The sequence below is a fragment of the Aulonocara sp. 'chitande type north' Nkhata Bay genome, linkage group LG22, assembly GCF_057382095.1.
Source record: "Aulonocara sp. 'chitande type north' Nkhata Bay isolate Kocher_YH1m ecotype deep benthic linkage group LG22, A_spYH_male_GT1.1, whole genome shotgun sequence".
In the NCBI taxonomy this organism is placed as follows: domain Eukaryota; kingdom Metazoa; phylum Chordata; class Actinopteri; order Cichliformes; family Cichlidae; genus Aulonocara; species Aulonocara sp. 'chitande type north' Nkhata Bay.
Window position 1 is genome coordinate 27,081,876 of NC_141364.1, and position 102,178 is coordinate 27,184,053.

The 102,178-nt window shown below is 42.7% G+C and overlaps 6 protein-coding genes and 1 long non-coding RNA gene across 12 annotated transcripts in view; 5 read left to right on the forward strand and 2 right to left on the reverse strand.

Annotated features, from left to right (window-relative positions):
- Positions 1–1,188: 1,188 nt before the first annotated feature.
- LOC147304342 (uncharacterized) lies at positions 1,189–9,638 on the forward strand. The gene is made up of 4 exons (XR_015126780.1): positions 1,189–2,190; positions 2,673–2,822; positions 8,023–8,090; positions 8,219–9,638. It is a non-coding gene; the product is annotated as an uncharacterized LOC147304342 (long non-coding RNA).
- Positions 9,639–14,885: 5,247 nt separating this feature from the next.
- On the reverse strand, positions 14,886–20,033 carry LOC147304343 (ubiquitin carboxyl-terminal hydrolase 37-like). 2 transcript variants are annotated; one of them, XM_086280671.1, is made up of 15 exons: positions 19,803–20,014; positions 19,549–19,604; positions 19,178–19,250; positions 18,985–19,068; positions 18,427–18,482; positions 18,126–18,182; positions 17,900–18,031; positions 17,685–17,808; positions 17,448–17,599; positions 17,243–17,342; positions 17,026–17,102; positions 16,740–16,848; positions 16,072–16,129; positions 15,746–15,903; positions 14,886–15,659 (listed from the first exon to the last, which is right to left on the reverse strand). In XM_086280671.1, exons 1-15 carry the CDS (start codon positions 19,827–19,829, stop codon positions 15,654–15,656), a joined length of 1,269 nt encoding a protein of 422 aa, XP_086136797.1. In that variant the 5' UTR covers positions 19,830–20,014; the 3' UTR covers positions 14,886–15,653. The 2 variants fall into 2 exon arrangements, with proteins under 2 accessions (XP_086136797.1, XP_086136796.1); XM_086280670.1 differs by lacking the exon at positions 14,886–15,659 and having other exon boundaries at positions 15,719–15,903; positions 19,803–20,033.
- Positions 20,034–32,436: 12,403 nt separating this feature from the next.
- Positions 32,437–39,825, forward strand: LOC147304344 (ubiquitin carboxyl-terminal hydrolase 37-like). The gene is made up of 18 exons (XM_086279112.1): positions 32,437–32,886; positions 32,986–33,158; positions 33,253–33,338; positions 34,842–34,922; positions 35,121–35,176; positions 35,475–35,547; positions 35,657–35,740; positions 36,241–36,296; positions 36,541–36,597; positions 36,692–36,823; positions 36,915–37,038; positions 37,124–37,275; positions 37,381–37,480; positions 37,621–37,697; positions 37,875–37,983; positions 38,594–38,651; positions 38,820–38,977; positions 39,064–39,825. Exons 3-18 carry the CDS (start codon positions 33,303–33,305, stop codon positions 39,067–39,069), a joined length of 1,359 nt encoding a protein of 452 aa, XP_086135238.1. The 5' UTR covers positions 32,437–32,886; positions 32,986–33,158; positions 33,253–33,302; the 3' UTR covers positions 39,070–39,825.
- Positions 39,826–40,829: 1,004 nt separating this feature from the next.
- Positions 40,830–62,311, forward strand: LOC147304345 (uncharacterized). 3 transcript variants are annotated; one of them, XM_086280294.1, is made up of 11 exons: positions 40,830–43,061; positions 43,544–43,693; positions 54,860–54,928; positions 55,028–55,200; positions 55,295–55,380; positions 56,883–56,963; positions 57,162–57,217; positions 57,516–57,588; positions 57,698–57,781; positions 60,695–60,762; positions 60,853–62,311. In XM_086280294.1, the coding sequence occupies exons 5-11, from the start codon at positions 55,345–55,347 to the stop codon at positions 60,905–60,907; spliced, it is 453 nt and encodes a 150-aa protein (XP_086136420.1). In that variant the 5' UTR covers positions 40,830–43,061; positions 43,544–43,693; positions 54,860–54,928; positions 55,028–55,200; positions 55,295–55,344; the 3' UTR covers positions 60,908–62,311. The 3 variants fall into 3 exon arrangements, with proteins under 3 accessions (XP_086136420.1, XP_086136421.1, XP_086136422.1); XM_086280295.1 differs by having other exon boundaries at positions 54,863–54,928; XM_086280296.1 differs by having other exon boundaries at positions 40,841–43,061; positions 60,892–62,311.
- Positions 62,312–66,664: 4,353 nt separating this feature from the next.
- Positions 66,665–71,535, reverse strand: LOC147304346 (ubiquitin carboxyl-terminal hydrolase 37-like). 2 transcript variants are annotated; one of them, XM_086280554.1, is made up of 15 exons: positions 71,381–71,531; positions 71,127–71,182; positions 70,834–70,906; positions 70,641–70,724; positions 70,084–70,139; positions 69,783–69,839; positions 69,557–69,688; positions 69,342–69,465; positions 69,105–69,256; positions 68,900–68,999; positions 68,683–68,759; positions 68,397–68,505; positions 67,729–67,786; positions 67,403–67,560; positions 66,665–67,316 (listed from the first exon to the last, which is right to left on the reverse strand). In XM_086280554.1, exons 1-15 carry the CDS (start codon positions 71,405–71,407, stop codon positions 67,311–67,313), a joined length of 1,269 nt encoding a protein of 422 aa, XP_086136680.1. In that variant the 5' UTR covers positions 71,408–71,531; the 3' UTR covers positions 66,665–67,310. The 2 variants fall into 2 exon arrangements, with proteins under 2 accessions (XP_086136680.1, XP_086136679.1); XM_086280553.1 differs by lacking the exon at positions 66,665–67,316 and having other exon boundaries at positions 67,376–67,560; positions 71,381–71,535.
- Positions 71,536–83,557: 12,022 nt separating this feature from the next.
- Positions 83,558–88,794, forward strand: LOC147304347 (uncharacterized). The gene is made up of 2 exons (XM_086279505.1): positions 83,558–84,912; positions 84,954–88,794. Exons 1-2 carry the CDS (start codon positions 83,558–83,560, stop codon positions 87,397–87,399), a joined length of 3,801 nt encoding a protein of 1,266 aa, XP_086135631.1. The 3' UTR covers positions 87,400–88,794.
- A 7,140-nt stretch (positions 88,795–95,934) lies between these two features.
- The window catches only part of jtb (jumping translocation breakpoint), a 13,233-nt gene continuing 6,989 nt past the window's right edge, over positions 95,935–102,178 (forward strand). Inside the window, exons 1-4 of one of the 2 annotated variants that reach the window (XM_086279396.1) lie at positions 95,935–96,307; positions 96,660–96,914; positions 96,994–97,046; positions 99,006–99,088. In XM_086279396.1, coding sequence (XP_086135522.1) covers positions 96,826–96,914; positions 96,994–97,046; positions 99,006–99,088 — 225 coding nt within the window. In that variant the 5' untranslated portion in view covers positions 95,935–96,307; positions 96,660–96,825. Of the gene's footprint in view, positions 96,308–96,659; positions 96,915–96,993; positions 97,047–99,002; positions 99,089–102,178 lie in introns of both variants that reach the window. The other variant, XM_086279395.1, reaches the window with a different exon arrangement.

The following is a 102,178-nucleotide window of genomic DNA, read 5'->3' on the forward strand; positions in this document are numbered from 1 at the left end:
TCATTGTTGTCTCCAGCGTGTTAAAAGAGAGATCGAGCTCAGTGATGAGTTTTGAAGCGGCTGCAGGGACTTCTCCAAGGTTTTGGCTCGAACAGTCGAAGGATGTTGTTCACAGTGGTGACACTGTTGACTGGTGATTGACAAGCACTGAGATACTAACATGACAAACACAAGAAACATCATGACTTATTCTCCTGAGTGCCTGCAAAACACAAACACAAAATCAAACTCAAAGCTTTTCTCTCAGATGCTGGTGTGGCACAATCTAATGATAAAAAAGGTCATGCTAACAGCTTTTGGAGCACAGCTGCACAAAATAACAGCTTTTGGAGCACAAAATGCATTACAGGTAAACCCAGTACCCAAACATGTTAACAAGGATAAAGAAAAAATCTGAAACAAAAGCAGGTAGTGTGGTGATTTATGTTGTGAGGATGCTTTCACTCCCATCAAAGTCACCCAGTGTTGAGAACCCAAATGAGCCCAAAAACCTCAAGTGGCTGCAACCAACAGCGAACGTCAAGAAGTGGATACTTGCATGTTGAGCCAGAAACATGCAGAAAACCCAAAAGAGGCAAGACAGCACATCTTGGTCCCACTCAGGCAGTACGAACACCTGGAAAGAGGAGCCCACAGTTCAGACCCAAGGTCACTGGTAAGGACACCAGCCAGTTATAAGTCTAGTTTTAATTTTCATTTTAGTGTTATGGCCTTTCTAAGGGTGGCCAGACCATAATATGAGGGTGATCCACCCCTGTCTGACCCCAAGCAGCACATCACACAACCAGTACAATTTTGATGGTGATTTTTTTTCACAGTGATTGAATTCTAACAAAGGAAAGGAGCGAACTATAGCTTCGGAGTGGACCCCAAAACAACAAACAAAAGGGACCGTATCTAAAGGATGTACAAAACTTATTTATGAAAAGAATAAAACCAAATGACAATGTCTTATCTCCCTAACTAAGAAAAACATGAGAAAAGGGTAATCAAATAAAAAGGCAGTCCACCCCTACATGCTCCTGTATAAAGAGACGGATAACACAAAGCCTGCAGGTTGAGGTCCACGGCGGTGTCATCTTATATGTTGTCTCCAGGTCATTAGCCAATCTGTATGGGTCGTCCCATGGATGCACCAATCACGGAAAGGCACCTGCACACTCAGATTTACTTATGAGACAACATTACGACAACAGTCGTAACATTAACTAAAAATGTTTTTCACCATCTCGTTTTAACTTCTGGTTTAGCTTCAGCTAACTAAAACTAAATGGACCTTGGAAATAATCACATCTTAATAGAGTGAACCATAGACTGTATAAAAGATAGGACCATTGCAACTTGACTGCAGCACTTCACCCTTTCACATAGTCCCAGCTCTTCTCTGTCATGTTTTATGGTGCTGCAAATGTCTTCAGTTGGTGAAAGGTCTGGGCTGCTGGTGTCTTGTTGTGCTTGCTATGCATCCCTGACTCGTTTCTTCTTTCTGCATCAAGTAAGGAATGTAGTGAAAGTTCCCAAGAGGTTAAAAACACCACTGAAAAAATGCCATCAGACCTGAGTTGGGACACTTGGATTATGGAGCTTCTGGACCAAGAGAGTGGATGGGAGCATGTGTTTAACAAGTAAGAGTATAACGTCCCCCAAAATGTCCCTAACTAAGAAAAACATGAGAAAAGGGTAATCAAATAAAAAGGCAGTCCACCCCTACATGCTCCTGTATAAAGAAACAGGTAACACAAAGCCTGCAGGTTGAGGTCCATGGCGGTGTCATCTTATATGTTGTCTCCAGGTCAAGGAGACAACATATAACATGGATAGACAGACAGATTTCAAAATAGCCAGCTGGAATGTTAAGGGGTTGAATAACGGGATTAAGAGGAAGAAAATATTAACATATCTAAAGTTATTGTAACCCACCTAAAATTTGCCTCATGAAAATGAACTGCTGTTCCCAAAGAATGTCAGTAGGTGGCACTATGAGATTGTTTAGTGCTTGTGAACTTGAGTTGAGAACTGTAGAGAAGGAGAATAGCGCTAAGGCTACGTATGCTGGTCGGAGCTACTCACCGAGTTTTTCTTTAATCCTTGTTCAAGAAAAAGGTTGTGTGTGAAGACACAAATTGGATTTTACTTTTCCGCTTGTTGATGCTGATGTACCTCTGTTTTTGTGTTTTTTGTTCATTTCCGGTGAGTTGACTAACTGCGCTAGCATAGCAAGCTAATCGTCAGCTAATCATTAGCTTAGTATAATGTAAATTTCATGTGTTCCTTTTAAGTGCTGTATTATCTTTTTATTTCTTCACTTGTGAATGTTTTAAACCAATCGGAAATATTTCTTTGGAAGCTAGTAGGTAAGTTTTATTTATTGTAATGAGATGATAAATATGAGCAGTCTTTGGCTAAATAGTACTGCGACCACGTTTTGCACTTTCCTCGTGCATCAGTAATGTACATTCTCTCAATTCATTGGATTGATGTGACTGCTGTTCACAAAATATGAGATTTGAGTTAAATTTGTATGATGTGGAAATTGTTTTAAGGTTCTTTGATTAATTTTATTATTGATTGCATTAAGTCGTTATATACAAAGAGTGAGAGACATTTGGTCACTAGTGTTGATTAAGTTGTTATATGATATTCATGTAAAATATGTTCACTGCCCTGTGCAGGTTGGTTTTTTTGTTGGAGTCTAAAGTTGCGAGCCAGGATTCCGGATCCCCAGCTGCGATGCAGGAAAGATTTCCAGCCTACTTAAAGTGACAACTGCGTGACTTCTTGACAGATAAGCTTATGAGATCTCAGAACAATACGCTACCCGGGTAGTACTACTAACATTAACACTATACTCACACACCTGAACTGAAAAGAACACTGAACTCTGAACTCTAAAACTGAATACACAGACTGACAAATAAGATAAGATAAGATAACCTTTATTAGTCCCACACGTGGGAAATTTGTTTTGTCACAGCAGGAAGTGGACAGTGCAAAAGTTATGAGGCAAAAATTAGAATACAATAAGAATAAATACAGTACACAACTGTACAGAATAGAATAGAATAAAATAAAATAAAATACTATATACAGTAGAATAAAATAAAATAAATATACAATAAGATAAAAATAGAATACAAATACAAATACTATATACAACTGAGTAAAAATACAACGATGACAGAAAAGATTATTGCACTTAGTGTTATTGCACATGTATGGATGTGTGTGCTTGATCAGTTAAAGTCTTTATTATGGAGTCTGACAGCAGTGGGGAGGAAAGACCTGCGAAATCTCTCCGTCCCACACCGTGGGTGCCGCAGTCTCCCACTGAAGGAGCTGCTCAGTGCTGTCACAGTCTGCTGCATGGGGTGGGAGATGTTGTCCATCAGGGATGACAGCTTAGCCGCCGTTCTCCTGTCACTCACCACCTCCACTGGGTCCAGAGGGCATCCTAGAACAGAGCTGGCCCTTCGGATCACCCTGTTCAGTCTCTTCCTGTCCCCAGCAGAGATGCTGCCGCCCCAGCAGACCACGCCATAAAAGATAGCAGAAGCCACAACAGAGTCATAGAATTTCTTCAGGAGTGGGCCCTCCACTCCAAACGACCTGAGTCTCCGCAGCAGGTACAGCCCTTTCCTGTAGAGGGCGTCTGAGTTATGAGTCCAGTCCAGTCTATTGTTCAGATGAACACCAAGGTACCTGTAGCTGTCCACAGCCTCAATGTCCATACCCTGGATGTTCAGTGGTTGCAGTGGAGAATGCTTGTGCCTGCGGAAGTCTACCACCAGTTCCTTGGTTTTACTGGCGTTGATCTGGAGGTAGTTCAGCTGGCACCAGTCCACAAAGTCTTGGGTCAGACCTCTGTACTCCTTGTCGTCCCCATCAGTGATGAGGCCGACTATTGCAGAGTCATCAGAGAACTTCTGCAGGAAGCACTGGGTGGAATTGTGGGAGAAGTCTGCAGTGTAGATGGTGAAGAGGAACGGAGCCAGAACCGTTCCCTGTGGGGCCCCCGTACTGCAGCCCTGAGTCCTCACATACTGTGGTCGGTCGATGAGGTAGTCCAGGATCCAGGTAGTGAGGTGATGGTCCACTCCAGAGTTCACCAGCTTGTCCTTTAGAACCGAGGGAAGAATGGTGTTGAAGGCACTGGAGAAATCAAAGAACATGATTCTCACAGTGCTTCCAGTGGTCTCCAGGTGAGCGAGGGAACGATGTAGGAGGTGAATGACGGCATCATCCGCTCCAATGCCAGGCTGGTAGGCAAACTGAAGTGGGTCCAGTGATGAGCTTATTAGGCGCCGAAGCTGAGCCAGGACCAACCGCTCCAGGGTCTTCATCAGGTGGGATGTCAGAGCCACCGGCCTGTAGCTGTTGAGGTCCTTGGGGCGTGAAGTCTTTGGCACTGGTACAACACAGGAGGTTTTCCAGAGCTGTGGGACTCTTCCCAACCTCAGGCTCAGGTTGAAGAGGTGCTCCATCACCCCACACAGTTGGTCCGCGCAGGACCTGACGACCCTCGAGCTGATGCCATCTGGACCCGCTGCCTTCTTGCCATTAATCCTCCTCAGTTCCCTCCTAACCTGGGTGGTTGAGAGAGACAGGCTGGAGCCTTGTGTTGAGTGTGTATTGGATGCTGTTGTTGGGGGTGGGGGGGAGTGAGCAGGGTGAATAGAGGAGGTGTGAAGTGTCTGAGGTGGAACAGCAGCAGTGGGGGTGGGTGAGTCTGCAGCCGATGTTGCAGACTGCCTCATGGCTGAGTCAAATCTGTTGAAGAAATGATTCAGTTCATTTGCCCATCTCACATCCCTCCCAGGCAGAGAGTTCTGCTGTTTGTGGCCCGAGATGGTTCTGAGGCCTCTCCAGACTTCACCAACGTTGTTTTGTTGAAGCTGGTTCTCCATCTTCTGCCTGTAGCTCTCCTTCCCATTCCTTATCAGTCCCCTCAGCTCTCTCTGCACCCTTTTCAACTCCTCTTTGTCTCTGGATTTGAAGGCCCTCCTCTTCTGCTTGAGGACGGTTTTAATTTCTGGGGTAATCCAAGGTTTGTTGTTGGAGAAACACCGTACAGTCCTGGTAGGTACAGTGTTATCCACACAGAAGTTTATATAGTCAGTAATGCATGTAGTAAGGCTGTCGATGTCCTCACCAAATATGGACAATTGGAACTGTTGTGAACTGTTGAATGACTGTTTTTGGTTTTGTTTTGAATAAATGTTGACTGTTCTTTGAGCTGTGTGTCATTCGCGCCTTAGTCGATTCCTAGACACCATAAGCCTAAGATCCTAACTTTCTCTACATTCAGTAGTGGTAAAGTATTGTGTGTTACATTATCAAGAGTTGATATAGCCTTTATTCAAGAAATGCACACGTGTAAGTCAGAAGCCTTAAAACTTAAATGTTCCTGGGTAGGTAAAGTCTTTTCCAGTCCTGGAACTGGTAAAAGTAGGGGAGTGTCGGTTCTGATTCATAAAGCAGTTAGCTTTACTGAAACAAAAGTAATAACAGATAAGGAAGGTAGATTTATATTGGTTTATGGACAACTACTGGACACACCAATAATTTTATGTAATATCTATGCACCTAATGCGGACATACTCACCTTTTTTCACAACCTGTCACAGTATCTTTTGGAATTAGAAGGTGCACAAATAGTGGTAGGAGGAGATTTTAATCAAATACTGGATCAAGACCTAGATAGATCACTTCCTAGGAGAGGCACAGAGAGTAAATCTGTAGTTGCCATAAGGCAGATGACCTCAGATTTAGGTCTGAATGATATTTGGCGGACAATGCATCCAGAAGGCAGGGAATATTCCTTTTACTCTCCGCCTCATAATGTTTATACTAGAATCGACTACTTTCTTATTTCTGAAGCCTTAGTGAATAACTCTATAGATTCAAGTATTGGTAATATAGTATTCTCGGACCATGTGCCAATTTTTCTATGTCTTGGAAATATTTTACAGATTCCTCAAAGCCGCAGATGGCATTTAAATGTGTCCTTAATTAAAGACTCTGGGTTTATTAAATTGATAAGAGATGAAATACAATTTTACAAACAGACAAATAATCGAGAGGACACTACATTGGCTACTTGGTGGGATGCTATGAAGGCATACTTAACCCTCGTGCGCCCTGGACCAAAAAAAAAAAGGGGGGGGGGGTCCCGCAGACCCCGGCAGCACGGACCCAGGTCTCGTCGCGAAACAGGGCGCCGGTTCACGGTGGGGACAGATGGGGGTCAGGCGGACCCCCAGCTATAGCGGGTCTCGTCACACCGTCGGACAAAGGCACCTAATTGGTTGTAACCCTCCATCGATCGCGTAAGTTACGATGGCAAACCTTGGGGTCTGGAGGGAACCCAAAGCGCCACGGCAACAACTCTCAACTTCACATCATCATCATCATCGTCTCCTTCTTGAGAGTGTTCGCGTACACCGGCCTCAGTGAGGACCTCGGACTCTCCGTTGCTCCTCGTCTTCCTTGCTCCTTCTCTACCGTTGTCATGCGCCTCACTAGTGAAAGAGAAGCTGTTTGGCCTGCCTATTACGCGAACACCATCCTCCATTTATGCTCTTCGCTAGTGTATGCTTAGGTCTGTGGAGGGCCGGTTTCGCGAACATCCCTTTCGGTGAGGACCTTGGGCTCTCCATTGCTCCTCGTCCTCTTTGCTCCTTCTCTACCGTTGTCATGCGCCTCGCTAGTGAAAGAGAAGCTGTTTGGCCTTCCTATTACGCGAACACTGACCTCCAGTTGGACCTCGGACCCTGCATTGCTCCTCATACTCCTTGCTCCCTCTACATCGTTCTCAAGGGCCTCGCTAGTGAAAGCGCAGCTGTTTAGCCTGCCCATTAGGCGAACACCGCCCTCCGTTTATGCTCCTCGCTAGTGTACGCTTAGGTCTGCAGATGGCCGATTTCGTGTACACCCCCTTCGGTGAGGACCTCGGGATCTCCGTTGCTCCTCGTCCTCCTTGCTCCTTCTCGTTCATTTTCATGCGCCTCGCTAGTGAAAAAGCAGCTGTGTGGCCTGCCTGCCTATTACACGAACACCACCCTCCAGTTGGACCTCGGGGTCTCCGTTGCTCCTCATCCTCCTTGCTCCCTCTTATCGTTCTCAAGTGCCTCGCTAGTGAAAGAACAGCCGTTTGGCCTGCCCATTATGTGAACACGGCCCTCCGTTTATGCTCTTCGCGAGCGTACGCTTAGGTCTGCGGATGGCCGGTTTCGCGAACACCGCCCTCTAGTTGGACCTCGGGCTCTCCGTTGCGCCTCGTACTCCTTACTCCCTCTACGTCGTTCTCAAGCACCTCGCTAGTGAAAGAGCAGCTGCTTGGCCTGCCTGCCTATTATGTGAACACCGCCCTCCAGTTGGACCTGGGGCTCTCAATGCCCCTCGTCCTTCTTGCTCCCTCTCCTTCGTTCTCATCTGCCTCGCTAGTGAAAGACCAGCTATGTGGCCTGCCTATTACGCGAACACCGCCCTCCGTTTGGACACTCCTTGCCTCCTCCTCATCCTTGCTCCCTCTACATCGTTCTCAAGAGCCTCGCTAGCGTACCTCGGACCCTCAGTGTCTCCTCATCCTCCTTTCCCTTTTTTTAAAACATTTTCCTCGCTCTCACGCGCCTCGCTGGCGAGCCCTTAGCTTTGGGGAGGGTGGGTTTCGCGAACACCACCGTCTGTGAGGAACCCAGTACCTCCTTCACTCACTCACACACACACACTCACTCACTCACTCACACACACACACACACACACACACACACACACACACACACACACACAGGAGGCAGTGAGGAGTAGAAGGAGGTTGTTGCTACGCCTGCGTCGCGAAACCAGGGCTCATTGTGTGTGCGCCCGGAGGAGCTACGGGGGAAACACATGGGACAACCAACTAGTTTGGGGCCATGGTTTATTCAACGTGTATTTTCAGTGTGGTTTAACTTGCTAATCTGATCTGATATACTTTCCTTGAATGTGCCTTAATTTCACCTCTTTTTTTCTTTCTTCTTTTCTTAGCTTACTGAAAATGTTGGCGACCAAAGGCCGGATCCAGGGATGTGTGCTGCTTGTGCTACTGGCGTTATGTGGGCAAACTGCTTGCTGTCAACATCAATACAAAGATAACAAAAAAATAGCCTAGTGTAACGTAGTGTTTTATGTTTTTTTTTTCTAGAATGATTCAAATGTTACTATCATTTCCCCAACCCTGCAGGCTCTGCGACCCGTGAAGAACTGAGACTCCTTCTGGTCGGTAAAACAGGATCGGGAAAGAGTGCATCCGGAAACACCATCCTGGGGGATGCGAACGCTTTCAAAGAAGACGTTTCGCCTGAGTCTGTCACCGACGGCTGTCTCAGAAAAGAGGCAGAGGGCAAAGACGGAAGAAATATCGCTGTGATCGACACTCTGGGGCTGTCTTTTGGATGAAATTGATGAAATGGTGGATTTCAATGGAGGAAACCACTACACCAACGAGATGTATATGGCGGCCCAGAAGAAACTCGAAGGAGAAAGGCTGAAGAGGAGAAAGGAGGAAGAACAAAGAAAAAGGGAAGAAGAGGAGAGGATCGAATTGAAGGAGCGGTGTAAATTCTTCCGCCTCGCTTCCCTGGGATTATTTGGCACAGGAGCGTACTTTACATCTTATGTTCTCATGGGGCTCGGTGGAGCCCTTGGATATTCTCAGTTAAAGACGCCGAGCTTGATGGTTGGGCGTCTTCTTTACTCGTCGATACCGTGAAAACTGCGTAGGTGTATCACCTACTCGACCTAGTGATCAACGAGTACCGCACCGAAGCATGCAACGGGTGCAAGACCAATCACCCCAGCCAGAGACAACACGAGTGTCTGCGAGTCTTGGTGTCAGGGTCCCTGTGCCTACCCAGTCGGCTTAGTATGGCTACATATGTTTTTCATTTTGTTCCTGCTCTCTCCCTTCCTCTCTTTCCCTCCTCCCTCTGCCAGGGCGGAGCTCACCTGTGGGCTTCTGCCCTTGGTCCATGCACCTGGTCGCCATCACGCACCTGTGGCTCGTTACGAGAGTGTTCCAGCTCCTTTATAAGACGGCAGCTCTGTGTTTCTCGTCGCTGGACCGTTGCCGATCCGCATTCCCTGGACCAACCCCTGTGTTTCCTGAGTGATTGAGTGTGCGAGGAGTGGAGTACGTCATCGTGTTTTCTGTGGAGTGTGGAGAGGAGCGTGAGGAGTGGACGGAGTGCGTGTGGACTTTCAGTGTCTTTTCCCTTTGTGTGTGGACCCCCGGAGCCCGCCTTCCCCCTCACCTCTGTAAATAGATCACCTGGTGTGCTGTAATAAAGATTCTTGTGTTTCCCAACTCAGAGCCTGCGCGTGTGTCCGTTCCATCCCGCTGTGACACTTGGAGGATGACTTTTACGCTGAACATTATTACAGCATCAGGAAAAGACTCCTCATGCCGCGTTTCATTCCTTCCATTCAACGTCTCCTGATCATGTATTCACAGCCACCGAAGGCGCTGTACAGCACCGAGCACCTGAAACACGGACAGTTTGTTGATATTGTAATCAAAAATACAGCCCCGGGGGGGAGGGGGGGCATTTTAAAAACGCACCCTCCCTATTGCGCATGTCCCTAAAAGGTATGGCCTTCCAGATTGCCTCAGTTGTATCGTGAGTGTAATTTCAAATAAAATAAAACTCAGAAGCGTCTGTGTGTTGTATTCTTCTTCTTCTTCTTCTTCTTATTATTATTATTATTATTATTATTATTATTATTATTATTATCATTATTGTGATTATGCTTCATTTTTATGTACTGGGGTATCAATGACCCCCACGCTGCCGCAGCAGCTTCTGTGCGTGGCCCCCAAGTGCTACATTTTCTTTCCCGATCCCCTGACGAACCCATTAGAATCGCTCTGGGGCACTCTTCGACCCCAAATGATCGTTCTGGTTTTTTTTTCATTTTCATTCACCTGTCTCTACTGAGGGTGGGGTACTTTGGGACCCCCGGGGTCTGGGGCTGCCCCGAAGAGGAGCACAAGGGTTAAAGCCGGTCAGAGCGGACATGCTCCATTTTGCGTAACTATTTTTAAATCCCGGTAGCACTGCAACCACGTAAGCTAACGCAATAATTTTTTTTACATATGAAACCGGAGGAGTTGTACTTACATCTTATGCCATCAGCTTGTCCTAGGTCACAGTTTCCTTCCACATATAGCTTTGCAAAAACTGCATAAAAAGCACTTGCAGCAACAAAAACATAATATTCCAGAAACACGCTTTGCCGATCCGATCAGCTGTTTGTAACACTTCCTACGTCCATCAGCGTGAACTGTCGCATGTCCGCCATGACCTGCCCGAAACCGGAAGAGACGTCATTTTGCGGAAATGTAGTTTTTTACCATCAGGACCTTATGAGCCTATATTTGTGTTTTTAAAAGTTATGTTTGAGTTTATGACTTTCTGTGTCGTTTCTGGGATGCTTAGGACTCATATTGCACTGCTGGAAATAGTTTATTTTGATGCCCATGCTGTTATTTTGCAAATTTGCATTATAATATTTATTTTCGTTTTTCCTGCAGTGTATAAAAATTGGTGTATTTCAAAAATAAAACTATGAAGACACTTAAAATAAATTTCCTGTGGTGGGAAACTAGTTTGTGCAACTTTTTTGTATTTACAGTTTTGAGGGATAAGCCTCTTAAATTTCTCTGACTAGAAATATATGTTAAAAAAACAAAAACAATTTTCAATTTTTTTGTAGTTTATTGCACTTTTTTGCTATTTGTGTAATTACTGTGCACCTAATGCAGACATATTATTAAAGCTTGGGCTATAATGGTTGTATTGATGTATAGCAACTTGAAATGCTCCCAAAAATGGCACTACAGCATGAAAAAATATAATATAAGCTCTGGCGGACTTGGTTCTATGGTAGGTCTTAAAGGGTTAATTAAGGACACATTTAAATGCCATCTGCGGCTTTGAGGAATCTGTAAAATATTTCCAAGACATAGAAAAATTGGCACATGGTCCGAGAATACTATATTACCAATACTTGAATCTATAGAGTTATTCACTAAGGCTTCAGAAATAAGAAAGTAGTCGATTCTAGTATAAACATTATGAGGCGGAGAGTAAAAGGAATATTCCCTGCCTTCTGGATGCATTGTCCGCCAAATATCATTCAGACCTAAATCTGAGGTCATCTGCCTTATGGCAACTACAGATTTACTCTCTGTGCCTCTCCTAGGAAGTGATCTATCTAGGTCTTGATCCAGTATATGATTAAAATCTCTTCCTACCACTATTTGTGCACCTTCTAATTCCAAAAGATACTGTGACAGGTTGTGAAAAAAGGCGAGTATGTCCGCATTAGGTGCATAGATATTACATAAAATTATTGGTGTGTCCAGTAGTTGTCCATAAACCAATATAAATCTACCTTCCTTATCTGTTATTACTTTTGTTTCAGTAAAGCTAACTGCTTTATGAATCAGAACCGACACTCCCCTACTTTTACCAGTTCCAGGACTGGAAAAGACTTTACCTACCCAGGAACATTTAAGTTTTAAGGCTTCTGACTTACACGTGTGCATTTCTTGAATAAAGGCTATATCAACTCTTGATAACTTTAGATATGTTAATATTTTCTTCCTCTTAATCCCGTTATTCAACCCCTTAACATTCCAGCTGGCTATTTTGAAATCTGTGTCTATCCATGTTATATGTTGTCTCCTTGACCTGGAGACAACATATAAGATGACACCGCCATGGACCTCAACCTGCAGGCTTTGTGTTACCCGTCTCTTTATACAGGAGCATGTAGGGGTGGACTGCCTTTTTATTTGATTACCCTTTTCTCATGTTTTTCTTAGTTAGGGAGATAAGACATTGTCATTTGGTTTTATTCTTTTCATAAATAAGTTTTGTACATCCTTTAGATACGGTCCCTTTTGTTTGTTGTTTTGGGGTCCACCCCGAAGCTATAGTTCGCTCCTTTCCTTTGTTAGAATTCAATCACTGTGAAAAAAAATCACCATCAAAATTGTACTGGTTGTGTGATGTGCTGCTTGGGGTCAGACAGGGGTGGATCACCCTTATATTATGGTCTGGCCACCCTTAGAAAGGCCATAACACTAAAATGAAAATTAAAACTAGACTTATAACTGGCTGGTGTCCTTACCAGTGACCTTGGGTCTGAACTGTGGGCTCCTCTTTCCAGGTGTTCGTACTGCCTGAGTGGGACCAAGATGTGCTGTCTTGCCTCTTTTGGGTTTTCTGCATGTTTCTGGCTCAACATGCAAGTATCCACTTCTTGACGTTCGCTGTTGGTTGCAGCCACTTGAGGTTTTTGGGCTCATTTGGGTTCTCAACACTGGGTGACTTTGATGGGAGTGAAAGCATCCTCACAACATAAATCACCACACTACCTGCTTTTGTTTCAGATTTTTTCTTTATCCTTGTTAACATGTTTGGGTACTGGGTTTACCTGTAATGCATTTTGTGCTCCAAAAGCTGTTATTTTGTGCAGCTGTGCTCCAAAAGCTGTTAGCATGACCTTTTTTATCATTAGATTGTGCCACACCAGCATCTGAGAGAAAAGCTTTGAGTTTGATTTTGTGTTTGTGTTTTGCAGGCACTCAGGAGAATAAGTCATGATGTTTCTTGTGTTTGTCATGTTAGTATCTCAGTGCTTGTCAATCACCAGTCAACAGTGTCACCACTGTGAACAACATCCTTCGACTGTTCGAGCCAAAACCTTGGAGAAGTCCCTGCAGCCGCTTCAAAACTCATCACTGAGCTCGATCTCTCTTTTAACACGCTGGAGACAACAATGAAAGATGACTTTCTTTCATATGCTGCTTTGACGGCTTTGTTCGTGAATAACAACAGAATCAAAACCATCCATGAAGAGACATTTCACCCGCTGATTAATTTGGAGAAACTGGACTTCCACAAACCAGTTGGAGACTTTGTCCTCTGGATGGTTTCAGAACCTGATTTCTCTCCACTAGTTCAATCTTTTGGGAAACAAATATACAACACTGGGTCCGGGAAACCTTTTCCTGCCACTGAGGAGCTTGAAGACCCTCCATTTTTGAGGAGCTTTCCTTCAGTCTGTCAGTGAAAGGGATTTTGTTGAACCTTGAAACTGCCGTGACCCTGTCCAAAGACCAGCTGGCCACCTGGCCGGGTCAGTCATGGATATTCACAAATACCCCATAGTACTGGTGGAAAAGACATATCGAGGGAAAATCCATGTTCAGACCATGTTCAGTGTGTCGTGCAGAGATGGGCAGTAACGCGTTACTTGTAACGCGTTACTGTAATCTGATTACTTTTTTCAAGTAACGAGTAAAGTAAGGGATTACTATTGCAAAATCAGTAATTAGATTACCGTTACTTTCCCGTAGGAACGCTGCGTTACTGCGTTACTAAAACCGTGATTTTTTTTGCGAGAATGTCTCATGACAGTGACGTAAGCAAGTGCGACGTTGGTGACAGCAGCTGTGTGCAGATCAACAATGGATAATATATCGAGTGCGGGAGAGAGTATGAGCGTGCAGCGTTTAAAGCGTGGAAGTACTGACCTTACTTTGAGTTTGATTCCATAAAAAGTGACAAAAACATTAGGGTCCATCGTGCGTGGGAAGAAAACTTCTTTTTACAGCGAAAAAAACCCCTAAACTTCCGAGCAAGCACCGAGTAGCTACGACGTGATGGGAAACTCACAGAGACACTCGCGCGGATTCTTCAACTGACCCCAGCACACCTGCACCAGGGTAACCCTCCGCCTACCCTGCTCCTGCTTTACAGGTGAAAATAGAGCAAAAGGACCGCTGAGTCTTTGACTTTATTTATTTTCTGCTGTGTTTTACTTGCATCTGTTTGAAAGAGTGAGTGTAAACACAAAAAATATTTTATTTTATGTGCTGGAATGTGTAGAAAATAGGTTTAAATGTTAAACTAATTTATTCAAGTCAGAGAATGTTGCATATAATTAAATGTTTTGCTTGATGCATAAAGTTAAAAGATTAAAACTGATAAAACAAGTTTTAAAAAGAGACTTTTCCATTTGATTACATTTTGTATGATGGATTATGTAGAAAAAGTAGAATTGGGCTGAAAGATCTATCACTTTATCACCTCTTCAGGTTGTAAATCGTGTTTTTAAAAAGTAACTAAGTAACTAAGTAATTAATTACTTTGGAAAATAAGTAATCAGTAAAGTAACGGGATTACTTTTTTGGGGGAGTAATCAGTAATTAGTTACTGATTACTTTTTTCAAGTAACTTGACCAACACTGGTGTCGTGACACTTGCACGATGGAAGAACACACCCACTTGTTGGTGCCAGAAGAGCCACTGAGAAATTATTGTTTTAGCTGGCTCATTACAAGTCGATGGCTGCTCACCTGGAGTAGGATAAAACTCTGGAGCGAATAATTGCCCGATTTTACTGGACAGGAAACTGTTTTAGACTTAGAGCTTTTTATTGTCATTGTGCAGTTTCTTGCACAGTGAAATTGGGTAAGTGGAGAGCATAGAGCCGCTGTATCTGTGCGCACCACCATCTTGCATTTTTTGCATGTTTGGCTGGTGTCACTTTTGGACTTTGCTACCTGTAGCTAAACATTTGCAGCTAAATCATTTATTTAAAAGCAGAAGCTGCAACTGATCGAGGGAATATTTGTCTGAAAACTTAAACTGAACTCCAAGGGTACCATTGCTCCAGCTCACCATCTTTACCTGAGTGAATCAGTTTGTTGAACAATCTAAATGATTCAGAAACTTCTGTGACATCAACTTAACTAAGGCTCATTACAAATTTCACAAAACACTGCTGAATACTTTTAATATTTTTTTATTAGTTATTTTTGTTTTTGTTGTTATTTTGATTTTAATAAAACAAAATAAAATAAAGAATTAAATCATTTCTTTGGTTTTTAAATTTAATTTATTTTACAAATAAATTAATAATAATATTAATAATAATAACAACAAATTAGTGCTGTCAGTGTTAACGTCATTTTACCTAATGACGTTAACGCTGACAGCACTAATTTGTTGTTCCCAGAGAGCAAGCCAAACACTGGTCCAGAAAAGGACGATCTCTAGTAGATTTTGTTTTAACCTCCTAGGACCTGGTGTCCACATATGTAGACATAACATTTTGGGTTGTCTAGACCAAAATACAAAATTTTGCTCTTCAAAAACCTGATATCCACTTATGAGGGAGGACATGACACTGCCACTGTTCAATCGAAATTTAAAATGAATGTCCTCATATGTGGATCTCATTCTTTTGAGAAACAAAAAAAAGATAGCCTGATTCTGATGTCTTGGTTTTTACCTTCATCGGGTCCCAATCAACCTAAATGGCACAGAGGAATTAAAAATGCATGCCATGAAAGTTCAGGTCTTAGGAGGTTAAAAATGTCCCTGCTGATGAGACCAGTGAATGTGGGGCGACGGTGGCAAGAAAAAACTCCCTCCTGGAGGAAGAAATCTTGGGAGGACCAGGCTCTCTGGCAGGACCCTCCCTCCTGAGGGCAATACTTACCTATACTTGTCCTCCAGTGTGCGATGGTGGGCTGGGACGACTGCTTTTCCTTCTCAGCATGATGATGACCTTAACTTCCTTCCTTCCTTCCATTTCCTGTTTCAGAACTGAGAATGAAGACAAAACTGGTTAACAAGGTAACAGGACATTTAAAAATTCTCTCACTTCAGGATGAGATGCTGTGTCTTCTTACGTTTCTCTTGTAAAACAGGATGTAGGCCGACTGCTGCTGTTCCTCACAAACTGCAGATCCAGTTGTGTGGAGCACCTGTGCGTCATTATAGGTGAGCCAGCGATCTGATGTAGAGTGCTGACTCTCCTCAGGATGGACAGAACTACAGATGTAGTGTCCTGAAATCACATTAAGACAAATGAATCCAACTTCTGGAAGTCAACTGATTCAAGCAAACAGTGATTTTGACTTAGTGCTTCTTAGAACATCAAAAGCTTTTGTGTGTGAGTCCTTCACTGAAAAGTAGCAAGTTTCATTTTCTGTTTGTCACAAGTCTGTTGTTTTACCTGACTCTGTGCCTCCATAATGACTGATGATGCTGCAAAGACTATAACAGCCACCACCCTGAGAAGGAACAAATCCAAAGAGTGTTAGTTTCATAAAGTCTCACATCAGTGCCATAATTAAGCTGATTTGCTGAGGCTACGTCCACACTAATGCGTTTTCGTTTGAAAACGCATCGTTTTCTCTCCGCTTTGACCTCCCGTCCACACCGAGACGGCGTTTTCCTCAAGGAAAAACACAGCATCTTGAAAACGCTCTCGAAAACGCATACATTTCAAAACGGAGTTGTCCCATCGCAGTGTGGACACTCGAAAACGCAGACTTTCTAAAACGATGACGCATTTTGGTCATGTGATGCAGTCATGTGAGCAATTAAACAAAGATAAGCCGAGTGCATTAGACAGCAGTTGTTTTGATTGCTCTCAACTTTGACAGCCCTAAAAAAGATTAATATCAGTTTGTACATGCTCCGAATAGCTTTTCTTCAAATTCTGTAATTCTCACTCACTTTTGCGCATGCGCAGGACTGGAACGTAAGCGTTTTCGGCCGTTTCAATGCAGACGCACAACTATTTGAAAATGACTGAAAACGCCAGTGTGGACACGGAGTTTTCAAATCTATCCGGGCTAGTGTGGACGTAGCCTGAGACGTTCTGCAGTCTGTTTTTACCTGATTGGATGGCACCACCAAGTCCCTCTGCAGCCTGACGGGGTCATCCACCTTCTTAATCTTGTAGGTTTGTGTAAAGCCAAACCTCTTCAGATGCAAGATCAGAACTCTGGCAGAAAAGAAAAAAAACACAAACAAGGTAGAAAATAAGAAGAATGAGTGTCAAACACAAACAGAAGATGGGAGAAAACAACTGCTCAAGTATTGTCTCGAAGAACTCTGATATTTGATGCGCCACAGTTTGGAAACCTGGTCAGTCGATCAATTCTGATGTGACCTTACTCACCTTGGCAGTGTATCAAAAGACGACTTCAGTTCTGAGGCCGTCCCTCCACAATCACAGCGAAATTCTATTTCTTGTTCCTGAACAACAGCACAGAGAAGACAGGCTTTATGGTAGAAAGAAATCTCAACATATGCACACACACATGCACACAAACACTAACAAAAAAGGTGTGTTAAGATCGCTGATACGACAACTCTATTGGAATTTGTGATCTTACCTTCAAGTATGTCTCTAACATGTTTATAATAGACCCCTCTGGAACAAGGTCTAGAGACAAGCTGGTGAATTCCTCTTGCTGTGATGATTGGTGACCGCAGCTACACATTTCAGGAGTAACGTAGTTAAAGTAAAGATCAGGTACGTGGAAAAGAGGTATATGAAAATATTGCAACCAGCTCTGCGTTTCTGAAAGACAGGCTTACCTCTTGCATGTCCTCATGTTTTCCATTTTAAAAATGTGATGGTCTTCTACTGGGCAGCTATAACTTTGGCCCAGGAGAGCTGCGTTCCTCTCCAGGTGAGGTGTGAGCCTTTTGACCTCATCGAGGAATAATGTTAGGAATTCATGAGCGTCCTGAAAGAAAAGCAGAGAGATTTAAAACAGTACATCAAAATCAGAAGGTAAAGCAAAAAACGAAATGTCCAAATAGCTGACGCACTTTCTGTGCACTGCCGGTGTATTCAGGAGCTTGACTGCTGAATGCCTTCTTAAAAGCTCTTAGGTGGTGATCTTTAAGGCCATAATCTGTTGACTCGTGACAGTCCCTGACATCAATAAGCCTTCTGTAGAAAGGAAGGGTAAACAGACATTTCTGCTGTTAGATCTCTTTGTTCTTCAGGTTTTTGAAGAAAGTAGAAGGTTGACGTAGCGCACCTTAAGAGCTGAGCTTCTGGATCTGTGCTCCACAAAACCCCCTGACGCCTGATGTCTCTTATGAACTCCTCAATGTTGAGGAGGCTCTGCAGGCAGGAGTTCATGTAGCAGGTGTTTCCGATGTTTGGAAACCTGACACACACGCGCAACGTTTACAGTATCAGTGTAAAATAATTCATTTTCTCCACTTTGACAAAGTGAGTCTTTGTGCACCACGTGTACTCACCCGAAGCAGTCTATAGTCCCAGTTTGACTTTCTATTTTTTTCCCACCGCATGCTACACTGCTCCAAAAAGGTAAAAACACAAACACAAAATTAGGAAAGATGTCAAGATTCTGAGCAGTGTATGCGCATGTATGCATGAGCTTTGAAGTTGAAACATTTTGGAGGACGTCCAAAAGTAGTAAAAAAGATGTAAATACACAAGGTGGAAGAAAAATGCCAATAAAAGGGAAATAAAACAGCTCCAACTAAACCACTGCTATAAATATCTCCAGCAGCATTAAAGAGCGGCGCATTTCTTTACCTCTGATGAGACGTAGAAGGAATTTCCTTCTCTGCCACGTTTTGTTTGTGTAATTTCTGTTTAGAAACAAGAAAACCAACATCAGTAATGGCATAAAACAAACATACCAAGGGAGTCTCTCCATGAAAAGTGTCCAGTTAGAAAATTTGGTATTATTTCATATTATTTATCACTTCAGTGAGCTGTCAGCTCATGAAGCAGATATATAGGAATATCTTTAAATAAATTAAAAACAATTTATTCATGCTTTAAATTGAGTTTTAAAGTTTGTCCTATGAAATACAAAATCCTTCATTTGGTTCTGATCAAAATTCAGTTTTTACAGAAATCATCCATCAAGCTTCATTAAAAGATTCAAAAATGCTTATTTACCATAAAAAATATTTAGAGAAACATCCTGCAAGTCTCTTCAAACTTACCTTTCTGTGAAAAAAAAAAACATTTAAACATCTTTGAACTTAATTTGAGGACATGGATGTGCTAAATTGCTCTTAATTCTTCGCATTTAACTGTGATGAGTAAATGCTTGATGACAGTGACTCTTTCCATAAAACATACCTTCCAGAATTTAAAAAGAAACCAGCGACACTTTTTTTGTGTCTTCACAGTGTTGCTCTCTGCCTCTGCATCGCTGTCAGTTTGCTGCAGAGGACGAACAAACATAAGTTTATTAAAAAAGTAAAGTCACTTTAAATTAACAAGTGCAATTTAAAGAGAATGTGCATTTCATATGTTTCGTGTAAAAGCAAACCGAGGAACAGCAGAGGTGTCTCCATTTTCTCTTCTTCTTTTGACCATTTTCAGCAACACAAGCATCCGGGATGCTGACGAGGACAAAAGTGTAAATGTTATTTTTCAAAGTGGAAATTTTTAACAAGGAGTACATGCTGGAGATTGCAGATAAAAATTAATAACTGTAATGGAACAAAATCATGTATTTTGTACATTTACACTCTACATTTTCAAACGCTAATCTCTGAATCAATAGAAATTATAGACAAGACTAGAAGTAGTAAAAAAGATGTAAATACAAAACACCAATAAAAGGGAAATAAAAGAGCTCCAACTAAACCACTGCTATAAATATCTCCAGCAGCATTAAAGAGCGGCGCATTTCTTTACCTCTGATGAGACGTAGAAGGAATTTCCTTCTCTGCCACGTTTTGTTTGTGTGATTTCTGTTTAGAAACAAGAAAAGCAACATCAGTAATGGCATAAAACAAAGTATATGGTAAGAAAATACAATATCCTTCATTTGGATTCAAAATTCAGTTTTTACAGAAATCATCCAAGAAGCTTCCTTAAAAGTTTCAAAAATGCTTATTTACCATAAGAAAACATTCAGAGAAATGTGCTGCGAGTCTCTTCAAACTTACCTTTCTGTGAAAAAGAAGTTTAAACATCTTTGGACTTGATGTGATCGCAGCCAAAATCTCCTCAGCTTTGCAAAAGTTCAACTGAAAACAAGCAGTCAAAGGTTGTATATTTATAAACTTTCAGCATAGAACGTTCATACCCTGAACAGCAAACATCAGCATTATGATGTATGGGGCTCATTTGCATATTTTGGAATGTATGCTCATTTGAACTGTATGGTGCTCGTCTCCAAGCAACTGCTACAAAATACAGGTCAAGTCAAGTGGCTTTTATTGTCATTTTAACCACGTGCAGAGGTACTGTACAGAGTGAAATGAGACCGCGTTCCTCCGAGACCCTGGTGCTATATATGACATATACGGACAAACCCAGGACTACATAAAGTGCAGTGTGCATAAATTGCAAAAATAAACAAGACAAAACAGTGCAAAACTAGACAGAACAGGACGATACAGACACAAGACAATGGAAATGTGCAAAATGCTGAGTATTGTGCAAAAGTAACTTGGTGTCTGTATGTATGTGTATGAGTGTGACATACTGCAGATAAGTGCTTGGTAGTGACATGTGTGAAGGTGTGCGTGTGCCAGTGCAGTCACTGAGTGTTCAGGGGTCTGACGGCTTGTGGGAAGAAACTTTTCCGTAGTTTGGTAGCGAGGGCCCGGATGTTCTGGGACCTCTTTCCAGAAGGCAGCAGGGTGAAGAGTGTGTTTGAAGGCTGTGTGGGGTCCTCCAGCAAGCGGGTGTTATAAGGAGGGGAGAGGGACTCCAATGATCTTCTCAGCTGCTCTCACAATCCGTTGTAGGGTACTGCGATCTAATACGCTGCAGTTACCATAGGATAACTACATAAATAAATAGTTTAAAAAAACAAACAAACAAACAAACAAAAACAAAACACAACAACAACAACAAAAAAACAAAGGGAAGTTATCCTATTCTTTCTTCGCACACCAATTCCCACACCACCACTCTGTCATTACTCCTCTGTTCTTCAAGTTACAGAAAGCCAGCTTGTAAAGGGGGACCAAATACAATCATATTGATGCAATTTGTCTAATAAACCATAAGTCACTTTTTCGTAAGACGCCAACTTAGCCATTGTCTTTAGCCACTCTTCATAGGGAGGGGGGGTTCTTTTTCCGCCAATGTCTTAGCAGGACCCGTTTGGCCGTAGTAAGAGCCAAAATAATCCATCTTTTTGTATAACTGGAAAAATCTACAGGGAGTGCAGAATTATTAGGCAAGTTGTATTTCTGAGGAATAATTTTATTATTGAACAACAACCATGTTCTCAATGAACCCAAAAAACTCATTAATATCAAAGCTGAATGTTTTTGGAAGTAGTTTTTAGTTTGAGCTATTTTAGGGGGATATCTGTGTGTGCAGGTGACTATTACTGTGCATAATTATTAGGCAACTTAACAAAAAACAAATATATACCCATTTCAATTATTTATTTTTACCAGTGAAACCAATATAACATCTCCACATTCACAAATATACATTTCTGACATTCAAAAACAAAACAACAACAAATCAGTGACCAATATAGCCACCTTTCTTTGCAAGGACACTCAAAAGCCTGCCATCCATGGATTCTGTCAGTGTTTTGATCTGTTCACCATCAACATTGCGTGCAGCAGCAACCACAGCCTCCCAGACACTGTTCAGAGAGGTGTACTGTTTTCCCTCCTTGTAAATGGCTGTAGCTCAGGTGGCAGAGCAGGTCAGCCACTAATCAGAAGGTCGGTGGTTCGATCCCAGGCTGCATCCTGGCTGCATGCCAAATATCCTTGGCAAGATACTAACCCCATGTTTGCCTACTGGTGGTGGTCAGAGGGCCCGGTGGCGCCAGTGTCCGGCAGCCTCGCCTCTGTCAGTGTGCCCCAGGGCAGCTGTGGCTACAATGTAGCTTGCCATTGCCAGTGTGTGAATGTGTGTGTGAATGGGTGAATGACTGAATGTAGTGTGAAGCGCTTTGGGATCCTTAGGGACTAGAAAAGCGCTATACAAATGCAGGCCATTTACCATAAATCTCACATTTGATGATGGACCACAGGTTCTCAATGGGGTTCAGATCAGGTGAACAAGGTGGCCATGTCATTAGTTTTTCTTCTTTTATACCCTTTCTTGCCAGCCACGCTGTGGAGTACTTGGACGCGTGTGATGGAGCATTGTCCTGCATGGAAATCATGTTTTTCTTGAAGGATGCAGACTTCTTCCTGTACCACTGCTTGAAGAAGGTGTCTTCCAGAAACTGGCAGTAGGACTGGGAGTTGAGCTTGACTCCATCCTCAACCCGAAAAGGCCCCACAAGCTCATCTTTGATGATACCAGCCCAAACCAGTACTCCACCTCCACCTTGCTGGCATCTGAGTCAGACTGGAGCTCTCTGCCCTTTACCAATCCAGCCACGGGCCCATCCATCTGGCCCATGTTAAGGTTCAAATATTGAGGAAGGAGAGTAAACACAACCATGGTCCAGAAGAGCTTGGTCAGACAATTGATTTTAATGAATACACGCGTGGGAAGACCAGTTCCGTTCGCAGACAGGGCTGATCTCCGACTTAATCAAAGCATAAACAGATTTTTTATACCATCAGGGCTTGAACTTACTGACGCCCCCCTCATCAAGACTCACTCTCATTTCATCAGTCCATAAAACCTTAGAAAAACCAGTCTTGAGATATTTCTTGGCCCAGTCTTGATGTTTCAGCTTGTGTGTCTTGTTCAGTGGTGGTCGTCTTTCAGCCTTTCTTACCTTGGCCATGTCTCTGAGTATTGCACACCTTGTGCTTTTGGGCACTCCAGTGATGTTGCAGCTCTGAAATATGGCCAAACTGGTGGCAAGTGGCATCTTGGCAGCTGCACGCTTGACTTTTCTCAGTTCATGGGCAGTTATTTTGCGCCTTGGTTTTTCCACACGCTTCTTGCGACCCTGTTGACTATTTTGAATGAAACGCTTGATTGTTCGATGATCACGCTTCAGAAGCTTTGCAATTTTGAGACTGCTGCATCCCTCTGCAAGATATCTCACTATTTTTGACTTTTCTGAGCCTGTCAAGTTCTTCTTTTGACCCATTTTGCCAAAGGAAAGGACGTTGCCTAATAATTATGCACACCTGATATAGGGTGTTGATGTCATTAGACCACACCCCTTCTCATTACAGAGATGCACATCACCTAATATGCTTAATTGGTAGTAGGCTTTCGAGCCTATACAGCTTGGAGTAAGACAACATGCATGAAGAGGATGATGTGGACAAAATACTCATTTGCCTAATAATTCTGCACTCCCTGTACATCAGAAATTTCTGTGGTTATACCAAGTATGGACTGTTTTGGTGAGATAACAAATCTCCTTTTTAAAACACTGAAAATTACCTCCATTATATTTTCCCACCAATCCCGAAGTGCCGAACAGCTCCATAAGATATGTAAAATCAAAGCATTTTGACCATCACATCTCCAACATTCGTCCGTAGAGGCCAGGTTCCATTTATACAATTGTTGCGGTGTTCGATGCCACCTATGGATTATCTTAAATTGAATCAATCTACTGCCTGTTTCTTTATACATAGTATTAATATTTTGAAAACATGAATCCCATTCAACTGAAGATATGTCCAATGCCATGCCCTGGGCCCAGTAGCCCTTAACTTTAAGGAGAGGGTCAGCTGACCGTTCTTGCAATAAGTGATAAATCTTAGAGGTAATGCCTTTACCCAAGGATGATCTTGAGAGCATGACTTCCACAGGGCTGCCCACAGGACAACTCAAAGGGGTTCCCAGCCACTTCGATAATGAACTATGTATTTGGACATATCTCCAGAATTGATTACGCTGCAACTTATATAACTCCACAATTTTATCAAAGCTTAAAAAACATTTAGTCCCACAGTCAAATAAATCTGATACATTAAGGATGCCTGCTTTACGGCACTGTAACCAGTCAACCGATGTCCCTCCAATTAAAATTATTTTATTACTCCATAAGGTTGCCGAAGGTGATTTAATAAAGTCCCAGCAACCTGCCCTATGTAATTTAAACCACAATATCTTTGCAATTATAGGATGGGTAGTTTTATGACTGGTATCAAACAGCTCCCTCCAAGGAGAAATACCGCCATTAACTTCCGTCTCTATATGGGACCAGATGGGTTTAACTGGTGCAGTAGGTAACCAAGCTCTAAGTTGTTTCACGTTCATCACCCAATAATACCATTGGAAATTAGGCAATGAAAAACCTCCTTGTTTTGCACTCGCTTGAAGTTTCTTAATACTTAAACGATGTGGTGAGCTATCCCAAAGAAACTGCCGCATTAAAAAGTCTAGATCTTTGAAATACTTATCTGGAATGTGTAATGGAATATTAGATAAAATATAAAAGATCATGGGTGCAGTCATCATCTTAATACAACTAATTTTACCCCATATTGTGAGACACACTCTGGACCATCTACCAAATTCCATTTTTATCCTTTCAAACATTGGCTCCATATTTGCTCGAACCATCTTAGTGTAATCCGAGGTAATTTGTATCCCCAAATACCTCAAACCATTCACGGACCACAGAAACTCCCTGTCACGGCGAGTGAGATAAGCCGTATAAAAATAATAAATGAGGATCCAATCGCAGGCAGTAGTGGAGGAGTGAAGGTGGTTTATTGGACACGAAATAAATATAGACAAACAGCAAATGGAGCACAAACTAAACTAGACTGGAGACAACTAAACTACTGAATACGAACCGGAACTCAAACATGAAGCAAGGTGGACGACGGTACAAGATGGTGACGGCAGGGAACACACGGATGAAACATGGTGGAAAACACAGACAGACCAGCAACTACAATGACAGAGGACACGACTTAAATACACACAGAGAAACACAGGGGGATTACACACAGGTGGTGGACACAGCTGGGAATAATCAACAAGACGAGACAGAGGTAAAACTGAACACACTCACATGGGACGCAGACCTTCACAATAAAACAGGAAACGAGAACACTACACCAAGACGCAGACCTGACACAGAGACAGACAGAATGACACATGGAACTAGGGCTGAACGATTATGGAAAATAATCTAATTGCGATTTTTTGCCCCAATATTGCGATTGCGATGCGATATGCGATTATTTTTTAAGGTCTTTGTCTTCTGTATTATTAAACAAAGACAAGCAATACATCATATAGTATGGCCAATACTATATTACATTAATTTTAAACTGTTCTTTCCTGGAAGACAGACCTCTGTTATGATGACATGAGGTGATGCATGAATTGATGACTGACATTTTTATTTAACTTCTTCAATCACAACAGTATATTTGAACATACACAATAGTTTATTTTTAGCTTACAAACATCTGAGCATAAAGTGCTGACAAGGAACCCTGGTGTAAACATTAAAATGAAAGTCAGTACAATGTGCAGATTGCAGAAATATACATAAAAAAAATCAGTGGCTTTACCACACTCAGTTTTTCGACAAACTACTAGACAGTCATTCAATTAAAAAATAATATTAAATAAATAAAACTAATAAATAAAAAATACACACATCTTACTGATCTCTGCAGTCAGTAACATTACACATAAAGTGCAAACATAATAGCAATTGTATAAACACACACACAAACACGCCTTTAAAATTTAAAGGCGTGAAATTGGACGGTCTAGTTCTGATCAGCGTCACCGCTGTCTCGGTGGAGTTTAATAAACTCGGCCGTCTGCTTCTTGCTATCTAAAATATAACCAGACACTGGTGTAAATTCTCGACTGTCTCATACTTCTGTTTAATAAGTTTTCTGTTTGACGTTTAGTCAGCTGTGTGAAAACCAAGGAGGAACCCACCCGGGGGATTAATAAAGTTTTATTTTATCTAATCTAATAACTTTAATCTCAGCCAAACCGATTTACTCACGAACAAACAAAACACTGAAAAAAGCCCAACAATAACATTTTTAGGTTGTCTAAGTGACTTATATATTACGTTTAACCCGAGCAGCGAAACTCCGCGGTGATCTGAAAATTATGTGCCGGGAGTTGTGCCGTTCTCGGCCACATCAGTAACCCTCGAGCTCCCGGCTAGCTGTCGAGCTGGTGGGTAGCAGCAAGGTGGACGACGGTACAAGATGGTGACGGCAGGGAACACACGGATGAAACATGGTGGAAAACACAGACAGACCAGCAACTACAATGACAGAGGACACGACTTAAATACACACAGAGAAACACAGGGGAATTACACACAGGTGGTCGAAGCACTTTTGCAAATATGGGATATCTTGATAAACCGAGCAGATATTTGATGTTTACACAACTACTTTCTCGCCTGAAAATATGTTAAAAGTTTATTTTGTGACCCTGAAAGATTAGTATGAGTAATTTTAAAACTTAGTAGCGGCCGCCATTGCTGGAAACTGGAGTTTGGCTGGGCCGCGCTATGAATTCTGGGATATGGTAGTAATTTGGACAGCCTTCGGCGCGTCGCTGTGACGTAATCGGTCTACAAATGCGGCCTCAGGAGGATGCAGCCCATGAATTTGGACATGTCCAGAGTATAATCGCAGCCTTTGCAGTTAGAAAATTGCACTTGATCATGTCGCGATATTATCGCAAATGCGATATATCGTTCAGCCCTACATGGAACCTGAACTAAACTAAACGTGAGATACAACCGAGAACAAATCCTTAAACATGAATAAACAGAAACATAGAATTCTAATAATAATAATAATAATAATAATAATAATGGGGCAGCACGGTGGCACGGTGGTTAGCACTGTTGCCGCACAGCAAGAAGGTCCTGAGTTCAATTCCAACATCAGGCCGGGGTCTTTCTGTGTGGAGTTTGCATGTTCTCCCCGTGTTTGCGTGGGTTCTCTCCGGGTACTCCGGCTTCCTCCCACCGTCCAAAGACATGCAGCTTGTGGGGATAGGTTAATTGGATAATCCAAATTGTCACTAGGTATGAATGTGAGTGCGAATGGTTGTCTGTCCCTGTGTGTTGGCCCTGCGACAGACTGGCGACCTGTCCAGGGTGTACCCCGCCTCTCGCCCTATGACAGCTGGGATAGGCTCCAGCGCCCCCCGCGACCCTGAAAAGGACAAGCGGAAGCGAATGGATGGATGGATGGATGGAATAATAATAATAATAATAATAATAATAATACTCATAACGCCCAAAACCACAACAAACATTCAAAAATAAACTAATCAATCAAAACTCAAAATACTGGGTCGAAACTGACCCAGAACCATGACAGTACCCCCCCCCCCCCCCCCCCCCCCCCACCTCCAAGGGCTGGCCCCCGACAGCCCCAAACAAAAAGACAGCAACAACACAGAGCACCAGACCAGGGTGGGTGGAGGGGGTCAAGGAAGGAGGGTACGAAACCAAAAACAAGGGGCTGAAGCCCAACCAGATGAAGGCGGAGCTGAAACCGGACCAAACGAAGACGAGGCAGGGCCAGACGAAGGCGGAGCCGGACCAGATGAAGGCCAAAACCAGTCCAAAAACACAAGAAAACAGTCCACGAAAACAGATCAAAAACAAAACCAAACTAGAGCTCAACAAAAGTCTAAGAAAAGTTCAGGGGGTCGACAACACAAGGACCAAGACAGTTCTGGAGGCCGGCCGTTCACACGGCAACGGCGGCAACGGCGCCGTTGCCGTGTGAACGGCCGGCGACGGGCAAACAGTTCTGGAGGCCGACCGTGCACACGGCAACGGCGGTGATGGGCAAACAGTTCTGGAGGCTGACCACTTGGAAGGCAGTGGCGGCCACTGAGCAGGTCCGGAGGTCGGCCGCGATGCCAGCGGCGGCGACGAACTCTTTCCGGAGGCCGTCCCCGAAGGCCATGATGCCAACTTAGAGGCCCGGAAAACGGCCGGCAGAGGCGAGGCAGAACGGGTCGAGCTGGCTCTGATGGCGGTGTGGCAACCGCAGGACCAGATGAGGCAGGACCAGACGAAGACGAGGCAGGACCAGACGAAGGCGGAGCTGAAGCCGAACCAGATGAAGGCGGAGCTGAAGCCGGACCAAACAAAGACGAGGCAGGGCCAGACGAAGGCGGAGCCGGACCAGATGAAGGCACGGAGGCTGGACCAGGCGTGGATGAAGGCACGGCAGCGGGACGGCTGCGGAACCAGACAGTGGTGATGCTGCAGGCAGTGATGCTGCAGGAGGTGATGTGGATGCAGGCAACGGTGTAGAAGCCACAGGGGATGATTCAGCAGGTGGTGGCTAAACAAACTTCCCCGGACCGTCAGCAGACGTGAGGATGTGCTTGCTGGGTCCTCCAGGACCCCCAGCAGACGACACTTGAGGCTGGCTGGGCTCCTCAGGCCCTCCAGCCGACGAGGCAGGATGCTGGCTGGGTTCACCTGAACCCCCAGCTAACATGGCTTGAGACTGGCCCCTCTGGCCCTCCAGTGGAAACAGACACTAAATCAGCAGGCACGGAGACCTCTGCCAGTGTGGACACTGGCTGGGACTGAGCAGCACAGTGGCTAGACTCAGGCAGCAACAGTGGGATGCAGTCCTCAGAGGGCTGAAAATGTTCCCCAATACACTCAGCAGAGGACGGAGGCGGACGGGTGAACTCACTTGAACTCTCAGGGGGTGCTGAGAGCTGAGACTGTTCTGGTGAGTTCTCCGGTGAGGCTGCTGGCGCTGGCGTCTTGACCTCTAGGGGTCCAGAGTTGGCTGGTGACTGACACCCAGCCTCTGGGGAGGCCCTAGAGGGAGCAACTGTCTCTGACATGGCCAGCTTAAGAGAACCAGCAGATATCGTGGTGAAGTGTGTTCCCTGCTTTGAATGAGATAGTGAGGATGGTGGCTGAGTAAACGAGCGGACAGACAGCTGAACTGGTGGCGACAGAGCAATAGGCAGCGAAGTGGCTACAGAGTGACCTACAGGTAGCGGAGACGACTGTAGTGGAGTTGTAATAAGTGGTGGAGTGGGTGACTGAACTGAGGGCAGCGCGGCTGCTGACTGAACTGAGGGCAGCGCGGCTGCTGACTGAACTGAGGGCAGCATTACAGGCCTGGCATTTGACTGGGATGGAAGTGAGGATGGGACAATGGAGCGGACACGGTCATAAACATGGAACGAGGGTTCAGAACAGGCAGTCTTAGAAGCTATGGCCATGGGTGAGAAATCATTGTTATCCTCAGTAGAAACACAAAAAATTGCGGTAGCGGCGGGGGGGTGTAGGTGAAGCTCGTGGAGAACAAAACTCTGCACGAGCGGATGCAGAGAGTCCAATAGCCAGGGATAACCGGAAATAAGGTGTTGTAGGTTGGCTTCCACAGTGTAAAGAGAGGCGTCTCCCTCATGCTCTAACCACTGGTTAATTAATCTAGAAGCAGAGTCGATAACGGCCTGTATATAATAGAAGCTTATGTTGACTATTACCCATCGAAATTTCAAATATATTTACATTATTTCTCAGTTTTTGTGCCAAAGGCTCTATAGCAATTACAAAAAGACCGGGGCTAAGGGGACAACCCATTTTTGTGGATCTCAGTAAAAGGAATAGGTCTGATATGAGCCCATTCGTCAATACTCGCGCTGAAGGCGAATCATATAATATCTTTATCCACCTAATAAAATTGTCACCAAAACAGAACTTTTCTAATGTCTTAAACAGATAATCCCACTCAACACAATCAAAAGCTTGTGCAGCATCCAGCGATAGGGCCACTGTTGGATATACTGAATCATATACATAATTTTGCAAATTAACCAACCGCCTAATATTATCTGAACCATAGCGGTTTGGAACAAAACCAGATTGGTCTGCATGAATTATTTTCGCCATTACTACTTTTAATCGACCCGCTAAGACCTTTGCCAAGATTTTTTGGTCAGAATTCAGCAAAGATATGGGGCGGTAACCACTTGGGTCTAAAGGGTCTTTCCCAGTTTTAAGAATAAATGTTATAAGTCCAGAGTGCATTGACTGAGGTAATGAGCCTACTTTGAACGCCTCATTATAAACATCGAGCAACAGGGGACTTAACATATCCTCAAATGCTCTATAGAAATCCAATGGTAACCCATCTAATCCTGGAGCTTTATTAAGTGGCATACTGTTAATTGCACGGGTAATCTCCTCCACTGTAATTGGAGCATCTATAATCTGCTGGTCAGTAGTAGAAAGCTGTGGCAGGTTTAAATCAGTAAAGAATGCTTCGAATTTCTGTTCATCTAAACTCCCTTGTGTAGAATAAAGATTATTGTAAAAGGCCCTGAATCCATCATTTATATGTCTAAAAGAAGTTAAAATAACCCCATCTGATTGTCGTATGCCTGGGATATGGTTCATACTGTCTTTCTGTTTAAGACGGTATGCTAATAAACGACTCGGCTTTTCTCCCATTTCCCAATATGCTTGATTAATGCGAAATAAAGCGTATTCTGCCTTTCTGTTGTACAGTACATTCAACTTATATTTAACTTTAACAATTTTATTCAACGTAACTCTGTCTTTTGTATGGGAATGTACTGCCTCAAGTGCCTTTAATTTGGCTTCTAACGTAATGATATTCTTGTTAGCTGCCTTCTTTTTAAAGGAAGCGTAAGAAATTGTCCTCCGCCTTAAGTATGCCTTCATAGCATCTGTCAATGGAAAATTGTATTTAGTAGTCAGTATAATCTTTTAGTGATATAAGTTTGCATATGGTAGAATACTGCTTGTAGTTATTTGTATTAGGAAATATTTAACCATGTATGCTTAGAGGCATATAATTAATTGTGTAGTGACAGGATGTGTGATCTCTAACAGGCTGCAGGCTTGGTGTGCACCCCAGGAATGCACCCCCACGTCCTGGGAGCATGAGAGGTTGCACCTTGTTTTATTGTTTTAACATAGCTATGTCTGTTTTAGTCTAAGTGCCTTTTGTTTAGATGAACTGCTGGACTTCCCCACCGTGTTATCTAGGGTGAACCATCTAGGGTGGGGGAGACTACCCTCTTTGTGACCAAGGATGTACCTTTTGTGCTTTTATGTATATGACCCTTTGACAAGCAGTAACACACACACACACACACACACACACACACACACACACACACACTGAAGTATAAAATAAAGACAAGGGCAAAGCTCAGCGCGAGTCTCAGTCTGGAGGCTGCCCTTGCTAGCAAGAAGTTCTGTGTGTTTCTCTTCTCTGAGTCTTTACTGAAGAAGTGTTTTAGAATATTTTCCCTAACAGCATCCCACCAAGTAGCCAATGTAGTGTCCTCTCGATTATTTGTCTGTTTGTAAAATTGTATTTCATCGCTTATCAATTTAATAAACCCAGAGTCTTTAATTAAGGACACATTTAAATGCTATCTGCGGCTTTGAGGAATCTGTAAAATATTTCCAAGACATAGAAAAATTGGCACATGGTCCGAGAATACTATATTAGATTAGATTAGATTAGATAGAACTTTATTAATCCCTCGGGTGGGTTCCTCTGGGAAATTCGATTTCCAAAAAAGCACAGCACCGACAGAAGTTACAGAGTTACAGAATATTATATATATATAATACACACACACACACACACACACATATATATATATATAAATACAGAGACAATATAAATAAAATATACGAAGGGGATAAATAGAATAAATAGGAATAAAAATAAAAATACAAGTGAATTGCACATTTCAAGAATTGCACATTTCAAGTATTGAGTCTATTGCACCGTTGACTATTTACAAAAGTATTGCACAAAAGGTATTGCACAGTGAGGTGAAGAGGCACTACAGCTTAGTTACCAATACTTGAATCTATAGAGTTATTCACTAAGGCTTCAGAAATAAGAAAGTAGTCGATTCTAGTATAAACATTATGAGGCGGAGAGTAAAAGGAATATTCCCTGCCTTCTGGATGCATTGTCCGCCAAATATCATTCAGACCTAAATCTGAGGTCATCTGCCTTATGGCAACTACAGATTTACTCTCTGTGCCTCTCCTAGGAAGTGATCTATCTAGGTCTTGATCCAGTATTTGATTAAAATCTCTTCCTACCACTATTTGTGCACCTTCTAATTCCAAAAGATACTGTGACAGGTTGTGAAAAAAGGCGAGTATGTCCGCATTAGGTGCATAGATATTACATAAAATTATTGGTGTGTCCAGTAGTTGTCCATAAACCAATATAAATCTACCTTCCTTATCTGTTATTACTTTTGTTTCAGTAAAGCTAACTGCTTTATGAATCAGAACCGACACTCCCCTACTTTTACCAGTTCCAGGACTGGAAAAGACTTTACCTACCCAGGAACATTTAAGTTTTAAACTCTACAGCCTTAGCCAAGCTGGCAACCATAGCTGCACTTTGTCTGTTTTGTTCCTTGATATCCTCCAGTTGTGCTTCAAATTTTTTGTCAAGTCCCATAATGGCTTCAAAAATAGTTTTATTGGAGATATCATCTTCCTTCTCTGAAGATTTTGTTCTTTTCTCCTCTGGCGGTTGTTTTGATGGAGTTGGCGGCGCCGAGTCTGCTCCCCGTTCTCGCTTGTTTAAGCCCACGTTGGCAGCTTCAGTGCTAGCATAGCCATGGTCACTGACTTTAGCATGCGACGACGTCTTAAGAATGGGGTTTGACGGCACAAATTGCAGCTTTGCATTCTTAATAACCTTTTAGACAAATTGCATCAATATGATTGTATTTGGTCCCCCTTTACAAGCTGGCTTTCTGTAACTTGAAGAACAGAGGAGTAATGACAGAGTGGTGGTGTGGGAATTGGTGTGCGAAGAAAGAATAGGATAACTTCCCTTTGTTTTGTTTTTTGTTGTTGTGTTTTGTTTTTGTTTGTTTGTTTTTTAAACTATTTATTTATGTAGTTATCCTTAAGCTCTGTTATTGAAGTTTAAAATGAAATAAATAAAAATTGTTGATGATAAAAAAAAGTTTAAACTTCAAAGCTCATGCATGCATGCACATCCAGTGCTCAGTGTCTAATTGTGTGTTTGTGTTTTTACCTTTTTGCAGTAGCGCAGTGAAACATTTGGGCGGTGGATAAATAATGGAAAATAAAATTCAGACTACAGACGGCTTCAGGTGAGTACACGTGGTGCACAAGGACCAAAGCTCACCTTCTCAACCTGGACAAAATGAATTATTTTACACTGATACTGTAAACTTTTGTTTGTGTGTCAGGTTTCCATACATCGGAAACAGCTGCTGCATCTGTAATTCTGTCCGTCCCGAGGAGAGTCCACACTCTACATCCTTGGCTCACCTATAATGACGCACAGGTGCTGCACACAACTAGATCTGCAGCTTGTGAGGAACAGCAGCACTCAGCCTACATCCTGTTTTACAAGATTAACGTAAGAAGACACAGCATCTCATCCTGAAGTGAGAGAATGGCACGCCAGCTGCAGCCTAATCCAATCTCTCTTCTTTTCTTTTTTCGGTGCCCAGACACCCTTCAGTTTCATCATGTCATCCCTAACAATACAATGTAGAGTTGGATGGAGGATGAAGACAGCAGAGAGCAAAAGAAACAGGTAAGAGCAGACAGGTAGTCAGAGTTAACAAAAACTTTTAAAGCCAGTGTAGCTTCTGTTTTGAACACATTTATTGATGACAATTTTACATAAATAAGCAGTGTGTTATACTGTTATCAGATGTGGAGTCTCACGAACCACTTTAATAGTGACTTGTGTCTCAAATACTGTTTATTTGTCTTAGTTACAGATAGTGAAATAAAAATGGAACGAGAAGCGTAGGATTTTGAATTGATACCATTGGTGCATCTACTAAAGTTCTGGGGTCAGTTTGAATATCAGTGACCTTGACCTTGAGTTCAAGTTTTCTGAAAATCTTGTGAATGCTACAACTCTGTGACGAGAAGTAAGTCTCCTAGGTCTTTAAATTTGTATATAGGTGAATCTAGTAGGAAGCTGAAGGGTTGCACTGCGGGCCATCTGTAGAGGTGTAGAGTCAACAACCTGTCTGTGAACGTGGACAAAACAAAAGAGATTGTTGACTTCAGGAGAGCACAGTGGGATCACTGCCCACTTAACATGAATGGATCCTCTGTGGAGGTCGTCAAGAGCACCAGATTTCTTGGTGTCCACCTGGCGGAGAACCTCTCCTGCTCCCTCAACACCAGCTCCATAACCAAGAAGGCCCAGCAGCGTCTCTACTTCAAGCAGAAGCTGAGGAAAGCCCATCTCCCACCATCCATTCTCACCACCTTTTACAGTGGGACTAACAAGAGCATCCTAAGTAGCTGCATCACTGTCTGGTATGGTAACTGCAGCGTATTAGATCGCAGTACCCTACAACGGATTGTGAGAGCAGCTGAGAAGATCATTGGAGTCCCTCTCCCCTCCTTATAACACCCGCTTGCTGGAGGACCCCACACAGCCTTCAAACACACTCTTCACCCTGCTGCCTTCTGGAAAGAGGTCCCAGAACATCCGGGCCCTCGCTACCAAACTACGGAAAAGTTTCTTCCCACAAGCCGTCAGACCCCTGAACACTCAGTGACTGCACTGGCACACGCACACCTTCACACATGTCACTACCAAGCACTTATCTGCAGTATCTCACACTCATACACATACATACAGACACCAAGTTACTTTTGCACAATACTCAGCATTTTGCACATTTCCATTGTCTTGTGTCTGTATCGTCCTGTTCTGTCTAGTTTTGCACTGTTTTGTCTTGTTTATTTTTGCAATTTATGCACACTGCACTTTATGTAGTCCTGGGTTTGTCCGTATATGTCATATATAGCACCAGGGTCTCGGAGGAACGCGGTCTCATTTCACTCTGTACAGTACCTCTGCACGTGGTTAAAATGACAATAAAAGCCACTTGACTTGACCTGTATTTTGTAGCAGTTGCTTGGAGACGAGCACCATACAGTTCAAATGAGCATACATTCCAAAATATGCAAATGAGCCCCATACATCATAATGCTGATGTTTGCTGTTCAGGGTATGAACGTTCTATGCTGAAAGTTTATAAATATACAACCTTTGACTGCTTGTTTTCAGTTGAACTTTTGCAAAGCTGAGGAGATTTTGGCTGCGATCACATCAAGTCCAAAGATGTTTAAACTTCTTTTTCACAGAAAGGTAAGTTTGAAGAGACTCGCAGCACATTTCTCTGAATGTTTTCTTATGGTAAATAAGCATTTTTGAAACTTTTAAGGAAGCTTCTTGGATGATTTCTGTAAAAACTGAATTTTGAATCCAAATGAAGGATATTGTATTTTCTTACCATATACTTTGTTTTATGCCATTACTGATGTTGCTTTTCTTGTTTCTAAACAGAAATCACACAAACAAAACGTGGCAGAGAAGGAAATTCCTTCTACGTCTCATCAGAGGTAAAGAAATGCGCCGCTCTTTAATGCTGCTGGAGATATTTATAGCAGTGGTTTAGTTGGAGCTCTTTTATTTCCCTTTCATTGGTGTTTTGTATTTACATCTTTTTTACTACTTCTAGTCTTGTCTATAATTTCTATTGATTCAGAGATTAGCGTTTGAAAATGTAGAGTGTAAATGTACAAAATACATGATTTTGTTCCATTACAGTTATTAATTTTTATCTGCAATCTCCAGCATGTACTCCTTGTTAAAAATTTCCACTTTGAAAAATAACATTTACACTTTTGTCCTCATCAGCATCCCGGATGCTTGTGTTGCTGAAAATGGTCAAAAGAAGAAGAGAAAATGGAGACACCTCTGCTGTTCCTCGGTTTGCTTTTACACGAAACATATGAAATGCACATTCTCTTTAAATTGCACTTGTTAATTTAAAGTGACTTTACTTTTTTAATAAACTTATGTTTGTTCGTCCTCTGCAGCAAACTGACAGCGATGCAGAGGCAGAGAGCAACACTGTGAAGACACAAAAAAAGTGTCGCTGGTTTCTTTTTAAATTCTGGAAGGTATGTTTTATGGAAAGAGTCACTGTCATCAAGCATTTACTCATCACAGTTAAATGCGAAGAATTAAGAGCAATTTAGCACATCCATGTCCTCAAATTAAGTTCAAAGATGTTTAAAGTTTTTTTTTTCACAGAAAGGTAAGTTTGAAGAGACTTGCAGGATGTTTCTCTAAATATTTTTTATGGTAAATAAGCATTTTTGAATCTTTTAATGAAGCTTGATGGATGATTTCTGTAAAAACTGAATTTTGATCAGAACCAAATGAAGGATTTTGTATTTCATAGGACAAACTTTAAAACTCAATTTAAAGCATGAATAAATTGTTTTTAATTTATTTAAAGATATTCCTATATATCTGCTTCATGAGCTGACAGCTCACTAAAGTGATAAATAATATGAAATAATACCAAATTTTCTAACTGGACACTTTTCATGGAGAGACTCCCTTGGTATGTTTGTTTTATGCCATTACTGATGTTGGTTTTCTTGTTTCTAAACAGAAATTACACAAACAAAACGTGGCAGAGAAGGAAATTCCTTCTACGTCTCATCAGAGGTAAAGAAATGCGCCGCTCTTTAATGCTGCTGGAGATATTTATAGCAGTGGTTTAGTTGGAGCTGTTTTATTTCCCTTTTATTGGCATTTTTCTTCCACCTTGTGTATTTACATCTTTTTTACTACTTTTGGACGTCCTCCAAAATGTTTCAACTTCAAAGCTCATGCATACATGCGCATACACTGCTCAGAATCTTGACATCTTTCCTAATTTTGTGTTTGTGTTTTTACCTTTTTGGAGCAGTGTAGCATGCGGTGGGAAAAAAATAGAAAGTCAAACTGGGACTATAGACTGCTTCGGGTGAGTACACGTGGTGCACAAAGACTCACTTTGTCAAAGTGGAGAAAATGAATTATTTTACACTGATACTGTAAACGTTGCGCGTGTGTGTCAGGTTTCCAAACATCGGAAACACCTGCTACATGAACTCCTGCCTGCAGAGCCTCCTCAACATTGAGGAGTTCATAAGAGACATCAGGCGTCAGGGGGTTTTGTGGAGCACAGATCCAGAAGCTCAGCTCTTAAGGTGCGCTACGTCAACCTTCTACTTTCTTCAAAAACCTGAAGAACAAAGAGATCTAACAGCAGAAATGTCTGTTTACCCTTCCTTTCTACAGAAGGCTTATTGATGTCAGGGACTGTCACGAGTCAACAGATTATGGCCTTAAAGATCACCACCTAAGAGCTTTTAAGAAGGCATTCAGCAGTCAAGCTCCTGAATACACCGGCAGTGCACAGAAAGTGCGTCAGCTATTTGGACATTTCGTTTTTTGCTTTACCTTCTGATTTTGATGTACTGTTTTAAATCTCTCTGCTTTTCTTTCAGGACGCTCATGAATTCCTAACATTATTCCTCGATGAGGTCAAAAGGCTCACACCTCACCTGGAGAGGAACGCAGCTCTCCTGGGCCAAAGTTATAGCTGCCCAGTAGAAGACCATCACATTTTTAAAATGGAAAACATGAGGACATGCAAGAGGTAAGCCTGTCTTTCAGAAACGCAGAGCTGGTTGCAATATTTTCATATACCTCTTTTCCACGTACCTGATCTTTACTTTAACTACGTTACTCCTGAAATGTGTAGCTGCGGTCACCAATCATCACAGCAAGAGGAATTCACCAGCTTGTCTCTAGACCTTGTTCCAGAGGGGTCTATTATAAACATGTTAGAGACATACTTGAAGGTAAGATCACAAATTCCAATAGAGTTGTCGTATCAGCGATCTTAACACACCTTTTTTGTTAGTGTTTGTGTGCATGTGTGTGTGCATATGTTGAGATTTCTTTCTACCATAAAGCCTGTCTTCTCTGTGCTGTTGCTCAGGAACAAGAAATAGAATTTCGCTGTGATTGTGGAGGGACGGCCTCAGAACTGAAGTCGTCTTTTGATACACTGCCAAGGTGAGTAAGGTCACATCAGAATTGATCGACTGACCAGGTTTCCAAACTGTGGCGCATCAAATATCAGAGTTCTTCGAGACAATACTTGAGCAGTCGTTTTCTCCCATCTTCTGTTTGTGTTTGACACTCATTCTTCTTATTTTCTACCTTGTTTGTGTTTTTTTTCTTTTCTGCCAGAGTTCTGATCTTGCATCTGAAGAGGTTTGGCTTTACACAAACCTACAAGATTAAGAAGGTGGATGACCCCGTCAGGCTGCAGAGGGACTTGGTGGTGCCATCCAATCAGGTAAAAACAGACTGCAGAACGTCTCAGGCTACGTCCACACTAGCCCGGATAGATTTGAAAACTCTGTGTCCACACTGGCGTTTTCAGTCATTTTCAAATAGTTGTGCGTCTGCATTGAAACGGCCGAAAACGCTTACGTTCCAGTCCTGCGCATGCGCAAAAGTGAGTGAGAATTACAGAATTTGAAGAAAAGCTATCCGGAGCATGTACAAACTGATATTAATCTTTTTTAGGGCTGTCAAAGTTGAGAGCAATCAAAACAACTGCTGTCTAATGCACTCGGCTTATCTTTGTTTAATTGCTCACATGACTGCATCACATGACCAAAATGCGTCATCGTTTTAGAAAGTCTGCGTTTTCGAGTGTCCACACTGCGATGGGACAACTCCGTTTTGAAATGTATGCGTTTTCGAGAGCGTTTTCAAGATGCTGTGTTTTTCCTTGAGGAAAACGCCGTCTCGGTGTGGACGGGAGGTCAAAGCGGAGAGAAAACGATGCGTTTTCAAACGAAAACGCATTAGTGTGGACGTAGCCTCAGCAAATCAGCTTAATTATGGCACTGATGTGAGACTTTATGAAACTAACACTCTTTGGATTTGTTCCTTCTCAGGGTGGTGGCTGTTATAGTCTTTGCAGCATCATCAGTCATTATGGAGGCACAGAGTCAGGTAAAACAACAGACTTGTGACAAACAGAAAATGAAACTTGCTACTTTTCAGTGAAGGACTCACACACAAAAGCTTTTGATGTTCTAAGAAGCACTAAGTCAAAATCACTGTTTGCTTGAATCAGTTGACTTCCAGAAGTTGGATTCATTTGTCTTAATGTGATTTCAGGACACTACATCTGTAGTTCTGTCCATCCTGAGGAGAGTCAGCACTCTACATCAGATCGCTGGCTCACCTATAATGACGCACAGGTGCTCCACACAACTGGATCTGCAGTTTGTGAGGAACAGCAGCAGTCGGCCTACATCCTGTTTTATAAGAGAAACGTAAGAAGACACAGCATCTCATCCTGAAGTGAGAGAATTTTTAAATGTCCTGTTACCTTGTTAACCAGTTTTGTCTTCATTCTCAGTTCTGAAACAGGAAATGGAAGGAAGGAAGGAAGTTAAGGTCATCATCATGCTGAGAACGAAAAGCAGTCGTCCCAGCCCACCATCGCACACTGGAGGACAAGTATAGGTAAGTATTGCCCTCAGGAGGGAGGGTCCTGCCAGAGAGCCTGGTCCTCCCAAGATTTCTTCCTCCAGGAGGGAGTTTTTTCTTGCCACCGTCGCCCCACATTCACTGGTCTCATCAGCAGGGACATTTTTAACCTCCTAAGACCTGAACTTTCATGGCATGCATTTTTAATTCCTCTGTGCCATTTAGGTTGATTGGGACCCGATGAAGGTAAAAACCAAGACATCAGATTCAGACTATCTTTTTTTTGTTTCTCAAAAGAATGAGATCCACATATGAGGACATTCATTTTAAATTTCGATTGAACAGTGGCAGTGTCATGTCCTCCCTCATAAGTGGATATCAGGTTTTTGAAGAGCAAAATTTTGTATTTTGGTCTAGACAACCCAAAATGTTATGTCTACATATGTGGACACCAGGTCCTAGGAGGTTAAAACAAAATCTACTAGAGATCGTCCTTTTCTGGACCAGTGTTTGGCTTGCTCTCTGGGAACAACAAATTAGTGCTGTCAGCGTTAACGTCATTTTACCTAATGACGTTAACACTGACAGCACTAATTTGTTGTTATTATTATTAATATTATTATTAATTTATTTGTAAAATAAATTAAATTTAAAAACCAAAGAAATGATTTAATTCTTTATTTTATTTTGTTTTATTAAAATCAAAATAACAACAAAAACAAAAAAAACTAATAAAAAAATATTAAAAGTATTCAGCAGTGTTTTGTGAAATTTGTAATGAGCCTTAGTTAAGTTGATGTCACAGAAGTTTCTGAATCATTTAGATTGTTCAACAAACTGATTCACTCAGGTAAAGATGGTGAGCTGGAGCAATGGTACCCTTGGAGTTCAGTTTAAGTTTTCAGACAAATATTCCCTCGATCAGTTGCAGCTTCTGCTTTTAAATAAATGATTTAGCTGCAAATGTTTAGCTACAGGTAGCAAAGTCCAAAAGTGACACCAGCCAAACATGCAAAAAATGCAAGATGGTGGTGCGCACAGATACAGCGGCTCTATGCTCTCCACTTACCCAATTTCACTGTGCAAGAAACTGCACAATGACAATAAAAAGCTCTAAGTCTAAAACAGTTTCCTGTCCAGTAAAATCGGGCAATTATTCGCTCCAGAGTTTTATCCTACTCCAGGTGAGCAGCCATCGACTTGTAATGAGCCAGCTAAAACAATAATTTCTCAGTGGCTCTTCTGGCACCAACAAGTGGGTGTGTTCTTCCATCGTGCAAGTGTCACGACACACTGAACATGGCCTGAACATGGATTTTCCCTCGATATGTCTTTTCCACCAGTACTATGGGGTATTTGTAAATATCCATGACTGACCCGGCCAGGTGGCCAGCTGGTCTTTGGACAGGGTCACGGCAGTTTCAAGGTTCAACAAAATCCCTTTCACTGACAGACTGAAGGAAAGCTCCTCAAAAATGGAGGGTCTTCAAGCTCCTCAGTGGCAGGAAAAGGTTTCCCGGACCCAGTGTTCTATATTTGTTTCCCAAAAGATTGAACTAGTGGAGAGAAATCAGGTTCTGAAACCATCCAGAAGACAAAGTCTCCAACTGGTTTGTGGAAGTCCAGTTTCTCCAAATTAATCAGCGGGTGAAATGTCTCTTCATGGATGGTTTTGATTCTGTTGTTATTCACGAACAAAGCCGTCAAAGCAGCATCTGAAAGAAAGTCATCTTTCATTGTTGTCTCCAGCGTGTTAAAAGAGAGATCGAGCTCAGTGATGAGTTTTGAAGCGGCTGCAGGGACTTCTCCAAGGTTTTGGCTCGAACAGTCGAAGGATGTTGTTCACAGTGGTGACACTGTTGACTGGTGATTGACAAGCACTGAGATACTAACATGACAAACACAAGAAACATCATGACTTATTCTCCTGAGTGCCTGCAAAACACAAACACAAAATCAAACTCAAAGCTTTTCTCTCAGGTGCTGGTGTGGCACAATCTAATGATAAAAAAGGTCATGCTAACAGCTTTTGGAGCACAGCTGCACAAAATAACAGCTTTTGGAGCACAAAATGCATTACAGGTAAACCCAGTACCCAAACATGTTAACAAGGATAAAGAAAAAATCTGAAACAAAAGCAGGTAGTGTGGTGATTTATGTTGTGAGGATGCTTTCACTCCCATCAAAGTCACCCAGTGTTGAGAACCCAAATGAGCCCAAAAACCTCAAGTGGCTGCAACCAACAGCGAACGTCAAGAAGTGGATACTTGCATGTTGAGCCAGAAACATGCAGAAAACCCAAAAGAGGCAAGACAGCACATCTTGGTCCCACTCAGGCAGTACGAACACCTGGAAAGAGGAGCCCACAGTTCAGACCCAAGGTCACTGGTAAGGACACCAGCCAGTTATAAGTCTAGTTTTAATTTTCATTTTAGTTAGTGTTATGGCCTTTCTAAGGGTGGCCAGACCATAATATAAGGGTGATCCACCCCTGTCTGACCCCAAGCAGCACATCACACAACCAGTACAATTTTGATGGTGATTTTTTTTCACAGTGATTGAATTCTAACAAAGGAAAGGAGCGAACTATAGCTTCGGGGTGGACCCCAAAACAACAAACAAAAGGGACCGTATCTAAAGGATGTACAAAACTTATTTATGAAAAGAATAAAACCAAATGACAATGTCTTATCTCCCTAACTAAGAAAAACATGAGAAAAGGGTAATCAAATAAAAAGGCAGTCCACCCCTACATGCTCCTGTATAAAGAGACGGGTAACACAAAGCCTGCAGGTTGAGGTCCATGGCGGTGTCATCTTATATGTTGTCTCCAGGTCATTAGCCAATCTGTATGGGCTGTCCCATGGATGCACCAATCACGGAAAGGCACCTGCACACTCAGATTTACATATGAGACAACATTACGACAACAGTCGTAACATTAACTAAAAATGTTTTTCACCATCTCGTTTTAACTTCTGGTTTAGCTTCAGCTAACTAAAACTAAATGGACCTTGGAAATAATCACATCTTAATAGAGTGAACCATAGACTGTATAAAAGATAGGACCATTGCAACTTGACTGCAGCACTTCACCCTTTCACATAGTCCCAGCTCTTCTCTGTCATGTTTTATGGTGCTGCAAATGTCTTCAGTTGGTGAAAGGTCTGGGCTGCTGGTGTCTTGTTGTGCTTGCTATGCATCCCTGACTCGTTTCTTCTTTCTGCATCAAGTAAGGAATGTAGTGAAAGTTCCCAAGAGGTTAAAAACACAACTGAAAAAAGGCCATCAGACCTGAGTTGGGACACTTGGATTATGGAGCTTCTGGACCAAGAGAGTGGATGGGAGCATGTGTTTAACAAGTAAGAGTATAACGTCCCCCAAAATGTCCCTAACTAAGAAAAACATGAGAAAAGGGTAATCAAATAAAAAGGCAGTCCACCCCTACATGCTCCTGTATAAAGAAACAGGTAACACAAAGCCTGCAGGTTGAGGTCCATGGCGGTGTCATCTTATATGTTGTCTCCAGGTCAAGGAGACAACATATAACATGGATAGACAGACAGATTTCAAAATAGCCAGCTGGAATGTTAAGGGGTTGAATAACGGGATTAAGAGGAAGAAAATATTAACATATCTAAAGTTATTGTAACCCACCTAAAATTTGCCTCATGAAAATGAACTGCTGTTCCCAAAGAATGTCAGTAGGTGGCACTATGAGATTGTTTAGTGCTTGTGAACTTGAGTTGAGAACTGTAGAGAAGGAGAATAGCGCTAAGGCTACGTATGCTGGTCGGAGCTACTCACCGAGTTTTTCTTTAATCCTTGTTCAAGAAAAAGGTTGTGTGTGAAGACACAAATTGGATTTTACTTTTCCGCTTGTTGATGCTGATGTACCTCTGTTTTTGTGTTTTTTGTTCATTTCCGGTGAGTTGACTAACTGCGCTAGCATAGCAAGCTAATCGTCAGCTAATCATTAGCTTAGTATAATGTAAATTTCATGTGTTCCTTTTAAGTGCTGTATTATCTTTTTATTTCTTCACTTGTGAATGTTTTAAACCAATCGGAAATATTTCTTTGGAAGCTAGTAGGTAAGTTTTATTTATTGTAATGAGATGATAAATATGAGCAGTCTTTGGCTAAATAGTACTGCGACCATGTTTTGCACTTTCCTCGTGCATCAGTAATGTACATTCTCTCAATTCATTGGATTGATGTGACTGCTGTTCACAAAATATGAGATTTGAGTTAAATTTGTATGATGTGGAAATTGTTTTAAGGTTCTTTGATTAATTTTATTATTGATTGCATTAAGTCGTTATATACAAAGAGTGAGAGACATTTGGTCACTAGTGTTGATTAAGTTGTTATATGATATTCATGTAAAATATGTTCACTGCCCTGTGCAGGTTGGTTTTTTTGTTGGAGTCTAAAGTTGCGAGCCAGGATTCCGGATCCCCAGCTGCGATGCAGGAAAGATTTCCAGCCTACTTAAAGTGACAACTGCGTGACTTCTTGACAGATAAGCTTATGAGATCTCAGAACAATACACTACCCGGGTAGTACTACTAACATTAACACTATACTCACACACCTGAACTGAAAAGACTGAAAAGAACTCTGAACACTGAACTCTGAACTCTAAAACTGAATACACAGACTGACAAATATGGACAATTGGAACTGTTGTGAACTGTTGAATGACTGTTTTTGGTTTGTTTTGAATAAATGTTGACTGTTCTTTGAGCTGTGTGTCATTCGCGCCTTAGTCGATTCCTAGACACCATAAGCCTAAGATCCTAACTTTCTCTACATTCAGTAGTGGTAAAGTATCGTGTGTTACATTATCAAGAGTTGATATAGCCTTTATTCAAGAAATGCACACGTGTAAGTCAGAAGCCTTAAAACTTAAATGTTCCTGGGTAGGTAAAGTCTTTTCCAGTCCTGGAACTGGTAAAAGTAGGGGAGTGTCGGTTCTGATTCATAAAGCAGTTAGCTTTACTGAAACAAAAGTAATAACAGATAAGGAAGGTAGATTTATATTGGTTTATGGACAACTACTGGACACACCAATAATTTTATGTAATATCTATGCACCTAATGCGGACATACTCACCTTTTTTCATAACCTGTCACAGTATCTTTTGGAATTAGAAGGTGCACAAATAGTGGTAGGAGGAGATTTTAATCAAATACTGGATCAAGACCTAGATAGATCGCTTCCTAGGACAGGCACAGAGAGTAAATCTGTAGTTGCCATAAGGCAGATGACCTCAGGTTTAGGTCTGAATGATATTTGGCGGACAATGCATCCAGAAGGCAGGGAATATTCCTTTTACTCTCCGCCTCATAATGTTTATACTAGAATCGACTACTTTCTTATTTCTGAAGCCTTAGTGAATAACTCTATAGATTCAAGTATTGGTAACTAAGCTGTAGTGCCTCTTCACCTCACTGTGCAATACCTTTTGTGCAATACTTTTGTAAATAGTCAACGGTGCAATAGACTCAATACTTGAAATGTGCAATTCTTGAAATGTGCAATTCACTTGTATTTTTATTTTTATTCCTATTTATTCTATTTATCCCCTTCGTATATTTTATTTATATTGTCTCTGTATTTATATATATATATATGTGTGTGTGTGTGTGTGTGTGTGTGTGTGTGTGTATTATATATATATATATATATATATATATAAAATATTCTGTAACTCTGTAACTTCTGTCGGTGCTGTGCTTTTTTGGAAATCGAATTTCCCAGAGGAACCCACCCGAGGGATTAATAAAGTTCTATCTAATCTAATCTAATATAGTATTCTCGGACCATGTGCCAATTTTTCTATGTCTTGAAAATATTTTACAGATTCCTCAAAGCCGCAGATAGGAATGAACTGGTCTGCATTGGTGCATCATATCTTTATTCTCTTCCCCCTCCTGCCCCCCCCCCCCTCTTTCTTAAATAGATAACTATCATATCTGATATCATATCTCACAGTACAATAATATTGAATGGGTTGCATTGTTGTATTTTGTCATGTTTCTCAGGTCTTTGTCTGAATTTCTACGAACATTATTGCTAAGGATTGTCTTATTGCATTGGAGTCACACTGGGTTAAATATGTACACTTGGGTTTTAAGGGGTATTTATTATTTTCTTCTTTTTTTTGGGTTGTATGGAAGCCCCAAACGCAATTTCATTGTTCTTGACAATGACAATAAATAAATAAATACTAATACTAAATACTAAATGTGTCCTTAATTAAAGACTCTGGGTTTATTAAATTGATAAGCGATGAAATACAATTTTACAAACAGACAAATAATCGAGAGGACACTACATTGGCTACTTGGTGGGATGCTGTTAGGGAAAATATTCTAAAACACTTCTTCAGTAAAGACTCAGAGAAGAGAAACACACAGAACTTCTTGCTAGCAAGGGCAGCCTCCAGACTGAGACTCGCGCTGAGCTTTGCCCTTGTCTTTATTTTATACTTCAGTGTGTGTGTGTGTGTTACTGCTTGTCAAAGGGTCATATACATAAAAGCACAAAAGGTACATCCTTGGTCACAAAGAGGGTAGTCTCCCCCACCCTAGATGGTTCACCCTAGATAACACGGTGGGGAAGTCCAGCAGTTCATCTAAACAAAAGGCACTTAGACTAAAACAGACATAGCTATGTTAAAACAATAAAACAAGGTGCAACCTCTCATGCTCCCAGGACGTGGGGGTGCATTCCTGGGGTGCACACCAAGCCTGCAGCCTGTTAGAGATCACACATCCTGTCACTACACAATTAATTATATGCCTCTAAGCATACATGGTTAAATATTTCCTAATACAAATAACTACAAGCAGTATTCTACCATATGCAAACTTATATCACTAAAAGATTATACTGACTACTAAATACAATTTTCCATTGACAGATGCTATGAAGGCATACTTAAGGCGGAGGACAATTTCTTACGCTTCCTTTAAAAAGAAGGCAGCTAACAAGAATATCATTACGTTAGAAGCCAAATTAAAGGCACTTGAGGCAGTACATTCCCATACAAAAGACAGAGTTACGTTGAATAAAATTGTTAAAGTTAAATATAAGTTGAATGTACTGTACAACAGAAAGGCAGAATACGCTTTATTTCGCATTAATCAAGCATATTGGGAAATGGGAGAAAAGCCGAGTCGTTTATTAGCATACCGTCTTAAACAGAAAGACAGTATGAACCATATCCCAGGCATACGACAATCAGATGGGGTTATTTTAACTTCTTTTAGACATATAAATGATGGATTCAGGGCCTTTTACAATAATCTTTATTCTACACAAGGGAGTTTAGATGAACAGAAATTCGAAGCATTCTTTACTGATTTAAACCTGCCACAGCTTTCTACTACTGACCAGCAGATTATAGATGCTCCAATTACAGTGGAGGAGATTACCCGTGCAATTAACAGTATGCCACTTAATAAAGCTCCAGGATTAGATGGGTTACCATTGGATTTCTATAGAGCATTTGAGGATATGTTAAGTCCCCTGTTGCTCGATGTTTATAATGAGGCGTTCAAAGTAGGCTCATTACCTCAGTCAATGCACTCTGGACTTATAACATTTATTCTTAAAACTGGGAAAGACCCTTTAGACCCAAGTGGTTACCGCCCCATATCTTTGCTGAATTCTGACCAAAAAATCTTGGCAAAGGTCTTAGCGGGTCGATTAAAAGTAGTAATGGCGAAAATAATTCATGCAGACCAATCTGGTTTTGTTCCAAACCGCTATGGTTCAGATAATATTAGGCGGTTGGTTAATTTGCAAAATTATGTATATGATTCAGTATATCCAACAGTGGCCCTATCGCTGGATGCTGCACAAGCTTTTGATTGTGTTGAGTGGGATTATCTGTTTAAGACATTAGAAAAGTTTGGTTTTGGTGACAATTTTATTAGGTGGATAAAGATATTATATGATTCGCCTTCAGCGCGAGTATTGACGAATGGGCTCATATCAGACCTATTCCTTTTACTGAGATCCACAAAAATGGGTTGTCCCCTTAGCCCCGGTCTTTTTGTAATTGCTATAGAGCCTTTGGCACAAAAACTGAGAAATAATGTAAATATATTTGAAATTTCGATGGGTAATAGTCAACATAAGCTTCTATTATATACAGATGATGTGTTGTTACTTATGACCCAGCCTGGGAAGTCAATTCCAGCCCTATTAGAATGTATAGAAAGCTTTACGCTGCTTTCAGGGTATCGCGTCAACTGGGATAAATCAGAGGCAATGCCTATGTCAGGACACTGCCCCCATACTTTATTTAAACAGTTGGGAGTGTCATGGTTCTGGGTCAGTTTCGACCCAGTATTTTGAGTTTTGATTGATTAGTTTATTTTTGAATGTTTGTTGTGGTTTTGGGCGCTATGAGTATTATTATTATTATTATTATTATTAGAATTCTATGTTTCTGTTTATTCATGTTTAAGGATTTGTTCTCGGTTGTATCTCACGTTTAGTTTAGTTCAGGTTCCATGTGTCATTCTGTCTGTCTCTCAGTGTCAGGTCTGCGTCTTGGTGTAGTGTTCTCGTTTCCTGTTTTATTGTGAAGGTCTGCGTCCCATGTGAGTGTGTTCAGTTTTACCTCTGTTTCGTCTTGTTGATTATTCCCAGATGTGTCCACCACCTGTGTGTAATTCCCCTGTGTTTCTCTGTGTGTATTTAAGTCGTGTCCTCTGTCATTGTAGTTGCTGGTCCGTCTGTGTTTTCCACCATGTTTCATCCGTGTGTTCCCTGCCGTCACCATCTTGTACCGTCGTCCACCTTGCTTCATGTTTGAGTTCCGGTTCGTATTCAGTAGTTTAGTTGTCTCCAGTCTAGTTTAGTTTGTGCTCCATTTGCTGTTTGTCTATATTTATTTCGTGTCCAATAAACCACCTTCACTCCTCCACTACTGCCTGCGATTGATCCTCATTTATTATTTTTATACGGCTTATCTCACTCGCCGTGACAGTACGCACCAGCCAGCTATGGATCCAGCGGCATTCAGTCCACCCAGGGAGCTTCGGGAGGCCGTTATCGACTCTGCTTCTAGATTAATTAACCAGTGGTTAGAGCATGAGGGAGACGCCTCTCTTTACACTGTGGAAGCCAACCTACAACACCTTATTTCCGGTTATCCCTGGCTATTGGACTCTCTGCATCCGCTCGTGCAGAGTTTCGTTCTCCACGAGCTTCACCTACACCCCCCCGCCGCTACCGCAATTTTTTGTGTTTCTACTGAGGATAACAATGATTTCTCACCCATGGCCATAGCTTCTAAGACTGCCTGTTCTGAACCCTCGTTCCATGTTTATGACCGTGTCCGCTCCATTGTCCCATCCTCACTTCCATCCCAGTCAAATGCCAGGCCTGTAATGCTGCCCTCAGTTCAGTCAGCAGCCGCGCTGCCCTCAGTTCAGTCAGCAGCCGCGCTGCCCTCAGTTCAGTCACCCACTCCACCACTTATTACAACTCCACTACAGTCGTCTCCGCTACCTGTAGGTCACTCTGTAGCCGCTTCGCTGCCTATTGCTCTGTCGCCACCAGTTCAGCTGTCTGTCCGCTCGTTTACTCAGCCACCATCCTCACTATCTCATTCAAAGCAGGGAACACACTTCACCACAATATCTGCTGGTTCTCTTAAGCTGGCCATGTCAGAGACAGTTGCTCCCTCTAGGGCCTCCCCAGAGGCTGGGTGTCAGTCACCAGCCAACTCTGGACCCCTAGAGGTCAAGACGCCAGCGCCAGCAGCCTCACCGGAGAACTCACCAGAACAGTCTCAGCTCTCAGCACCCCCTGAGAGTTCAAGTGAGTTCACCCGTCCGCCTCCGTCCTCTGCTGAGTGTATTGGGGAACACTTTCAGCCCTCTGAGGACTGCATCCCACTGTTGCTGCCTGAGTCTAGCCACTGTGCTGCTCAGTCCCAGCCAGTGTCCACACTGGCAGAGGTCTCCGTGCCTGCTGCTTCAGTGTCTGTTTCCACTGGAGGGCCAGAGGGGCCCGTCCAGTCTCAAGCCATGTTAGCTGGGGGTTCAGGTGAACCCAGCCAGCATCCTGCCTCGTCGGCTGGAGGGCCTGAGGAGCCCAGCCAGCCTCAAGTGTCGTCAGCTGGGGGTTCGGGAGAACCCAGCCAGCCTCAACTGTCGTCAGCTGGGGGGCCCGAGTTGCCCGTCCAGCCTCAAGCCAAGTCAGATGGTGGGTCTGAGGAGCCCACCCAGCACCATGCCTCGTCTGCTGGGGGTCCTGGAGGACCCAGCAAGCACATCCTCACGTCTGCTGACGGTCCGGGGAAGTTTGTTTAGCCACCACCTGCTGAATCATCCCCTGTGGCTTCTACACCGTTGCCTGCATCCACATCACCTCCTGCAGCATCACTGCCTGCAGCATCACCACTGTCTGGTTCCGCAGCCGTCCCGCTGCCGTGCCTTCATCCACGCCTGGTCCAGCCTCCGTGCCTTCATCTGGTCCGGCTCCGCCTTCGTCTGGCCCTGCCTCGTCTTCGTTTGGTCCGGCTTCAGCTCCGCCTTCATCTGGTCCGGCTTCAGCTCCGCCTTCGTCTGGTCCTGCCTCGTCTTCGTCTGGTCCTGCCTCGTCTGGTCCTGCGGTTGCCACACCGCCATCAGAGCCAGCTCGACCCGTTCTGCCTCGCCTCTGCCGGCCGTTTTCCGGGCCTCTAAGTTGGCATCATGGCCTTCGGGGACGGCCTCCGGAAAGAGTTCGTCGCCGCCGCTGGCATCGCGGCCGACCTCCGGACCTGCTCAGTGGCCGCCACTGCCTTCCAAGTGGTCGGCCTCCAGAACTGTTTGCCCATCACCGCCGTTGCCGTGTGCACGGTCGGCCTCCAGAACTGTTTGCCCGTCGCCGCCGTTGCCGTGTGCACGGCCGGCCTCCAGAACTGTCTTGGTCCTTGTGTTGTCGACCCCCTGAACTTTTCTTAGACTCTTGTTGAGCTCTAGTTTGGTTTTGTTTTTGATCTGTTTTCGTGGACTGTTTTCGGCCTTCATCTGGTCCGGCTCCGCCTTCGTCTGGCCCTGCCTCGTCTTCGTTTGGTCCGGCTTCACCTCCGCCTTCATCTGGTTGGGCTTCAGCCCCTTGTTTTTGGTTTCATACCCTCCTTCCTTGACCCCCTCCACCCACCCTGGTCTGGTGCTCTGTTTTGTTGCTGTCTTTTTGTTTGGGGCTGTCGGGGGCCAGCCCTTGGAGGTGGGGGGGGGGGGGGGGGGGGGGGTACTGTCATGGTTCTGGGTCAGTTTCGACCCAGTATTTTGAGTTTTGATTGATTAGTTTATTTTTGAATGTTTGTTGTGGTTTTGGGCGTTATGATTATTATTATTATTATTATTATTATTATTATTATTCCATCCATCCATCCATCCATTCGCTTCCGCTTGTCCTTTTCAGGGTCGCGGGGGGCGCTGGAGCCTATCCCAGCTGTCATAGGGCGAGAGGCGGGGTACACCCTGGACAGGTCGCCAGTCTGTCGCAGGGCCAACACACAGGGACAGACAACCATTCGCACTCACATTCATACCTAGTGACAATTTGGATTATCCAATTAACCTATCCCCACAAGCTGCATGTCTTTGGACGGTGGGAGGAAGCCGGAGTACCCGGAGAGAACCCACGCAAACACGGGGAGAACATGCAAACTCCACACAGAAAGACCCCGGCCTGATGTTGGAATTGAACTCAGGACCTTCTTGCTGTGCGGCAACAGTGCTAACCACCGTGCCACCGTGCTGCCCTATTATTATTATTATTATTATTATTATTATTAGAATTCTATGTTTCTGTTTATTCATGTTTAAGGATTTGTTCTCGGTTGTATCTCACGTTTAGTTTAGTTCAGGTTCCATGTGTCATTCTGTCTGTCTCTCAGTGTCAGGTCTGCGTCTTGGTGTAGTGTTCTCGTTTCTTGTTTTATTGTGAAGGTCTGCGTCCCATGTGAGTGTGTTCAGTTTTACCTCTGTCTAGTCTTGTTGATTATTCCCAGCTTTGTCCACCACCTGTGTGTAATTCCCCTGTGTTTCTCTGTGTGTATTTAAGTCGTGTCCTCTGTCATTGTAGTTGCTGGTCTGTCTGTGTTTTCCACCATGTTTCATCCGTGTGTTCCCTGCCGTCACCATCTTGTACCGTCGTCCACCTTGCTTCATGTTTGAGTTCCGGTTCGTATTCAGTAGTTTAGTTGTCTCCAGTCTAGTTTAGTTTGTGCTCCATTTGCTGTTTGTCTATATTTATTTCGTGTCCAATAAACCACCTTCACTCCTCCACTACTGCCTGCGATTGGATCCTCATTTATTATTTTTATACGGCTTATCTCACTCGCCGTGACAGGGAGTTTCTGTGGTCCGTGAATGGTTTGAGGTATTTGGGGATACAAATTACCTCGGATTACACTAAGATGGTTCGAGCAAATATGGAGCCAATGTTTGAAAGGATAAAAATGGAATTTGGTAGATGGTCCAGAGTGTGTCTCACAATATGGGGTAAAATTAGTTGTATTAAGATGATGACTGCACCCATGATCTTTTATATTTTATCTAATATTCCATTACACATTCCAGATAAGTATTTCAAAGATCTAGACTTTTTAATGCGGCAGTTTCTTTGGGATAGCTCACCACATCGTTTAAGTATTAAGAAACTTCAAGCGAGTGCAAAACAAGGAGGTTTTTCATTGCCTAATTTCCAATGGTATTATTGGGTGATGAACGTGAAACAACTTAGAGCTTGGTTACCTACTGCACCAGTTAAACCCATCTGGTCCCATATAGAGACGGAAGTTAATGGCGGTATTTCTCCTTGGAGGGAGCTGTTTGATACCAGTCATAAAACTACCCATCCTATAATTGCAAAGATACTGTGGTTTAAATTACATAGGGCAGGTCGCTGGGACTTTATTAAATCACCTTCGGCAACCTTATGGAGTAATAAAATAATTTTAATTGGAGGGACATCGGTTGACTGGTTACAGTGCCGTAAAGCAGGCATCCTTAATGTATCAGATTTATTTGACTGTGGGACTAAATGTTTTTTAAGCTTTGATAAAATTGTGGAGTTATATAAGTTGCAGCGTAATCAATTCTGGAGATATGTCCAAATACATAGTTCATTATCGAAGTGGCTGGGAACCCCTTTGAGTTGTCCTGTGGGCAGCCCTGTGGAAGTCCTGCTCTCAAGATCATCCTTGGGTAAAGGCATTACCTCTAAGATTTATCACTTATTGCAAGAACGGTCAGCTGACCCTCTCCTTAAAGTTAAGGGCTACTGGGCCCAGGGCATGGCATTGGACATATCTTCAGTTGAATGGGATTCATGTTTTCAAAATATTAATACTATGTATAAAGAAACAGGCAGTAGATTGATTCAATTTAAGATAATCCATAGGTGGCATCGAACACCGCAACAATTGTATAAATGGAACCTGGCCTCTACGGACGAATGTTGGAGATGTGATGGTCAAAATGCTTTGATTTTACATATCTTATGGAGCTGTTCGGCACTTCGGGATTGGTGGGAAAATATAATGGAGGTAATTTTCAGTGTTTTAAAAAGGAGATTTGTTATCTCACCAAAACAGTCCATACTTGGTATAACCACAGAAATTTCTGATGTACAGGGAGTGCAGAATTATTAGGCAAATGAGTATTTTGTCCACATCATCCTCTTCATGCATGTTGTCTTACTCCAAGCTGTATAGGCTCGAAAGCCTACTACCAATTAAGCATATTAGGTGATGTGCATCTCTGTAATGAGAAGGGGTGTGGTCTAATGACATCAACACCCTATATCAGGTGTGCATAATTATTAGGCAACGTCCTTTCCTTTGGCAAAATGGGTCAAAAGAAGAACTTGACAGGCTCAGAAAAGTCAAAAATAGTGAGATATCTTGCAGAGGGATGCAGCAGTCTCAAAACTGCAAAGCTTCTGAAGCGTGATCATCGAACAATCAAGCGTTTCATTCAAAATAGTCAACAGGGTCGCAAGAAGCGTGTGGAAAAACCAAGGCGCAAAATAACTGCCCATGAACTGAGAAAAGTCAAGCGTGCAGCTGCCAAGATGCCACTTGCCACCAGTTTGGCCATATTTCAGAGCTGCAACATCACTGGAGTGCCCAAAAGCACAAGGTGTGCAATACTCAGAGACATGGCCAAGGTAAGAAAGGCTGAAAGACGACCACCACTGAACAAGACACACAAGCTGAAACGTCAAGACTGGGCCAAGAAACATCTCAAGATTGATTTTTCTAAGGTTTTATGGACTGATGACATGAGAGTGAGTCTTGATGGGCCAGATGGATGGGCCCGTGGCTGGATTGGTAAAGGGCAGAGAGCTCAATCCGACTCAGATGCCAGCAAGGTGGAGGTGGAGTACTGGTTTGGGCTGGTATCATCAAAGATGAGCTTGTGGGGCCTTTTCGGGTTGAGGATGGAGTCAAGCTCAACTCCCAGTCCTACTGCCAGTTTCTGGAAGACACCTTCTTCAAGCAGTGGTACAGGAAGAAGTCTGCATCCTTCAAGAAAAACATGATTTCCATGCAGGACAATGCTCCATCACACGCGTCCAAGTACTCCACAGCGTGGCTGGCAAGAAAGGGTATAAAAGAAGAAAAACTAATGACATGGCCACCTTGTTCACCTGATCTGAACCCCATTGAGAACCTGTGGTCCATCATCAAATGTGAGATTTACAAGGAGGGAAAACAGTACACCTCTCTGAACAGTGTCTGGGAGGCTGTGGTTGCTGCTGCATGCAATGTTGATGGTGAACAGATCAAAACACTGACAGAATCCATGGATGGCAGGCTTTTGAGTGTCCTTGCAAAGAAAGGTGGCTATATTGGTCACTGATTTGTTGTTGTTTTGTTTTTGAATGTCAGAAATGTATATTTGTGAATGTGGAGATGTTATATTGGTTTCACTGGTAAAAATAAATAATTGAAATGGGTATATATTTGTTTTTTGTTAAGTTGCCTAATAATTATGCACAGTAATAGTCACCTGCACACACAGATATCCCCCTAAAATAGCTCAAACTAAAAACAAAAACTACTTCCAAAAACATTCAGCTTTGATATTAATGAGTTTTTTGGGTTCATTGAGAACATGGTTGTTGTTCAATAATAAAATTATTCCTCAGAAATACAACTTGCCTAATAATTCTGCACTCCCTGTAGATTTTTCCAGTTATACAAAAAGATGGATTATTTTGGCTCTTACTACGGCCAAACGGGTCCTGCTAAGACATTGGCGGAAAAAGAACCCCCCCTCCCTATGAAGAGTGGCTAAAGACAATGGCTAAGTTGGCGTCTTACGAAAAAGTGACTTATGGTTTATTAGACAAATTGCATCAATATGATTGTATTTGGTCCCCCTTTACAAGCTGGCTTTCTGTAACTTGAAGAACAGAGGAGTAATGACAGAGTGGTGGTGTGGGAATTGGTGTGCGAAGAAAGAATAGGATAACTTCCCTTTGTTTTGTTTTTTTTGTTGTTGTGTTTTGTTTTTGTTTGTTTGTTTTTTAAACTATTTATTTATGTAGTTATCCTTAAGCTCTGTTATTGAAGTTTAAAATGAAATAAATAAAAATTGTTGATGATAAAAAAAAGTTTAAACTTCAAAGCTCATGCATGCATGCACATCCAGTGCTCAGTGTCTAATTGTGTGTTTGTGTTTTTACCTTTTTGCAGTAGCGCAGTGAAACATTTGGGCGGTGGATAAATAATGGAAAATAAAATTCAGACTACAGACGGCTTCAGGTGAGTACACGTGGTGCACAAGGACCAAAGCTCACCTTCTCAACCTGGACAAAATGAATTATTTTACACTGATACTGTAAACTTTTGTTTGTGTGTCAGGTTTCCATACATCGGAAACAGCTGCTGCATCTGTAATTCTGTCCGTCCCGAGGAGAGTCCACACTCTACATCCTTGGCTCACCTATAATGACGCACAGGTGCTGCACACAACTGGATCTGCAGCTTGTGAGGAACAGCAGCACTCAGCCTACATCCTGTTTTACAAGAGAAACGTAAGAAGACACAGCATCTCATCCTGAAGTGAGAGAATGGCATGCCAGCTGCAGCCTAATCCAATCTCTCTTCTTTTCTTTTTTCGGTGCCCAGACACCCTTCAGTTTCATCATGTCATCCCTAACAATACAATGTAGAGTTGGATGGAGGATGAAGACAGCAGAGAGCAAAAGAAACAGGTAAGAGCAGACAGGTAGTCAGAGTTAACAAAAACTTTTAAAGCCAGTGTAGCTTCTGTTTTGAACACATTTATTGATGACAATTTTACATAAATAAGCAGTGTGTTATACTGTTATCAGATGTGGAGTCTCACGAACCACTTTAATAGTGACTTGTGTGCCAAATACTGTTTATTTGTCTTAGTTACAGATAGTGAAATAAAAATGGAACGAGAAGCGTAGGATTTTGAATTGATACCACTGGTGCATCTACTAAAGTTCTGGGGTCAGTTTGAATATCAGTGACCTTGACCTTGAGTTCAAGTTTTCTGAAAATCTTGTGAATGCTACAACTCTGTGACGAGAAGTAAGTCTCCTAGGTCTTTAAATTTGTATATAGGTGAATCTAGTAGGAAGCTGAAGGGTTGCACTGCGGGCCATCTGTAGAGGTGTACAGTCAACAACCTGTCTGTGAACGTGGACAAAACAAAAGAGATTGTTGACTTCAGGAGAGCACAGTGGGATCACTGCCCACTTAACATGAATGGATCCTCTGTGGAGGTCGTCAAGAGCACCAGATTTCTTGGTGTCCACCTGGCGGAGAACCTCTCCTGCTCCCTCAACACCAGCTCCATAACCAAGAAGGCCCAGCAGCGTCTCTACTTCAAGCAGAAGCTGAGGAAAGCCCATCTCCCACCATCCATTCTCACCACCTTTTACAGTGGGACTAACAAGAGCATCCTAAGTAGCTGCATCACTGTCTGGTATGGTAACTGCAGCGTATTAGATCGCAGTACCCTACAACGGATTGTGAGAGCAGCTGAGAAGATCATTGGAGTCCCTCTCCCCTCCTTATAACACCCGCTTGCTGGAGGACCCCACACAGCCTTCAAACACACTCTTCACCCTGCTGCCTTCTGGAAAGAGGTCCCAGAACATCCGGGCCCTCGCTACCAAACTACGGAAAAGTTTCTTCCCACAAGCCGTCAGACCCCTGAACACTCAGTGACTGCACTGGCACACGCACACCTTCACACATGTCACTACCAAGCACTTATCTGCAGTATCTCACACTCATACACATACATACAGACACCAAGTTACTTTTGCACAATACTCAGCATTTTGCACATTTCCATTGTCTTGTGTCTGTATCGTCCTGTTCTGTCTAGTTTTGCACTGTTTTGTCTTGTTTATTTTTGCAATTTATGCACACTGCACTTTATGTAGTCCTGGGTTTGTCCGTATATGTCATATATAGCACCAGGGTCTCGGAGGAACGCGGTCTCATTTCACTCTGTACAGTACCTCTGCACGTGGTTAAAATGACAATAAAAGCCACTTGACTTGACCTGTTTTTGTAGCAGTTGCTTGGAGACGAGCACCATACAGTTCAAATGAGCATACATTCCAAAATATGCAAATGAGCCCCATACATCATAATGCTGATGTTTGCTGTTCAGGGTATGAACGTTCTATGCTGAAAGTTTATAAATATACAACCTTTGACTGCTTGTTTTCAGTTGAACTTTTGCAAAGCTGAGGAGATTTTGGCTGCGATCACATCAAGTCCAAAGATGTTTAAACTTCTTTTTCACAGAAAGGTAAGTTTGAAGAGACTCGCAGCACATTTCTCTGAATGTTTTCTTATGGTAAATAAGCATTTTTGAAACTTTTAAGGAAGCTTCTTGGATGATTTCTGTAAAAACTGAATTTTGAATCCAAATGAAGGATATTGTATTTTCTTACCATATACTTTGTTTTATGCCATTACTGATGTTGGTTTTCTTGTTTCTAAACAGAAATCACACAAACAAAACGTGGCAGAGAAGGAAATTCCTTCTACGTCTCATCAGAGGTAAAGAAATGCGCCGCTCTTTAATGCTGCTGGAGATATTTATAGCAGTGGTTTAGTTGGAGCTCTTTTATTTCCCTTTTATTGGTGTTTTGTATTTACATCTTTTTTACTACTTCTAGTCTTGTCTATAATTTCTATTGATTCAGAGATTAGCGTTTGAAAATGTAGAGTGTAAATGTACAAAATACATGATTTTGTTCCATTACAGTTATTAATTTTTATCTGCAATCTCCAGCATGTACTCCTTGTTAAAAATTTCCACTTTGAAAAATAACATTTACACTTTTGTTCTCATCAGCATCCCGGATGCTTGTGTTGCTGAAAATGGTCAAAAGAAGAAGAGAAAATGGAGACACCTCTGCTGTTCCTCGGTTTGCTTTTACACGAAACATATGAAATGCACATTCTCTTTAAATTGCACTTGTTAATTTAAAGTGACTTTACTTTTTTAATAAACTTATGTTTGTTCGTCCTCTGCAGCAAACTGACAGCGATGCAGAGGCAGAGAGCAACACTGTGAAGACACAAAAAAAGTGTCGCTGGTTTCTTTTTAAATTCTGGAAGGTATGTTTTATGGAAAGAGTCACTGTCATCAAGCATTTACTCATCACAGTTAAATGCGAAGAATTAAGAGCAATTTAGCACATCCATGTCCTCAAATTAAGTTCAAAGATGTTTAAAGTTTTTTTTTTCACAGAAAGGTAAGTTTGAAGAAACTTGCAGGATGTTTCTCTAAATATTTTTTATGGTAAATAAGCATTTTTGAATCTTTTAATGAAGCTTGATGGATGATTTCTGTAAAAACTGAATTTTGATCAGAACCAAATGAAGGATTTTGTATTTCATAGGACAAACTTTAAAACTCAATTTAAAGCATGAATAAATTGTTTTTAATTTATTTAAAGATATTCCTATATATCTGCTTCATGAGCTGACAGCTCACTAAAGTGATAAATAATATGAAATAATACCAAATTTTCTAACTGGACACTTTTCATGGAGAGACTCCCTTGGTATGTTTGTTTTATGCCATTACAGAGAGTAAATCTGTAGTTGCCATAAGGCAGATGACCTCAGATTTAGGTCTGAATGATATTTGGCGGACAATGCATCCAGAAGGCAGGGAATATTCCTTTTACTCTCCGCCTCATAATGTTTATACTAGAATCGACTACTTTCTTATTTCTGAAGCCTTAGTGAATAACTCTATAGATTCAAGTATTGGTAATATAGTATTCTCGGACCATGTGCCAATTTTTCTATGTCTTGGAAATATTTTACAGATTCCTCAAAGCCGCAGATGGCATTTAAATGTGTCCTTAATTAAAGACTCTGGGTTTATTAAATTGATAAGAGATGAAATACAATTTTACAAACAGACAAATAATCGAGAGGACACTACATTGGCTACTTGGTGGGATGCTATTAAGGCATACTTAACCCTCGTGCGCCCTGGACCAAAAAAAAAAAGGGGGGGGTCCCGCAGACCCCGGCAGCACGGACCCAGGTCTCGTCGCGAAACAGGGCGCCGGTTCACGGTGGGGACAGATGGGGGTCAGGCGGACCCCCAGCTATAGCGGGTCTCGTCACACCGTCGGACAAAGGCACCTAATTGGTTGTAACCCTCCATCGATCGCGTAAGTTACGATGGCAAACCTTGGGGTCTGGAGGGAACCCAAAGCGCCACGGCAACAACTCTCAACTTCACATCATCATCATCATCGTCTCCTTCTTGAGAGTGTTCGCGTACACCGGCCTCAGTGAGGACCTCGGACTCTCCGTTCCTCCTCGACCTCCTTCCTCCTCCCCCGTTCTCCTGCTCCCCGCAGGCGAGCGCTTAGCCGGATGGGCCTTGGGTTGCGCGTAAATGGGCCTAAGTGAGGACCACGGGCTCTCCGTTGCTCCTCGTCTTCCTTGCTCCTTCTCTACCGTTGTCATGCGCCTCACTAGTGAAAGAGAAGCTGTTTGGCCTGCCTATTACGCGAACACCATCCTCCATTTATGCTCCTCGCTAGTGTATGCTTAGGTCTGTGGAGGGCCGGTTTCGCGAACATCCCTTTCGGTGAGGACCTTGGGCTCTCCATTGCTCCTCGTCCTCTTTGCTCCTTCTCTACCGTTGTCATGCGCCTCACTAGTGAAAGAGAAGCTGTTTGGCCTGCCTATTACGCGAACACCATCCTCCATTTATGCTCCTCGCTAGTGTATGCTTAGGTCTGTGGAGGGCCGGTTTCGCGAACATCCCTTTCGGTGAGGACCTTGGGCTCTCCATTGCTCCTCGTCCTCTTTGCTCCTTCTCTACCGTTGTCATGCGCCTCGCTAGTGAAAGAGAAGCTGTTTGGCCTTCCTATTACGCGAACACTGACCTCCAGTTGGACCTCGGACCCTGCATTGCTCCTCATACTCCTTGCTCCCTCTACATCGTTCTCAAGGGCCTCGCTAGTGAAAGCGCAGCTGTTTAGCCTGCCCATTAGGCGAACACCGCCCTCCGTTTATGCTCCTCGCTAGTGTACGCTTAGGTCTGCAGATGGCCGATTTCGTGTACACCCCCTTCGGTGAGGACCTCGGGATCTCCGTTGCTCCTCGTCCTCCTTGCTCCTTCTCGTTCATTTTCATGCGCCTCGCTAGTGAAAAAGCAGCTGTGTGGCCTGCCTGCCTATTACACGAACACCACCCTCCAGTTGGACCTCGGGGTCTCCGTTGCTCCTCATCCTCCTTGCTCCCTCTTATCGTTCTCAAGTGCCTCGCTAGTGAAAGAGCAGCTGCTTGGCCTGCCTATTATGTGAACACCGCCCTCCAGTTGGACCTGGGGCTCTCAATGCCCCTCGTCCTTCTTGCTCCCTCTCCTTCGTTCTCATCTGCCTCGCTAGTGAAAGACCAGCTATGTGGCCTGCCTATTACGCGAACACCGCCCTCCGTTTGGACACTCCTTGCCTCCTCCTCATCCTTGCTCCCTCTACATCGTTCTCAAGAGCCTCGCTAGCGTACGCTTAGGTCTGCGGAGGGCGGGTTACCTGAACACAGCCTTCCGTTTAGACCTCGGACCCTCAGTGTCTCCTCATCCTCCTTTCCCTTTTTTTAAAACATTTTCCTCGCTCTCACGCGCCTCGCTGGCGAGCCCTTAGCTTTGGGGAGGGTGGGTTTCGCGAACACCACCGTCTGTGAGGAACCCAGTACCTCCTTCACTCACACACACACACACACACACACACACACACACACACACACACACACACACACACACACAGGAGGCAGTGAGGAGTAGAAGGAGGTTGTTGCTACGCCTGCGTCGCGAAACCAGGGCTCATTGTGTGTGCGCCCAGAGGAGCTACGGGGGAAACACATGGGACAACCAACTAGTTTGGGGCCATGGTTTATTCAACATGTATTTTCAGTGTGGTTTAACTTGCTAATCTGATCTGATATACTTTCCTTGAATGTGCCTTAATTCACCTCTTTTTTTCTTTCTTCTTTTCTTAGCTTACTGAAAATGTTGGCGACCAAAGGCCGGATCCAGGGATGTGTGCTGCTTGTGCTACTGGCGTTATGTGGGCAAACTGCTTGCTGTCAACATCAATACAAAGATAACAAAAAAATAGCCTAGTGTAACGTAGTGTTTTATGTTTTTTTTTTTCTAGAATGATTCAGATGTTACTATCATTTCCCCAACCCTGCAGGCTCTGCGACCCGTGAAGAACTGAGACTCCTTCTGGTCGGTAAAACAGGATCGGGAAAGAGTGCATCCGGAAACACCATCCTGGGGGATGCGAACGCTTTCAAAGAAGACGTTTCGCCTGAGTCTGTCACCGACGGCTGTCTCAGAAAAGAGGCAGAGAGCAAAGACGGAAGAAATATCGCTGTGATCGACACTCTGGGGCTGTCTTTTGGATGAAATTGATGAAATGGTGGATTTCAATGGAGGAAACCACTACACCAACGAGATGTATATGGCGGCCCAGGAGAAACTCGAAGGAGAAAGGCTGAAGAGGAGAAAGGAGGAAGAACAAAGAAAAAGGGAAGAAGAGGAGAGGATCGAATTGAAGGAGCGGTGTAAATTCTTCCGCCTCGCTTCCCTGAGATTATTTGGCACAGGAGCGTACTTTACATCTTATGTTCTCATGGGGCTCGGTGGAGCCCTTGGATATTCTCAGTTAAAGACGCCGAGCTTGATGGTTGGGCGTCTTCTTTACTCGTCGATACCGTGAAAACTGCGTAGGTGTATCACCTACTCGACCTAGTGATCAACGAGTACCGCACCGAAGCATGCAACGGGTGCAAGACCAATCACCCCAGCCAGAGACAACACGAGTGTCTGCGAGTCTTGGTGTCAGGGTCCCTGTGCCTACCCAGTCGGCTCAGTATGGCTACATATGTTTTTCATTTTGTTCCTGCTCTCTCCCTTCCTCTCTTTCCCTCCTCCCTCTGCCAGGGCGGAGCTCACCTGTGGGCTTCTGCCCTTGGTCCATGCACCTGGTCGCCATCACGCACCTGTGGCTCGTTACGAGAGTGTTCCAGCTCCTTTATAAGACGGCAGCTCTGTGTTTCTCGTCGCTGGACCGTTGCCGATCCGCATTCCCTGGACCAACCCCTGTGTTTCCTGAGTGATTGAGTGTGCGAGGAGTGGAGTACGTCATCGTGTTTTCTGTGGAGTGTGGAGAGGAGCGTGAGGAGTGGACGGAGTGCGTGTGGACTTTCAGCGTCTTTTCCCTTTGTGTGTGGACCCCCGGAGCCCGCCTTCCCCCTCACCTCTGTAAATAGATCACCTGGTGTGCTGTAATAAAGATTCTTGTGTTTCCCAACTCAGAGCCTGCGCGTGTGTCCGTTCCATCCCGCTGTGACACTTGGAGGATGACTTTTACGCTGAACATTATTACAGCATCAGGAAAAGACTCCTCATGCCGCGTTTCATTCCTTCCATTCAACGTCTCCTGATCATGTATTCACAGCCACCGAAGGCGCTGTACAGCACCGAGCACCTGAAACACGGACAGTTTGTTGATATTGTAATCAAAAATACAGCCCCGGGGGGGAGGGGGGGCATTTTAAAAACGCACCCTCCCTATTGCGCATGTCCCTAAAAGGTATGGCCTTCCAGATTGCCTCAGTTGTATCGTGAGTGTAATTTCAAATAAAATAAAACTCAGAAGCGTCTGTGTGTTGTATTCTTCTTCTTCTTCTTCTTCTTCTTCTTCTTATTATTATTATTATTATTATTATTATTATTATTATCATCATCATTATTATGATTATGCTTCATTTTTATGTACTGGGGTATCAATGACCCCACGCTGCCGCAGCAGCTTCTGTGTGTGGCCCCCAAGTGCTACATTTTCTTTCCCGATCCCCTGACGAACCCATTAGAATCGCTCTGGGGCACTCTTCGACCCCAAATGATCGTTCTGGTTTTTTTTTCATTTTCATTCACCTGTCTCTACTGAGGGTGGGGTACTTTGGGACCCCCGGGGTCTGGGGCTGCCCCAAAGAGGAGCACAAGGGTTAAAGCCGGTCAGAGCGGACATGCTCCATTTTGCGTAACTATTTTTAAATCCCGGTAGCACTGCAACCACGTAAGCTAACGCAATAATTTTTTTTACATATGAAACCGGAGGAGTTGTACTTACATCTTATGCCATCAGCTTGTCCTAGGTCACAGTTTCCTTCCACATATAGCTTTGCAGAAACTGCATAAAAAGCACTTGCAGCAACAAAAACATAATATTCCAGAAACACGCTTTGCCGGTCCGATCAGCTGTTTGTAACACTTCCTACGTCCATCAGCGTGAACTGTCGCATGTCCGCCATGACCTGCCCGAAACCGGAAGAGACGTCATTTTGCGGAAATGTAGTTTTTTACGATCGGGGCCTTATGAGCCTATATTTGTGTTTTTAAAAGTTATGTTTGAGTTTATGACTTTCTGTGTCGTTTCTGGGATGCTTAGGACTCATATTGCACTGCTGGAAATAGTTTATTTTGATGCACATGCTGTTATTTTGCAAATTTGCATTATAATATTTATTTTCGTTTTTCCTGCAGTGTATAAAAATTGGTGTATTTCAAAAATAAAACTATGAAGACACTTAAAATAAATTTCCTGTGGTGGGAAACTAGTTTGTGCAACTTTTTTGTATTTACAGTTTTGAGGGAAAAGCCTCTTAAATTTCTCTGACTAGAAATATATGTTAAAAAAACAAAAACAATTTTCAATTTTTTTGTAGTTTATTGCACTTTTTTGCTATTTGTGTAATTACTGTGCACCTAATGCAGACATATTATTAAAGCTTGGGCTATAATGGTTGTATTGATGTATAGCAACTTGAAATGCTCCCAAAAATGGCACTACAGCATGAAAAAATATAATATAAGCTCTGGCGGACTTGGTTCTATGGTAGGTCTTAAAGGGTTAATTAAGGACACATTTAAATGCCATCTGCGGCTTTGAGGAATCTGTAAAATATTTCCAAGACATAGAAAAATTGGCACATGGTCCGAGAATACTATATTACCAATACTTGAATCTATAGAGTTATTCACTAAGGCTTCAGAAATAAGAAAGTAGTCGATTCTAGTATAAACATTATGAGGCGGAGAGTAAAAGAAATATTCCCTGCCTTCTGGATGCATTGTCCGCCAAACATCATTCAGACCTAAATCTGAGGTCATCTGCCTTATGGCAACTACAGATTTACCCTCTGTGCCTCTCCTAGGAAGTGATCTATCTAGGTCTTGATCCAGTATTTGATTAAAATCTCCTCCTACCACTATTTGTGCACCTTCTAATTCCAAAAGATACTGTGACAGGTTGTGAAAAAAGGCGAGTATGTCCGCATTAGGTGCATAGATATTACATAAAATTATTGGTGTGTCCAGTAGTTGTCCATAAACCAATATAAATCTACCTTCCTTATCTGTTATTACTTTTGTTTCAGTAAAGCTAACTGCTTTATGAATCAGAACCGACACTCCCCTACTTTTACCAGTTCCAGGACTGGAAAAGACTTTACCTACCCAGGAACATTTAAGTTTTAAGGCTTCTGACTTACACGTGTGCATTTCTTGAATAAAGGCTATATCAACTCTTGATAACTTTAGATATGTTAATATTTTCTTCCTCTTAATCCCGTTATTCAACCCCTTAACATTCCAGCTGGCTATTTTGAAATCTGTGTCTATCCATGTTATATGTTGTCTCCTTGACCTGGAGACAACATATAAGATGACACCGCCATGGACCTCAACCTGCAGGCTTTATGTTACCCGTCTCTTTATACAGGAGCATGTAGGGGTGGACTGCCTTTTTATTTGATTACCCTTTTCTCATGTTTTTCTTAGTTAGGGAGATAAGACATTGTCATTTGGTTTTATTCTTTTCATAAATAAGTTTTGTACATCCTTTAGATACGGTCCCTTTTGTTTGTTGTTTTGGGGTCCACCCCGAAGCTATAGTTCGCTCCTTTCCTTTGTTAGAATTCAATCACTGTGAAAAAAAATCACCATCAAAATTGTACTGGTTGTGTGATGTGCTGCTTGGGGTCAGACAGGGGTGGATCACCCTTATATTATGGTCTGGCCACCCTTAGAAAGGCCATAACACTAACTAAAATGAAAATTAAAACTAGACTTATAACTGGCTGGTGTCCTTACCAGTGACCTTGGGTCTGAACTGTGGGCTCCTCTTTCCAGGTGTTCGTACTGCCTGAGTGGGACCAAGATGTGCTGTCTTGCCTCTTTTGGGTTTTCTGCATGTTTCTGGCTCAACATGCAAGTATCCACTTCTTGACGTTCGCTGTTGGTTGCAGCCACTTGAGGTTTTTGGGCTCATTTGGGTTCTCAACACTGGGTGACTTTGATGGGAGTGAAAGCATCCTCACAACATAAATCACCACACTACCTGCTTTTGTTTCAGAAATTTTCTGTATCCTTGTTAACATGTTTGGGTACTGGGTTTACCTGTAATGCATTTTGTGCTCCAAAAGCTGTTATTTTGTGCAGCTGTGCTCCAAAAGCTGTTAGCATGACCTTTTTTATCATTAGATTGTGCCACACCAGCATCTGAGAGAAAAGCTTTGAGTTTGATTTTGTGTTTGTGTTTTGCAGGCACTCAGGAGAATAAGTCATGATGTTTCTTGTGTTTGTCATGTTAGTATCTCAGTGCTTGTCAATCACCAGTCAACAGTGTCACCACTGTGAACAACATCCTTCGACTGTTCGAGCCAAAACCTTGGAGAAGTCCCTGCAGCCGCTTCAAAACTCATCACTGAGCTCGATCTCTCTTTTAACACGCTGGAGACAACAATGAAAGATGACTTTCTTTCAGATGCTGCTTTGACGGCTTTGTTCGTGAATAACAACAGAATCAAAACCATCCATGAAGAGACATTTCACCCGCTGATTAATTTGGAGAAACGGGACTTCCACAAACCAGTTGGAGACTTTGTCCTCTGGATGGTTTCAGAACCTGATTTCTCTCCACTAGTTCAATCTTTTGGGAAACAAATATACAACACTGGGTCCGGGAAACCTTTTCCTGCCACTGAGGAGCTTGAAGACCCTCCATTTTTGAGGAGCTTTCCTTCAGTCTGTCAGTGAAAGGGATTTTGTTGAACCTTGAAACTGCCGTGACCCTGTCCAAAGACCAGCTGGCCACCTGGCCGGGTCAGTCATGGATATTCACAAATACCCCATAGTACTGGTGGAAAAGAAATATTGAGGGAAAATCCATGTTCAGACCATGTTCAGTGTGTCGTGACACTTGCACGATGGAAGAACACACCCACTTGTTGGTGCCAGAAGAGCCACTGAGAAATTATTGTTTTAGCTGGCTCATTACAAGTCGATGGCTGCTCACCTGGAGTAGGATAAAACTCTGGAGCGAATAATTGCCCGATTTTACTGGACAGGAAACTGTTTTAGACTTAGAGCTTTTTATTGTCATTGTGCAGTTTCTTGCACAGTGAAATTGGGTAAGTGGAGAGCATAGAGCCGCTGTATCTGTGCGCACCACCATCTTGCATTTTTTGCATGTTTGGCTGGTGTCACTTTTGGACTTTGCTACCTGTAGCTAAACATTTGCAGCTAAATCATTTATTTAAAAGCAGAAGCTGCAACTGATCGAGGGAATATTTGTCTGAAAACTTAAACTGAACTCCAAGGGTACCATTGCTCCAGCTCACCATCTTTACCTGAGTGAATCAGTTTGTTGAACAATCTAAATGATTCAGAAACTTCTGTGACATCAACTTAACTAAGGCTCATTACAAATTTCACAAAACACTGCTGAATACTTTTAATATTTTTTTATTAGTTATTTTTGTTTTTGTTGTTATTTTGATTTTAATAAAACAAAATAAAATAAAGAATTAAATCATTTCTTTGGTTTTTTTTATTTAATTTATTTTACAAATAAATTAATAATAATATTAATAATAATAACAACAAATTAGTGCTGTCAGCGTTAACGTCATTTTACTTAATGACGTTAACGCTGACAGCACTAATTTGTTGTTCCCAGAGAGCAAGCCAAACACTGGTCCAGAAAAGGACGATCTCTAGTAGATTTTGTTTTAACCTCCTAGGACCTGGTGTCCACATATGTAGACATAACATTTTGGGTTGTCTAGACCAAAATACAAAATTTTGCTCTTCAAAAACCTGATATCCACTTATGAGGGAGGACATGACACTGCCACTGTTCAATCGAAATTTAAAATGAATGTCCTCATATGTGGATCTCATTCTTTTGAGAAACAAAAAAAAGATAGTCCGAATCTGATGTCTTGGTTTTTACCTTCATCGGGTCCCAATCAACCTAAATGGCACAGAGGAATTAAAAATGCATGCCATGAAAGTTCAGGTCTTAGGAGGTTAAAAATGTCCCTGCTGATGAGACCAGTGAATGTGGGGCGACGGTGGCAAGAAAAAACTCCCTCCTGGAGGAAGAAATCTTGGGAGGACCAGGCTCTCTGGCAGGACCCTCCCTCCTGAGGGCAATACTTACCTATACTTGTCCTCCAGTGTGCGATGGTGGGCTGGGACGACTGCTTTTCCTTCTCAGCATGATGATGACCTTAACTTCCTTCCTTCCTTCCATTTCCTGTTTCAGAACTGAGAATGAAGACAAAACTGGTTAACAAGGTAACAGGACATTTAAAAATTCTCTCACTTCAGGATGAGATGCTGTGTCTTCTTACGTTTCTCTTGTAAAACAGGATGTAGGCCGACTGCTGCTGTTCCTCACAAACTGCAGATCCAGTTGTGTGGAGCACCTGTGCGTCATTATAGGTGAGCCAGCGATCTGATGTAGAGTGCTGACTCTCCTCAGGATGGACAGAACTACAGATGTAGTGTCCTGAAATCACATTAAGACAAATGAATCCAACTTCTGGAAGTCAACTGATTCAAGCAAACAGTGATTTTGACTTAGTGCTTCTTAGAACATCAAAAGCTTTTGTGTGTGAGTCCTTCACTGAAAAGTAGCAAGTTTCATTTTCTGTTTGTCACAAGTCTGTTGTTTTACCTGACTCTGTGCCTCCATAATGACTGATGATGCTGCAAAGACTATAACAGCCACCACCCTGAGAAGGAACAAATCCAAAGAGTGTTAGTTTCATAAAGTCTCACATCAGTGCCATAATTAAGCTGATTTGCTGAGGCTACGTCCACACTAATGCGTTTTCGTTTGAAAACGCATCGTTTTCTCTCCGCTTTGACCTCCCGTCCACACCGAGACGGCGTTTTCCTCAAGGAAAAACACAGCATCTTGAAAACGCTCTCGAAAACGCATACATTTCAAAACGGAGTTGTCCCGTCGCAGTGTGGACACTCGAAAACGCAGACTTTCTAAAACGATGACGCATTTTGGTCATGTGATGCAGTCATGTGAGCAATTAAACAAAGATAAGCCGAGTGCATTAGACAGCAGTTGTTTTGATTGCTCTCAACTTTGACAGCCCTAAAAAAGATTAATATCAGTTTGTACATGCTCCGGATAGCTTTTCTTCAAATTCTGTAATTCTCACTCACTTTTGCGCATGCGCAGGACTGGAACGTAAGCGTTTTCGGCCGTTTCAATGCAGACGCACAACTATTTGAAAATGACTGAAAACGCCAGTGTGGACACGGAGTTTTCAAATCTATCCGGGCTAGTGTGGACGTAGCCTGAGACGTTCTGCAGTCTGTTTTTACCTGATTGGATGGCACCACCAAGTCCCTCTGCAGCCTGACGGGGTCATCCACCTTCTTAATCTTGTAGGTTTGTGTAAAGCCAAACCTCTTCAGATGCAAGATTAGAACTCTGGCAGAAAAGAAAAAAAACACAAACAAGGTAGAAAATAAGAAGAATGAGTGTCAAACACAAACAGAAGATGGGAGAAAACGACTGCTCAAGTATTGTCTCGAAAAACTCTGATATTTGATGCGCCACAGTTTGGAAACCTGGTCAGTCGATCAATTCTGATGTGACCTTACTCACCTTGGCAGTGTATCAAAAGACGACTTCAGTTCTGAGGCCGTCCCTCCACAATCACAGCGAAATTCTATTTCTTGTTCCTGAACAACAGCACAGAGAAAACAGGCTTTATGGTAGAAAGAAATCTCAACATATGCACACACACATGCACACAAACACTAACAAAAAAGGTGTGTTAAGATCGCTGATACGACAACTCTATTGGAATTTGTGATCTTACCTTCAAGTATGTCTCTAACATGTTTATAATAGACCCCTCTGGAACAAGGTCTAGAGACAAGCTGGTGAATTCCTCTTGCTGTGATGATTGGTGACCGCAGCTACACATTTCAGGAGTAACGTAGTTAAAGTAAAGATCAGGTACGTGGAAAAGAGGTATATGAAAATATTGCAACCAGCTCTGCGTTTCTGAAAGACAGGCTTACCTCTTGCATGTCCTCATGTTTTCCATTTTAAAAATGTGATGGTCTTCTACTGGGCAGCTATAACTTTGGCCCAGGAGAGCTGCGTTCCTCTCCAGGTGAGGTGTGAGCCTTTTGACCTCATCGAGGAATAATGTTAGGAATTCATGAGCGTCCTGAAAGAAAAGCAGAGAGATTTAAAACAGTACATCAAAATCAGAAGGTAAAGCAAAAAACGAAATGTCCAAATAGCTGACGCACTTTCTGTGCACTGCCGGTGTATTCAGGAGCTTGACTGCTGAATGCCTTCTTAAAAGCTCTTAGGTGGTGATCTTTAAGGCCATAATCTGTTGACTCGTGACAGTCCCTGACATCAATAAGCCTTCTGTAGAAAGGAAGGGTAAACAGACATTTCTGCTGTTAGATCTCTTTGTTCTTCAGGTTTTTGAAGAAAGTAGAAGGTTGACGTAGCGCACCTTAAGAGCTGAGCTTCTGGATCTGTGCTCCACAAAACCCCCTGACGCCTGATGTCTCTTATGAACTCCTCAATGTTGAGGAGGCTCTGCAGGCAGGAGTTCATGTAGCAGGTGTTTCCGATGTTTGGAAACCTGACACACACGCGCAACGTTTACAGTATCAGTGTAAAATAATTCATTTTCTCCACTTTGACAAAGTGAGTCTTTGTGCACCACGTGTACTCACCCGAAGCAGTCTATAGTCCCAGTTTGACTTTCTATTTTTTTCCCACCGCATGCTACACTGCTCCAAAAAGGTAAAAACACAAACACAAAATTAGGAAAGATGTCAAGATTCTGAGCAGTGTATGCGCATGTATGCATGAGCTTTGAAGTTGAAACATTTTGGAGGACGTCCAAAAGTAGTAAAAAAGATGTAAATACACAAGGTGGAAGAAAAATGCCAATAAAAGGGAAATAAAACAGCTCCAACTAAACCACTGCTATAAATATCTCCAGCAGCATTAAAGAGCGGCGCATTTCTTTACCTCTGATGAGACGTAGAAGGAATTTCCTTCTCTGCCACGTTTTGTTTGTGTAATTTCTGTTTAGAAACAAGAAAACCAACATCAGTAATGGCATAAAACAAACATACCAAGGGAGTCTCTCCATGAAAAGTGTCCAGTTAGAAAATTTGGTATTATTTCATATTATTTATCACTTTAGTGAGCTGTCAGCTCATGAAGCAGATATATAGGAATATCTTTAAATAAATTAAAAACAATTTATTCATGCTTTAAATTGAGTTTTAAAGTTTGTCCTATGAAATACAAAATCCTTCATTTGGTTCTGATCAAAATTCAGTTTTTACAGAAATCATCCATCAAGCTTCATTAAAAGATTCAAAAATGCTTATTTACCATAAAAAATATTTAGAGAAACATCCTGCAAGTCACTTCAAACTTACCTTTCTGTGAAAAAAAAAAACTTTAAACATCTTTGAACCTAATTTGAGGACATGGATGTGCTAAATTGCTCTTAATTCTTCGCATTTAACTGTGATGAGTAAATGCTTGATGACAGTGACTCTTTCCATAAAACATACCTTCCAGAATTTAAAAAGAAACCAGCGACACTTTTTTTGTGTCTTCGCAGTGCTGCTCTCTGCCTCTGCATCGCTGTCAGTTTGCTGCAGAGGACGAACAAACATAAGTTTATTAAAAAAGTAAAGTCACTTTAAATTAACAAGTGCAATTTAAAGAGAATGTGCATTTCATATGTTTCGTGTAAAAGCAAACCGAGGAACAGCAGAGGTGTCTCCATTTTCTCTTCTTCTTTTGACCATTTTCAGCAACACAAGCATCCGGGATGCTGATGAGGACAAAAGTGTAAATGTTATTTTTCAAAGTGGAAATTTTTAACAAGGAGTACATGCTGGAGATTGCAGATAAAAATTAATAACTGTAATGGAACAAAATCATGTATTTTGTACATTTACACTCCAACTAACATTTACACTCCAACAAGAGCTCCAACTAAACCACTGCTATAAATATCTCCAGCAGCATTAAAGAGCGGCGCATTTCTTTACCTCTGATGAGACGTAGAAGGAATTTCCTTCTCTGCCACGTTTTGTTTGTGTGATTTCTGTTTAGAAACAAGAAAAGCAACATCAGTAATGGCATAAAACAAAGTATATGGTAAGAAAATACAATATCCTTCATTTGGATTCAAAATTCAGTTTTTACAGAAATCATCCAAGAAGCTTCCTTAAAAGTTTCAAAAATGCTTATTTACCATAAGAAAACATTCAGAGAAATGTGCTGCGAGTCTCTTCAAACTTACCTTTCTGTGAAAAAGAAGTTTAAACATCTTTGGACTTGATGTGATCGCAGCCAAAATCTCCTCAGCTTTGCAAAAGTTCAACTGAAAACAAGCAGTCAAAGGTTGTATATTTATAAACTTTCAGCATAGAACGTTCATACCCTGAACAGCAAACATCAGCATTATGATGTATGGGGCTCATTTGCATATTTTGGAATGTATGCTCATTTGAACTGTATGGTGCTCGTCTCCAAGCAACTGCTACAAAAACAGGTCAAGTCAAGTGGCTTTTATTGTCATTTTAACCACGTGCAGAGGTACTGTACAGAGTGAAATGAGACCGCGTTCCTCCGAGACCCTGGTGCTATATATGACATATACGGACAAACCCAGGACTACATAAAGTGCAGTGTGCATAAATTGCAAAAATAAACAAGACAAAACAGTGCAAAACTAGACAGAACAGGACGATACAGACACAAGACAATGGAAATGTGCAAAATGCTGAGTATTGTGCAAAAGTAACTTGGTGTCTGTATGTATGTGTATGAGTGTGAGATACTGCAGATAAGTGCTTGGTAGTGACATGTGTGAAGGTGTGCGTGTGCCAGTGCAGTCACTGAGTGTTCAGGGGTCTGACGGCTTGTGGGAAGAAACTTTTCCGTAGTTTGGTAGCGAGGGCCCGGATGTTCTGGGACCTCTTTCCAGAAGGCAGCAGGGTGAAGAGTGTGTTTGAAGGCTGTGTGGGGTCCTCCAGCAAGCGGGTGTTATAAGGAGGGGAGAGGGACTCCAATGATCTTCTCAGCTGCTCTCACAATCCGTTGTAGGGTACTGCGATCTAATACGCTGCAGTTACCATACCAGACAGTGATGCAGCTACTTAGGATGCTCTTGTTAGTCCCACTGTAAAAGGTGGTGAGAATGGATGGTGGGAGATGGGCTTTCCTCAGCTTCTGCTTGAAGTAGAGACGCTGCTGGGCCTTCTTGGTTATGGAGCTGGTGTTGAGGGAGCAGGAGAGGTTCTCCGCCAGGTGGACACCAAGAAATCTGGTGCTCTTGACGACCTCCACAGAGGATCCATTCATGTTAAGTGGGCAGTGATCCCACTGTGCTCTCCTGAAGTCAACAATCTCTTTTGTTTTGTCCACGTTCACAGACAGGTTGTTGACTCTACACCTCTACAGATGGCCCGCAGTGCAACCCTTCAGCTTCCTACTAGATTCACCTATATACAAATTTAAAGACCTAGGAGACTTACTTCTCGTCACAGAGTTGTAGCATTCACAAGATTTTCAGAAAACTTGAACTCAAGGTCAAGGTCACTGATATTCAAACTGACCCCAGAACTTTAGTAGATGCACCAATGGTATCAATTCAAAATCCTACGCTTCTCGTTCCATTTTTATTTCACTATCTGTAACTAAGACAAATAAACAGTATTTGAGACACAAGTCACTATTAAAGTGGTTCGTGAGACTCCACATCTGATAACAGTATAACACACTGCTTATTTATGTAAAATTGTCATCAATAAATGTGTTCAAAACAGAAGCTACACTGGCTTTAAAAGTTTTTGTTAACTCTGACTACCTGTCTGCTCTTACCTGTTTCTTTTGCTCTCTGCGGTCTTCATCCTCCATCCAACTCTACATTGTTGGCGTGCCATTCTCTCACTTCAGGATGAGATGCTGTGTCTTCTTACGTTAATCTTACGTTAATCTTGTAAAACAGGATGTAGGCTGAGTGCTGCTGTTCCTCACAAGCTGCAGATCTAGTTGTGTGCAGCACCTGTGCGTCATTATAGGTGAGCCAAGGATGTAGAGTGTGGACTCTCCTCGGGACGGACAGAATTACAGATGCAGCAGCTGCTTCCGATGTATGGAAACCTGACACACAAACAAAAGTTTACAGTATCAGTGTAAAATAATTCATTTTGTCCAGGTTGAGAAGGTGAGCTTTGGTCCTTGTGCACCACGTGTACTCACCTGAAGCCGTCTGTAGTCTGAATTTTATTTTCCATTATTTATCCACCGCCCAAATGTTTCACTGCGCTACTGCAAAAAGGTAAAATGACAAACACACAATTAGACACTGAGCACTGGATGTGCATGCATGCATGAGCTTTGAAGTTTAAACTTTTTTTTATCATCAACAATTTTTATTTATTTCATTTTAAACTTCAATAACAGAGCTTAAGGATAACTACATAAATAAATAGTTTAAAAAACAAACAAACAAAAACAAAACAACAACAAAACAAAACAAAGGGAAGTTATCCTATTCTTTCTTCGCACACCAATTCCCACACCACCACTCTGTCATTACTCCTCTGTTCTTCAAGTTACAGAAAGCCAGCTTGTAAAGGGGGACCAAATACAATCATATTGATGCAATTTGTCTAATAAACCATAAGTCACTTTTTCGTAAGACGCCAACTTAGCCATTGTCTTTAGCCACTCTTCATAGGGAGGGGGGGTTCTTTTTCCGCCAATGTCTTAGCAGGACCCGTTTGGCCGTAGTAAGAGCCAAAATAATCCATCTTTTTGTATAACTGGAAAAATCTACAGGGAGTGCAGAATTATTAGGCAAGTTGTATTTCTGAGGAATAATTTTATTATTGAACAACAACCATGTTCTCAATGAACCCAAAAAACTCATTAATATCAAAGCTGAATGTTTTTGGAAGTAGTTTTTGTTTTTAGTTTGAGCTATTTTAGGGGGATATCTGTGTGTGCAGGTGACTATTACTGTGCATAATTATTAGGCAACTTAACAAAAAACAAATATATACCCATTTCATTTATTTATTTTTACCAGTGAAACCAATATAACATCTCCACATTCACAAATATACATTTCTGACATTCAAAAACAAAACAAAAACAAATCAGCGACCAATATAGCCACCTTTCTTTGCAAGGACACTCAAAAGCCTGCCATCCATGGATTCTGTCAGTGTTTTGATCTGTTCACCATCAACATTGCGTGCAGCAGCAACCACAGCCTCCCAGACACTGTTCAGAGAGGTGTACTGTTTTCCCTCCTTGTAAATCTCACATTTGATGATGGACCACAGGTTCTCAATGGGGTTCAGATCAGGTGAACAAGGTGGCCATGTCATTAGTTTTTCTTCTTTTATACCCTTTCTTGCCAGCCACGCTGTGGAGTACTTGGACGCGTGTGATGGAGCATTGTCCTGCATGAAAATCATGTTTTTCTTGAAGGATGCAGACTTCTTCCTGTACCACTGCTTGAAGGTGGTGTCTTCCAGAAACTGGCAGTAGGACTGGGAGTTGAGCTTGACTCCATCCTCAACCCGAAAAGGCCCCACAAGCTCATCTTTGATGATACCAGCCCAAACCAGTACTCCACCTCCACCTTGCTGGCATCTGAGTCAGACTGGAGCTCTCTGCCCTTTACCTTTTTTTTTTTTTTTTTTTGCCTGTCCCGTTTGGCTCTTTTGCCATCAGAATTATTGTCTAAAGGCAAAGAAAGATGCCCAACGGATTTACTTTACCAAATTGACCATCCCAGCCTTGCCATAATGGTCTATTTGAGTCACCTTTTATTGTTTATTTTATTTTCACTTGCTGAATACGGGACAGACTTGACTGGGGGAAAGAAGGGGAGAAAGAAAGAGGGAAAGAGAAACAGCTGAGAAGAGGGACGGGGGAGAAGGGCAAAAAACAAAAACCAACAGAATGGGCAGAAAAAAAAAAGAAAGAAAAAGAAAATGCATATATCGATCACCTGTTGAGAAAGAAAAAGGAAAACAAGCAGAAGAGAACAAGAGTAATAGAATAAACAACATCACAATGATATATGGGAATATGACAGTAAATACTAAATATTAAACATTATTGTGCAGCACATAAGATCAACAGAACACAGTGTGCTTTGAGGTAGGAGCCAAAAAGGGTGTAGTTTGTGGGTGTGATCACCCGTGTGTACACCTGTGAGCATGGACGCGCTTGTTTTTTTAAAAGGTTCCTTCATGTAATGATCTGCTAGAGGGTGTGGGGGGGCCACAGCCCCGTCCCCCAGGGCATGAAGCAGGTATGGAGGAGATCAAAACTCCAGACATCCAGAGGCCCTCAGAACACAAGAGACCAAGGAAGACCAACAGAGGGGCAGCCGCGCCACTGTCCCGGAAAGAGCTGAGGAGAGTCCCGGATGAGGGTTCACTCAGCAGCCGCGAAGCAGAAGCCAGGGGGAGTTGCAGTGACGCGCCCGTGTGCTCCGCCGGCAGCCAGCTGTGCCTGAGTGACCGAGCCCCAGGCCGAGAGGCCGGGGGCACCCCACCTCCGAAGTGGCCCGAGCGAGCCCCAGGCTCCAGGCCCCGACAAGCGGCCGCCAAGGAGTGAGCCGGTGTGTACCTGGACGCCCATCCCCAGACACAAAGAACCACCAACGCACCGATGTCTGAGGGAGTCCGCCACTGGCAGGGGAAGTGGTGGTGGGGGGAGATAGGCCTCCAAACCTTGGAGGGCCTGAGATGTCCTCAGAGAGGTGGCGCCTGACACCCAACCTGACATATAGACACAGACATACAGGCACACACAGATACAAACATCCATTCCCACCCTCATGCTCTCATATGCACTTACTCCACACTCAACCAACGTGGAGACAGACATAAAGAGACGCTGTACACACGATCACACTCCCCAAGCGTACTCTACGAACCGGGTCTAGGTACCCTTGCCCCTGGAGGGGGGAACTGCACCCAGACCCAGGTGGTGTTACCCTTTTCCACAGAGCTCAGGACAGTCCACCCAACCCAGAACCTCACGCCCATCCCGGACCCACCCAGGGGCAGCCAGGCTACCAGGTCAGTAACCCACGTCCGTCAGCACAGACCCTCCCCTAGCCCCGCTGCACGCAGCCACGAGGAAACAGTCACCCGAGAGCCAACAGAGCCCCTAACCGGACATGACCGCTACCCCGGATTGAGCCCCCCAAGGAAGATGCCTCTGGGGAACCCCCTGACGCCCTAGGCCTGTCCCTACCCCCACACCAATCACAACAGTGAAGGCGGGACCAAACTATGACCCCCCACTAGGTGATGGAGCTGATCAAAGGAGCCCAGAGCAATTGATCTGATGTGGTGGCAGAGGCTGTATCAAGACTAATGTAATCTAATAGATAATTTCTATATTGGTTAGAATTAAGATTATTTTTATTTTTCCAGTTCATGAGGACTGTTTTCTTGGCTATGCATAGGGCAGTGAAAACCATATGGGCTATATTCTTTTCTGAAGTAACATTATCTAAGCTGCCCAACAAACACACTAAGGGGGAAGTTGGAATGTTACATTTCAGACACTTCGATAAGTCTTCACATATCTCGCGCCAAAACTTCTGAAGAACCAAAGAGCGTGGATATAATTGTCCGGTGAATTGGTTTGGCAGTGTGAGCAGTTGTTGGTAGACGTAAAGCCCATCTTGAACATCCGATGACCTGTATAGTGCACTCTATGTAATATTTTGTATTGAATTAATTGAAGACTGGGATTTCTGATTAGATGAAAGGTTTTTAAGCAAGTCTGAGACCAGAAGTTTAGGTCTAAGTTAACTGATAAATCCGCTTCCCATTTTGCAATAGGAAGTGATATTGATTCATCTGTTTTAGAAAGCATTCTGTATATTTTGGATAGTAATTTGGGGGTTTTAAGAGTAAGAAATTGAACCACACTTGGTGGTGTTTGTAGTTCAACTTGACCGGGTTAAAATTTATTTTTTACTATGGATTTAATTTGTTGATATTCTAAAAATCTTTTCTTGTTGATCCCATATTGTGTAACTAGTCCGTCAAATGAAATAAATTCTGTTCCTTCTAGTATATGTTCTAAATATTTGATTCCTTTACCACTCCAATCTGAAAAGTTTAGAGTGTGCATCCCTGTCTGGTGCCCCTCAAGAGACAGAAGCTGGAGGATGTCTGGTCATTTGTTCTGACACAAGCTGTTGGGGAATTATATACTATTTTAACCAGTTTATGAAAGAGGATCCAAAACCAAATTTGTGTAAAGTTGCAAAAAGAAATTTCCAGTTAACTCTGTCAAATGCTTTTTCTGCGTCTAAAGAGAATATTGTAGTTTCTAGGTTTTTACTGTATGAGTAGTCTATCAAATTAAGTAATCTGCGTGTATTTGTTGATGAGTGCCTACCTTTTATGAAACCAGTTTGGTCAGGATGAATTAAGAGGGGGGTTATTTTCTCCAGTCTCTTTGAGAGAGCTTTGCAGATTATTTTAAGGTCTACATTTATAAGGGATATTGGACGATAGCTTGAGGGATATACAGGGTCTTTGCCTGGTTTTAGCAGGAGATTAATGTTTGCAGAATTCATATTTGATGGAAGTCTGCCCTTTTCTTTGATTTCCAACAACGTTCTGTAGAAAAATTCTTTGTAGAATTCTGCAGGAAAGCCGTCTGGACCTGGAGCCTTATTATTGTGCATACTTATCAGGGCTTCCTGGAGTTCACCTGGTGTCAGTGGTGAATCCAGTGCCATTGCTTGAGTGTCTAATAATTTTGGAAGAGTTATGTTGTCCAAAAACTGATCAATTTCTTTTTTAGATGGGTTTATTTGTGGTGAATACAACGTTTTATAGAAATCCCTGAAAATGTTGTTTATTTGTATCGGTTCATATATTGTGTTCCCAGATAAATCTTGAACAGCACATATAGTTGTTTTTTCTTTATTTATTTTTAGCTGGTTTGCTAGAAATTGACCAGATTTATTACCATGTTCATAATAAGCTCTCTGCCCTTTACCAATCCAGCCACGGGCCCATCCATCTGGCCCATCAAGACTCACTCTCATGTCATCAGTCCATAAAACCTTAGAAAAACCAGTCTTGAGATGTTTCTTGGCCCAGTCTTGACGTTTCAGCTTGTGTGTCTTGTTCAGTGGTGGTCGTCTTTCAGCCTTTCTTACCTTGGCCATGTCTCTGAGTATTGCACACCTTGTGCTTTTGGGCACTCCAGTGATGTTGCAGCTCTGAAATATGGCCAAACTGGTGGCAAGTGGCATCTTGGCAGCTGCACGCTTGACTTTTCTCAGTTCATGGGCAGTTATTTTGCGCCTTGGTTTTTGCACACCAAGGCGCAAAATAAATTTTTAATATTTTGAAAACATGAATCCCATTCAACTGAAGATATGTCCAATGCCATGCCCTGGGCCCAGTAGCCCTTAACTTTAAGGAGAGGGTCAGCTGACCGTTCTTGCAATAAGTGATAAATCTTAGAGGTAATGCCTTTACCCAAGGATGATCTTGAGAGCAGGACTTCCACAGGGCTGCCCACAGGACAACTCAAAGGGGTTCCCAGCCACTTCGATAATGAACTATGTATTTGGACATATCTCCAGAATTGATTACGCTGCAACTTATATAACTCTACAATTTTATCAAAGCTTAAAAAACATTTAGTCCCACAGTCAAATAAATCTGATACATTAAGGATGCCTGCTTTACGGCACTGTAACCAGTCAACCGATGTCCCTCCAATTAAAATTCTTTTATTACTCCATAAGGTTGCCGAAGGTGATTTAATAAAGTCCCAGCGACCTGCCCTATGTAATTTAAACCACAATGTCTTTGCAATTATAGGATGGGTAGTTTTATGACTGGTATCAAACAAGCAAAATCCTGTTTAGCCATGGCTCATCGAGGTCGGGGGGTTTTAGCAATTTTATTCGATAACTTTCCTGGGGATCTTGTACTACAACGGACTGACTTGAATGGTCATTGGTTGATTGCTGTAATGAGAGTTGAAAGTTTGTTTTTCATTTTAGTCAACGTTTATGGATATAATAATGAAAGTCAAAATAAAATTATGTTAGAAGATTTAACTCTAAATATTTTTGAACGTAAAGGTCGATACCCTACGGAATACATTTTAATGGGTGGTGATTGGAATATGACTCCTGATGAATGGACTGATAGATGGCCCTCAAGGACAGGTAGACCACAAAAAAATAACCTAATTATAGATTTTTTGATAAATAACAACTTGACAGATATTTGGAGAGTAAGAAATCCAGGAATTAAGAGCTTTTCCTGGTTTAAACCAAATGGAGCTTGTAAATCTAGAATAGACTATTGGCTAGGAAGTGACATCATTCTTAGCCACACTGTAAAAGTTGTGATGTCAAATGCACCTCTATCTGATCATTGCTTTATTGAACTGTGCTTAGAATCGGAAATTAGACAATCAAATAAAAGAACTTATTGGAAGTTCAATGCCAAACTTTTACAAAATGAAGACTACTGCAACATAGTCAAAAAAATTATAAAAGATAGTATGGCTGATCATCTAATTGTAGGATATATCAGTAAATGGGAATTCATTAAATTCAAAATTAGAGATTTTAGTATTCAATTCAGTAAAAACATAAGTCAAAAGCAAAGAGAATATGAATGTAAATTATTCCAAGAAATTACTTATTGCTGTAGTAAAGATGATCTAAATACCCAAGAAAGGAGTAAACTTATGGAGTTGCAAACTAAATTAGATCAGCTCTACCTAAATAAAGCAGAAGGAGCTTCTGTGTGTTCACGGGCCAAGTGGATTGAGGAGGGGGGAAAAAATTCCTCATATTTTTTTAATTTAGAAAAGAGCAGACAGAAAAGAAACTTTATATCTTCTCTGTTAATTGATGGCATTGAATATGACGACCCTAAACTTTTGGAGAATGAAACTTCACATTCTATTCCAATTTATGCTCCTCACAGTTCTCCCAAGCAGATTGTGATGTCTTTTTTGATCAAATAGATAATCTGATCCCTAAAATTGATGAATCATTTAAGGAATTTTGTGAATCTGACTTTAGAATTGAAGAGTTAGATGCATCTGTTAAGAAAATGGCACTTAATAAATCCCCTGGTCCAGATGGGCTTACAGTTAATTTCTTCCAATTTTTTTGGGAAGACTTACGGGAAATTTTATTCAAAGCTATACTGGCCAGTATTGAAAAGGGAGAATTGATGTCTAGCATGAAACAAGGATTAATTACATTAATTCCTAAACCAAACAAAGATAAACGACAATTGGATAACTTAAGGCCCATAACTTTATTAAATACAGATTATAAAATTTTCTCTAGCTCAATTGCAACAAGGCTCAAACAAGGGGTTTCAAGTATAATTAGTGAGACACAATCAGGGTTTTTGAAAGACAGGAACATTCATAATAATATCAGATTGGTTTTAGACTTACTGGACTACAATGATCTGATTAGTGATGACAGTTTTATTCTTTTCTTGGACTTTTATAAAGCTTTCGATTCAGTAGAACATCCTTTTATTTTAGAAACACTAACTCGATTTGGATTTGGGGATAAATTTAGGAAGATAATAGATATACTGTATAATGATATAAATAGCTCTGTGTCATTAGGCTATGGTACTGGTAAAAGATTTAGCGTCAAAAGAGGAATTAGGCAAGGGTGTGGAAGCTCTCCGTTGTTGTTCATAATGGTTGTGGAGATGCTCGCAATTCTAATTAAAAACAGCAGCGTTGCCGGAATTGAGATTATGGATAATTTTTTAATAATTAGTCAACTTGCGGATGACACTACTCTTTTCTTAAAAAATGAACATCAGATTCCCCTGGTAAAACAAATAATCACTACATTCTCAAAAGGTTCAGGCTTAAAGTTAAATTTAAATAAATGTGAACTATTGGCATTAAAGGAGTGTAATTCACAATTACTGTACGATATAAAGGTGAAGAAGGAGGTAAAATATTTGGGCATCACAATTTCAAAAGATCACAAAGTCTTAGAAAAAGTAAATATTTTAGATAATGTTGACAAATGTAAGACAATCTTAAATAAGTGGTTGCAAAGAGACATCACAATTTTTGGAAGAATATTATTAACCAAAATGGATAGTTTATCTAGATTTATATATCCAGCTTACTCTTTATCAATATCGAATAAAGTTATTAAAACAATTAATAGCTTGAATTTTAATTTTATTTGGAGGAATAAGTGCCATTATATATCTAAAGATGATTTGGTTAAACCATACATTGAAGGCGGTGGAAACGCAATTGATTTTGATATAATGAATGGTGTTTTGAAACTTAAATGGTTAAAATCCTTCCTAAATAATCCACACTCCATTTGGTTTTTTATACCAAGTAAGGTCTTTAACACACTGGGGGGTATCGACTTTCTCCTAAAGTGTGACTTTGAAATTACTAAGCTACCTGCTAAACTCTCTGAATTCCATAAACCGGTCCTTCTTTATTGGAAAATGTTATTTAAACATAATTTCACTCCACATAATAGCCCAATTTGGAACAATAGATATATACTGATGAACAGAAAATCTATTTTTATTCAAGATTGGTTATCAAAAGGTGTTTGGGCAATTGCCCATTTTGTAGATGAGGAAGGACATGTTCTAGGACATCAAGATTTTTGCCAAAAGTTTAATATCCAATGTTCTAAAAGTAAATTTAATCGGGTTATAAAATCCATTCCATTGTCACTTAAAAACATAGTTGTAAATGATATAATATATTCTGACATCTCCCCCGAGTTAAGGCAATTATATATAGATGGTATTCGATTTTGTGATGTTAAATGCAATAATAAGTTTCTTAGATCTTCATTAAGGAGTCTTTATTCTCCAAATTTACTTACTTACAGACGTAATTACATATTAAAAGATTTCCAAAGGGAAGAAATTGAAAAAATAAGAACTGATTATATCACCTTCCCTATCCCTCCTAAAAGGAAAGAAGTCCAATTTAAAATCTTGAATAAAATTTACCCGACAAATAGACTCCTTAGTGATAGATTCAAAATAGAAACGGGTAATTGTGTATTTTGTGAAACAGAAGAGGAGGATTTGGACCATCTATTCTTTTTGTGCAATTTCATACAAATATTTTGGTTGGATTTGCATACCTGGCTTTATTCCAGTGGGATTCAAATTACCCCATTTACCTTAAATATGATAATGTTTGGAGTGTTTTTGAAAGAAAAGAAAGCTAATTATGGTGTTAATGTGTTATTAATCTTGTGCGAGCAATTTATACATAAATGTCGCTTTTTTAAGACTAAACCAACACTAGCTTACTGGAAAAACGACTTAAACCTGTTGGTTAAATCTTTGACTTTAGTTAAAAAGAAAAAGGCTGTTTTTTTTGTTTCCTTTATGGAAGATTTTGATTTAGTGAGTTAATAATCTGTTAAATTATGTGACCCCATCTTTATATTTTCTTTTCACTATGTATGAAAGTTGCTAATATATAAGAAATGTCTATTCTCTGAATCTGTAATATATGGTGCATTTTGTTTGTATGTTTATATTACTAATAAAAAAAAAAATTTAAAAAAAGCCTTCTTTTTAAAGGAAGCGTAAGAAATTGTCCTCCCCCTTAAGAGACTGCACGCTTGAAGTACGCGTGTGATTTTGAGTGCGATTACGTCGCCGCCACGCGACGACGGCTGTCCCAATTCGAAGTGTACTTCAAATTTTTTATTAAAATTGGAACAATACAGTCACAAACAACATAACACAATATAGTGCAAATGAACTCTCGTGGAGGATAAATAAAAAAAGAACACAGTCAATACAACAAAACTAACAGCAAGGATATGGGGGGAGGGGGCTAGACGAAAATTCACAGTATTAACGGGGAAGAATTAAAAAAGAGCACAGGTTGATACACAATAGAGGTAATGATCAAAACAGTAGCAAATGGGAAATGTCATCATAGATTGTGGCAAATCTGCTTGACTTCAGTTTTTTAAGTGACATGAAATAATGTTTGAAGTCATTGATGAACCATGTAAAGGATGGTTCCCTTTCAGTCGATTCACTCGGTACAACACATAAGTATGGGATATCACGCCCTCGCGTGTCCTGGCTGAAGAAACCTTTATTCACGCCTTTACGGCAGATGACGTGTGATGACACGCGCAAGGCCCCGCCCGCACATATAGCCGCTGCCATCACCGTCATCCCTCAGTTCTTACGCTCTTCACCTCGCTGAGAACACCTCTGCTGAGTTGGGCTAGCTAGCTACTGCTAGTTAGCTCCGTTGTCTGCCAACTTGAACCTAGCTTAACTGCCCCTGTTGGTGTTAGCCTCCACCGCCCAGCTGGTGCGTAGGCTGCCCGCGGAGCGCTATTTTCAAGTTTTTCTTGTGCAGCGTTTCGCTTTGCGTTTTGGGAATGGACTCCAAACCGAAGCGAGCAAAGCAGAAATCTTCTGTTCGCCCCTGTCCTCAGGGATGTGGTTTCTCTTTGCACGACAGCGACCAGCACGATGCCTGCCCTGTCTGCCTGGGGATCGTCCACGCTAGGAGAGCGTTGACGGAGCCCGAAGCTTGTGCGTTTTGTCGCCAGCTCCGACGCTCGACCCTGGAAAGACGGGTGACGTTTGTGGAAAGAGTGCTGGGACGCTCGGCTGTCGCACGGCATGACCCTCTTCTTTCCGAGTCTGGAGCCCCGGCTTCGTCCGAGTCCGAAGACGAAAATTTTCAGGTCGATGTCCCCGCGATTAGCTGGGCTGACCACATGGAATACGTTGACGGGTTAGCCGATGACGGACCGGAACCATGCAGGAGCGCTGACGGGCTTCAGCCTGGGTTGAAGCCCGCCAGCGCTCCCCAGGAAGACGATGACGTGCTGGACATCGGCCTGGACATCCATGGTTTGTCGGAGGATGAGCAGGAGAGCTCATTGTCGACCCAATATGCCGCCGCTGCTGCGCCGGTCGGCCACGATGACACCTCTCTTTTCTCCCTGTTTCGCCGTGCCGCTGAGAAGCTGCAGGTGGACTGGCCCTCTCCTCCACCAGCTCGGAAGCCGTCGCGGTTTGCGGGTTTTTTCCTTCCACCGGAGCCCGCAACGGCCAAAAACTGCCTCCCCATGTTCCCAGACTTTCTCTGCGAGCTAACAGCGTCATGGGACAAACCTCTGTCTACCCGCGTCACTGTGCCCGGCTATGGACAGTACATGGAATTGGACGGCGCCGAGGGAGCTGGTTTAGCTAACCCACCCCCTATGGAGCCGTCTCTGGCTGCTTATCTGGCCCCGTCCCATAACCATGGTGTCGGTGGCCCCGCAACTCTGCCGTCCAAGCACTGCAGATTCTCGGCCTCGCAGCTGGAGAAGATTTATCGGGCTCAGGCCGGCACCGCTCGAGCCATGAGCTCCGTCACCATGCTCCAGACGTACCAAGCAATGTGCCTGGCGGAGCTTGGATCGCTGGTTCCGGAGGACAGCCCGCTGTCACCTCTTCTTAACGAGGTTAGAGTCACCACGGATTACATCCTCCGTGCGTCTCGCTGTGCAGCGCTCTCCCTGGGCAGAGGGATGGCTTCGACAGTGGTGGCGCAGAGGCACCTGTGGCTGACCCTCTCCGACGTCCCTGATAGAGACAGAGCTGTGTATCTGGACGCACCAGTGTCTGCGGCTGGGTTATTCGGACATTCACTTGAAGCCATTCAGGCTAGATTCGATCTGAGGAAGAAGCAGACGGAAGCTCTGCGCGACATCATCCCCAGACGCCAGCCCCAGCCCAAGCCCACTGCTAGCTCTCACAGGCCCGCCGCTCCTCTGACAGCTGGCAAGAGACCGGCGCCCACTGCTGGAGTGGGAGGGCCGCCGGCGAGAGCACGTACTCCGGCCCGAGCTCCACGCCAGTCGGCCTGGGGCAAAGGCCCTCCCCCGGGCCCCCGACGGGACCCGACGCCCAGGAGGAAGAAGCCTCAGCCCTCCTAGCTGTGATTGCGAGTGGGGAAGGGATCCGGCAGCAGGGAGACGCTGCTCTTACCCCTCTGTTGCCGCACAAGAGGTGCCGCTTAAGTTCTGTTCAGGTTGTCAGCCCCAGAAGGCGCTGCACTTCCCTATCGCGGTCTCCCAAGCACATAACCCCTGCACACGGTTCAGATGTGTTGAATGTTCAAGCGACCACATCGAGTGTTCCCGCTGTTTTTCATTGTTATGCCCCGGAAAAGGTGCACCCAACAAAATGTATAAATGTACATGTTCCCATGTTGCAATCAATAAAGAGTGTTGTTTACTCTCAAACAATCTCAAATGCTCAACCTGCAGGCGAAATGAGCCAGGTCAGGCAGGGGATGCAGTCCCCTGCAGACACACTGGGGGGCGACGGCGCCCCGCCGTCAGTGCTGCAGGCCAGCCGGCTGGCTGCTCACTTCCCTCAGTGGCGCGCTTGCGCCCCCTCTCCGTGGGTGCTGCAAACCGTTGCCATGGGTTACCGGTTGCAGTTCCGGGTCAAGCCGCCTCGTTTCCAAAGAGTCGTGAACACGATTGTCAACCCCGAGGCAGCCTTGGTACTCAGAGAGGAAATACAGGCGCTATTACAGAAGAGAGCAATACGGGTGGTCCCCGCTTCGGAGACGGACAAAGGTTGGTACAGCCGTTATTTTGTCATTCCGAAGAAAGGGGGAGGGCTTCGTCCCATCCTCGACCTGCGAGTCTTGAACACGTACCTGCGAACGTACAGGTTCAAGATGCTAACACTCAGACAGCTCCTGAGTGCAGTCGGCCCGGGAGATTGGTTTGCGACAATCGATCTAACAGATGCTTATTTTCATGTCGCTATACACCCGAAACACAGGCAGTTTCTGAGGTTTGCATTCGAGGGCGTAGCCTACGAATACCTAGTGCTGCCGTTCGGGCTGTCGCTCGCTCCCCGCACCTTTACGAAATGTGCCGAGGCAGCGCTAGCGCCCCTCAGGAAGAGGGGCATCCGCATCTTGGCCTACCTGGACGACTGGGCTCTCGTGGCTTGCTCCAGAGAACAGGCGGAGACGCAGCTGTCGCGGGTTCTGTCACACATTCAGACACTGGGGTTCTCTGTGAACTTTCAGAAGAGCTCGCTAATCCCAGGTCAACAGATCGCTTTTCTCGGTCTGGAAATATGCTCTCTTTCCAGCCGCGCACGGTTGTCAGAGCACAGAGTGGCCGCGTTTCATCGCTGCCTCGCTCAATTTCAGCTGGGACGCAGACTGCGTTTCCAGACGATATTGCGCTTGTTGGGCATGATGGCATCTATGATCGCCGTAGTGCCGCTTGGGCTGTTGAAAATGAGAGCGTTTCAACGCTGGACTCTCTCTCACCGTTTGTGTGCTTCGCGTCACCTCCGGAGGAGGCTGCCGGTAACTGCGTCTTGCATGCTAGCTCTCCGTCCTTGGAGGGAGCCCGGGCTACTGCACCAGGGCTCTCGGATTGGGAGGGTGTTGTTTCGCAAGGTGGTGTCCACAGATGCTTCCCTAAGTGGGTGGGGAGCGCTGTGCGAGGGTGCGTCAGTGAGAGGGATCTGGTCCGCGGCTCAGCGCCAGCTGCACATCAACCACTTAGAGCTGTTAGCAGTGTTCTTAGCTCTAAAGCGTTTCCGTCCAGTCCTGCAGGGCCAGCATGTCTTAGTCAGGACGGACAATTCAACAGTGGTGTCTTATATAAACAGGCAGGGAGGAACACGCTCTCTTCCCCTGTTGCAGCTGTCTCGCTCTCTGCTGTTATGGTGCAGTGTTCATTTTCTGACTCTAAGAGCCACCCATGTCCCGGGCCACCTGAACCTGGGGCCGGACCTTCTCTCCAGGGGGGGTCCTCTGGTGAGAGAATGGAGGTTACACCCTTCAATAGTGGCTCAGATTTGGGATCTATTTGGCGAGGCGCAAATAGATCTTTTTGCTTCCAGGGTGAATGCTCACTGCCCCCTGTACTTCTCCATAATCGACCACGATGCACCCTTGGGCTTGGACGCGCTAGCGCACCAATGGCCAGACGTGCTCCTGTATGCATTTCCCCCAGTGGAAATGATATCTCCAATTCTGGAGAGGGTGCGTCGGCATTCCCTCTCTCTGATCCTGGTGGCCCCTTGGTGGCCCGCGAAGTCGTGGTATGCAGAAATAATCAGCCTGCTTGCAGCAAGTCCTTGGCAGCTTCCTCTCCGCAGGGATCTCCTCTCTCAGGCGGGGGGGGAAGTGTTTCATCCGCGCCCGGATCTGTGGCACCTTCATGCTTACCTGCTGAGAGGTTAAACTTGGTTGCTAAGGGTCTGCCACCTAGTGTGGTAGCGACGATTCAGAGCGCCAGGGCCTCGTCTACTAGAGGCTTGTACGCTTACAAATGGCGAGCCTTCGAGCGATGGTGCCAGGACCGCCACACTCTCCCATTTCAGTGCTCTATTGTGGATGTTTTGACATTCCTGCAGGAGCTGTTGGATAAAGGCCTTTCGTTTTCGACGATCAAGGTTTATTTAGCGGCTATATCTGCTTGTCATATCGGTTTTGACGGGGTGACACCAGGTGCGCATCCCCTCGCCGTGCGTTTTCTGAAAGGGGTTCGCCGGCTGAGGCCCGTGCTTAAGTCCAGTGTCCCGGCTTGGGACTTGTCTTTGGTGCTGGAGGCCCTTTGTGGCCCTCCGTTTGAACCCGTTGAGTCGGTAGATATGAAACTTCTTTCGTATAAGACCGCATTACTTCTCGCTTTGGCCTCGGCGAAGCGAGTGGGGGACCTTCATGCGCTGTCTGTGCATCCTGCCTGCACACAGTTTTCTCCTGATGGCCGCAAGGTCGTATTGCGTCCGAATGCCGCCTATCTTCCCAAGGTCATGCCTGCATCTTATAGTTCAATGGAGTTTGAGTTGCTGAGCTTTTGCTCCCCTCCTTTTGAATCTGAGGAGCAGAGGAGGGTGCATTCTCTTTGTCCGGTGCGTGCGCTACGCACCTACATTGAGCGCACTCGGGATGTGCGTTTGTGTGACCAGTTGTTTGTCTGCTTCGCTAATCCGAATAGAGGTAGAGCTCTGTCCAGACAGAGGCTGTCCCACTGGATTGTAGAAGCTATCTCGCTGGCATACAGCACCGGAGGTTTTGCGTTGCCCCACGGGGTGGGAGCTCATTCCACCAGGGGGATGGCGACCTCATGGGCTCTTTTTGGAGGGGTGCCTGTGGCTGATATTTGTGCAGCGGCTAATTGGGCGTCGCCGCACACTTTTGTGCGGTTTTATCGGTTGGACGTTACGGCCCCTTCGGTGGCTCATGCTGTCCTTTCTGCTGGGTCTACCACTCACTAAGGATGTGGTGGTCCCGTTCCGGTTCGGTGGCTGCTCTGCGGGGCGTGTATATAGGTCCCATACTTATGTGTTGTACCGAGTGAATCGACTGAAAGGGAACGATTAGTTATGTCTATAACTTCTGTTCCCTGAAGGAGAGGAACGAGGTACAACACAGGGTGGCCCCACTGAGCAGTTGGCTCGGTGAAGAGCGGCTATCGAACTGAGGGATGACGGTGATGGCAGCGGCTATATGTGCGGGCGGGGCCTTGCGCGTGTCATCACACGTCATCTGCCGTAAAGGCGTGAATAAAGGTTTCTTCAGCCAGGACACGCGAGGGCGTGATATCCCATACTTATGTGTTGTACCTCGTTCCTCTCCTTCAGGGAACAGAAGTTATAGACATAACTAATCGTTTTCTATTCCTCCATTTACAACAATGTATATGGTATTTACCTAACAGGATGACAATGTTGATCACAGTAGAGACAGATGGATGTTGTTTAGCCATATAGAAAATAATATCAGAAATATTAAACTGGGGAATATCGTTGCATACTCCAAAGCTGTGTCCCAAAACGTCGGCTGCATCCTCCGGAGGCCGCATTTGAAGGCCGATTACGTCACAGCCAGGCGACAAAGGCTGTCCCAATTTGTCGACTCCTTCAAATCCGGCCGACAAATGCGTCTGTCACTACCCGATCCGTACCGGAAACCCGATCGGTATCCTGCATGCGCAAATCTTACGTCACTTCCTCTCTTTGCCAACATTGCGACATTCAATATATTTGGCGTTCCAAGATAGCCGAGTAAGTACACGCTTACTGCCGAGCTTAGCAAATGTAACCTTATAATACGGTAGCAACACTGTGTCAACTCAGACCTTAGAAGCTTTTACGGTATTTAAGCCAGAAAAGGACTGATTTTGATCAATTAAGAGACAAAATGTCACAGCGTGACAATAAAAGACCCTCGTCTAGCTCCAAGACGAAGCTACTGCTAAAGGCTAATGCTAGCCAAACAACCGGGTCGGTAAACCCACTCCTTGACAACTGCCATGACTATACGGCTCTTTCACTACCTCTCCCAATAACTAAGGACGTAATGGACGAGTTTCCACCTCTACCCGTCTCACCCAGCCAGTCTCCGGCGCCAAAGAAAGCGATGCATTCAAAGGGAGATAGCGTGGATATTGTTGAAACTCTATCAAAGCTAATAAACGAAAGAATGGATAACCTTCCACTACAGATTGACGGGATCAGAAAAACTGTGGACTTTGCATGTGAAGAGATAAAAGATGTCAAATGCAGAGTGGGCACATTGGAGCAGAAAATCTCCAAAGAGGAAGAGCGTATGGATAAAAACCAGCAAAGAATCACAGATCTCGAGCGATATTCCAGACGGTGGAACCTCAGGCTGTTTGGTGTCAAAGAAGAGCAACAGGAGGATACATGGAAAGTTGCTGTTGAGATTTGTCAGGCTGCATTGCCTGAATGTAAAAACCAACTTTATGACACCATTGACACCGTACATCGGGTCGGCTCCAAACGCCCAAACAACACCAGTCCCAGACCTATTATCATCCAGTTCATCTCCCGCAGAACCAGAGATAGCCTGTGGAAAGCAGCCAAGACATCTCCATTCTTAAAGGAAAACCAGGACTTGAAGTTTGCTGAGGACCTTTCCAGAGAAGAGAGGGAGCGCCGGAGCAAGTTGTGGCCCATTATCGAGAAGGCTCGCAGAGAAAATAAAAAGGCCTATTACGTCGGATGCCGGGGTTTTGTTAATGGGACAGAAGTTTTCCCATCTTCAGAATGAGAGGTGAATATGGGGGAAGCTAAGGAATAGAAAAGACCCTACAATGTTGCACAGTTGCTTGGACTTGGTTGGCTGTTTTTCATTGATCCTTCTGGTGTTTTGGATCATTAAGTCTATGCCTCATTTATAGTGTGAGGACAAGTTTCAGCACCTGAGTTGTATCCTAAAAAATATTTCGTGTATTTCTGCCGAGTTATTTTCATCCTTGCAATGCTCGGTCCCTTAGTGAGGTTTATTTTTTGTTAAGCACATAATATTGGTTCTTTAAATTTCTAGCTGTTTATTTTTTGTTTTCTTAATTGTCATTTTCTATTGTTTCCCTAAATGCCAGGGGGTTGAGACAGATCTGTAAACGTAAAGCCTTATTTTTGTTTGCTAAGAAATATAAAAGTCATTTTTGTTTTTTCCAAGAAAGCCATTCTGTATCTGCTGATGTGAACTTCTGGAAGTCTCAGTGGGGTAACGATGTTTGGTATTCGCACGGCACAGAGAGGTCAGCTGGGGTCACAACTCTCAAAGGTAGCTTCGAAGGTATTGTTCTACATTCAGATTGTGACTCTTTGGGTAATTAAATTTGTCTGGTAGTAGAATACAATCACTCCATTTTCATAATTGTCAATTTATATGGCTATAATACCAAACCTGAAAATGATAATTTAATTGACTCTTTAGATACAAGGATTAGTTTTTGGCTCTCTAAATATCCCAGTTCAAACTTAATAATTGTAGGAGATTTTAATGTTTCACTAAATGACACTATAGATAGATGGCCACCAGCACAACATTTTAGGAATAATTTGAGATTGGAAACATTTATGGATAAATTTAATGTAACTGATATTTGGAGAGACAAATTTCCTGATGATATATCATTTACCTGGAGTAACCGTTCTGGTTCAAGGAAATCGTGTATTGATTTCTGGTTAATATCAAGTAGTCTATCAAAGAACAGTGTCACGGTCAATATCCTTACAATTCCACTTACGGATCATAGAGCAATATATATTAACCTGCAACTCTTTCCTACTATTGCAATTAATAGATCCTCATATTGGAAATTAAATAGCTCGCTTTTGAGCCATACAATTGTAAAATCTGAAATTACACGACTGTTAAAACACTTTATACACAAGGCTAATATTGAGAATTCCTATAGCACAAACTGGGAAATTTTTAAATTTGAGACGAGTAAAATGTTGAGACAGTATGGGGCAAAAATAGCTAAGTCAAGGGCAGCAGAAGAAGAAAATCTAATTGTTCAAATTTCCGCAATATATCAACTCCCACCAGACGAGGTCTCGGAGGAGGATAGATTACATCTTAGGTCCTTTCAATCTAAACTGGATGAGATTTACCGCCAGAAAGCTGAAGGAGCTTTCGTTCGTTCAAGAAAAAGATGGATAGAGGAGGGAGAGCAGAATTCTGCTTATTTTTTCAGCTTAGAAAAACATAGATCTAAAACCAATACTATTCATAAATTGAATATAAATGGTACGGTCAGTGATGATGCAAAAATTATCTCTCAATTTTGTTGTAATTTCTACTCAAAGTTGTATGAATCCAATTATAACGCAAAGGTTGCTACCCAATTTATTGACTCTGTAAACAATGTTGAAATGATTAAAAGTGCTGATAGGCTTTTTTGTGACAGTCCAATTACTGAAAAAGAGATATTGACATCTATTGAATTTCTTAAAAACAACAAATCTCCAGGCACAGATGGGCTGGTGGCTGAATTCTATAAATCATTTTCTTCTCAGCTTGCACCCTTTTTGTTGCAGGTTTATAATGAAAGTATTGAAAGGGGCACTCTTCCTCCCAGCCTTACTCAAGGACTTATTACTTTAATTCCCAAACCTAAGAAGGACCTACTTTTTATAGACAACTGGAGACCAATAAGCCTCCTAAATAATGATTATAAAATATTAGCTCTATTGCTAGCTAGAAGAATTAAATATATTTTGGACGATATTGTAGACGAGACACAGTCTGGTTTTATGACAAACAGGCACATCTCCAATAATATTAGACTCGTCTTGGATATTCTGGACTACTCAGCATTAATATCGGATGACTCATTTATCCTTCTCCTGGACTTCTATAAAGCCTTTGACTCAATTGAGCATGAATTTATATTTCTTACACTTCAGAAATTTGGTTTTGGTGATATCTTCTGCAAAGCTATCAAAACTCTGTATTCCAATGCTAATAGTTCTATTAGAATGAAAAATGGCACCACTTCTCGTTTTAGAATAGAATAGAATAGAATGCCTTTATTGTCACTATACAGTTGTACAATGAGATACAGAGCATCTCCTACTCAGTGTAAACATGCTGGGGGGGGGGGGGGGGGGGGGGGGTACAGTTCTGCAGCGCTATGTACATATGGACAGTATTAACAAAGGGAAAAACATATATATATATAAAATGTACAATATACAAGACGTAAGTAATATGTAATAAATAGTGTTACGTATATACAGTTGAGTTATTGCACATAGAATTGGTATTGCACAGTGGTGGTCCATAGAGGAAGTGGGAAGTGGGGGGGCTGTGTTATCTGTGCATGTGTGAGTTCAGGGTGGTTATCGCTTTGGGGAAGAAACTGTTTTTGAGTCTGTGGGTTTTTGTGTTGATGCACCTGTAGCGCTTCCCTGAGGGAAGCAGGCTGAACATGTTGAAACCAGGGTGGGAGCTGTCCTTGATAATGTTTGCTGCTCTGGTGAGGCAGCGGGAGGAATAAATGTCCATCAGGGAGGGGAGAGGGCAGCCGATGATCTTTTGTGTTGTCTTGACCACACTCTGAAGCCTCACTCTATCTGCTTTGGTGCAGCTGCCGTACCATACCGTGATGCAGTAGGTTAGCAGGCTCTCAATGGACGAGCGGTAGAAGGTCAGCAGCAGGTTGGAGTTCAGCTTGTACTTCCTGAGGACTCTCAGGAAGTGCAGCCGCTGTTGGGCCTTCTTGATGACCGCTGAGATGTTTCCTGTCCAGGAGATGTCAGCAGAGATGAGGACACCAAGGAACCGGAAGGTGTGGACCCTCTCCACACACTCCCTGTTGATGTAGAGGGGGGCCAAGTCGGTGCTGTGTCTCCTGAAGTCAACAATGAGCTCTTTGGTTTTCTTAGTGTTCAGTGCCAGGTTGTTTTCTGAACACCATGCTGCCAGCTTCAGGACTTCCTCTCTGTACTCTGCCTCGTCTCCCTTTGAGATGAGTCCGACTACCGTGGTGTCATCAGCAAACTTGATGATGAGAGTGTTGTTGTGGGTCGAACTGCAGTCGTGGGTGTAGAGAGAATACAAGAGGGGGCTCAGCACACAGCCCTGTGGGGAGCCGGTGCTCAGTGTGCGAGTGGAGGAGAGATGAGGGCCGAGTCTTACAGTCTGGGGCCGGTTTGTGAGGAAATCCTTTATCCAGGCACATGTGAGAGGAGGGAGGCCAAGAGTGACCAGTTTGGTGATGAGGATGTCCGGGATGATTGTATTAAAGGCTGAGCTGTAGTCCACAAAGAGCATTCGGACGTAGCTTTGCCGCTGCTCTAGGTGACTCAGCACAGCGTGGAGGGCTGGTGGGGGTCGAATTCTGGGGGGAGGTAATCCTTGATGTGCGGAAGGACTAGTCTCTCAAAGCATTTCATTTTAGTCTTAATCAAGGTGTACGCCAAGGTTGCCCGATTAGCCCTTATCTTTTTTTACTTTGCACCCAAATTCTTGCCTCTCATATTTTGAATAGCCCTGTGAAGGGTATAAACATAGCAGACAGAGAGATTGTCATCAGTCAATTGGCAGATGATACCACAATTTTTCTTAAAAATGCCAGCCAAGTGCCAATTGCTTTACGTGTAATAGAGGATTTGTCAAAAGGGTCTGGATTGGTCTTAAACTTAAATAAATGTCAATTATTACCTGTCAAAGAGTGTAATGTTCAGAGTATTTGTAATATAACAGTTAAAAATGAAGCAACATATTTAGGTCTGATTATCTGCAAAGATCCAAAAGACAGAATTTTACTAAATTTTCCCCCAATTATTAAAAAATCTCAAACCAAATTAAATCAATGGTTGCAGAGAGATTTAAGTTTAAGAGGAAGGGTATTGCTCTCAAAAGCAGAAGGTCTGTCTCGACTGACTTATGCAGCAATTTTGCTGCATGTGGACGGCAAAACTTGTAAGGATATTGACCGAATGCTCTTCAACTTCCTTTGGAAAAACCGGACACATTACATCAGAAAAAGTGTATTGATGAATGACTATGAACACGGTGGTCTCAATGTTTTGGATTTTACTACTCTAAACAATACATTTAAGATTAATTGGGCTAAACATTTTCTTAAAAATCCGGTATCCATTTGGAATTTTATTCCTCACTACATTTTCTCTAAGTTTGGTGGTCTAAGTTTTATCTTAGGTTGTGATTATAATATAGATAAGCTTCCAGAAAAGCTCTTGATGTTTCACAAACAAGTTCTATTAGCTTGGTCCCTTATATATAAACACAACTTTACACCCCATACGTATTCAATTTGGAATAATAGGAACATAGTGTATAAAAATAAATCATTATTTTTTTCTAGGTGGGTTGAGAAACGGATTGTTTTAGTGAATCAGCTGTTTAATCCTAATGGGCAGCTCATGTCCTACTCAGAATTCTTAAACACCTATACATTTCCAGCCACACCCAAAGAATATGCCATATTATTTGATGCAATACCTACGGGTATTATAATGCTTTTTAAAGGTATTCAACCTTGCATATCATCTGTTTCTCTCCCCAACCCTTTAGATTCACACATAGGAAGAATCTGTCTAACAAACCACAGTAAAAGTAATAAGAATATCCGTGCTTTGTTCCAGACAGAATCTCTAACTATCCCACATGTGGTCTCTTATTGGAATTTCTTTGTCAGTGACATTAACTGGAAAAGAGTATGGACAATTCCTAACAAGTATCTGGTAACGAATAAAGTGAAGGAAGTCTCATTTAAAATACTGCATAAATTTTATCCTGCTAATCATTACATGACGAAGTTCAAAAGGGACATAAATGTGAACTGTGGATTTTGTGGAAGCCATCCTGAGACTGTGCAACACCTCTTCTGGATCTGTTCATACGCTAGAACATTTTGGAAAGACTTCAGTAGATTCATTGCTGGACATCTCTATAAAGACTTTACTGTGAAATGGGAAAATGTTGTATTTTGTTTCTTTCGAAGGCAAAAAAAAGAAGATGTTTACTTTATAATAAACTTGTTAGTTATCTTAGCTAAATTTTATTTTCACAAATGCAAATACAGTAACAAAAAACCTAATTTTAAAGATTACTATAATGATGTTTTATGTTACATAAAATTGATTAGTGGATCACTTAACAAAAAGGCTATGAAAACTATTACTATTTGTAGTAATTACAAATTATTTGAATGTTTGTAATTCTTTGTATTACACCCCCTGGCATATGTTAATTTTGTTCTGATTGTATAGTATACATGTTCTGTATACTGTTTCTTAATAAAGTTTAATATTTTAAAAAAAAAAAAAAAAAAAAAAAAGGATGGGTAGAGAATGATGACGTTTAAATCTACGTGTAATTTCTAGCAAAACAGGATGAGGCTGCGCCTGCACTCTGCCCTTCAAAATAACGGTTCCTAACTTACATAAAAGGTTTAAGAGACAATAGGACGTAAATAAAGACAAAAAGTGTTAAAATAATCTTTACAGTCCGTAAACTTTATTTAAAAAACCTAGCGAAAAATGTTTAGTGCGTTTCTCCCGGGGCACATGCATGCATATATATTATTGTATTTACATGAATATAACAGACGCTTTTCCTGGGAGCATTTTATCCTTGCGGGTAGTGAACTCTGTGGCGGAAGTGCTGCCTGTGAGTGTCGTGGTTAACCTGTCTGTGTGAATCCGGTAACAACAATCGATGGACTTCAGCTGCTCGCCGCTAACTCTGCGCTTTATTTAACAGCAGTGTCGAATCATCGGCGGTTCTGATGTTTAGGCTCCTCTTCTCTGCTTCCCTGCGTTGAGTCCAATATGGCGGGTGTGTTTTTTAAGAGATCGCGGTGAGTAGAGCTAACGGTATTGCTAACGTGTTAGCAACTTGTTAGCATTAGCAGACTGCTCAATACAAAGAAAATCACGTTGTAAGCCGCTTAAAGTGTGTGATATTAGCTCTTTTTTAAGTTATTGATGGGTTATTAATGATCAGCTGAGTGAAATATTGCTGTGTCTGTGTTAATGAATCTGCTCATTACTCATTTATTGATTAGGTTTGTTGCTGTTTTATTGGATGATTAATTTTATCATCCAATCAAATAGTAATTAGGCTGTGTACTCTTATATTAAATACACTGAACTGTGATCATCTGCACTCTGATTATCGATTAGCAAAGTGACATATGTTTGATTTTTCAGCTCTCAATAGCGTGGAGCCTTAAGGCTTTGATCAATGTGAGCATCATGGTAAAAGACTGACTACAGCTTGGACTGATAGCACTCGGCCACGAATCATAATTTTTCAATAACCGGTCAGGAAGCGGACAGCGTGGCGACGGCGTTGTGGTGCTGGGGCAGCAGACTGATGGAGGGTGACTGTCGGATCCCTGTCGCCTGCTGCCGCCCACGCGTCCTTGTACTGCATGCCCTGTTCTGGGGTCTTGTGTCACTCAGGTAAGTTCAGAGGTCAACCAAACCTGCAGGCAGCACTGTGGTAAAGTCATATGACTTTCAAAAATGTTCATGTGTTCAGGGTGTTCGGATCAGCTCTGCTGAATGAGGAGAAATCTATAGGAACAGTTACAGGTATGTCTCAAACTCTTGTCATCTGTTTTTAGAGCTATGTTTTGTTAGCTTGCTTTAAAAAAAATGCAGTTATTGTTCTTTCTGTATTAAAGTCAAGTCCATAATTATTCATTCCCCTGGCAAATTCTGACTTAAAGTTACTGTTATTCAACCAGCATGTGTTTTTTTTTTTTTTTTTTTTTTTTACCAGAAATGACACAGGCTTCTCCTAAAATATTAAAATATAATAAGACGACATACAAGTGGCATCATTGTAGAAAAAAAATATTTCTCAGCTTTTATTTACAAAAAGTGTTGCGTCTAAAATTATTCATACCCTTCACAACTGTCACAGTCTCTGGGAAAATCCAAAGTTCTATACTATTCCAAATAGTCCAAGCACTTATAAAGCATCATAATTACCCTGATTAATTGGGAATAGATGTTTTAATCAACTCAACAGGTGAAAAACAGCAGCTCTCTGCAGTTGGCTTGTGGATAGTCATTGCTAAGACAAAGGAGCTCAGTAAGGACCAGCGGCTGTGCATTGTGGCTGCTCACAAGGCAGGAAAGGGCTACAAGGCCATATATAAATGTTTTCAAGTTCCAGTGGCTACAGTATAAATTATTATTAAAAAATACAAGATGTTCTGCACTGTGGAAAATCACAGAGGATATGGTCGGAAGCCAAGTGACACCTGTGCTGGCCAAGAGGATAGTGAGAGAGGTGAAAAAGAATCCAAGGCTCACTACCAAGATCATCCTGGTGAATCTGTGCTCTGCTGGTGGTTGTTGATCAATGGTCATGAGAATTTGCATAATTATGATGAAGGAACTGACCCCCCAGCCCATTGTTCATTCAGTGGGCTGGCTTCAGTCATTATGCAAATGTACTGTTTATAAGATTGGGGAAACCTTCAGTCAGCTGAGACTGAAGAAGTCACTTGGATGAGTGACGAAACGTTTCTCCCACTGAAAATGCTACATCCAAATGAACAGAATCAACTTCTAGAGAGACCAAGGATAATGCCACTTCTCCAGAGAGGCATACAAAAGCCTACATGGCTAAATGCTCATCTGGACAAAGAAGAAGACTTCTGGTCTTCTGTGTTAGATGAAACAAAAATTGGATTGTTTGGCCACAATGATGTTTCCTTAATTTGGTTTGTTTATTTGTTTGTTTGTTTTTAAAAAGATCAGAAGCCTTCAACCCTTAGAACCCCATCCCCGCTGTAAAACATGGACCTAATGCTTTAGAGCTCTTTTTCAGGCCATGTACCAGGCAACCTAATCCGGGGCTCTAGACTGCGACCAATTTGGTCACACACAATTTCTCAATCGTGTGACAAAAAAAAAAATCCTACATTGCAACAGTGCGACCAGCCGTTTGAGGGAAAAAAGATTCCGCACAAAGACGTAAAGACAGCGTGGACCATATGCATCAGAATCAGTGAGATGTCGGGTGAGAAAGCCGACATCTCACTGATTCTGATGTGCCAGGTCCGCGCTGTGTGTTATGTCTTTTTATGCACTAGACCAGGGGTTGGCAACCTTTCTGATGACGAGTGCCTTCTAAAATTTCCTCAGAAGTCAATGTGCCATATGATTGCATTAGCAATAAATTTTATAACACTCTATATGAACAGTTACACACTAGAATCTGGTAGTAATAATTATGGGCTTGACTGTATACCTCGCTGAGCTAACCAGAAATCCCATTTGTTCTATGTGTATCCCTAAATGGATTCCTCCTGCCTCTTCCTTCTTTGTTAACAGCATAAAGTGTGGCTTTAATTAAAGATTTCTTTTTTTTAAAGAACTGTTGAAGAACTCATTCTGTGGAAACAAAGTCATGTCATGTGACAGGTTCACTAGTTTTAATCCAACAGCAAAAATAATAATAATAATAATAATTTCACTTCCAGGTACACACACAAAGTATATGCAGCCAATAACATATTGTTGTTGTCCTGGCAGCAGTTAAGCCTGAGGCCCCCCCCTGCTGGCTGTTGGAGGAGTTTGTGGTGACGGAGGCGTGCGTGCGCTGCAGCGACTTCAATACTGTGAGTCATTTCAGTCCCACATAGGGCAGCGTCAACTCTCAGGTCACCACTGTTCAGAAATCAGCTGATCAAGTCATCGGACAGGCAGATGAAGTTATCTGGCAGATGGTCATGTGTTTTGTTTTGTTTTGTTTTTTTGTGGGTTTTTTTGTTTTGTTTCAATTATTTATTTATTTATTTATTTTATTTTATTTTATTTTATTTTATTTTAAAATACATTTTTATTTATTTATTTTTTAAATAGTTACCTAAAGCCCTTTTTCCATTAGTACTTACCTGATTGGCTGCTCAGTGGCATCATGAGTCAGGAGAGTCTTAGGCTACGTTCACACTGCAGGCAAAAGCGCATCAAATCTGACTTTTTTGACTCTATGCGACCCATATCCGATCATAGTATGACATTGTGAACAGCACAAATCCGATATTTTCAAATCCGATCTGGGTCACTTTCGTATGTGTACTGTATTTGATGTTTTAGAAAGCGACTGCTGTTTGAATGAATGAATGAATGAATGAATCAAGGCTTTATTGGCCACATGCAGGTTGCCCCGCAGTGGAATAGACCCCCCCCCCCGACTTGCACACACAACACAGACATCACATGGGAATACAGGTCGGAGATCGGCAGCGTTACAGAAAAACACTGAAAAAGTACACAACAATGGGGAAAGTAGAAGAGGAAAAAGAGACCTCTACTCATGCTGGGCTCCTAATTCTCCTAATTCTCCGATAAGCCAGGCCCAAGCCAGCTCCGATCAGCAAGAACCCTGTTATCATGGTTCCGAATAGGTAGATATCTTCAGCGTCCTTGATCGACAGTCCCGCCAGGCACACGACCCTCCATTTCTGCCACCCGTCCATCGTGTATCCGGCACGGAAAGTCCCTCCAGGGCATGAGTCGTTTGGTACCGGGCCGCGAGAGTTGAGGCTCAGGTGTGAAATGTATGGTTTTCAGGGTTTTTATCGATTTTCAGCGTTATGTTGTTATCGTTTTTATCGTTTACTCGGTTTTCCTTGGTCTTTTCACGTGTGCTATGAATAAATTTTCTTTTTTTCGGTACCGGTACTAGTTATATTTTGTTGTATTTATCCGCGACACCTTAAAGGCCGGTCCGTGAAAATATTGTCGGGCATAAACCGGTCCGTGGCGCAAAAAAGGTTGGGGACCGCTGCTCTTAATTGTTGTGACACATGTTCGAAATGCAGAGAGGTGCGCTCGATTTGCCACACGGAGCAGCGCGAGGGTAAAGCACGAGGGAGGGGCTAATAATCGGCTCAGTCATTTTTAATGATCGTTGAAAGCCCAGATCGTAATCGAGATTAAAATTCGATTAATTGAGCAGCCCTATCTGACAGAAATCTGCAACTATCCTTTGAAGCACCGCTCCTCTCTAAAACAGCAACAAGGACAATTATTAGGCCATGTGTAAATGACAAAATTACGTTTCCCAATTTTCCTTCAAGTTATAAAGTTAAGTCTGGAACAAGTCTTTATATTCAGGGCCATCAGTCAAACAATGCTGTTTGGTCTGGGTCTAAACGGAGCGCATTGTGTGTGACGTCTTTTTTTGCGCATGCGGGACGCTTGGAGGGTTCACACTAGAGCGCGTTTGCTGTCACATTTTATTTGTAGTGTGAAGGAGTGTGAGGATTTCATCAAAAAATCGGAATTAAGCATTAAGACCTGCAGTGTGAATGTAGCCTTATTCAAGAAAATCATACCAACCTCTTTTTGAAACCTGGCAATGAGAGAAATGGCTACAAAAAACGCTGTGCTCCCCTGAGTCTGATGAAAAGCCACAAACCAAGTAGCAGGCCTCGATGTCTACCTTTGTTGTAGTGTTCGTGTTACATATTAATTACATCACGGGAAGCGTGGACGCAATGCTATGTAGGGCTGCCACTATTAGTCGACTAGTCACGATTACGTCGACTATCAAAATCGTTTAATAGTCAACGCGTCTTTTGAAGCTTTGTAAGATCACAAAAGCCGCAGAAGTAGTAGGATTTAAGAGTGTAATAACGGATTGAAACAGAAGATGACAGCACTGCATGTACAAGGATGCCAGCTGCCGTTAAACCCCGAAGAAGCAGCTGTGTCCCAGAATTCATAGCGCAGCCCAGCTCAGTTTCCAACAATGGCGGCAGCTAGTTAGTTTTGATATTACTCTTATTATTCTTTCTGGGTCACAAAATACACGTTTAACATATTTTCAGACGAGAATGTAGCTGTGTAAACCTCAAATATCTGCTCAGTTTATCAAGACACCACATACTTTCAAAAGCGCTCCGACGTTTTCGGAGACGTCTGTTACCCACTAGCTCGATAGCTAGCCGGGGGCAAGGCTCACTAGAGCCGTGAGAACACCGGACTCCCGGCAAATCGTTTTCAAACCCACCGCTGTCTTTCACTACTCAGGTTAAACATGATACAGGGCTCTAGAGTGCGACCAATTTAGTCGCAAATACGACCAAATTTTTCAGTGGTGCGACTAAAAAAATATTTGGTTGCACCTGTGCGACCAACTGTTCGGGTAGCAAAAAAAAAAAAAATCTGCAACCTTCCCTGTGGTCAACAACAGACACATTTTGCCCCTATCGTGGACTAAACCAATCAGAGATAGTAAGGGGCGGGACCTCTCTGATTGGCCGTGGTCCAGTTGAAAGTGCAGGTGGAAGTGGGAGGTGAGTAGCTTGAATAAAGCGATATCAATTCATTAAATCCTGAATGACTTTTAAATATAACTGTGTTTTGCCAGAAACGTCAGATTAAAGCTCACAAAACCATTTCAACAACAACCAAACAGCAAATGAGAGCAGGTACACGGATTCCACACAAAGACGTAAACACAGAGCGGACCGACGCATCAGAATCAACTTTGTCTTTCTCGGCTTTCTCACCCGACGGCCCGTAGACGGACACGCTGTCGGAGCTTAGCGATCCTGATGCGTCCGGTCCGCGCTGTGTTTACGTCTTTTTGTGCTGATTCTGAGCTGCAGGTTTTGTCTCTCTCCAACCAAAATTCACCGAGCCAGCAGCAAAAGAAGCAGCAAACTGCGCTTCACATTTGATCGATGTCGTCATGAATT

What these genes read in the sequence shown, in the direction of transcription:
- LOC147304343 (XM_086280670.1), bottom strand. Translation starts at nt 19,829, where the DNA reads ATGTTTAAACTTCTTTTTCACAGAAAG. An exon ending in GGGACTATAGACTGCTTCGG is followed by an intron (nt 18,032 to 18,125) that starts GTGAGTACACGT and finishes CGTGTGTGTCAG; the next exon opens with GTTTCCAAACATCGGAAACA. An exon ending in TCTTTTGATACACTGCCAAG is followed by an intron (nt 16,849 to 17,025) that starts GTGAGTAAGGTC and finishes CTTTTCTGCCAG; the next exon opens with AGTTCTGATCTTGCATCTGA.
- LOC147304344 (XM_086279112.1), top strand. Translation starts at nt 33,303, where the DNA reads ATGGAGGATGAAGACAGCAGAGAGCAAAAGAAACAG. An exon ending in CCTTCTACGTCTCATCAGAG is followed by an intron (nt 36,297 to 36,540) that starts GTAAAGAAATGC and finishes TTTTTGGAGCAG; the next exon opens with TGTAGCATGCGGTGGGAAAA. An exon ending in TTATGGAGGCACAGAGTCAG is followed by an intron (nt 38,652 to 38,819) that starts GTAAAACAACAG and finishes ATGTGATTTCAG; the next exon opens with GACACTACATCTGTAGTTCT.
- LOC147304345 (XM_086280294.1), top strand. Translation starts at nt 55,345, where the DNA reads ATGGAGGATGAAGACAGCAGAGAGCAAAAGAAACAG. An exon ending in GCAGAGAGCAAAAGAAACAG is followed by an intron (nt 55,381 to 56,882) that starts GTAAGAGCAGAC and finishes GCTTGTTTTCAG; the next exon opens with TTGAACTTTTGCAAAGCTGA. An exon ending in AACTTCTTTTTCACAGAAAG is followed by an intron (nt 56,964 to 57,161) that starts GTAAGTTTGAAG and finishes GTTTCTAAACAG; the next exon opens with AAATCACACAAACAAAACGT.
- LOC147304346 (XM_086280553.1), bottom strand. Translation starts at nt 71,407, where the DNA reads ATGTTTAAACTTCTTTTTCACAGAAAG. An exon ending in AACTTCTTTTTCACAGAAAG is followed by an intron (nt 71,183 to 71,380) that starts GTAAGTTTGAAG and finishes GTTTCTAAACAG; the next exon opens with AAATCACACAAACAAAACGT. An exon ending in TTATGGAGGCACAGAGTCAG is followed by an intron (nt 67,561 to 67,728) that starts GTAAAACAACAG and finishes ATGTGATTTCAG; the next exon opens with GACACTACATCTGTAGTTCT.
- LOC147304347 (XM_086279505.1), top strand. Translation starts at nt 83,558, where the DNA reads ATGGACTCCAAACCGAAGCGAGCAAAGCAGAAATCTTCTGTTCGCCCC. An exon ending in AGACGCCAGCCCCAGCCCAA is followed by an intron (nt 84,913 to 84,953) that starts GCCCACTGCTAG and finishes CTCCTCTGACAG; the next exon opens with CTGGCAAGAGACCGGCGCCC.